Source organism: Chaetodon trifascialis, chromosome 20, assembly GCF_039877785.1.
Source record: "Chaetodon trifascialis isolate fChaTrf1 chromosome 20, fChaTrf1.hap1, whole genome shotgun sequence".
Lineage (NCBI taxonomy): Eukaryota > Metazoa > Chordata > Actinopteri > Chaetodontiformes > Chaetodontidae > Chaetodon > Chaetodon trifascialis.
In genome coordinates, this window is record NC_092075.1 from 23,823,534 (window position 1) to 23,945,944 (window position 122,411).

General features: G+C 40.4%; 1 protein-coding gene across 4 annotated transcripts; it reads left to right on the plus strand.

Moving 5' to 3' along the window:
- The first annotated feature begins 2,370 nt into the window (after positions 1-2,370).
- On the plus strand, positions 2,371-91,282 carry syk (spleen tyrosine kinase). Of its 4 annotated transcripts, XM_070988488.1 has the most exons (17): positions 2,380-2,582; positions 8,752-8,849; positions 26,999-27,110; positions 30,561-30,681; positions 35,328-35,787; positions 38,932-39,092; positions 63,535-63,673; positions 68,692-68,773; positions 68,943-68,989; positions 70,051-70,113; positions 72,787-72,868; positions 77,697-77,856; positions 80,827-81,036; positions 83,971-84,160; positions 86,639-86,779; positions 87,800-87,912; positions 88,055-91,282. In XM_070988488.1, exons 5-17 carry the CDS (start codon positions 35,386-35,388, stop codon positions 88,125-88,127), a joined length of 1,863 nt encoding a protein of 620 aa, XP_070844589.1. In that variant the 5' UTR covers positions 2,380-2,582; positions 8,752-8,849; positions 26,999-27,110; positions 30,561-30,681; positions 35,328-35,385; the 3' UTR covers positions 88,128-91,282. The 4 variants fall into 4 exon arrangements, with proteins under 4 accessions (XP_070844588.1, XP_070844589.1, XP_070844590.1 ...); XM_070988487.1 differs by lacking the exons at positions 8,752-8,849; positions 26,999-27,110 and having other exon boundaries at positions 2,371-2,582; XM_070988489.1 differs by lacking the exons at positions 8,752-8,849; positions 26,999-27,110; positions 30,561-30,681 and having other exon boundaries at positions 2,386-2,582; positions 35,603-35,787.
- The last annotated feature ends 31,129 nt before the right edge of the window (positions 91,283-122,411 follow it).

A 122,411-nucleotide genomic window follows, 5' to 3' on the forward strand; every position in this document is an offset into this window, starting at 1 on the left:
TCAACAGGGCTGTGAAATGTGAGACCCCAATTTGTTTTATGGATTAGGATGATTCTCTGATTTAGAAAACACAGAATTTCCATCTGTCAATGGTTTCTGAATTGAAAACAAGACACTAAAGATGATCACCATACTGTATCTCACTAGGAATAGAACTGGATGCCTCTAGATCTATATCCTGCTGACAATGCATTTTTTCTGTATAGCCTATGGGAATGTTTGCAAGAAGGTCGTATTAATCTCATTTTGCAAATGCAAGATCTAATGGCATGTATAAAACTTGTATAGCAGCACTCATACATCCCTTATTCAACACAGACAGGCTATTTATGCCATCTGGAATGAACTGAACTGAACTGACTGAAATGAAAAACTACAAAATGTACAATAGTTATCTCTATGGTTGTTAATCTATGTTCTTATCAACCGCTCATGTAATGGCACCCCCATCTACTGGTGATACATGCTTAATGCATCGTGAATTAGATTATATTTATTTTAAGTCAGATTTTTTCTAATTATTTTATTTCCCTGCTTTGACCACAGTGAATTTATAATGCATAAATAACCACAGCAATCTATACAATAATGAAAATGGACAACTTCTAGATTCATTCTAGATACATTTACATTAAAAATAAACATTGATTTATTTCATCGAGCATTGTGAATGATGTTGTGTATTCTTATGGACCAACAGTCAGTGGCCCAGGAAGCCAGCAGCTCTATCCTGCTAAGAGTGTTTCAACAGCAAGAAACATAATGAGACAAATTTCCAAAGTTTTGGGTGGATTGTTGATGAAAAAAATCTAGTATTAAGTCAATTACAGTACAGCCCCACAGTTTCAGTTTCTTCCATTCCTCCCTAGTTATTCCCCTTGCCCAGTGTAGACCTCAACATACCGCAGGAATTGAAGAAAGTCAAAGTAACTTTTAGTGTGGTGCATAGTCAATAACTATTTTGGTCAGCATTTCTCAGAGTCAGTGTCTATATTCTCAAATGACTGTCAAACAAACAAACAAACAAAAATTTCAGAACAAGTGATGAGAGATTAACTCACCTTATGTTTATGGCTGTGGAATATACATTGACAAAGACATTAAACATGAATGATTGGGTGGCAGACTTTGCCCAGGCAAGGCCCAGATGGAAATGTCTTCCTCCACTAATCTGCTGACTAACATTTGTGCTTTGCAAAGAGCAAATAATTGCCTGCTTGCTTACTTAATTACAACCTGATGCTATTTGATGAATTATATTATAATTAGTGTCCCCATGAAGTCAAAAATAATGTTGCAACCTCAACAATAGTGGCATCTACCACTGAGGTTCAGGCCTATTTGTCTACGAAAAGAAGATAGATCTCTGATAGATCCAGGGTTTGAGTATCAGTGAGTATCTCGTATCTTTTCAGTATCTTGTTAGTACCCAAACCCTCAAACAAATGACTGATCATAATTAGACCTCTGCTCTCTGTCCATGGTGCTCAAATATGCACCAAAATGGATAGGATGAAAGATGTTTTCGCTGCTCTAAGTATCAAATTTCATGCAAACATTAGGCATTGTTATGTTTTTAAAATCCTATAATCATGAGTATTTTTGTGATTTCATATCACATCACCATACCTTGGCTTTTGCTGAAACAGTGCCCTCTGACAGCTTATCAGATGTCATTTGGAACAGATTTTAACAATGAAATATTCCTATTTTGTACAGGATGGAAATTAAGAGTATATTTACTTGCTTCCAATGGGTTCCTGCTCATGTTGGTGAGTAGGGAAATGAGCAGGGGGAAATTCTGGCCTAACAAACACTCCTAAACATGTAGACCTATAAGTTCCATTAAGCAAAGATTAAGCTAAGACATTCATTAGGACATATGTCAGTATGACAGGAGTACAGGAATGATAATGAAACTATAAGACATCTATATAAAATACAAAGATATGTGCTGGGAGGATGGTGGGCTGGAAATGAAGGCAAGACAATGTCATCACCCATCAACCAAAAATAGGTTATACAGACCTCAACCATACCTTCTACAAGATAGGCAAGCATGCAACCAAAAAATGGACACAGTCGTCCATGTGCTACTTCATTACAGAAAATATAAAATAAAGAAAACCACCTTCTTCACTCTCTAAGGAAGGCAAGACACCATGCCTTTACGTTGTCGGGTCTCTTGGGGAAAACAGCAGGTAAGGTATTCTGTGACATTAAGTTTTTAAAAGAAACCGATTTAGCTGAAAGACTATATTTAATTCGCTATACACTCCAGTCCAGTTGGTGGCAGTAATGCACCTCTTGCAGCTGCCAATATGCACAGAGGCAGTGGCAGCAGCAGCATAAGACGTAGCAGTATTAGTCGTAGTAGTTAGTAGCAGAAGCAGAAGCAGAAGCAGAAGCAGAAGCAGAAGAAGAAGAAGAAGAAGAAGAAGAAGAAGATACTACGCTAATGCCGAGCCATGAGAATAACCTTCGAAAAAAAATGATGTTAAAATTCAAAGCGACCATAGAGAATAGCAACAGTTGGGTTACAGAGACTGACTGCCTGGAAGAAATTGACTGTACTCCAGAGGGTGAGTATTTTACCGTTAATACCACATTAGACCATTTAACCGCAATATTCAGATGGTTTCATTTAGAGTGCATCCATCAGATATAAGGCTTGGCCTAGTATTTATCTGTTTTTTGTTTGTTTGTTTTTTTCAGTTATACTTGTCTAACCAGCTGCTACATGAGTGTAAACGTGCAGTTAAAGAATATGAGCTTGAATATAACTCATAATGCAAATGCAAAGATAAAGCAGAAGTTAGAGTTGGATTAACCAACTAGGATCCCAGAGGAAATAATAAGATATGGGTTCCAGCAGTGTGTACGAACTATGTTGCTTTTGAGTGTCAGGCACAGAGCACGAAGCAGACTACATGTGGCAACTTCTAATATTTCATACTGTATTTTGCATTTACATTATGTGTGCTGAAATATTACCTGGCTCCAGCTTTGCCATGTGTTAGTTTGTGGAAAATTGATTGAACATATACTGTATTTATTTAGAAATAACATTATGTGAGCAAAAATTTCACCCAAAATTACAAAGTTAGCAATTTTATGACACAGGGCTTCTCCACAAGACAGGGCCTCAAGATCAGGAATAATTCAGAAGCCCCAGTGTCACCAAAGAGATTTTCAATAACCACAAACTATTTGCCTCACAGTGAGCCTGGAGCCTTTGAGCCCCTTGAGGGTCTGGGATCCTGGGGCAGTTGCCTGCTTTGCTAGGTTGATAATCAAACCTGCGCAGAATGGATCTTTTTGTGACTTTGGACGAACATTTAGGACCAATGTTACCAACGTAACTATCGGTCACAAATTATAATGTGTATTCAATCTGCGCATTCCTTACTAATCTGCCCAACCCCTATCACCCATGCCACCATCAGTCTTTAAAGGGTCAGTTCACCCAAAGTGCAATTTGGGAACTACTTGTGGACGTGATTCATATGGATGGCTGTTTGTATGTGAAAGTGGTGAAAATGAGTAAAAACTTGTCTAATGTTATAATGTTGTAAAGATTGTTGTCATTAAAAATGGTCTAATGGCAACTGTGGTTAATACTATTGTAATACACGTCTGGCCTACTCTCATAACACTTTGGAGAAAAGTCATATTTGTTGATTTTGTTTAAAAGATACATGGAGCTTTAATATCAGTGGAAGTCACTTGTTTTATTGTTTTTATTGAAATGTAACAGAGGATGTTTAGGACAAGTTTAATTAGTTATACAACCCTGTTACCAAAGAAGTTGGGACACTGATGATTTGCAAAACACTGATACCCCACATTTAACTGAAATTATATTCTCTGTTAGAATTTGATGCCAGCAACACATTTCAAAAAAAGTTGGGACAAGGTCATGTTTACCACTTTGTTGCATCACCTCTTCTTTAACAACACTCTGCAAGCATTTGAGAACTGAGGAGACCAATTGCTGTAACTTTGATAAGATAGGCCTTTATTGATCCCTCGCCAGGGAAATCACCTTAGTCTTCATAGCATGTTGAGATGACTTTGGCCCTTCCTGTACAGGACATCTGTGTGATTTGTCTAGTCCAGTTTGTGGTTGAGGTGAACAACCAGGTATTTGTACTAGTTCACAATCACAATGTCCAAACCCTGCCTGTTCACTGGTGTATTCCATGGCACATTCCTGCGAAATTCTATCACCACCTCCTTTGTTTCGTTGGCATTTATGTGAAGGTGGTTCAGTCCACACCAGGCCACAAAGTTGGAGATGACCTCCCAGTATTCAAGTTTGTTCCCCTCTGATACACGTCCAGTGATGACTGTATCATCTGAGAACTTCTGGATGTGACAGCTGTCACTGTCGTGTCTGAAGTCCAATGTGTAGAGGGTGAAGAGGAAAGGAGAGAGTGCTGTCCCCTGCAGAGCCCCTGTGCTGCAAACACCACATCAGACACACAGTCATGAAGCCCTCACATACTATGGTCTGTTGGTGAGGTAGTTGATGGTCCAAGCAGCTAGGTGGCACTCTATTCCAACTCCTTCCAGCTTCCCCTTAAGCAGTGATAATTGGATTGTGTTGAAAGCACTGGAGAAGGCAAAAAAACATGAGTAATTTATTTTGAAAGTGGAATATTTTCCCATTCTTGCTTGATATACGATTTCAGCTGCTCAATAATTCGGGGTCTCCTTTGTCAGTTTTACATTTCACAATGCATCAAACTTTTTCAATGGGTGACAAGTCAGGACTGCAGGCAAGCTGGATTAGCACATGGGTTCTTTTACTACAGTAATATGTGCAGAATGTGGTTTAGCATTGTCTTGCTGAAATAAGCAAGGCCTTCCCTGAAAAGGACGTTGTCTACTTGTCCGCATATATTGCTCCAAAACCTGTAATGTCCAGCATTAATGGTGCCTTCACAATTGTGCAGGTTACCCATGACATGTGCACTAATGCACCCCCATACCATCACTCCTGCTGGATTTTGAACTGTGCGCTGATAAAAGGCCAGGTGGTCCCTCTGCTTTCTAGCCTGGAGGACCTGCCGTCTATGATTTCCAAAAAAGATTTCATATTTTGACCAAAGGAAAGTTTTCCACTTTGCTTCAGTTCATTTTAATTGAGCTTGGGAGCTCTGACACAGAGTGATGGATCCCTCCCCATCTTTACTGGAGAGACTCTCTTTAATACCCAATCATCACCTAATTAATTGTAAGATGTTCCACCAGCATTTCATAACCTTTTCAGTCTTTTATTGCCACTGTCTCAACTTTTTTGAAACATGTTGCTGAATTGAATCGAATTCTAAATTATGATATCATTTTCAATAAACAATCAAATTTCTCAGTTTCAGCATTTGATATGTGGTCTTGTGCTATTTTCAGTTAAATATGGGGTATCAGTGTTTTGCAAATCATCATATTCAGTTTCTATTAATGTTTTGCACAGCGTTCCAACTTTGTTGGAAATAGGGTTGTACCTTTGAAATGTATACATTTAATTAATTCATGAAATTACTAACCTAGACATGCAATGTTTAGCTGTGCTGTTTTTCTGTCATTTGGTTATTGTCATTGAATATAAAAGCAACTTTAGTTTTTCCAGTTAGTTCCTATAAGATCAAGAGTTATTTTCATGCAGCAAGGGATGTTAGTTTCTGCATGGGTACATACAGTATCCCTAACCCTAACCCCATTTAAGATGAGATCTCAGTTGTACACAGAAATTAAAGCATCTTCTTGGTTTTCCAGTTTTTTTGTCACTGCTCCAACTTTTTTGAAAGGTGTTGCTGGCATCAAGTTCTAAATGAGGATATAATTTTCAAAAACCAATGAAATTTCTCACTTTAAGCATTTGTTGTATTGTCTTATTCAATATGGGTTTCAGTATTTGGCAAATCACATTCTGTTTCTATTGATGTTTTACACAGCGTGCCAACTTTTTTGAGGTTGTATTGTAGTCATTTCCTCTTAACATTGGAAATGGCTACAATATATTATTTCAGTCATTTACTAATTTATTTGACATTACCATTTTGCACTTTTATGTTTCTTTTTCTATTTCTCTTTTTTGCTATTTCCATTCTTAACATAATTCACACAAAATATAAATTGTCATTGTTGTGTCATTTAAGAGGTAGAAAGTGACTGCAAGAAAACAGGAGAGAACATTAATTATATGAGTATTTAATCATAAAAACATATTTAGCAGTTTTCATTTTACAATTCAGTTCAATGCATGGTGATAGATTAGCATTTTATATGAGCAATGCTGTTGACATTTACTGTACTGTATATATTAATTATATAAATGCCTAAAGGTATGTCAGTGTATTAATTGTCCACAACTATCTGGAAAGTGAAAATGAGTTCAATAAAATATGAATAGTGAAACTGATCTCACTTGTCATTTGTCATTTTTGATTTTTTTTTCTGACTGATCTCTTTTTTGTCTCTTTTTATGTTTTTGAAGCCGTAACAGGCATATGAAATTTAGTCTCTTTTGTCACCTTGTATGTTCTGTGCTTTGCTTTTATGTTTATAAAGAAATGAATTGTGTGTCCTTGTAAGGACTTGCATCTGTGAGACATTTTGTTTGAGAATTAAAGTATTAAAAAACGTTATGGGATCATTAGATAGTTTGAGAGGGCTGCACGGTGGCGCAGCAGGTAGTGCGCGTGCCTCATAGCAAGAAGGTCGCAGGTTCGATTCCCGGGTCAGGCCTTTCTGTGTGAAGTTTGCATGTTCTTCCCGTGCATGCGTGGGTTCTCTCCAGGCAGTCCAGCTTCCTCCCACTGAGTGTGGGTGTGAGTGTGAATGTGAATGGTGTGTATATGTGCGCTGCGATCGGCTGGCGACCGGTCCGTTTCCCTTTGTTTGTGCCCTTCGTTTACATGCAAACGGAGAATTCGCTTTTGAAAACGATGCATTCTAAAAACTCTGGCCAGAGTGGAGATTTTGGAAAACTTTGGTTGCACGTCCACATGTAAACTGAGAAAAGGGAGAGTATGCGCCAGAACTTGCACCTGCGCCAAAAGTGCAATCTATTACATTTTCATTGGCTATGGTGATCATGGATGCATTCAGAGTAGCAGTCGAATTTAGGTTGGTGCAAACCTTTTTTGTATGTTTGCATTTGCAAATACAGCTGCTCCATTATATCGAGGAGCAGAGACGAATGAGCGCTCGGAGGTCAGCAATTTTGCAACAACTTTTTCCCCCTCCAACACGAACAGCCAGTCTGCTTCACCGCCAGCGTCGACGGCATACATACACGGGTTAGTGTAAAGTTTTGTGAAAACAGACACGTGTGCACAATGTTATTTTTGAAAATGGAGAAGGTGAAATGTCCGTTTATGAGCTATGTGTAAACGTACCGTAAATGTTTTTAGGTTCCAGTGGCTACAGTGCAAAGTATTATTAAAAAAACAAGATGTTCCACGCTGTGATCTCAGTGGACATGGTTGGAAGGCAAAAGTGACACCTGTGCTGGCCAGGACGATAGTGAGAGAGGTTGAAAAGAATCCAAGGATCACCACCAAGGCCATCCTGGTGAATCTGGGCTCTGTTGGTGGCAACGTCTCAAGGCAGACAGTCTAACAGACACTGCACACTGCTGGGTTCCAAGGATGCAGACCAAGCAGGATGCCACTTCTCCAGATAAGGCACACAAAAGCTCGCTTGGCCTTTGCAAATGCTCATCTGGACAAAGAAGAAGACTTCTGGTCTTCTGTTTTATGGTCAGGTGAAACAAAAATTTTTATTGTTTGGCCACAATGATGTATCCTTCATTTGGTGTAAAAAAGGAGAAGCCTTCAACCCTAAGAACACCATCCCCACTGTCAAACGTGGTGCGAACCTAATGCTTTCGGGGTGTTTTTCAGCCATGGGACGAGGGAACCTAATCACAGTAAATGGCACCATAAAAAAAGAGCAATACATCAAGATTCTCAACAACAACATCAGGCAGTTTGCAGAGAAACTTGGCCTTAGGCACCTGTGGACATTTCAGCACGACAACGACCCAAAACACACAGCAAAAGTGGTGAAGAAATGGTTAGCGGACAAAAACATTGTTTTGCAGTGGCCCAGCCAGAGTCCTGACTTGAATCCAATTGAGAATCTGTGGAGGGAGCTAAAGATCAGAGTGATGGCAAGGAGACCCTCCAACCTGAAAGAGTTGGAGCTCATTGCTAAAGATGAATGGGCAAAAATACTAGTGGATACATGCAAAAAGCTGGTCAGTAATTATGGGAAGTGTTTGGTCGCTGTAATTGCCAATATCGGCTTTTCTATTGATTATTGAGAAGCCTATAAATTATTTTGGACATGCCACTTTTTATTCAAATGTGAATAAAAGCTGAGAAACATTTTTTTCCACAATGATGCCTTTTGTACATTGTTTTATTATCTTCTGGGAGACACCTGTGTCATTTCCAATCAACAAAAAACTTGCTGGTTGAATAAAAGTAACTTTAAGTCAAAATTTGCCGGGGTATGAATCATTTTGGGCTTGACTGTACATAAAATCCAAAGAACTCAACACACATATATTCCATGTACAGAGTTCTTCTGCTCTAGCCAAGCTCTGTAAGGAATGCTCAAGTTTGTTAACCAAATTAAAATATTTCGAATGCAATGGTCCCCAGCAGACATTTTGACTTGTCGTAACAAGATAATAAGAAATACTACCAATAATATTAATAATAGCTCTGTATCATTTAGGTGTGTCAATAAAGATGAAACACTCAAAATGCAGAGAGGCCAACAGGGGATGCCTTCTAAATCCTTATTCTTCTCACAAGCCATCACCCTGATGAACAGTAAGCTTGTCACACAGTGTCACTAAACCTCTGACACCAAAACATCCATTAACTGGCCATTTATCAGCCAATTTTAACAAGTACATTCATCCATTCATCACTCACTGTCACTGTCAACACACATTGTAAATTTCATTGTATACCATACCATTCTTTGTATTGGCTATATATATATATATATATATATATATATATATATATATATATATTTGCACCATTTAACCTATTGTTATCTTTTGTATGTTTTTTTTGTTTTTTTTCCTATGCAAGTACATTGGGTGCAGTGTTTTAACCTGAGTCAAATTCCTGGTATGTGCACATATACTTGGAGAATAAAGCTGATTCTGATTCTATTTCTGATTTAATGTGGGTTTACCTCAGTATACTGTTATTCCTCAGTGTCCTCCAAGTGAGCCTATACTGAGTTTTCACAGCTAGCTAAACTAAGTAGATTTAATATGAAGAAGTGTGAAACTGCAAAATAAATAAATAAATACAATACAAATAAGCCTCAGGAAAATAATGACATCAAACCACTAGCTGGATAATAGGTAAGCACAAAAAAGGAAGTATGTTTCAACAAACACACAGGTATAGCACTGAACCATGCAAGTTAAAATTTCAACCTGAGGGATCATACTGTGATAGCCGTATAGCCTATTCACTGGTAATTTTAAGATAGTTCAGTTATATAGCATCTCAAAATCAACAAATCAACAAATTTCCAAAAATGATTATTCCACAACATAAAGATGATGATAAACAATAAACTTACTGATTATGCCACTCAAGGCGCTATCAACAAAAGGATGGTTGCAGAATATCCTTTGCTGATTGCTTTTCTTTAGCTGTGATGAAAAGAAAGCATCTCCTGTCTAACACTCTTCTTCTCTGCTTTACAGGAAGTTCAGTTCCTAAACATGCAATATCAAACAAACACTACCTAGTGGGCAAAGGAAGTAAATACATGCATTAAAATACATGTAAATAAATGGCTTATGGAAAATGTTCCAACACACTCCCCACCTGGCATCATTTAAGATGCCACATTAACATAATTCACATCTCCTGATCTTCCAGGGATAGAAGTAGGATAATCACTGAAATGGGTCTTGAGAATGTCTTTGAGGCCTGATGCCACATCACCTTCACTTCCACTTTGCGCACAATCTGTCTCTGCTTGGAATGGTTTTCATGATGACTCCCATTGGCCACTTGTTTCTTTTCACTTTATTGTCCTTCTTTCAGGTTTTGCATCCTATACTGTCATTTCTGATGACTTGATAGAGTGTTCAGGTATTCTTTATGCCATCGAGCCCAAACATGTCTGCTAGGACTTGAACCCACTTCCATTGGTGCTTGAAGAGGTCTGCTTTAGAGAAGTGCCCAGGAGAAGGTAAGGCTGCCCCTATCTTCTGAATTAAAAGAGTTGCAGGAGTTAAGATGAAGGGTGGTTCTGGGTCTGATGAAACAGGCACCAGAGCTCTTGTGTTGATGATGGCAGTGACTTCAGCCATGAGAGTGTTCAAGGCCTCATGGGTCAAGTTTGAGTGGCCACTTTGTGGAAGCATAGAGTCGAGGATCGTCATGTAACCCCGATCATGTGCTCCCAAGTGCCTCCCATGTGTGACGAGTGAGGAGGGTTGAACATCCAGGTACATCTTTGCTTGAAAAGATAATCCTCCACACTAGTATCGCTGGGATTTGGAGGATCAAACTTCAGTTCCTTGTCTGCTCCAACGAATTTGGTACTGCAGTCTAATTGTAGCTGCTTGGCAAGTCTCCTGATAGCAAAGAATCTTCACAGAGAGTTGATGAAACTGGAGGAGTTCATGCCCTCTGTGACCTCTATAACAGCCCTAGTTGACATGCAGGTAAACGGGACTGCCCATCTCTTGCCCCTGTCTCGACCTCCTCTGGTATGATTTGGAGCCCAATGTAGGAAAAAGAAGGATCCTTCTGGACATGTTCTTCAGGTAAGTCTGCCATTTATTGCTGTTCCAATCTCCCCTGCACCTTTCTACAGGTCACACATTTGTGAATGATGCTACATATACACCTTTTAGCTCGTATTGTCCACAGTCCTTTTGCTCGGACTGCTCCCTCTGTCTAGTGTTTCCCTTGATGTTGCACTGTTTCATGATGATGGCGGATGAGCAAACTGGCAATATGATGTCAGTCTGGGAGGATGAGAGGATTGGCTTCATCTGTAGGCAGTTTTGCCTGAGTAAGAAGTCCTTCTACTCGCTGTAAGTTATTGTCATCGATGAAGGGTGAAGTTTGCAAAGCGGACTGGTAGGAGTACCTGGATGCACTTGATTTCTTCAGAGAACACCTCCTGCTGCACACATCTTATAATTGTATGCTTTGTTCTTGCCATCTCTGTATCTGTCAGGCTTTCTTTATAGGTGTGCCAACACAAGTGCTGTCATCTGTGGACTTGGCGAAGCTCCTAATGTGAAGAAGCCGTGCAATGGCCTTGGTGAGTTCCATTGAGAAAAGTGTTCAAATCGTGTAGATCCCAGAAGTTTTTTAGACACTTTGGTGGCAAGTGTTGTTGCTTTTGGACGGATCTCATTATCTGTCTCTGAAGTTCAAACGAGGCCTCAATGGCAGGTTCTGATGTCTGGGGCTTGCGGAGGAGTGCTGGACCAGACAACCAAGTGGTGCTGTGAAGATGGCCTGCTCGCACAGATCGTAAGCCATGATCAGCTGGGTTGTGCTCCGTTAACATACTTCCACTTTTTCTGGCTGTGTAGATTGTTTTATTCTCTGTACTTTCTTTACGTATACATAGAACCTCCAATGTTGATTGTGAATGTATCCATGTTGCGTGGAATGTAATGTGGTTAAATTTTATGTCCAGTTCTGGTAGACCATCTGTACCACAAGAACAGTGGCACAGAGCTCAAGTCTTGGTACAGTGAGTTCTGGTACTGCAGCCAACTTGACTTTACCTAGGATAAAGCCCACTTTACTATAACCATCTCTGTTGGTGACTTTCAGGTAAGCTACTGCCACTATAACTTTAACTGAGGTGTCGGAGAAAACGCATAACAGGAAGTTCATCTACTGACAGATCCAGATCCTTAATGTCTTTGGCACTGTCTTCTGTCAGAAAAGCATCCATCACTCACGCTGTTGGAGGCATTCTTGTATTGCCTCAATTTGGAGAGTGCTAGCATTTTCTTGGGTCTGTACAGGACATTGATAGTTTCACTTTCCAAGGACTTCAGGGCATAGTCCACGTAGAGGTCTCTCTCCATGAAGTGCTAAGCGTCACTGCCATACTCCTTTTCTCCTTCGCTTGCTGCCTTTCTCAAGCCAAAGATTGCAACAGCTGAAGAGGGACTTATTCAGTAGTCAACAACACCCTAGGTGAGATTGTTGCCTTGGTACCAGAGAAAGCGCAGGACATCTCTGTTGTCTTTCTGTATGACAAACAAGTAAAACAACTGCTGAATATCAGCAGTGATGGCTATTGGTTCTTTTCTCAAAGCGCTGACTTCACCTGGCATGTGGGCACCGCTAAGGCAAACATTGCCTATGATAACCCAGTCCAAGTCAAGTTCCTGACCATATGGGGCATCATGAGGGCCATTAACATGATGTTGTACTTTCTGGACACGCAACAGATCATGTCCAAGGAGCAGAAGGATGTCTGACCCTTGGGTCCAGGGATGGAATTTCAGCAGCTTTTGGCTTTAAGTGCTGATGGTGATGAGCAGCATCAGGTGTTGGTATCTCTGCTTGGTTGTGGGGTATTTCGTTACACTTGATGAGTGTGGGCAGAGGGATAAGTTTGTACCACCCCAGAACAGGTGCGCAGGGTGTATGGAGCGGGTACACCTTGGATATCAAACATGAAGAACTCAGTCCTTACTAATGACATATTGGTCTGATCATCCAAGATTGCATAAATTGTTTTGATCTCCTGACGATGGCCGTTGTGGTAGACTTGGATTAAAAAAATCGTCGCTGTCCGATGAAAAACATGTTTGTCCAAAAAATTATTTTTTTCTGGAGAAGAAAACGTTTTCTGTGAAAGTAACTTACAAAATAAACATGAAACACTGTAAATACACACATTTAGTGCCATAAATGAAAAATTTGTCTTTATAAAGTCATCACTGAACTGTTTACTGCTTTACTTTATTAATTATCCAACACTGCATCCATTGATCTGAATCCATTCAGAGTTTATCGTCTATGCTCAGCTCAAAACTTAATATTATTTAACCAAAATGATCATTTTGGACTCCTGGCAAGATATGTTCTTTGTTGTTTGTTTGTTTCAAAAAACTGCACTGTGGTTCTGTAATTAGTACAAGAACCTATCTTTTGGCAATAACGTGTCCACAGGTTACTGAGATTAAAGTAACTTTCCTCTTTTTCCTTGGCTTTCCTCCAAAACATACAAATTTGGCTTCAGTTTATCAAACTTACATGTAGTCTCTAATCAACAGCATAACTGATGCGATCTGAGATAATCCACTGTGCAGGTTTTAAAAACAATGTTACTAATGCAACAACAGGCTCTCTCGACTGTTGTGAATGTTACCAGACAGTAATGACCAAATTTAAAACTGGCTCATTCAACACTCTATACTGGCAAAATGTCATGTTTCCATGTAAAAAACATTAAAATGTTAGGACCTTACAAATATCTCTATATTAATTATTGTTATGAATCACCAGGAAAGACACAGAGATAATTGTCAGTACTCTTCAATAGAAATGAATAACTGATTTAATTATAAAAATCGCAATTCTATTAATATGTAAACTCACTAAACCCATCACAAAATTAAGTTAAAATGCAATTACACTCAATAAAAAGCAAAACTGTAACCATAACTTCAAAACTGTAACCAATATGTCTATGTATACAGTGCATTTGGAAAGTATTTACACCCCTTCACTTTCCCCATATTTTGTTAAGTTACAGCCTTTTTCCAAAATTAATTAAATTCCTTTTTTGTCTCATCAGTCTACACACAATGCCCCATAATGACAAAGTGAAAAAAGTTTTAAAAATAAAAAACTGAAACATCACCTATACATAAGTATTCACACCATTTTGTCGGTACTTAGTCGAGGCACCCTTGGCAGTGATTATAGCCTCAAGTCTTCTTGGGTATGATGCAACAAGCTTGGCACTCCTGTGCTTGCCATTCATAATAAAAACAGAAAATCACCAGTGAAGATACGTGGTTTTCATCAGACAGCGACAAAATCTTGGAACAAGATTTTCCAGGGAAGCCAGCTCCACATACACTATATTGCCAAAAGTATTGGCTCACCTGCCTTGATTCGCGTATGAACATCCCATTCTTAATCCATAGGGTTTCGTCGGTCCACCCTTTGCAGCTATAACAGCTTCAACTCTTCTGGGAAGGCTTTCCACAAGGTTTAGGACTGTGTTTATGGGAATTTTTGACCATTCTTCCAGAAGTGCATTTGTGAGGTCACACACTGATGTTGGCCGAGAATCTGTCGCTGCATCTGGCACTTTACATTGCACTTGGTGATGTATGGCTTGGATGCAGCTGCTCGGCCATGGAAACCCATTCCATGAAGCTCTCTATGCACTGTTTTGAGCTAATCTGAAAGACACATGAAGTTTTGAGTTCTGTAGTGATTGACTCTGCAGAAAGTTGCCAACCTCTGTGCACTATGCACCTCAGCATCTGCTGACCCTGCTCCATCATTTTACGTGGCCTACCACTCTGTGGCTGAGTTGCTGTCTTTCCCAATTGCTTCCACTTTGTTATAATACCACTGACAGTTGACTGGTATATTTAGGAGTGAGGAAATTTCACGACTGGACTTGTTGCACAGGTAGCTTCCTATCACAGAACCATGCTGGAATTCACTGAGCTCCTGAGAGTGCCCCCTTCTTTCACAAATGTTTTTAGAAACAGTCTGCATGCCTTGGTGTTTGATTTCATTCACCTGTGGACATGGGAGTGATTGGAACACCTAATCTCAATTATTTGGATGGTGGATTGAATACTTTTGGCAATATAGTGTACTTCTGTGCATGTAGTTAGGACACCATGACTTGGAGTGATGCCCTCCCTCCTGCCATGCTCTTTAGGAGGAGAGGAAGGCTTAGATGCCTGCGGAGCTGGACCAGGGTGCAGAGTTGCCAGATGCCTATCACTTTCACACTCTGCGCACTTAATGGTCATGCCGTCAGGGTCAGCAGCCTTACGGACATTCACCCTGCTGAGTGTAGAACTCACGTCATAAGTGGAAAGCATGAGGGGCTGTTCATCTGGGTGGGGAGCAGTTTTGGTGGCTGGTTGTGTGTTGTCCCGGTCAAAGCAAACGTAGAAGCTGTTGAGCTCATCAAGGAGGGAGGCATTGCTGGTGGTTGAGGCTGTCTTTTGGCTGTGTTAGCCGGGGGGGCTTGCCACATGTGGCTGGGGTTGTTGTTGTTGTGGAAGTGCTCCTCAATCCTTAGCTTGTGAGCGTGTTTAGCTTCCCTGGAGGCGGACCTTACTGTTCATCCAAGGCTTCTGGTTGGGGAAAGTTCTTATCTGTTTGTGGGTGGTGACGGTGGCTTGGTGTGAGGATGAGCTACAACAATGGAAGCAGATACCATTGTCCTTAAGAAACTTCTTTCTGTCCTCAAGCAACATGGTTCTCAACCCTTTGCACTTTTTCAGAGTGTGCGGCTTGTGGTGCCGTGGACAAGTTTTTCTTGGGTCTTCCCCTGTTTTGACATGCAAGGTTGTTTATCCCTTTGACACATCTGTCTTATGCACAGACACTATGTTTTTGGTGTGACATCTGCTGGAAGACTTTCTTAGGGTTGGCTGTGTACATAGCTGTATTGAAGCTAGGGTAATTTCTTGCCTTGGCCTGTTTTCGTACAAATTCTGAGAAAAATGAAAACTGTGGGAATGCTACTCTGAAATTCTTCTTATATTTTGACCCCACCGTCAACCACTTCTCCTGGAGATGAAAGGATAGTTGATCAACGATGGGTAACACCCCTCTAGCTGTGTCTAGATAGCTTCGGCCAGGCAGGTATCCTTCCATCTTTGAAGTCTCCAAGTCCTGCTACACATCGTCGAATTCACATAGTTCTTGGTGGTCTTTGGCTGACAGCTTTGAAAAAAAATTCTCTATTTTGGAGAATAGCGCTGTTTCAATAGCCTTCGGCAAATTAACATTCATCCATTCTCGTCCAAATCATGGCTAGGCAGGCAGAGGGATAGTTAATTTTCACAGCTTTGATTCTTTGGGCATCTTCTACAGATTCAGAGCCCAACTACTTGATTAATGAGTTAATCTCTTCGCTAGCACTAAGGACCAGGCCAGAAATAGTTGTCCTGAAAGTGGATCTCCAGCTGAGGTAATTTTCTGTCCATCAAACTTGGTCAGCCCTCCACTCACCAACTTGGTCTTTGCTAGAAACCTAGCAAGTTCTGTTGTGGTATTGTCTACCTCTGGTGAAGAGTTGTACATCAGTGCTGATTGTGTTTGGAGGTGCTGAGGAGTGAACTAGTGTGATTGTCCTTTGTTGAACGTTCTTTTGTATCAAGAGAGTAGTTGTACTGCTGATAATCATTTCTGTGGGATGATGGCTTTGCATCTGGTGGACTGACTTTTTCATGCTTTGGTAAAGATATCACCTCTGGTGATATCCTTTCCTGATGTAAAATTGTCTCTCTCCCCTTCTCGATGTTTGCTATACTCCTCATCTGAGTGATGTTTGACACATTCTCTGGCTTTTGTCTATTGAAGGTTGTTCCTCTTGACCGCAGAGGAAGTCATTATCGAGGGAATGCTTAGAACTTTTGTGTTAAGCAGCTGCAGACTCCGTGACCTTAACTTTTGCCATAGCAGCGTCAGCTCCCCTGTCATGTTGAAGAACATCCAGTGTTGCCTCTAATTGAATTTTCTCAGCTTTCGCCTTTGCTCCTTTTTGAGCCTACTCAAGTTGAACCTTTATCTCTTTTTGTGCGTAGGCTGCCCCCATTCTAGAAGAAGAAGAAGAAGAAGAAGAAGAAACATACTTTTTATTATTACACACAGAGTTTAGTTGCACACTACATGCCATGCTTCCGTGAAATTATAATTCTCCGCGTTTAACCCATCCTTGGTCCATCCTCCCTCTGCGGCAGACCAGGAGCGGTGGGCTGCCAGCCGACCGGCGCCTGGGGACCCAACTCTCTGTTTTCACCATTGGTCAGATGGTGGTCTTCTTGCGTGTTTTTTTAGTGGGGGTTATTTAAGGAGGATACCATGGGTGAACACGGGGAGAACATACAAACTCCACACAGAAAGGCCCCCTTTTTCTTTGAGCAGGGGGGGCCTTTCTAGTGGCCTCTGCTTCAGCTAGTGTTTGAGGTGCAGCCATGCTTGCTCTGGATGAAACGGATGATCTGGCAGATGATCTTGTGGTTAACTTTGAAGATCTCCTGGAGCTGGAGTTTTTTTTGTTACTTCATTTTTTTCCAGATTTTTGCTTATGCATACACCATTCACACTTTACAAGTATAACAAGAAAACAAACACTCAAACATATAAGAACACTGGAACAGGGGGGCACATATAAACTAGTGAGGGCATTGGTATCAATGGTGTCACAATCACTTGACAAAGCATTTCAAGTACAAGATAGGTTGTTTCTCTTTTGAATATAGCTGTCCCACTTTCTCCAAAGTGCTTCTCCCTTGTCCTTTTTAAGTCTCAGACTAAAAGTTAGCCGTTCCATACTTTGGATAGTGTCAATTATGTTTAGCCATTCTTTAAGGGTGGGCGGGTCCTTTTGAAGCCAACGTCGTGTTATGGCCTTTTTACTTGCCACCATGAAGACTTTCAAAAGATATCTGTCCGCCCTAGATGTTTCCAGGTCTATGTTCCCCACATAAAAAGACAAACAGGAGAATTCAATGTCGTAGCCTAGGACTTCTCTGGTTACTTTGTGAACCCCATCTCAAAAAGGTCCGAGGGCAGGGCAGCCCCAGAATATGTGTGCGTGGTCTGCTATGGAGTGGCCACATTCTCTCCAGCACTTAGGTGGGAGTCCAGTCTGTTTGGACTTTCGTTTTGGTGTTATAAAAAATCTGACACAATTTTTCAATTTCAATTCAATTTCAATTTCAATTTCAATTTTATTTGTATAGCGCCAAATCACAACAGAAGTTGTCTCAGGACACTTTCCATATAGAGCTGGTACAGACCAAGCTCTTTTATCTACAAAGAAACCAACAGTTCCCCCATGAGCAAGCACTTGGCGACAGTGGCGAGGAAAAACTTCCTTTTAACAGGCAGAAACCTCGAGCAGAACCAGACTCTGGGTGGGCGGCCATCTGCCTCGACCGGTTGGGTGAGAGAGGAAGAGCAAGAGAGGGAGAGTGAGACAGACAGACAGACAGACAGACAGACAGACAGACAGACAGACAGACAGAAATGCAGTCAGAGAGAGAGAGAGAGAGAGACAGAGACAGAGATAGAGAGACAGACATGCAGTCACAGTAACAGTGACAGTGGATGTAATAACAGCAGTAGCAGTTGCAGTGGATGTCAGGCAGGGCCAAGGCAGGAGATGCAGCTGAAATCCACAATCCAGATTCAGCCACTGTCCATGGGAACCTGCAAGACGACAAAGCACAGAGACTCCAGGGAAGGAGCTAAGTTAGTAACACGCCGTGGTAGGACATGAGAGCGTGCGGATGGAGAGGGACAGAAGGACAGAGGAGCTCGGTGTATCTTTGGATGTCCCCTGACAGTCTAATCCTATAGCAGCATAACTAGGGGCTGGTCCAGGACAAGCCTGAGCCAGCCCTAACTATAAGCTTTATCAAAAAGGAAAGTTTTAAGCCTACTCTTAAATGTAGAGACAGTGTCTGCCTCCCGGACAAAGACTGGAAGATGGTTCCACAGGAGAGGAGCTTGATAGCTAAATGCTCTGACTCCTGTTCTGCTTTTTGAGACTTTAGGAACCATAAGTAGACCTGCATTCTGGGAACGCAGTGTTCGAGTAGGGCAATAAGGTACTATGAGCTCTTTAAGATAAGAAGGTGCCTGGCCATTTATGGCTTTGTAAGTAAGGAGGAGAATTTTAAACTCTATTCTAAACTTTACAGGGAGCCAGTGCAAAGTGGCGAGTATTGGAGAAATATGATCTCGCTTCCTGGTTTTTGTCAGAACACGTGCTGCAGCGTTCTGGAGCAACTGGAGAATATTCAGCAATGAATTTGGGCAGCCTGATAGTAAAGAATTGCAATAATCCAGCCTGGAAGTTACGAATGCATGGACTAGTTTTTCTGCATCATTTTGAGACAAAATATGCCTGATTTTTGCGATATTACGTAGGTGAAAAAAGGCAGTCCTTGAAATTTGTTTTACATGGGAGTGAAAGGACATGTCTTGGTCAAAGATAACTCCCAGATTCTTTACAGTGGTGCTGGAGGCCAGCGCAATGCCATCCATAACTGCTATGTCATCAGAAAGTGACTTTCTAAGATGTTTAGGGCCTACTACTATAACTTCAGTTTTGTCCGAGTTTAGCATCAGAAAATTGCAGGTCATCCAGGTCTTTATGTCATGAAGACATGCTTGTAGTCTAGTTAACTGACTGGTTTCTTCCGGTTTCATTGATAAATATAGCTGGGTATCATCTGCATAGCAATTTATTGAGTGCTTCCTGATAATCTTACCTAAAGGAAGCATATATAAGGTGAATAGAATTGGTCCAAGCACAGAACCCTGCGGAACTCCATAGCTGACTTTAGTGAGCACAGAGGAGTCGTCATTAATGCGTACAAACTGAGAGCGATCTGACAAGTAGGATTTAAACCAGCTTAGCGCAGTTCCCTTAATGCCAATGAAATGTTCCAGTGTCTGCAATAGGATGCCATGGTCAATGGTGTCAAATGCAGCACTAAGATCCAGTAAGACTAGTACAGAGACAAATCCTTTATCAGATGCAATTAGAAGGTCATTTGTAACTTTAACCAGTGCTGTCTCTGTGCTATGATGCACTCTAAATCCTGACTGGAAATCCTCAAATAAACTATTATTGTTTAGAAAGTCGCACAGCTGATTGGCAACTGCTTTCTCAAGAGTTTTTGAGAGAAAGGGAAGGTTGGATATCGGTCTATAGTTGGCTAAAACCCCTGGATCAAGAGTAGGCTTTTTCAGTAGCGGTTTTATCACAGCTACTTTAAAGGACTGTGGTACGTAGCCTGTTGATAAAGAGAGATTGATCATGTCTAAAACTGTAGAGTCAATTAGAGGTAATACTTCTTTAAACAGCTTAGTCGGGATAGGATCTAAAATACAGGTAGATGATTTTGATGATGAAATTATTGAAATTAGTTGGTGAAGGTCAACGGGAGTAAAACAGTCTAAGACTGCGAGAGACTGAGTAACAGTTTCTATGATTTCTGCGTTTGAAGACAAAACAGTACCTGTTAACGGCAGAAGTCGATGAATTCTGTCTCTAATAGTTAGAATTTTATCATTAAAGAAGCTCATGAAGTCATTACTGTTCAGAGCTAAAGGAATACATGGTTCAATAGAATTATGGCTCTCTGTCAGCCTGGCTACAGTGCTGAAGAGAAACCTGGGATTGTTCTTATTTTCCTCTATTAGTGCAGAGTAATAGGCTGCCCTGGCACTGCGGAGGGCTTTCCTGTATATTTTAAGACTGTCTTGCCAGGCGGACCGAAATTCTTCCAGATTGGTAGAACGCCATTTCCTTTCTATTTTCCGTGAAGTTTGCTTTAATTTGCGGGTTTGAGGAGTATACCATGGAGCTAACCTCCTCTGTTTAATTTTCTTCTTTTTTAGGGGAGCAACAGAGTCAAGTGTCATACGCAACGATCCTGTAGCACTATCAACCAGGAAGTCAATCTGGGAGGGACTAACGTTAGCATAAGACTCCTCTGTTGTATTGAGACATGGCATTGAATTAAATACTGATGGGATCATATCCTTAAATTTAGCTACAGCACTATCAGACAGGAGTCTGGTATAAGAATTTTTGCCTGCTGGCTGGTAGTCTGGTAATATGAATTCGAAAGTTATTAAATGATGGTCTGATAAAAGAGGATTCTGTGAGGAGACGATTAAGTCTTCGATTTCAATGCCATATGTCAGAACAAGGTCGAGGGTGTGGTTAAAACAGTGAGTCGGTTCATGTACATTCTGGCGGAAGCCAACTGAGTCTAATACTGAGATAAACGCAGTGCTAAGGCTGTCATTATCAACGTCGACATGTACATTAAAGTCACCTACAATAATTACTTTATCTGCTTCAAGAACTAAACTTGATAGAAACTCCGAGAACTCAGCTATAAATTTGGAGTAAGGACCAGGAGAGCGGTATACTACAACAAATAAAAGTGGCTGCACTGTTTTCCATTTCTCATGAGAAAGAGTGAGAACAAGGCTTTTTCCAAGAAAAGTCCCTCCATTGTTGTGAGGCTGCAGTAGTAATTTGTGTGTTGATAATATTAGTCCATTTCTCTGAGAAGATAACAGTTCCCAGCTCTGTTTCCCATTTTCTCTTTACGTAATTTGTCGTATGGCCTCGTAGTTCGACTATGTGCCTGTATAGTTCACCAATAATTCTCTTGGATAGTTTTGAGTTATAAGCTCTGGTAAACATCTGGGTAATACCTGATACATTATTTGGCAAGGATCCTTTAACATTCTTGTCAAAATAGTGCCGGAGTTGTAAATACCTATAGAACTCGTGTCGGCCTAGACCATATCTCTCTGACATAGTTTTAAAATCTATGAATTCCTGATTGTCAACCAACAGACAGAGCGCTTTAACTCCCTTGCTCACCCATTGGGCAAAGCTATTATCATTCATAGCCGGCCCAAAGCTCGGGTCACAAGCTGGCCACAATAACAATCGAGTTTCTCCCTGAATTTTAAGTGTCTTCACCAGACCAGACCAGATTTCTATTGAAAACTTAACCCACCGATTCTGGATATTATGTTTTGTAGCTGGAAAATATCCTAGTAAACACTGAGGGGGCTTATCCGAAAGTGAGAGCTCAATAACTTTCCATTTTGCAAAATATTCTTGATTACACCAGAGCATTAGCGGTCTTATTTGTGATGCAAGATAGTAATCCTTGAGGCTCGGTAGACTAATACCTCCACAGCTCTTTGGCAGCTGCAGGGTTATATATCTTATCCTAGGGGCCTTCCCACTCCAAATAAAACGGGATATTAATTTATCCCATTCGCTAAATTGACTATTAGGGATTGTAATAGGTAAAGACTGGAATAAGTACAGTAACCTGGGTAAAATATTAGTTTTTATTGTCAGTATTCTATTGCCAAAGTCAAGGGGCAGGGAGGCCCATCTATCTAGATCTTCTTTTATCTTTACAGTAATATGGTTGTAATTACTACTATAAAGCTGGGATAGGTCCTTAGTTAATGTCACACCAAAGTATTTAATTGATGGAGAGTCCCAGTTGAATGTGTATCCGTTTTTAAGTTCTGGTGTTGGGGTAAACACTAAAGACTGCGTTTTATCAATGTTAAGGGTGTAGCCTGACATGGCACCATACATCTGTAACAGATTCATTAGTCTGGGAACTCCAGACTCAGGATTTCTTAAATTGACTAAAATATCATCTGCAAAAGGGCTGCACGGTGGCGCAGCAGGTATAGTGCGCGTGCCTCACAGCAAGAAGGTTGCCGGTTCGATCCCCGGGTCAGGCGGGGATGCAAACTTCTGTGTGAAGTTTGCATGTTCTTCCCGTGCATGCACAGACCAAAAACATGCTCATTAGGTTAATTGATGACTCTAAATTGTCATCAAGTGTGAGTGTGAGTGTGAATTGTGAGTGAGTGTGAGTGTGGCCCTGCAATCGGCTGGCGACCAGTTCAGGGTGTACCCCGCCTCTCGCCCATTGCAGCTGGGATAGGCTCCAGCACCCCGCAACCCCGAAAGGGATAGGCGGTATAGATAATGGATGGATGGATCATCTGCAAAAAGGTATATTTTGTTCTCTCTACCTCTTATTGTGATATCTTCTAGTTCTGGGTCTTGTCTTATTGCTTGAGCAAGTGGCTCAATAAATAGGTTGAAGAGTCCTGGGCTGGCCGGACAGCCCTGGCGACAACACATAAGTGTACGGTTTTAGACAGACCTCCATTAACTTTAATTCTGGCCATAGGGGATGTGTACAATGTTTTAATACTTTTTATGAACAACTCATGGAAGCTAAATCTTCCCATAACCTTATAAAGAAACTCCCACCCAACCTAATTAAATGCTTTTTGCGCATCCATATTTAGTAGGATGGCGCTGAGTTTTTCTTTTTTAATGTATTCAATTATGTGCAGGGTCCTCCTTATGCAGTCTTGGGTCTGCCTGCCCTGAATAAACCCACACTGGTCTTCATCTATCAGTGAAGGCATCACTTCCTCCATTCTTTTAGTTAGGATAGCTGCATATATTTTATAGTCCTGATTCAAAACGCTAATGGGTCTATAGGACCCACATTCTTTTGGATCCTTGCCCTCTTTTGGGATAATTGAAATAGTTGCCTCTCTCCAAGAGGGGGGGATCACTCCCTCCTTGAATGTATAATTGAAACTCTCATGTAGCAAAGGAAGTAGTTGTTCCCTCATCGATTTATACCATTCCTCTGGAAACCCATCAGTCCTTGGGGCCTTGCAGGACTTCAGGGAGGAGATGGCCTTGTCTATTTCTACAATTGATATTTCTTTTATTAATTTGTCATTATGTATTTTCCCCAGTGAGGGCAAGTCCAACTGGTTCAAAAATTCTTCAACCTTATCAGAGTCGAAAGGTGTAGGTTGGACATACAGAGACTGATAAAAATGCTCAAATGCTTATCCCATCTAGTTCCTGAGTAATCTTTTTAGAAACAGGGTCTCTAATCTTATATACTGTGTTTTCAGATTGCTGTTTTCTCAGCTTCCAGGCTAACAGCTTGGAGGCTTTTGAGCCTGCCTCATAGTATCTTTGTTTTGTAAATCTGAGCTTTTTCTCAATTTCGTCACAGTAGATCTTATCTATTTCTTGTTTAATTAGTCTCATTTGTAAGAGTAGTTGTGGGTCTTTATTTTTCCTGTGTTGTTGTTCAAGGTCTAAGAGCTGATTTTGTAAATCCAGTAATCTTTGGGCTTTCATTTTTTTAACAAAAGCAGTTTCTGATATTATTTTTCCCCGCAGGACTGCTTTAGCTGCGTCCCATAATTTTACTGGATTCACGTTTTCCTTGTTGTTAATCTCCAAATAGGCTTGTAGTTCGTTTTTCATTTTTTCTTTAAACTCAGCATTATTTAACATGCATACATTCAGTCTCCATGTTTTGATTTTAGTCTGCCGTCTAGGTGTAGTCTTAGGTAGACAGTAGAGTGATCTGATAGGTCTCTCGAGTTAATCTCACATTCCTTTATCCTGTGCATTTCCATGTTGTGCATAAACAAATAATCTATCCTTGAATAGACATTATGGCAACTTGAATAAAATGTATACTGTCTGTCCCGCTTGTGAAAGTGCCTCCAGACATCTGTCAAACCAAGATCCTGGGTTCTCTTTTTGATCCATTTTTCAGTGGTTGTGATTCTTCTCTTTTGATTTGTTATGTCAAGACCTGGATTAAGGATCATATTGAAGTCACCTGCACATATGGTAACTCCAGCAGATTCAAATGCAAGTAAATCAAATATTTTCTTATAGAATTCCCTACTGCTACATGGGGGTGCATACACATTACGTAGTGTGACCTCTCTTTGGTCTAATTTACCTTTTACCATTATAAATCTACCATCCCTGTCTTTAGTTTCTGATAGGAATTCAAAATGAACAGAATTTGGCAACAGAATAGCCACACCCCTTTTACGTCCTGTCTTGAATGATGAATAGTATGTATGTCTAAAACCCATTTTCTTTAATTTTTCATGTTCTTTATTTGTCAAATGAGTTTCTTGCCAGAATATGATTTGGGCCTTTTCTCTTTTTACCTTCGATATCATTTTACCCCTCTTAATGAGACTTGTCAGACCATTAACCATTAAGAGTTACAACCTTAAAATCTTTGTTATGCATACTTTGGCCAAAATTCCCTCAAACACTCACTTGTGACCCTCGAAAACAATGAATAACAACTATTTACATTGTGCATTGAACAGCTATAACAGTGAAACAAAAAAGTACCAACAGAACAAACACATTGGGCTTCCAGCAAAGAGGTTATCCCTGTACCTCTTGTGTAGGGGGATGAGCCAGCCATTAGGTGGGGGGCCCCCTCAATTTGGTGTTGGGTAGGTGGGTCCATTGTACTCTATGGACTGACTACCTTATCCGTCAAAATATAAAAAAATAAAAGCCTTAGCCCGAGGAAAGCAGTAGATAATAGGTGTGCTCCATAGAATTTAGCAAGCCAGCAGGGCGTAGTCTTACTTCACAGTTAAGGTGGTAGAGTAAGTGAAAACAGAGATGTTATAAAAAAAAGGGACTCTGCTGTTGCCGTTTCTCTGATTTAGATAAGAATGTAAGAACAACCAAGGCTCATGTGTACGGTGATATTATAGTGAGATGGGGCAAATGATCAAAGCTGATCACTCAATTTCCGTTCCAGTTACACGTTGAAATCCACGAAGCTTGTCACGGATACTTAGCTGGTATTTCTCGCCACGTCAGGTGCTCCTCACGGGTTCCCAAGAGGAGCTCATCCGTGTCGAGCCTGTCGATGCGTCATCACCCCTCCATGGCACCGGGATTCCCCTTGACCGTAAATCCACCGCCGCTTGACCTGCGCTGTCATACGTGACTGTCCCTGAATCCAAAAAATTCATATACAATCCGGATATTGTTGCGGCGCGAGTGTCCTTCGAGTTCAGTAATCTTGGCTTGTAAAGTCGATTGAGTTCTCTGCACGTTGGTCAAAACATCCTTTCCACTTCTCCGATACGTTCTTCGGCTTCGTTGAGTCTTTGTGATGCCGCTGCTATTTTTCCTGCGGTCGCCTCCATCTTCTGGTTGATCTCTGTTCTCATTTCGCCGAGTTGCTTTATGATGTCCTCTTTAAAGTTGTGCTGGAAGTCCGATAGCTGTTTGGAGATGTTATTTTCCAGCTCGGACATTGCCTCAGCCATGGAGTGTTTTATGGCGTTGCGGATCGAGTCCAAGGAGACCGTTTCTCCTAGCATAGCCTCATCGCCGCAGCTAGCGTTAGCATCTTCTGTGTCTCTGCCAGCACCGTCTATCGACGTTTCTCCTTTTTTACCGCTTCTTAATGACATACGAAGGGCTCTTTCTTTCCCCCCTTGCATTATCTAGTGCTGTAAGCACTATTTAAGTTCAATCTCCTAGTTTGTGGGGGGATTTGTGGTAGTTAAGTCGAGAGCTGGGGTATCACGCAGCCATCTTTGGTCTTGAGGCCACCGGAAGTCCCTGGAGCTGGAGTTTGATCATTTTCTGTCCGAAGATCTCACTGAACTGGCTTTTGATAATGTCTTGTCTGAAGCGTCTTTATTTTCCATGTTGGTGACTGAGTCTTGTTGTTGCTACTTAGACTCTTCGATTTCCTGTGAATCTGTATGTCGTTGACTGCTTGTGCCATTCACATTATATTTCGTCATCTTGTTTACATTCCACACAGAATACAATCATTTCACTAGTGATCCAATACTGAGTTTTCACAGCTCACTTAACTCCTCTTCATACCATCATCTCTCAAGGAACCAGGCAATAGTTGTCTTTAAGTAGATTTAAGAAGATGTGTGAAACTGCAAAAAAATACATTACAAATAAACTTCTGTAAAATAATGACATCAAACCACTGGGTGGATAACAGGTAAGCACAAAAAAGGAAGTAAATTTTAGCAAACATACAGGTATGGCACTGCACCATGTGAGTTATAATCTCAATCTGCGGGATCATACTGTGATAGCAAATAGCCTATTCACAGGTAAATTTAAGATAGTAACATGTTCAGTGACATAGTATCTCAAAATCAGCAAATCAGCAAATTCCCCAAAATGATTATTCCACAACATAATGATGATGATAAACAATACATTTACTGATTATGTCACTCCAAGAGCTATCAACAAAACATTGCTCTTCTTTAGCTGTGATGAAAAGCGTCTCCTGTCTAACACTCCCCTTCTTGTTTTACAGGAAGTTCAGGTCCTAAACATCCATCCATCCATCCATTTTCCATGCCGCTTATCCCTTTCGGGGTCGCGGGGGGGCCGGAGCCTATCTCGGCTGTCAACGGGCGAGAGACGGGGTACACCCTGGACCGGTCGCCAGCCGATCGCAGGGCACATACACACATCCATTCACACTCACACTAACACTCACACTCACACCTAGGGGCAATTTAGAGTCACCAATCAACCTAATGAGCATGTTTTTGGTCTGTGGGAGGAAGCCGGAGTGCCCGGAGAGAACCCACGCATGCATGGGAAGAACATGCAAACTTAACACAGAAAGGCCTGACCCGGGAATTGAACCTGCAACCTTCTTGCACCTTCTAGGACCGTGCAGCAGTCCTAAACATGTAATGTCAAACAAACACTGCCTAGAGGGCAAAGGAAGTAAATACATGCATTAAAATACATGCAATGCCAAAAATGGCCATCAGGTGGCAATGTAAATAAATGCTTTATGGAAAACGTTCTAACACTCTCAGTCTATAGTATGTATGCAGCTGTACCAGTTATGTGGTGATAAGTTAAATTAATAAATAAAAATAGATCATACTCAGTATAGGTGGATACTCAATACGAAGTACAGAGATTAAAAGATAAGTAGATTTCTAGAAAGCTGAAACATGAAACTGAAATTATCTTTCCAGTGCATTTCTATATGATACTGCTGTGTGTGCTGGTAAACCTCCCCAGGGTAGTGGTTGTAGTGATTTCATTAAATTGAAATTTTGGAATATTAAAATTACATAACAACAAAAAACCCTGCTAACAAAAAAGTAAAACAAGTGAAGATGGACTTAGTGAGAGCTCTGCATGTGATGGCTCATAAAAATTAAAGGATTTTCACATGACACCAAATATGATTTTATTAAATTGAGGCCTACATTTCCCTTTAAAGCCACATTTCATCTAAGGTAAAAACGACAGAAGTGAAGACAGCTCACTTCCTTTGATGAGGGTTGACGTGAGCAGTTTGACATTGTTACAGTAAGGTGACAGTAAAAAGACCACAAAGTGTATAGTACACATCACATGGTGAGATTTTCCATCCCCGCAGCATGAACTCCAAACAAATGTGAACCAAATCACCTTAAAGATGAAATCTGACTATAGCCTATTTACCTTAAAATGTCATAGTGTTGAGATCTTTTTAATGCTGTGTTGTAGATAGCTTTGCTGTTCTTTTCACTTGCACTCTGACAGTCAGATTGCTGCAGCAGGATCCAAAAAATGATACTTGACTGAAAAGTTAAGAGATTAATAAGAGACAATAGTAGATAAATTAATACATCTCAGCTAACAGTGATCAAAAATATGACTGACAGCAGACATCTCCAAAAAATTACAATTTGACATATCAGTTGTCTTTGTAGCCTAAAATTGCAGCAGACAGCACAAAGTTAGGTGTGTATTGATATGTGAATGGCAAATGTAGCATTAATGGTTTTGAAGTTATAGGTGAGTAAAAAAGGCATGCAAGAATAAAGTATGCAAGATGAGTGTGAACACACTAATGATGCAAAAACATTTGTGAAAAACTGCTAAGGCGCCATAGTGCAGTAAGATCAGATTCCACACACACATTTTTATCTCTGTATTTCTGAGGATACTCTTAAACATAATTGCCAAGCCCTAAACCGTAACCATTACAACTGCATGTCTAACCCCAACTCTTTACATAACCAACACCCTAAAAACAAGCTTGAACCATCTAACAGCCCCTTGAGGAAGTTGCAACCAAATATCCTCACTTTCCAAAAAAGGAAACGACTCTGAAGGTCTTAAAACTGCATTTCGTCCTCATCAAATTACATGCTTCTCTCATGCTGTAGAAGCAATACACTTTATATTTTTGTGAATTCAATTTAATTCTTAATTTAATTAACTGAAACAATTTTTTAGGACATAACTACTAGTAGGCATGAGGCTGTAGCTTCTGGGCCAGCGTGTGCATTTTACTGGCAGTATGTTGTGAGTATGAAATACACCAAAGTCAGCTGGCACTTCCTGTGTGGTTAGCATGTTCTGCTTATGACACATGACTTTCTGTCCCTGCTTAAACTGCTCAGTGCTAACACTCCAACAAACACACACACACACACACACACACACACACACACACACACACACACACACACACACACACACACACACACACACACACACGTAAAGTGCTACATTAAACAATGCTACTGTATAGCTGAAAAGTCTGACAGCTGAATGAAGGACCAGCAGTAGCTTTCCTTCTAATAGAGTAGATGCAGCAGTTTGTTCCTGAAGGAGCTACTTAGGGCCCCCACTGTCTCATGCAGGGGTGAAATGGGCTGTCTATGATGTATGTATATATAAGTACATACATACATATGTAAACATAGGTGTGTGTGTGTGTGTGTGTGTGTGTGTGTGTGTGTGTGTGTGTGTACGTACGTACGTACATACATACACATATGTATACACACATATGCATACATACATACATGCATATACATACGTATGTATATGTATGCATATATGTAACTTGAGTGTTTCCATTCTTATGCTACGTCATTCTTTTTAGAGGTTATTATTGTAGTCTTTACGGCATTTATCTGACAGCGATTTTAAAGTTGCTAGTTACATTTCAGATTTACATTTTTTGTTAGAAACATGAAAAGCTTAAATGATGTCTGGCATGTGATGTGCGCAGATTAAACTACCAACAGTATATGAAAACTAACACTACCCTGTCCAGCTGCTTCATAGTGCATATGCTGCTTTTTGATACATCAATGACAATAGTAATCAGTGATTTCAATCACTTCACAGAATGCCTAGTCCATCTACACAATTTGCGCCAGACATTAGCTTCACATAAAACAATAAATTGGCAACATAGGTCACAACAATTATCAACAAAGTTAAAAAAAAGTTCCTGCAGAGTAAAACAGGACCATTTTTATATGTACAATCACATGTAATAGCACAAATAGCACAAACACAGACAAATATACTGAATTCATCAAGACTGATGAATAAAAATAATTTTATAATAAAATGTCTATACACATTAATCGTTGCAGTATAGGCCAGAGCTTTAAGACACAAAAAAGTAAATATTGTTTGCCAACAAACAAAACAAAAGCAAACTCAAAGTCCAATCACAAGTTTCTAGGTTTTTTTTAGCTTTCAACTGGTCTCCTCAGCAGTTTTTTTTTGTCAAGATATTTTTGTCCAACTACTGTTTTCAAGGTCAGCAATTAAGCTTCGTACTGAAGTAATTAGCAATGTCATTGCAGTTGTCACATCATTTCCTGCACGTAGCACACATGTTGGTCAGTGTTCAGATAAAAAAAAAAAGGAAGTCACAAAATTAAAATGTCAAGGAAGTCGTTGAAAAGAGGAAGCTTCAGTGCTCCAGCACCTCACTGTGTGTCTGCATACAGACTGACAGTTAATCTGTTCCAACTGGAAAACACAACTAGGATCAATTGTAAGTGATTAACAATTTTTTTGAAGTGGTTTTGACAGCACATAATTTTGTTTGTCAGGAGCTGGCTGAATTTAAGATGACCTGCTCAGATGTTGTTCAGACAGCTGGCAGGTAGTATGCTGAAGGACTGAAAGAACAGAGCTAGGAGAAGATCAACACTCTGGAACTCACCACATACAGTAAGTGCAGTATTATTGTTTTTTTGTCTTTACAAGTTATTTGCCCTCTTACTTTACTGACTTATTTTTCATAAAGTAAACAAAAAATATCTACCAGTTTCTTGTATTTCAGGAAATTAACTATGTAGAAATGAATGAAACCAATAACGGCATAGATAGATAGATAGATTAATTTGTATTTCAGGACTCAGGAAAGGACTTGTTACATGTTGGGTGCTGATGCGGACAACTAGGAAGAACTTTTATTTTCCAGGTCTTTATTAGAGGTGGAAAGAACTTTAGTATTTCCAATATCTGTTACTTAATATTTATATATAATATATAATACTACTCCACTCCATTTTTTTTCCAGATTGCAAGATACATTTTCCCTCTAAACTTACGAGATGGCTTGAGTTTGTGTGTGGGTGTGACTAGATTTAGTTTAGCCTAACATTTTCGTAAAGAAATGAAAAAAACTGTATTCAGACAAGGTCTATTTAGCTGCAGCTCTAGAGCTTTTGATAGCACATAATCTCCCTTTGCAGATAGAATTGTCAAGATGAATGTTCAGATTTTCATTTTTCTGAACCTTTCACTTTATTGGTTTTGGGCTGTTTTTATACAATTAAGAAGAAGTGAATGTCTTTTTTTTTTGGCATTGGAATATTATTGTTAATAATACTATTAATATGTATGTTGTGCATTGCTGCTCAGCAAAATTAAAAATTACCATCACTGCTTCCTAAATTTTAAGGACCATGAATTGAAGTTTGTTATTTCAAACTTGAAAATTACAGCTGAATCAGATGTTGTTTCTATTGGGATCAAGGTATAAAACTAAAATGTATTTGTGCATCGAATCCATGAGTGTTATCTATGTTAACTTAAATGGCAAAATGATACAAGAGATTAAATCCAATTGGATGACAGAGTCTGCAAACATTAAAAGCTATATTTTCTGTAACAATAAAGGCCTTGTTGGACCTTCTTACAAACAAATTCAACATTAGGACAAAATACTGTTTGCTATCAATAGCTGTCTCAGCATATTTGTAATTGTTAAGTACAGTAATAGTGGAGCCCTGTCTGTAGGTAATGTGATATTGAACATCAAATTGCTCCAGGTGTGCAGCCTAGCACCTTATGTAACATCTTAGTAGCAATCTCTGTTTGAGTGTGCATGGATGTATGCATGTGAATTCAAGGCTGTGCAAACTGGTTTGTTTTCTCATCAGATTGAAAAGTGCTGTTGAACTACTTTAAGTGATTGAACCTTTCAGTCTGGAAAAAACAGCCTATAATGTAGTCGGAAATGTTAACGTAGCATTAGTAGTGACCAGCTATTGACCAGGAGAAATATGCAAAATATGACAGAACTTGACAAAACAACAAGATGCTTTACCCAGGTTCTGACATATTTATTTTGCTGTGTTAATTGAAAAGAATCAGTGGAAGTGAATAAGGTGTCAAGGAATCATTTATTTGTCATGTTACAACACAGGGTTGGCACAATGAAATGTAGCTTGACCCCTTCATGCTACACACATATAGAGCATTTACAGTATACAAATATTTTAATTAGAATAGAATAAAAGAAAATATACTATTTACAGTTGGCTATCCATAGATTTCTCTCTCTCTCTCTCTCACTCTCTCTCTCTCTCTCTCTCTCTCTCTCTCTCTCTCTCTCTATATATATATATATATATATATATATACACGCACACACACACACACACACACATACATATACGTTCCGATATATATATATATCGGATCTAGAGGGCTGTGTCCCATAATTTTGTAACTAGGCAATTCAACAATTAGACCTACTTCATGCACTGGCTAGTCAGGGGGTTTTATTTAATTTCAGTTTTTGCATACTTTACATAACTATTTGCATCTCTTTCATGTGTAAAACCAAAAACAACATCATAAATGTCTTTGAGATACTTACACTGGGCTTTGCATACATGCAAAAGACACAGTTTAGATAGGAAATTTTGGGGGAATCTTCAACAATAAGTTGCTGTTCTTCACCACTGTGTCTCATGAGTCCATGTTCAGTGCCAATGGCATCAGTATGCAGACTAACGGAATCATCAAATGTCTTTGAACGGTTCTGTGACCACATGCATGTTTTTTTGTTTTCATTTTCTTGATCGAAACAGTGTTTATTAATTTAAAATAAGCTGTTCCATTAAAGGTGCTCCTGTCATTTACACAAGCAGTGCCTTAATGTGACCGTAACACCATGTCATATTCATGTAACACCACCTCTGTTGGTCAATACATTTTGACAGCACGCATGTGCATCCCCATGTAATGTAAAATGTAAAACTTTTCTTCATAGGGTACAACTCAAGTAGTAATGTTACTGCCTCCTGAGCAGTCATTTTGCATTGCAACAAGTTTCCTGCCACTGCAGTATTGGTTCCCCTTTCACAAGATGAGGTTATTACTTGTCAAAAAGTCAATTTAAGATATCTACAGACAGATTAGGCATACCTTGAAAAGGGTATTGGCAGGCCTAATTTTGGAGATAAGTAAAAATGTATTCATGGATATTTTGAATTCTCTGGCCATTCAAAAAACAGCCATAGATATGATATGCTCTGTTTTCAGACTGCTGTTTAGTTTCTGGTAAGTTTTAGATAATGAAATTCTCCGTTAGTGGAAAGAACAGGCACTGCTTCAGCTAAAGCTGATCATGATTGGTTAATAGACAATCCTTATCATCTTGACTATTCAAAGCAGAATTCAAAATTAAATAATTTTATATTAAAATAATTTGCCACAGTGGTCTGAAATGCTTTTGGCAATTACTGTTAAGACTGCAGATTTACTTGAAAATGTCGCACCGTGGGATAGTGGGAAATGTAATTTTGATTCCTTCGTATGTCTGGTACATGTGAAGAAACTGACAATAAAGCCAACTTTGACTTTGACTTTGATATGCATGACTGCAGGACTTTGTACAGGTGTCTTACTGATAATGTCAGTGAAACAGTGTGGAAATCTTTTCATAGCACAAGACCTTTTGCGTTGCTGGTGATTTTTTGCACTTGTCACTTTTGCCCTGCCAATATAGTATAACAGTGGTTAGATGTCAGTCACAATCCTATTGTTTTGGTGACCTCTTGAACTTTTTAGCCATGCGTGTGGCTCTATGGATGGCAGTGTCAGTCTGTAAGTACACGTGTTTTAAGTTTTATGATGTTAGAACTCTCTGTTATGTGAATGTAGCACATCTCAGGATGATCAACTGACTGGCTGGTTTGGTTGGTGTGAATGTCTGATCATGAACTCCAATTTCATTGTATAGTGTGGAGCATGGAAGTTATAATAATATAAAGTATAATATCATACTGAAGTACTGTATCCTTGTAAATTTACTATACAACTTGATACATTCCTTGTACTTGTTGTAATGAGTCACAGAGGAACCAATGATTGAACCCAAAATGCAGACCCAAAAGACTGGTGCAGTTTTATAAATGTATTTAAATCAGTGACAACAAAATCAAGACATACTGGATGGTGAGGTAGGTGTGGGTCAAAGCCAAAGTAAAAAGTCCTGGCAAATAAATCCAATAAGGGAGCATAAGTCCAAAAAATGAGAAATTAACCAAGGTCCAGTGTAAAACAAAGTGAAAGTCCAAAATCACAGGGAGTGGAAGGAAACACTTGACATAAAAAGATACAAAGAGAATCTGGCAAAGACAGAGGGAAAAACACTGGATTAAATACACTGGGGATGGAGGACTAATGAGGCACAGGTGACAACATCTTCAGGACAAGTGACAACAAATGAGGGACAGCTGACATAAATCATCACAAGGGCAGGAAACAGGAAGTAAAGCAAAAGAAGATGCATGAGGTAAACTTTCAACATAAAACAGGAAATAACAAAACTAACACGACTGGACTCGACTCTACTCCTCCCGGTTGTTTTGTGTTTCCATTAGGGATAATACCTGGTACCCGATACTATTTTTTGTACCTGCTCTGGCGAGGTTCCAAGTGAGTAGAAGCGATACTATATGTGCGACGTCAACAGCCTGTCGGCCACTGATTGGCCGGAGAGTGTCGTCACTGGTCTGCGGCGTCCAATCCCACCCCCTCCATTGTATTGCCGGGCAACAGCAACCGCTGACTTTATTCTTTATTCTCACTCGAGGGAAATGGCTGCTCGTAAATTTTCACCGTGGTCCGTCGACGAGGTCCAGACTAAAAAGCCACAAACCGAGCAGCAAATACAACATCGCCTCGATGTCCTCCATTGTTTGTCGGCTCTGTTTGCGTCGCGTACAAATTGACGTCATGGCAGTTTCGCGATCCCGCCTATGTTAAGGAGGTACTATGAAGTACTCAATTGTAATGGAAACTCAACCAAACCAAGTAGAGTAGAGTAGAACCGAGTCGAGTAGAGCTGGAACTGTGTAATGGAAATGCTGTGGGTTGAATGATTAAACACACAACACTTCCTGTTGAAACTCAGTATTTTGTGACTCCATTTTTCATTTTTGTGAGTACATATTATTAATTTCTGTAAAATGAGGAACAAATGTCAGAAAATAAAGTTTTATGTAAGAATACCTTTTTCATAGTCAATCTTGATTCTTATTTGGTTGTACTTTTTTTTCTTTTTTTTTTTTTTTTAGGTAAATTGCAATTTTGTGAGGGGGACTTCCTTAAGTGAGCCACCATCCAGAAGTCAACATGGCTGACAAAGTGAATACATTGCCATTCTTCTATGGCAACATCACCAGGGAGGAAGCAGAGGACTATCTACAGCAGGCAGGCATGAGCAACGGCTTGTACCTGCTACGGCAAAGCCGAAACTATCTTGGAGGCTTTGCACTGTCTGTGTCATATTCAGGCCGCTGTTACCACTACACAATCGAAAGAGAACCCAATGAAACATATGCCATTGCAGGTGGTAAGAGCCACAGGACCCCTGTGGATGTGATTGATTATCACTCTCAAGAGATGGATGGCCTTGTGTGTCTGCTAAAGAAGCCGTGTAACAGGCCCAAGAACATGCAGCCAAAGGTGGGGGCATTTGAGGACCTGAGGGAAAAGCTGATCCGAGAGTACGTAAAACAGACCTGGAACCTGCAGGTTAGTTTCAACTCTATCATGGAAGGTCATTTAGAATATAGAGTGAGTGAAGTCAGTAAGTACACTAGGTCAAACTTAAAGCAGGACGTCAATCTGTGATAATGTCTGTAATAGTTTCTTGACCCGCCTGACTTCTTTATGGTAATAACAGGACTGTATTTGCATAGTGCTTTCCTAGTATGAAGACCACTCAAAGAGCTTTTATAACTGAAGTCTGTATTCACCTGTTCACTCACACATTCATACGGTAGCTCAGCCACCCTCTCATTATGAGCGTTATCCATTCACACACCAATGGCACAGCATCAGTGGCAGTTTTTGGGGTTCAGTATCTTGGCCAAAGATAATTTGGCATGTGGACTGCTGAGGCCAGGGATTGAACCACCAACCTTCTGATAGATGACTGCTCTACCTCCTGAGCCACAGCCGTCAAGTTTTTTTTTTTTTTTTTTTTTAAACCAACTTGTATGTGTAGACAAGCGGCTGCAATGCAGTATTACAATACACCTACCTGCGTACTTTGTGTGAACCTGAAAGTTGCCCCAGGGCACATATCAGAGTCACTGGAATATGTTTACACTGAGTACTTCCAATTTTGCACAAGTAAACAAAAGTAATCATGGCAACAGTTGAGGAGGTTACTATATTGTTAATGTTGAGATCACTGTAGAAATAGCTATACTAGTTTCTCTCCAAAACTTTGTGTCACTCAGGTGCATATTTGCCAATATATGAAATAAAGAAATTTGTTCTTCCTGATATTTCTAATTGACGAGGTACATTATCAGATTCTCCAAAAGCTAATTTATTCCCGTTAGTAGTCAGTGTATAAATGGACTCCAAAATGCACTGGTAGTGCTCACTGAAGTCTTCCTGCTTCATGTTAGTGTTCATGTCAACCAGCAACAGTGAACATAATAGGTGTGTTGGTGGCTCATGAATGCATGTTTGTGTCCCATTTTATATCCCATGGTCTCTATGCACAGATCTCTGTTTTACACAAGTAGATCACTCTCATGTCCTTACATGTAAAACATAATCTTAACTTGCAAAATCACTGTTAAATCAGATAAATCTAAATCACTATGTCACTGCAACTTTTTCTTTTTCTTCATTCATTGTATTTGCAACAAGGTGAACATCAACAAATAACCTGTGTACCAGGCCATTGATAGACAGGTAAATAAATTAAACAGCAGGCCTGGAATTAAGTTATTTTTAGATTTAGATTTTAGATTCCTGCGATGCCCTAGTAAATAAAGATTTATTGGGCCATCGCAGGAAAGACAAATGATGCAATAGTAATAAGTCATAATTCCATATTATTATTATTACATATTAAGACAAAACAGTATCCAGTCAACAATTACAAGTGAGTGTATTGAAAAGCAGTACTGAGTTGTCAAAATTGTCACCAGAATGATTGAGTTTTCCACAAAATGCTGTCTAATTGATTTTTTAATGACAAAATAAAGTCTAGAAATGGGCTAAGGGTGATCAAGATTAATCTGAGCAAGTTTCAATACCTATGTAACTCAGAATCAGAATTTGAGTCTGAGATCTTAAGAGCAGTAACAAAAATGTCAAAAAGCACTTTTTTACATGTTAACATTAAACACACTGTTGACAAACTTCTCAAGGTGAGGTTACATCTGACAGAAAGAGGAGGTCATATTAATTGAGAAATATTAGCTGCTTCTGGATAAATAAATGTTAATGTTACTTATAAAAGGGAAGCAAAAAGGGCAACAACAATGCTGAGCTGAGCTAAGTAATTAATGACACCATCAAACATATCAGGTTTAGAAAAGTAGTTTAAAAACACACACAAGTGCAACCATTTATTGCGTACTGTAGTTACAAACACAGTTACCTGATGAGAAGCCTGATCAGCCACTGTCAGTAATCAAAACAAACACACATTATTAGACTGGAAACCATTAATCAAACTAACTAACCAAAGTCAATGAATGCCAGATTGCCTTACATACATATTGCCATCCCATACTTTAGCTGTTATCTATTGTGTCTGTGGTGGTAACAAAATGTTAAAAATATACATACAGTATTTGAATTAAATGGAAGCTCATTGTACTCTCCAGGGAAAATAATACGTCAAACTCCGTTCACCATCAATATAATCCATTAAAATAAACTGTATTTCCATAGAAACTTTACAGATGCTGGATTTTGTTACCTCAACCCCTGCTAGCCTCTTTTGGTTAGCTGTGCTGTTTTAGTGGGAGATAGCATAATGTTGGACACACCGGGAAACCTGATTGTTGTAGTGTTTAAATGAGAAATCCACAACTTTTATTTAGGAAACAACACACAGCTCTAGACAGGGCATGCCTCACCGGCCATGTGGTAGAAGGGGCATTACGTCCAGGCACTTGGGCATCCATGACACCAACCATTATTATCCCTGCCGTGAAACTGATAATAACCAGATAAATGCATTTCTTCCTTGATAAATTCATAACTTATAACAGTTGCGATACAGCTATGCCATTATGACTAAGACAGTAAAAGATACCCTGAACTAACCCTTCCCCATTCATCTTTCTCTTATTTCCACTATACAGGCAAGATATATCCTAACAGTGCCTTGCAAAGTAAATAAGGAAACAAAATGATAAAAGCTTATATCATGGTTTTAGCTTCACTAACAGCCTCTTTCCTACCCTCAAGCATGAACTGGCCTGCCCCTCTCATCCTAGCACCAGGGAGTGCCATAGATAAAATCTCTATTAAAGAGTGATTCCACTGATGAATACAAAGAACGTGCAGTGGCTGCCACCTAATCAGTAACATCTTTTTAGCACCAGTGCATGCTGATAACTACAGCTGTCTTTGAGTGTGGTTAAGATTCTGCCATTAATTGTCATTCAGCAGCATACATTATAGAGACCAGTCGATCTCTAAACCAAGTGTTTCAGATAGGTTGTTATTTGTTCCCAGAAACTTTTCTGATGGACACTCACATATAATATAAAAATACCCACATTTGGTTCAAATCACATACAGGGGACAACTTTGAAGAAGTAGTTATATTCATCATAAAATGCCATTTTGTTGTCAAATGTTGTCCAAAGTTTTTGACAGTACTATATGTGTGGGCTCATAGCTAATGTGTGTGTGCAGGGAGCAGCTCTGGAACAGGCCATCATCAGCCAGAGGCCTCAGCTGGAGAAGCTCATTGCCACCACTGCACATGAAAAAATGCCCTGGTTCCATGGAACAATAACACGAGAAGACTCTGAGCCCAGGCTTCAAAATGGCTCCCGTACAAATGGAAAATTTCTGTAAGTACTCTGTCACTATATAGATTTTGGCTGTATTTATGGTACATGATGTAAAATGAATTCTAACAATAACATTCAAATTTGGCCAATTATGTCACTATTTTTTGAAAATGTATCCAGAGCTCACAATATCCAGAATATGGTCAAAGAATATACTCATGAAGAACACCATTCTCCAAATTAAATAATCAAATTCAGATGCACTGTTATAGCCTAGGTCACACAAATATAAACCTGTCTCAAAAACGTATTTCATCGCAAGGTTAATTCCTTAAAAACTTTCTTGCCATTGAAACCATCATTTCAGGCAGCAAAACAATTCCAAACTTTTTACCTCAGCTGAACATCTGAAGAACATCTGAAACCCTGCTTGGAAGAAAACATTTGGATTTGGGTTACCTAATTTTTTTGGTTAAGTCAAAATTGGCATTATTTGCCAAGTATGTGTGCACACACAAGTTTAACATTGCACTCAATGTACTTCCATAGGAAAAAGACTTAAAAAAAATGAGTTGGATATTTCACCCTGTACCCCAGGGTAAATTTAAACAAAATAGACCCACCTTGTAAACATAAATGACTACAATGAACATGATGCCCCTTGAATGAACTAAGTGTAAAGAAATGATTCAGTCTAAATATCAGGATACCCACTGGGAAGATGCTTTCATTTCTGTGTATAACTGAGATTTCCTCTCAAATGGGGTTTGGGGTATCTATGCAAAGAAAATACGTTGCTGCATGGGGATAATACTTGATCTGATAACAACTAACTGTACAAGCTTTAGTTGTTTTTATATTCATGACATAGACCAAATGTCAGAAAACCAGCACCGCTAAACATTATGTTTTTGGGTTGGCAATTTGGTAATTGGAAATTATTTAATTCAATTTACAGATATTAAAGTTACAACCCCATTTCCAACAAAGTTGAGATGCTGTGTAAAATGAAAGAAATGGAAGAGAATAATAGAAATAGAATGTGATGATTTGCAAAACATTGAAACCCCATTTTTAATTGAAAATAGCAACATATCAGATGTTGAAACTGGGAAATTTGATTGTTTTTTGCGAATTACATGCTCCTTTAGAATTTGATGCCAGCAACACATTTCATAAAAGTTGTGACAGTGGCAACAAAAGACTGGAAGAGTTGTGAAACGCTAAAAGAGCTGAGGGCTGAGTCTTTCTTAAGTAAAGATGGGGAGGGGTTCACCACTCTGTGACAGACTGTTGGCAAATAGTGCGACAATTTAAGAATAATGTATTTCAATGTAAAGAGTTCCCAAGTGCTTACAGTGTTGTTAAAAGAAGAGGTGATGCAACAGAGTGGTAAATATGACCCTGTCAATATATTAAAGGTTTAAAATGCTTTTTGCTTTGTTACGTGTGAAGAAAGCGAAAGTAAAATATTTATAGCAGCTGAAGCTTCGGTTGAGAGGCAGTGGTCTCAGCTGAAGAAACACAGTAACACACACAGCACAAACACACACACACACACACACACACACACACACACACACACACACACACACACACACACACACACACACACACACACAATGTGGTTTCCGCTCTGGCAGTTTGCAAAGGACTTCCTGAAGTGGCCAAACAAGAGGAAGAATGACACTAAGGCAAGAGGTGACTGTTCTGTCCCTTTTCTCATGAAGTGTCTAGGAGGAAAATCTGTATTTCCACTGAAACACAACTTCATGTTTGGATCATAGCTTAGTATTAATTTTTATGACAATATTCCAGACATAGTGTAACCATACAATATTCCGGAGTCCGTTGCAAGGTTTAGGCTCTGGCCAAGGGTGGCACACAACACAACTGGTTGTGCTATGTAGATATTTTTAATTCTGGAACATTTTTTTAATATTATATTACATTATATCATATTATATTATATTATATTATATTATATTATATTATATTATATTATATTACAATATAATTTTGTTCAGAAAATGGACCGGTGCAGGTACAAATATTTGAGTTCCACTGTACAGCCGTGGCCAAAAGTTTTGAGAATGACAAAAGTATTGCTTTTCCCAAAGTTTGCTGCTTCAGTGTTTTTAGATCTTTTTGGCATATCTTACTATGGTATACAGAAGTATAATTACAAGCATTTCACAAGTGTCAAAGGCTTTTATTGACAATTATATCAAGTTTATGCAAAGACTCAGTATTTGCAGTGTTGCCCTTCTTTTTCAAGACCTCTGCAATTGGCCCTGGCATGCTGTCAATTAACTTAACCACATCCAGACTGATGGCAGCCCATTCTTGCATAACCAATGCTTTGAGTTTGTCAGAATTTGTGGGTTTTTGTTTGTCCACCCACCACTTGAGGATCGACCACAAGTTCTCAATGGGATTCAGGTCTGGGGAGTTTCCTGGCCATGGATACAAAATTTCGATGTTTTCTTCCACAAGCCACTTAGTTATCACTTTTGCCTTATGGCAAGGTGCTCCATCATGTTGGAAAAGGCATTGTTCATCCTCTAACTGTTCTTGGATGGTTGCGAGAAGTTGCTGTAGGAGGATGTTTTGGTACCATTCATTATTCATGGCTATGATCTTAGGCAAAATTGTGAGTGAGCCCACTCCCTTGGCTAAGAAACAACCCCACACATGAATGGTCTCAGGATGCTTTAAGGTTGGCATGACACAGGACTGGTGGTAGTACTTCCTTCTCCAGACAAGCTTTTTTCGGGATGCCCCAAATAATCGGAAAGGGGATTCATCAGAAAAAATGACTTTACACCAGTCCTCAGCAGTCCTATCCCTGTACCTTTTGCAGAATATCAGTCTGATGTTTTTTTCTGGAGAGAAGTGGCTTCTTTGCTGCCTTTCTTGACACCAGGCCATCCTCCAAAAGTCTTCGCCTCACTGTGCGTGCAGATGCACTCACACCTGCCTGCTGCCAGCAAGCTCTGCACTGGTGGTGCCCCGATCCCGCAGCTGAATCAACTTTAGGAGACGGTCCTGGCACTTGCTGGACTTTCTTGGGTGCCCTGAAGCCTTCTTCACAACAGTTGAACCTCTCTCCTTGAATGATCTGATAAATGGTTGATTTAGGTGCAATCTTACCAGCAGCAATATCCTTGCCTGTGAAGCCCTTTTTGTGAAAAGCAATGATGACTGCACGTGTTTCCTTGCAGGTAACCATGGTTAATGGAGGAAGAACAATGATTTCAAGCACCACCCTCCTTTTAAAGTTTCAAGTCTGTTATTCTAACTCAGTCAGCATGACATAGTGATCTCCAGCCTTGTCCTCATCAACACTCTCACCTGTGTTAACGAGAGAATCACTGACATGATGTCAGGTATTCCTTCTGTGGCAGGGCTGCAATGCAGTGTAAATGTTTTTTGGGGACTAGGTTCATTTTCATGGCAAAGAAGGACTTTGCAATCAATTGCAATTCATCTGATCACTCTTCATAACATTCTGTAGTATATGTAAATTGCCATCATAAAAACTTAGGCAGCAGACTTTGTGAAAATGAATATTTGTGTCATTCTCAAAACTTTTTGCCATGGCAGTAGTTCTTGTAACTGATATTCTCTTTATTACTCTAATGTTAGTGCTGGTTCTTCTTGATGTTTGAAAATAGTTATATCCAGTTATCTACCAACAAGCTACACCTGATTTATTCCATAGTAACAGGTGGGGTTAAATCTTAACTATAAAGAAAAGAATGTTTTTCTGTCTGTATGTATGTATACTTTCTTTCAAATATTTTCAACATACTGTCAACTTTACACTTCACACTTAGCAGATATATTTCTGACGATCCAAGGAAGTGCAGTGATGAGTGTGAAGTAATAGAAACGTATTAGATTTTGAGCGTTTCTATGTTAACTGGTACAGCTTTTCTAGCCTTCATGGCACAGATTTATGTCCAGGAAACTTGCACACCAGTTGCATGCATTGTAAATCATCTCATTTGATACTACTCAGCCAATCAAATCTATACATTCTGATCAGCATTGTAGTTTGACTCAGTACCACCAGACTCATTTGACAAAAACAGTAATTTTACTTTGCAGAACACAGGAGTTGCTGGTTTACCACGGCCTCATTTGGTTAGTTTGTTTGTTATACAAGCTTTACACAATAACAAACAAATGTATTGAGGCAGCAGTAGATTAGCAATCCCATGTTCTGCAAAGTAAAATTACTGTTTTTGTGAAAGGTTTCTGGTGCTTTGAAGAGAGCATAGATGGATATAACTGTTTTAGTTTCTCATTGGAAAAGGGCTGTCTTACAGCAAGGAAAAACTAAAAATATTCTTAATATAGCACACATTTGAAGTGATACTTTTTTTAAGGGGGTCTTAATTTAGTTGGCTGAAATACATTTTGCTGCTGCCCTGTCCACAGCCATACATTGCTTAGCTTCTGTCCTTGTACTTCTCCTTCTTCTCCGAATTGGAGGAGTGTTGACCACATCTACTATACTTACACTGACTATGGATAACTTCCTCATACAGTCCCACAAACTATCCCTTTATCAAAAACAAAGAAAAAGGGAAACTCAAGATCCACTTTAGGTGTGGCTCATGTTTTGCCAACACCTCAATAAACTGTCTAAAAATGGATGCATATTATGATATTACTGAGTTGTTAATAAAGTTTAAAAAAGGAAAAATTAAAAAATCAGGCAGCCCATGCTTGTGTCTAAAACTGTGGATCTGGAACTGCTGCATCTGGAACTGCCGGGGCTCTCCCATTCTTCTGAAGTGGTGTGGCCCCCCCTAACTCTGCATGTTGTGTATGTATCTGTGACTAATAAAGGATTTCTTCTTCTATTATTATTAAGACTTTCTCTGGGGGGCGTAAACCTGAATGAGGGAGTTCAGGTAGGTTGGAGTGGTTTTGGTGGCAGTTTTGTGGAAGCATTAAGGACTTATACTTGATGTGGGCAGCAACTGGGAGCCAGTGGAGGGATATGAACAGCAGAGTGACATTTGCTCGTTTCGGCTGGTTGAAGACCAGGCGAGCCGCCACATTCTCGATCATCTGCAAGGGTTTTATGGTGGGAGTTATATTGCATGTTCAGACAGGTAGCATCTGATCTTCCTGATGTTGTAGAGGGCAAATTGGCATGACCGGGCAACAGCAGCAGGGATAACTGTGGGTGAGATAGCCTGCAGGAGGTTGGAAAGTATAGGGTCCAATGGACAGTTGGTAGGGCAAGAATCGAGCAGAAAATTGGAGACTTGCTCCTCTGTGACATGGGAAAATTAGTGAGCAAACCTTATCAGTAACGAAGGAAGGAAGTGATCACCTGTGAGCAAAGCTGAGGGTGGAGGAGATGGAGGGTTGAGTAGTGAGTTAAAAGCAGAAAATTGTTTCCAAGTGTCTTTGGCACTACTGATTTTCTCCTGATAATAAGTGGACTTGGCACTTTTTAGATGGGAGGAGAATGCAGACAGAAGAGTTTGATAGTCCCTGAGGTCAGAGGGATCTCTGGTCTTGCTCCATTTTCTCTCGGCTGCTCTGAGCACCACCTATTGCTCTCTGATAACACTGCTGAGCCATGGACTGGTAGGGTTTTTATGAGCAAGTTTGGATGACAGTGGGCATAGATTGTTTAGAGGGGGCTAGCAAGGAGCAGAGTGTGTCTGTTGCCTCATTCACACGGAGTGAGGAGAAAACAATGTGAGGAGGTGTGGTTGCTGAGACCTCACTGGAGAGCTGAGCCACTGTGAGGGACCAGAGGTTTCGTCTGAAGGAGACCCTTTGTGGCGGAACATGAGGATGCTCTGGTAAGAACACAGAGAATTGAATAGAGAAGTGGTCTGATACATTTAAGGGGGTGACAGTTAGCTTAGCTGTGCAGCAGTTTCTAATTGCATTTAAGTCGAGAGTATTGCCCACTTTGTGTGTGGGAGCGGCGGAGAACTGTTTGAGGTCAAATGAGGACAGCAGTGAAAGGAGGTCGACCGCATGGGGTTTGTTAAGATGGATATTCATGTCACCCATGACAATCAGTGGGGTGCCATCTTCCAGAATGGCTGAGAGTAGTATGTCCAGTTCAAGTATAAAGTTTCCTAGTAGCCTAGGTGGGTGATATGATGCATGATATTCAAAGGAAGAGTTATTGCTCAGAGGAGTAAGCTTGGTGAATTTCCAGTCTTTGGAAATGAGTCTGCCTGTGCCACCTCCACATCCATCAGGACAAGGTGTGTGGGAGAAAGTCAGCTGAAAGCGCAGCTGGTGTGGCTGTGTTTTCTGGACGGATCCAGGTTTCGGTCAGGGCTAGTACATGAATTTGATGTAGATTTGCAAGTACTTGGATAAATTCTGTTTTATTTACAGCAGATCAGCAATTCCAAAGGCCAAAGAAAAAAGCAGAGGGAGTAGTGGAGGCTTTTCTGAGTGAGAAATAGTTCTCAGGATCGCATTGCCTTTTATGCCCAATACATTTTTTTTGCATCCCCTGGATGACCGGGATATATTGGTAGCACATGGTGTGCGTGCAGGAAGGCAACAGGGATAGTATAAGAGTAGTGGTGGTTATCTGTGTCCTAGCTCAGTGGAGTTGCACAAGTAGACTCAAAGGTCTTTCCCCATAAGGGTCTTCACACAAGAAGGGCCGACTTAGAAGAGCTGACGATACAGCGCAGCCTGTGTGTTAAATACAGGAAATGCCACAGCTATGCCCTTTCACAGCTCGTTACCACGGCTGAATTTGAGCCGTTCAGATTTCCACAGCAAAGCAACAGATAGAGGGCGTGACCTGCGTCAGCTGACCCTCCTATTGAAACTCAGAGAGTGATAGTGAGAAGTGCTCAGTGGCAACAAAAGCCTGCTAACAGCCTTGATCCAAATTTAAGCCAGAAATAAAGAATGAAAACACTTACTAACCGATTGCCAACTGCTGTATTCCACAGCCAAGCTTGTTCTAAAATAGCAAATACATTAAAAGAAGGCATGAAGCATTGGTAAAACAAACAAGGAAAATATAAAATCAGGCAATCGGCAGTGGTGGCTATTAGTTAGAATCAAATAAAATAAGAAAGATGAAGCACCCAAATTAAAACTGTAAAATGCTAAAAAGTTATTTGAAAATGTCACCGGAACTGATGAAGATGAAGCCTGCTTGGATGAGAGAAGAAACGTCTTCCAAGACAAACTGACAAAGTCCAGTTGCAAACAATTGAATGCCCTGAAGCTGTCACCGGAACTGCATGCCTTAAATGCCCCTGTGCTGACTAACAATTAGGAAAAAAAGAAATGAATAAAAACAGTGTCTGAAATTCCTTTATTTATTAAACCGTTCAAATATATTTTTGAAAGTGTAAATGCTACTTCAGATCCTTCTCTACATTGCTGGTGCAGAAGAGAGTACACTCTACACAAAGATAAAAATGTAACATAACAAAATATGGTTTGTTCGATTTTTTAAATCACAGCATAACACTGAATTTTACAGAAATTACACAACAATAAAAGTTTCATTAAAGTACAACCATTACAAAAGTCTGCAATGTCACAAACACTGATAAGAGTAGAGAGGCAGGGAAATCATGAAGGAGATAAAAATGAATTTAAAGAGACAATACATGGCTCCCCTACAGACTCTTCAAGTCAAGTCAGGCTTTTCTTGTCATCTCAATGTTTTTCCTGTATGGTTTTATTCTTGATCTTTGAGCTGATAGAACTGTGATGTCTGTGTTCTCTTTATAATATGTTGTTTACTATTTATTTTTGATGCATTTGTTGCCATGGATTAAACACTATCTGTTAACACACACAGTAATGTAACTCAGTGGATTTGAGTTGGTGTTGAGCATTACCCTTGACATACAATAGTCTTCTGTCCTGTGTTATGGGTTATTTATTTTGAGGGTGGGCTCAAGGTTGAACTTTTGGAACAGTTAGCCTGGGTCTTCTCTGTGAGCCTTGGCTGGGATTATGATAACACTTTTCAATTTAAATTTTTCCAAATAGAAAATCGTGTTTCCCATTGTGAACCATTACCATGTTTAACATATGTATGTGGTTATAAACCCGCCACCCAAATAGGGTTAATATTAGCAAATATTTTAAGCCTTGAAAAAATGGCTTAATGAAAGTATTTTTCAAACGTTGATGGTTAAGCAGGGGTGTCATGCAAGCCAAAAGCAGAAGGGGCATGGAAGTCTTGTGATTAATTAGGTGATGGTTGAGTATGAAAGAGCATCCCAGAGATCTCTGGTAAAAATGAGGAGGGGTCCATCACTCTGTGTCAGAGCTCCAGAGCTCATTTAAAATAAACTGAGGCAAAGTGGAAAACTGTCCTGTGGTCAAAATTTGAAATTCTTTTTGGAAATCATGGACGCCAGGTCCCCCAGCCTAGGAAGCAGAGGGACCAGTGGTGTAGTGGTGCCTGAAGGAGTGGGTATACTCTTAATTTATGTCCTCCCCCCTTTTTTTTAAATTAAGGATAAACGTCCTGTGTTATTAACACTGAGCAGTATGAGGCTTATAGGCTGATAGTTGGGCTGGCAGGAAGCTAGCAGGACAATGACTAGCCGACTTGGGAGCTTGGGTTGGCAGGAGGTGGTTGGTGGTAGTTTGTGTTAAATTTTGGGAAACCAATTGTTATTTTAGTTGTGTTAAGTTATGATCCGGGTTTGGTTATTTTATAACAAAAAACCTCCAAAAGTCTATGACTTTTGCTAGAAAACCAACTTTTCCAGAGGGGTACCAATACTTTCATCCATGATTGCATGTTTAACCTGCTGCTGCAACAAAAGAAATTCCCAAATTGAGATCATTAAAGTAAAATCTAAGTCTAAGTCTAATAGCAAGAATAAAACAGGCAATAAAAATGATACAAAATAAAACATAAAATATATACAATAAAGAAGAATAAGGATGAGAATAAAACTAAGACAAATGTTCTAAAAAAATACAACATGTTCTAAAACAATACAACAGCAATTCATCACAATATAACAAAGTAAATAGTTATATAATATACATATATATATATCTATATATAATAATTACATGTGTGTGTGTCTGTATATATATATAATAAAATTCAATATAACTATGTATAGAAACAAAGAATAACAGCCATTCTTAAAGAGAAAGCGAGAGCCAGAGCTATAAACTATATACCAGAAAAAATATGTGCAAGTTGCAAGTGATAAATAAATGTAAACAATAAACAGTAATGTGCAATATTGCAGTAGTGCAAATAATATGTAAACATCAAACTATTGAAATTTGTGAGGTTGGTGGGGATTAACTGTTTAAATTACTGGGCTCGAGGCAGGAATGATTTCCTGAAGCAGTCCTTGTGACGGTGGAGTTGGAGCAGTCTATTGGAGAGGAACGTCTGCTGTCTGTCCACGAGGTAGTGAAGAGGATGTTCAGGGTTATCCATGATGGATAACAGTCTGTTGAGTGTCCTCCTCTCCACCACCTCCTCAAAGGTGTCTAATTTGCAGCCAATAATGGAGCCGGCCTTCCCGATCAGTTTTTCACTGGCTCTGATGCTGCTCCCCCAGCACACTGCAGTGAAGAAGAGTACACTGGCAACAACAGACTGGTTGAAGATCTCCAACATCTTGCTACACATGTTGAATGATCTGAGCCTCCTCAGGAAATAGAGTCTACTCATCCCCTTCTTGTGGACAGCATTGATGTTGGTTTTCCAGTTTAGTCTGTTGTTGAGGTGCACTCCTAGATATTTGTAATCCTCCATGACTGTGACATTCTCCCAGAGAATACACAGTGGCTGTGTGGTTGTCCTGTTCCATCTGACATCAGTCACCATCTCTTTGGTCTTGGCCACGTTAAGCAGCATGTAATTTCTACCAGACCATTCCACAAAATCATCTACCACTGCTCTGTATTCCTCATCTTGTCCATCCTTTATACACCCCACCACTGCTGACTCAACCGAAAACTTCTGGAGGTGGCACAATGAGGAGTTGTACGGGAAGTCTGAGGTGTACAAGGTGAAGAGAAAAGGACACAAAACAGCCCCCTATGGTGCTCCTCTACGACTTTCCACGGTCTCAGACACTGCCCAGTCAGACAAACTGTGGTCTGTCTGTCAGTAATCCAGGAGATTGTGGGCGTGCCAACTCCCATCACTCACAGCTCCTCACCCAGGAGCAGCAACTGGATGGTATTAAATGCAATGGAAAAATCAAAGAAAGTGATCCTCACTGTGCTGCAGGTGGGAGTGAGCACGCTGCAGCAGGTGTATGATGGCATCGTCCACACCCAGATGAGGCTGGTAGGCAAACTGTAGAGGGTCCAGTGATGATTTCACCTGTGGTCGGAGGTGGGCCAGGACCAGCCGCTCCAGCACCTTCATCATGAGTGATATAAGGGCAATGGGTTGGTAGTCATAAAGACCAGATGGAGATTTCTTCTTCGGAACAGAAACCATGCAGGATGTCTTCCAGAGTGCCAGGACTCTCTGCAGGCTCAGGTTTAAGAGGTGTCCCGGGATCATCGACAACTGGCTGGCACAAGTCCTCAGGACTCTGGAACCTATGCCATCAGGGCCAGCAGCCTTGCCCAGGTGCAGCAGAATGCAAGATAATCATTCCTGGCTGTTAGCTAAACCTATTGAAAAAATAGTTTAGCTCATTGGCCCTCTCAAGGCTGCTGGTCTGTCTCTTGCCTTTAGCTCTGTGATTGCCTTAATTCCTGTCCACACATCCTTCACTCTTTTCTGCTGTAGTTTGGCCTCACTTCCTCCTGGAGGCATCTCTGCTCTGCCTCAACTTCTCTCAGCTTGTGCTGAACACTCCTCAGTTCTTTTTTGTCCCCTGACTTGAAGGCTTGTTTCTTCCTATTAAGTGGACTTTTCAGGTCACTGGTGATCAAAGATTTGTGGTTGGGAAAGCAGTGCACAGTCCAGGTTGGCAGTATGGTCTGTTCACAGAATTTGATACTCTGTGATACACTCTGTCAGGCTGTTGATGTCCTCCCCATGTGGCTCACACAACACATCCCAGTCTGTTGGCTCAAAGCAGTCCTGCAGTGCATTAGCATACAGTAGGTCCAGTGTGGTGTTGTCTCTGGTGGGGCAGTTAATAAATTTGTGGAATTTTCTCTGAGTTTTGTCCAAAGTGTTGTAATTAATGTCCCCAGTAATTACTACAAACACATTTGGTTGCTGCATTTGTAGCTCCACAACAGTGAAGTGGATGATGTCACGTTCTGCTTCCCCATCAGCCTTCGGAGGGGTGTAGACAGTGATCATGATGGGGGATGTGAACTCCCAAGGCAAATAATAAGGCCACATCCCCACAGCTAGCAGCTTAATGTCCAGGCTACAGAAATGTTCCTTCACGGTAACGTCCAGGATTACACTACTTCTCATTCACCAACATCCCTCTACCCATCTTTTTACCGCTCTGAGACACATCTCTGTCCGCGCACACACAGCTGAAGCTGGATACCTCCACACTCCAGTCTTGGACGTGTGAGTGAAGCCATGACTTGGTAAAGGCTTTTAGAGGGTATTCCCACTGAGTCCTGACCAGCACGACAGGCTTGTCTGTATTATTCACCAAAGACCTCACATTCCCTGTGATGATCACTAGAATGAACAATCTATATCTCCATGCCGTGGCCCTACATATTGTTCCAGTTCTGCAGCCTTGACGTCGCCTCTTTAACTCATCCGGGACTACAGTCCTCTCTCCAGGCGGCAGCATGGGTTTACACATTGCGATCACGTGCTCACATGTATAAATAATGCCCAACTCCTCTCTGTTTGGCCCCCCATTACAAAGAGTGCAAAAAGTAACAGAAGGGCCACTAAAAAAGTTGTAAAACGCGTTTTCCGTTGTTAAAAATCAACGGAAAACACACTAAATGAACAAAAACAAATGAAAAATGATTATTGCTATAAAGTTATGTCATCTTCTAAGTTTCCATAAAAGTCAGACAGTGTATTGTGGGTGCTGATGTAATTGAGGTTACCTGTGTACATCTAACCCCTTTGAATGTGCATTCACCGCCACTAAGAACATTTTGCCCATAAACAGACCTGCATAATCTATGTGGAGTCTTTTCCATAGCTTCTCATGCCATTCTCAGGCATGGAATGGTGCACATGCAAGTGCTTTTCTATGTTCTTGCCATGTGGTGCATGATTTTATCTCGTTCTCTATGTTAGTGTCCATGTGGGGCCACCGCATGTAACGTCTTGCCAGGCCTTTCATGCGGCTCATCCCTGGGTGTGACTAATGTAGCTGTTCCATCATAGGAGCTTGAGTCACAATACGGGCTTCCCACAGTACACAATCATCCTGTGCACTTAGTTCATGTTGTGTTTGCCTATAAGGAATAAAATCTCTGTGCAAGTTATTTGGTCATCCTCTCAGGACATACTCATGCACCCTTGAAAGGAATCCTTAGTTGTCCATTTCGGAAGCTGTTCTGATGCCAACAGTGGTCCAAACTTCCGGGGCAAAATTAAGACATCCCCTGGTTCCTCTGGTTATAGACTGTGAACTTTGGAAGTGTAAGAGAGCTCAGAGTGTCAGTATTGCCATTGTTTCTACCTGCTCTGTACATGATGCAATACTCACATGCTCTTAACAGTATAGCCCATCTCATTTTCCTCAGAGATTACATCATCATGCAGTGATGCCATTTGGAATGCTATCATGGCTTTCATCTCATGAAATAAACTTATCATTGGGTTATGATCTGTGCAGATTGAAAATGTCCTTCCATAAAAATTCTTGTGAAAATAGTGTATTCCCAAAATAACAGCCTACTCCTCTTTATCTAGCTAGGAATAGTTTTTGTTTCTGCAGGTGATGCAGACCCTATTGGTTTCTTTTCTCGATCTGACATGCAATGAACTAGTACTGCTCCAACTCTGTGTGGGGAAGTATCACAGGAAAGTTATCAGTTATTTTTGAGTGCTTGAATGCCCTTTCTTACGTTGCCCCAAAGAACACGGTTCATCCTTCTCAAGGAAGTTATGCTCAATGTTCAATGATCAATGTTTGACAGAAAAGTTATTGTAAAAATTCAAAAGTCCCAAATAAGCTTTGAGCTCAGGCACTGAGGTGGGTGTTGGAGCCTCCTGCATAGCTTTCAACTTTGCTGGAAGTGGATGAAGCCCTGTCTTGTCCACTTGATTTTCCTGAGAATGTCACTTCTTTCCCCATAAACATACACTTGCTTATCATAACGTCACTGTCCGATAAAAAGCACGTATCTCCAAAACTCGTTTTTTCATGAAAAAAAAGGAGCATGAAAAAAGTGTTTTACTCGTCAATTAACTTACAAATTAAACCCAAAACACAGTAATTAGACACACTTAGGACTCGAAATGAAACTCTATAGTTACACGGTGATTAGCAACCCGTTTAGTATTTTAATCGGATTTACGTGCGTTGTTGTGAGTGACATTGGACATACGTGTTTTTTAAATAATGCGTTCCAATGATGTCCGGTCATTTACGAGCCTCGAGTCTCCCGTTCATGTCCCACTAAATCCGTAAACTATTGATAGCAGGCTATCTTACATTTCCACATAGCACATTACCCTAATCTAAGATTTTTTTGGTATTTTGTGTTGAAATCAGATTAGTCCATATAGGCGAAGAGTCATCTAATACTGTATTAACGCACATGCATCAGTCTGACTCGGTTCAAGGAAATCACAGAGTTTATCGTCTATCCCTTGCTTAAAACCTAACGTTATTTACCCAAAGATATCATCTAAACCCCTGTCATAATTTCTCTGTTCCTGCGTAACACTGCACCACACAAATTACTGCAGAAACTTACCTTTCGGCCTATGTGTATCGGTGGGCTATTAAGATGCTTTGTTACAAGAAACGGTGCAGTGTTTCCTCCTGAACAGATACATTTGGCTACATTTTACAAATCCTGCAAGTGTTCTGCCGAAAAAAAACCATCCTTAACATAAATTGCACTTTCTGCTAATGGGAGACAGGAGGGGATCCTTTTCCTGGAAGACTGGCCTGCTGAAAAAAATACCCCTAAACCCGCAAAACAGGGGAAGCTTTTTTTTTTTTTTTTTAGCACAGATGTTTTCTTTCAGCAGAACACCTTTAGTATCTATTCAACAGCATACCTTCTGATGATATCAAAGCTAAATAAATTATTTCATGTTTTAACAACCGTATTAACATGTTATATTTTTAAATGTTAGGAGATAATGATGACCAAATAGAGTGAAACTGCTTTAATCAAGATTCAATAATAGAATTCGTTGCATTCATTAATTTAAAAAAATAGTTTAGACATCACAGAATACATGACAACATTACAATTATAATTATGAACAGACAGGAAATGGAAATCAGGCTTTTCATGACATAAATACGTGTTTGAGCACTTAAAATTAATTAAGAATAAATAAATATTAAGTTAAGTTTTTACATGTCAAAATACAATATAGTAAAATGCTATACATTGTTTAGCCGCTTGCCTAAACACAAGCTCTTCATCACTACACACACCTTCAATTTGCTGTAAACTTTGCTGTGCTGTGCTGTCAAGCAGCTCATGTGAATGAAAAAGGAGCAAAAGAGGTGACAAGCCCTAATTTCCTCTGCCAGAAAAGTGTGACAATATTGTGCCGACCTGGGTGTTGTGTTTTCATCACTGCTGAACTAATACAACTACAACTAATGCAGTGTAATTTGACTCAGGACTGAATGTTGTGTGCTCCCTTTCCCATTGAAGAGAACAGCAAGTTTGTCAGTGTAAAAGGGGATTTAGTCACAAACCTTCCGCTTCACTGCTGCTGACCCTCCTCTCTGCCTCAACTGCTCTACTGTATTTTACTTTTGCTATTGCACATAGCTCCTCTAACGTGAGAGATATGTCTAGCCTGAAAAGGAGAAAACAGTGCACATAACAGACACATCAGACGTCAATGAATACATCTCGGTCTGTAATCTAACGTAAACAACACTGTCATGGTTATAAAAAGTTTTTGAACAGCATTGCTAGATGCAAGGACAACATTAGCCTAGTGTTAGATGCTATAAGTCTGCCAAGTACTGACGGTATACAGTCTGTGTTTACAGACATGACAAATCATCTGATATACAGGCAACGTTAGTAGAGGTTGGCAGCAACAAAGCTCATTTTGGATCGAAACATAATTATCAGTATCAACAGGATGCTAGCTAATGTTAGCGATCTAATCACCATTAGCCGGCTAAGGTTAGCTAGCGGTTAGCCCTCAGGATTGAGTTGTACAGAACAAAAATATGTGAAATACTACGTGCAAATGACAATCGTGAATGTCTGTTAACTAGTTGAAAACTTGAACACAGTTGTCATACAATAGATTTACGGTTATACTTTACCTTCCTGGTGAACGAAACTGATGACCGGACTCTGGCTTCTGACTTCCACAGACGCTATTCCTCAACAAAGGGTAGGCGGGCCAGAAGGGCCAGAGGCGGGAGATACGCACATTGATGGACACTTCTGACACCCAATGGAGATACGTGTTAAATATATGATGTAATAAAACGTCTTTTCATTGGTCACTTGGATCCCCAATGCTACCTTTTGCTGGGGGAGAATGTGAATATTCCTGCGCCAATGGAAAGTCAAAATTGTTAAAAGTGGAGATACGTGTTTTTTATCGGACAGCAACATTAAAGCAACCACAGCTGCTAGCATATTAACAATGCCTTTGTGTTCCAGTCAGACCTTTACCGTTGCAAATATGAGCACTTTATGGCTTTTTGTAAGTCCCATCTTCCCACAGTTGTGGCATTTCCTGTTGGCAAACCTGCAAACCTTAGACAAGTGGTTATCTGTAGTGTTTCCTCGTGTCTGGCTGGGATTTTGCTTGGGCATTGTTCACTTTGTTCACAGACCCTCCATTTTTGTAATTTAGTGGTAAATCCACAATATCTCTATTTGCTGAGTCCATGGCTTGCGCAAACAGTCAAAGAACTGCCAAAGTAACAGTCCTGTCCTAACTTTTTTAAGTGACGTCAGTCAAGTCAGTCACACTGTCTTCAGGTTTCCTATTTCTTGTACTAAATTTTCACTGTTGCATTATTTCACTTGGTTTAGGGTGGGAATGATTTTTGAACTGCATTTTGTCTTGGCTGACCATGTTCCTCATCAGAGCGTAGGTGTAGGCGTCCACACCATTCAGTAGCACAGCTTGTTTCTTTTCTGTGTCATCAATGTCATCTGCCAAGAAATGTCATGAATCTCAGTATTCTTCTCATGTTTGTTACTTGCTATCAAAAGGAGCTACCAACCCTACCGTAGCAGTCATGACTCCTCGCTAAAGAGATCACCATGCTTCTTCCAAGCTAGCAGCACACCATCAATAACTCTGCTAGCAATACCCTAAGTTAATGTCATACTATGATGGGGGGCACAGCGTCTTCTCACTGGGCCAATCACACTCCGCACAAGATTCAACAGCTGTGTCTCCATTCAGGGGCTGCATTTGAAGACCGAATGTGTCACAGCATCACAAGACTGTCCCTGTTCAAGGGTCCTTCAAATGCGACCTTCAAATCTGGCCTTGGTGAAGAAGGAGCTGAGCTGAAAGGCGAAGCTCTCGATTTGCCGGTCAATCTACATTCCTACCCTCACCTATGGTCATGACCGAAAGAACGAGGTCTCGGATACAAGTGGCTGAAATGAGTTTCCTCCACAGGGTGGCAGGGCGCTCCCTTAGAGATAGGGTGAGGAGCTCTGTCACCCGGGAGGAGCTCAGAGTAGAGTCACTGCTCCTCCACATCAAGAGGAGTCAGCTGAGGTGGCTCGGGCATCTCTATCAGATGCCCCCTGGAGGCCTCCCTAGGGAGGTGTTCCAGGCATGCCCCACCAGGAGGAGGCCCCGAGGAAGACCCAGGACACGCTGGATATGTTGCTCGGCTGGCCTGGGAACGCCTCGGGATCCCCCCGGAAGAATCTAAAGGAAGTGTCCGGGGAGAGGGAAGTTTGGGCATCCCTGCTCAGACTGCTGCCCCCGCGACCCAGCCCCCTGATGAAGCGGGAGAAGATGGATGTATGGATGGATGGATGGAACTTACCAGAAAAAATCTATGAGAGAGAAATTAGCCAAGTTATCTCATCCGTTGCGACACATTTCTGCATCTCAATTGATCCCTCAAATTGAAACTGGTGCAGGAATAACATCAGACCCTGCAGATATTAATAGTACTTTTATGGACGTTTATAAATTGTTATACTCATCTGATTTCTCACATGCTCCTCCAGACCTGCTCTCCTTTTTTGATAAAATTGATACTAAATGGGGTTTATTCGTAACTGGCACTCCTTTTTTAATCTAAGGGGGGTATTTAATATAGTCTATAATCCTTCTCCATCCGCTCTGCCTGAAGCCCTGGTTGCGCTGGATGCGGAGAAGGTGTTTGATAGAGTGGAGTGGAAGTATTTGTTTTTTATTTTGAGAAAATTTTGTTTTGGGGAAAAATTTATCTCATGGGTTAGATTATTGTACGCGTCTTCACTCACCTCTGTCAGAACAAATGGCACAAATTCTGAATATTTTCACTTATGCCGCTCGACGAGGCAGGGGTGCCCATTAAGTCCTGTCTTATTTGCCCTTGTGATGGAGCCTTTGTCAATTGCTTTACGATCCAATCCTGATGTCCGGGGGATAACGAGATATGGGGTAGAGCTGAAAGTAGCCTTGTACGCTGACGATCTTTTGTGCTTTTATCCAATATAGCGTGCTCCATTCCTGCAGCCCTTTCAGTTCTGGACACTTTTAGTAAAGTCTCGGGATATAAGCTGAATCTTAACAGAAGTGAAATATTTGCTGTTAACAAGAAGGCAAGAGAGTACTCAAACAGTTTCCATTTAAGGTTGCTAACTCTGGTTTCGTTTATCTTGGAGTGTATATAGCTGACACACTGACTAATCTATATAAGAAAAACTTTCTATCTCTGCTTACGCAAATTAAATCTGACTTTGAACGATGGTCCCTTCTAAATCTCTCTGTTGCTGCTAGGATTAATACAGTGAAAATAAATATTTTTCCGTGTTTTCTCTACCTATTTCAGCGCATTCCAATCTTCTCCCTCTTAATTTTTTCGTAGACAGTCTTGTCCTGGATTTTATTTGGAACAAAAAGACTCCCAGGCTGAGCCGTCAAGTATTACAAAGACCCAAGGCTTCAGGTGAAATGGCATTGCTGAATTTTTTGAATTATCACTGGGCGACAACTGTTAGAGACTTGAATTTTTGGTTCAGCGGGAAGATATTGAGGTTCTTCCATTGTGGCTGGTTATGGAGACAATGTCTACTTTTCCGGTACCTTTGAAAGCCTTATTATACTCACCCCTTCATTCCTCTACTTCGGGTTATACTAAAAATGTCATTGTGGCCTCCTGTCTTAAAACTTGGGTTCAATTCAGACACCATTTTGGCCTGCATACACTCTCTGTTGGGACTCCTTTATCAACTAACCTCAACTTCCCTCCATCTTTACTGGACAATATCTTCATTATATGGGCTAGGCTGGGCATGAAAACTAGGGATGTCCAATATTGGCTTTTTTGCCGATATCCGATATGCCGATATTGTGCAACTCTCAATTTCCGATTCCGATATCAACCGATACCGATATACGTGGGCTATTTTTCCTCAAAACTAATTTTAGTTATCATCACATAGCTCATGTCGTGGAATTAACACATCATGCCTAATTTTATTGTGATGCCCCACTGGATGCATTCTCAAATGCAACAAGGCTTTCCAAATGTAAACATTGTGCAAAATAAGAAAACTACTTCTACATAAGTTATGGAAAAAGTGCCATATTTTATTTATTTATTTTTTTGATTGTTTTAAACAACACTTTGGATCACACTCTCCCTGAGATAATCTTGACAATGCCCCCCACAAATAGGGCAAATTTGACTTCCTCACAAATTATACCTGTACAACTATGTGCAGCATGTAAAGCCAACTAAAATAACATGCATAGTGTAGGACAGGCTACTCTTTTTTTGTTAAATGAGTCTGCATTTTTAGGATGCTTCATGAACTGTTTCTTTAACTAAAACTCAATCACCTTAATTCAATTAATTCACAAATATGAGTCCATTACAATGTGGCAACTATACTGTACAATTTTGAAAACTGCATATTTCTTTGAGCTACAAACAATGCTTCAGGCTTGAGGTGACATGCAAAACAAGGAAACATTTTAAAGTGCATAAAATATAAGCAGCCTGTGTCCTTAGCCCATTACTTGGGCTAATACAATCATTGAAATTATAAACTGGGCTCAATCAGAACTGCTCCACATGAGCAACAACAAAAAGATGCAACATTAAGGTAGTGTGCAATAAGAACAAGGAAGGCACAAGTTTCAGTCCAGACCTTCCAGAGTAATAAACAAAGTCCCCCTTTAATCTAAGTCCATTGAACGAGGCTAAAAGACTAACTGGTCTTCATAGCGGGCCATAACTTCGCTAACACAATCATTAAAATCATAAACTGGGCTCAATCCACCCTGCTCTTTTGTATAAGTAACAAAAATATGCAAATAAAAATAAGGAAGGCACAAAAAATATACATACACCTAAAGAAAAAGTAAAACAAAAATAATTCTACTTTTCTTCAAAGCACTGACAGCCGAATGTTTATTTTATTCACTTTATGTACATTTTCATGTGAAGCACTCATAAGAAAATATAAATAAAATAAGTTTTCTAATAAAGTTTATTATTTACTCACCTGTGATGCTGTTTCGCCTGTAGTTGCTTGTTTGGTGACATCATTCTCTTCAAGGATTTCTTGGTACATGTTCTGCAGGCTCCCAGTTCGGGCCCTCTTAGGTAGGGGGTCCTGGTCCTCCTGGCCCGGTTCATCTGCACTGGCACCAGCAGCCTCTTTTTGCTGATCATTGCCCACACTGGCCATTTCATCCACAACATTCAGCAGCATATTCTGTGCTCCCTCTTTCTTATCCAGGTCAAAATAATGGTTTTTGTAACGAGCATCAACCATGGTTGCTATTGCATTAAGAGGATCAGTTTGCACACCATTAAAGCGTTTACTGACAGCTTCCAATAGAGTGTGTTTGGCTGTTTCCGCACCTTTGTCTGATTCATCCATCTTGGCAAGCAGCCGTGTCAGGGACACCACACCAAGGATGACATGTGCAGCAGTGGCCTCTGCAGAGCTGATATCCTTGGTTAGCTTTTTAAAGGGTTCCAGTATGGTGGTCATCTTCTCCATAATTCCCCACTGAGTTGCTGTCAATGTTGCGGGGAGTTCATAATTTTCAATTCAATTCAATTCAATTCAATTCAATTCAATTCAATTCAATTCAATTCAATTCAATTCAATTCAATAATCAGCAGCATATGCACTTAAAGCCCTCTTCTGCTCCACCAGGCTCTGCATCATATAATAGGTAGAATTCCACCTGGTGGGGACGTCTTGTTGCAGCTTTTTCATGGGCGTGTCTTCCAAACGACTGCAAGCAAGCAGTGAGTGCTTGAAGTGGCCTACAACCTCCCCACATCCAGTGCATCTGCAATGATGCTTGCGATCTGCAAGGTGTGCGCCGTGCAGGGCAGACTTGGGACACCAAACTCCGACATAGCTTTGGCCATGTTGTGCGCGTTGTCTCTGACCACTACATGCACATTCTCCTTGGGGATTTTCCATGTCTCAAACATCCCTTCTAAAGCAGATGTGATTGCTTCTGCCGTATGAGACCCATGGCACTCTTGGGAATGAAACACAGACTTTTTCAGCACAAAGTCTTTACCTAGCCATTGAGCTGTAAAGCTCAACATGCTAACCTGGCTAACGCTTGACGACCAGATATCTGAAGCTAATGGATACAGCATCAGCAGTTAGCTTCCCGACATGGCTGTAAACGAGATTGTACAACTCGGGTAAGCAAACATCTGAGAAATACTTGCGAGTGGGCATGGCAAAGCGTGGCTCGAGGAACTCCACAAGTTTGGTGAATTTGGCGTCTTGCACAATAGAAAAGGTCTGGTTATCCAGTGTGATACACTCCATGATTATCCAATTGATAGCTTTCGCCCTGTGATGGTCCTTGTATTTTTGCTTTTTCTCAGTTGACTCTTTAAGCATCAACTGAGTGTTTTTTTCAGTGCTGCCTGTCCCTGTTGCTTCTTCTCATTACTTTGCTGCACAAATGCCGCGTATCTCTCTGAATGATTCAACTGAATTCAATTCAATTCAGATTAAATTGGAAGTATTGAAGGAAGAAGTCTTGGTTCTGACTCGCATAACCAACGCTTTGCAGTCATTGCAAATCGCAAGTTTAATATCCGAAGGAGACACTTGGAAATAATTCCAAACCACAGACATAACGTTAGACTCAGTGGAGGTGGTAGGAGAGAGGATGATGATGGCTAAGCTGTCATCCATGATTGAGAATGACTTCCACCCCCTGCAGGACACTTTAACAGCACTGGAGAGCTCCTTCAGTGAGAGACTGCTTCACCCAAAGTGTGTGAAGGAACGCTATCGCAGGTCCTTCCTTCCTGCAGCAGTCAGACTCTACAACCAGCAGTACTCCCAGTAGACCACACACTCACAAGACTTTCAATATGACTGCACTATAACACACATTAACTGTGTTCATTCATACTGTGAAAATATTTGGATTTCAACTTAAGGTGCAATATATCAATTCCTATGTGCAATATAGGAAACTATTCACTATCAATACTCCAATCAGGAGTACTATCATTCATTGTGAAATGTCACTACTGATGGTTCATATTCATATCAATGTGCAATCATATCAACCATATCAATGTGCAATATCAGTATTGTTTGCTCATATTTCATTACTCCTTGTTTATATTATTTATATTGTTTGGTTGATATTTAATATTTAATGTCCTTTTACTGATGCCCTCTATGTTTGCTATCCACTTGTGCTGCTGTAATACCTGAAATTTCCCCACTGTGGGACTAATAAAGGTATATCTTATCTTATCTTATCTTATCTTATCTTATCTTATCTTATCTTATCTTATCTTATCTTATCTTATCTTATCTTATCTTAGTCAGACACAGAGCGAGCAAGCTTGTTACTGCAGCCACCGACGCTTGTTTACATGCTTCACGATGCAGTTTGATGAGGTCATTATTTGCGTGCCGGTAAATGTCTCCAGGCAAAATCCGGGCATTATTTTTATCGGTTTTCATTATAGGCAAAAAAAAAACAGATAACGATATAAACAGATATTACGTTTTTATGCCAATATCGGCCGATAATATAATTCATGGCTCTTGTCTCATTGAGGGGGGCGATCTCGATAATATATTCAAATATTTATGACCTCTGTCTGGGTCCCTCTGCAACTCTTAAAACGGTCTGGGAGACAGATTTAGATATGACAATTTTAGATGAGGAACGGGTAGATATCCAGAGGAGAGTGCACAAGTCTTCAATTTGTGCCAGACAGTTTTACGCAATGCTGGATCCTGCATTGAGCTCACTATACCAAATCATGGCAAAAATGTTTGACTTGGAACTCTTTTTTTCTCTTATGTTAACAGCACAAATTGCCAGATCTCTTTGGACTGAAATGAGAATTACAACAATGTACCCATGCATGAGGTGTTTACTTGTTTCTGTGTTTTGTGTATTTTATTTTATTTCTCTATCAACTTACCTAGTACTTTACCTAATTATTCATTTATCATTGCTATCACTTTTTTATTTGTCCATCCATCCATTGTCTATACCCGACTATCCCTTTTCGGGGTTGCGGGGGGGCTGGAGCCCATCCCAGCTGTCAACGGGCGAGAGGCAGGGTACACCCTGAGCCGGTCGCCAGCCAATTGCAGGGCAACATATACAAACAACCATTCACGCTCACACTCACACCTAAGGACAATTTAGAGTCACCAATTAACCTAATGAGCATGTTTTTGTGGGAGGAAGCCCGAGTGCCCGGAGAGATCCCACGCATGCACGGGAAGAACATGCAAACTTCACACAGAAAGGCCCTGCCCAACCCGGGGATCGAACCGGTACCTTCTTGCTGTGAGGCACTACCTGCTGCCCCACTGTGCCGCCCTTTTTTTTATTATTTATTTATTTATTTATTTTCATTTTTTATTTTTTTTATTTTTCTATGTAACTTCCCATCTTCTGCTTTCTCTATGTCTAGATGGGGTAGGTGCCAGGGGTGGGGGTTGAGTCTTGTTGTTAGGCTCTGTTAAATTGATATCTGTAACACTAAACCTGTGAACCACTGTTTTTTTATGTGGAAAAATCAATAAACAGAAAACAAACAAAAAAAAGAAAAGAAATTGCACCAAGTGAAATGGATAATGTGAGCATACATATACTAATATGCTGTATTACATACAGTATATTAGTCTGGACAGATATAGATGTAAATTGCAACTTGACTGGTTGGTGGAGGCACACAAACAAGAACCGGTAATTCTAGGTTGATAATGTTCTGATATGGACCTAGATCACTCACTTCTTTTCCAACACTAATGTTAGCTATTTAACTAGAACAGTCAGCCGAAATTGCGACAGCATTAGGGAACTATGCTGAACTAGGCTACAAAAACAATGCCAAATAGCCAGCCAAGTGCCATCATACAAAATGAACAAATAGGCAGCTGCCCAGGCTTTATGTGCTGGTTGTTAGCAATATTTTTTTTTATACTTATTTAAAAGTACTATTATATTGGCCCCAAGGTGTGTTAGCCCACTGGGAAAAATCCTGGTATATCTGATAACCAGTCCATTGCTGCTAATAACTTTCTTTACTCCATGACACCTGCCTGGCTCCTACTAACTTTACTTACTGAGATGCCACACTTTTCAGGTACCAGGATAGAGTTAGGACAGGATAGATTAAAAGTTGTTTTTGTGATAGCTGTTGGCTATAGTGGCAACACGTAGTACTCTTGATTGAAACAAACTTGTAGTCATGTCGATGAGACAATTCAATTTCCACAGGACATACAACTGTGAAATAATTCTGAATACATCCCTAATGAATACATATGAATGAAATGCAAATGCTATTCGATGCATGTGTGGACTTTTTCTTGACTTACCGTGACATAACAATGCTATTACTTTGGTTGTATCAGATGGAATAAAAGACAGAAAGAGACACAGATCTCTGACTCATATTTTGCATTTCTGATTAGAGTCATGTGAACTGGGTATACATTTCACAAATCTATGCTGCCATCTCACAAAACATCATTCACATCTCTGAAGTATAGATGATACTTATACCACATTCACTGCAGAGAACAGATTTCACCATACTGGCAATACAAACAAAACAACAGAAGAAAGGCTTTAATTGCAAACTACATGTTGTTGTTGTTGCTGTTGTTGTTGTCTTCTCAACTACCAATGTCCTCATCATCATCCTCCTACTTAGTGACTTTTGTCCCATTTCTTTTCTTCTTCTTGTGTGTGCAGGATCCGACAAAGAGATCTGAATGGATCCTATGCTCTGTGTTTACTACATGAAGGACAAGTCATGCACTATCGCATTGACAGGGACAGGACTGGCAAACTCTCTATTCCAGATGGCAAGAAGTTTGACACCCTGTGGCAGGTTAACATAATTATTGTCATGTATCTGGTCATTTTCATGTTGGTGTTTAACTATGAGTCTCAGGATTAGATGTAGGGTTTCCCTGCAGGTGTCTGATGGATAATTCAGTGACTGTGACCAATTGTATTTTCTGAGAAATAATATAATGTAATTCATGATTGTGATAGTTACAATAACATCCCTTATGAATACTGTCTTGGGATGTGCTAAGCACATTTATGCTCCCAAGACTGTGACTGTGTCCAAATTCCCCAAGCTCATCCCCCACCCCTTCTGAGAATTTATTGACTAGAAATATATGTTTTCTGATTATTTTAAATCTTTTTTGTGTTTTATTTATTGAAATAACTGTAAATGTACAATGTCACATAATGGTCTCCATGCTATTTCAAAGCTTGGTCCACATTGCAAGGAATATGCAGTATTAGTCAAACCTGAAGAGGCTCGCTCTGCAACCCCAAATCCAAAACAGTCAATATGCGTTGTAAAATAGAATAGAAAGATTTGCAAATCATTTTTGACCTGAATTTGATGCCTGCAACATGTTCCAAAAAAAGTTGGGGCAGGGGCTTGTTCATCTCCCTTGTTTATATGACCTATTTTTTCCAGTAAGCTTTTGTTACAGTGGAGTGTAGGGGAATAAGGTCACTAAACCTTTGGGTTTAATGTTTGCACTCATTAATATAAAAAGGGGCACCAACCTTCCTCAGCTCAGAAGGATTTTATTTATTCTTTTCTCTAAATGCTGATTGAATAATAATTAATGAATTAATGGTAGATCAGTTCAGTGATCATCTATTTCCAGCTCAAAAGGACACTGTCTGACAACGACTTAAATGAAAAGTATTATTAATTTGACACAATAATGAGAATGGATATGAATAATGAATGATACGACAAATAATATGGATTATCTGATGTAACACAAACAATGGCAATAGTGAGAAGTAGTTTTGAAGAAAAATGAGGATGCTGTAGAATTTATCCACGTCACAGGTAAAGTACAGCAGCGCTGGGTTTGAAGTGACATCGATGGTAATACACTAGTCGTCTGAGATGTCACCAACAGGTGAGCCTGTCACGTCAGTTCTCACTAGACAGGTGTGGTTATGTTTAACAGGGGTAAAGATTGGGGGAAACGCCTGTGGTGGAGCCAAGGGGTAAGGCACTTCAAGGTGTTTACAGGGGTTAGTAGGGTACCCAACGTGGGGCTTGAACCTGTGACCCTGAGATTAAGAGTCTCATGCTCTACCGGGAATGGGGTGAGCTATAATAGATGGTGGACATCCACAAGGCTACTTCTGAGGCAGTGGTCTTAATGGTTTTGCCAGGAACTATTAATGACAGGATAGGACCATGACATAGCTTTGAGAGATAAGAGAGGATTCTGTGGGCACATCTGTTTTCCATCTTATCACTTTGAGCCCAGATTTGCGGGTGTATTCACATTTTGTCTTCTTGGGCTGGGGCCCGCCCCGTATAACTGTCTTTTAGTTCTATTCATGCAATCAGATTTAGACGATAGGGCCTGTGATAGGGTTTCAAATGTGTCACGCAGCTGAACTGAAGAGTCTTGTTCTTGGGCTTCCAACAAAAGAATCGGGCTAACAAATGTAAATGTAACGCAAATGTAGTGTTAATTTTTTGAATCAATCTCAAGTCTAATGAGAATTTAGATTTTTATAGCCTATGACACCAACTCTTATTCAATGGAAAATGCCTACTTCTGTGCCAGCTGCGTTCCGATGGTGGTCTGTCCTGACACAAAGGGAGGGGGCCCCAGGCTGTCGCTTGTGGCCCTGATCTGCACTGTGGTCCAATGGGGGGAACCAGTGGAACCGCAGTGTTGAGAGCCAATATTGGACAGAGATGCTTTGGGGGCTGGACCTTCAGCATTGGTAACAGACAAAGAGCAGCTCTTTCAATGGCTATTTGACCCAGACAGATGGGTTGAGGCTGGCTGCAGGACACTAGTCCGAAGAGGTTGACGGCCGTATGGCAAAACTTCTCGGATAATAATAAAGTTGAGAATACTGTCAATGGCCGGTTGAAAATATCCTCAAAAATATTATTACGCGATTACCTTAATGGTTAGAGAAAGGAGGGGTTCAGCTTTAACTTTTAAAAAGTAACGTGGCGAGCAAAAGTAGACAAAAGATTACAGTAACGCACCAAGAGGCGGGCAAAAGACAACTGACGAGCAAAAATTGAATTTACAAAAACTGAAGACAAACGAACGTGCCGAAGAAGTGAAGTGAGTAAACGTGAAGTCAAGGTAAAAGTAAAAGAAGTGACAAAAAGAAGTGAGTGCTTGCCGTGGGCTGTGGGGAATATACCCTCTGGCACTCCGGGGCGTATCTATGACAAACAGGCCTTCACTTGCTTTAGAATGATTTACAGGTGAATGCTGTTAAGGCATCCCATAGAGAGAAAACATCAACTAACAATTGCGTATGATGGACTCGTCTGTTTTTCACTATGGTCAACCACAGAGTTTAAATGATCAATTTTTAATCACACATCAACATTGTCTACAACATGTATGTTGACACCAATATATGTGCATCAGACACATTTCGCTGATTAATGGCAACATACTTCAATACTAACGCTAACTTATATGATAATAGTATAACTAACTAATAGGACAAAGAAACAAGGAAGGCAGATTATATTTGGTGAATTAAGCACTACTAATTATAACTGCTTCTAATCTCTAGATGGCAGTATGGTTCCATGGTAGTAACCTGGACAAAAATGCTTATGAAAGTTAAGATCATAGTTTTGTCATTTTACAAGCTAGAAACACGGGGTAAACATTGATACCATACAAACTATGAGTTTAGTGCTGTGGGGACCTCCAAAGTTGAATCAAACCTATTGTTTGCATTATACTGATGTTGTAGGGAAAAAAAGCACACAGACTCACAAAACAGTTTGTTCCAGGAATGTTTGATTTGCAACTTATCAGGGCTATCTGGTTCTTGAGGCCTGTTGAGGCCTGATTGTCTATCCTGACAGTTTTAATGCCTTCATCTGGTGTGAAGCTGTAAGAAAAAATTAGCATCTCCATGGCAACAGTTTAAATAATAGGTGACCCTTTGTAGTCGACTTCTTCCTCCCAGCCCTCCTGAAGGAATGCGGAGGAAAAGGTGTTAAGGCCAGACATCTTGTCTCTCTACATTAACATCTTCCTGCAAACAGTTTAAATGATAAGCAATTCTTTGTAGGTGGAATGTTTTTCCACTCTAGCTCTCCTGAAGGAATGTGGGAGGGAAAGGTGAATTGGAGGTCTCTAGTTCTCCTACAGGAGTATTGGGGTCACATTAAGAAAAAAAAAAAAAAGAGATTAAAGTCGAAAATTATGACAACAAAGTCATAATATTATGAGAATAAAATAGTTGTCATAAGAGAAAAAAGTCATAATATTACAATAAAAAGTCAGAATTTTACGAAAATAAACTCAAAATATTACGAAAATTAAGGCATAATTTCACGAGAATTAACTTGTATTTTTACAAGAATAAAGCCACAATTTTATGAGAATTAAATTGAAATTATTCAGACATTAAAGTTGTAATTCTTGTCTGCTATTTTAGAAGAGTGATATCAGAAGAGCAGTTAAAATGAAGGTCATGGAGAACTTGGTAACTTTGTAAAGTTGTTCTTCACACACATTAGCATAAACTAGCTAGTGTAGGCTCTTTGGAGGCAGCCGTAAATCACAAGTAACTTTACTGTACCCCAAACCCTGGGGCTCCTCGATGAGCAAAACCATGAAATTTCCTGGCACGACACAACGCCAGAGACAGTGGTTGCTAGGGGGCTGCCCGTGCTCTTGCCTGTTTTGTTTTCTTCCGTTGTAGGATAGGTACCGTATTATCCTTTTCTCATAAAATTCTGACTTTTTTTTCACAATATAACGACTTTATTTTCAAGGTCTCAAAAAATGTTTTTCTGCTCAATGTGGCTGAGTCAGGCTGAGTTAAAGATAACTTTTATGTTATAGTGGTCTAGCAGCGGTCGGCTGGAACAAGCGCTAAGCATGTCTTAACATCAGCTATCATAGCTAATGATAGCTAATGTCATCTGTCAGAGCCAACGCTAGTTAATGTCAGTGATCATAGCTGACAAAGTCAGAGAGAGGAAGAGAGAAACAGATTTATTTGAAGTTTGGGAGTTCAATTCAATTCAATTCAATTCAATTCAATTCAATTCAATTCAATTCAATTCAATTCAATTCAATTCAATTCAGTTTTATTTGTATAGCCCCAATTCACAACAAAAGTTGTCTCAGGACACTTTCCATATAGAGCTGATACAGACCAAGCTCTTTTATCTACAGAGAACCAACAATTCCCCCATGAGCAAGCACTTGGCGACAGTGGCGAGGAAAAACTTCCTTTCACAAGTTCTAGGTGAACTTGTGAAAGCCATAGCCATAGGTGTGTGGCATCAATCTTGCTGGGTATAAAAAGTCTTTATTCGTCCTTTTTTAGGCCGCTCCAAGCACCTGCATTGCAATTGCATGGTGCACATCAAAACCAGATGGCTTGATTTGATTTAGCTTAGCTCTAATAGCTGACATTGGTGTTAATCTAAGGTAGAAATTATGCTGGTGAACCAGCGTAATGTCAGTGAAAAGTTATCTTAAACCCAGCCCGGTTTTATGTGGAAAAATAACAGCACAGTAAACCAGACTTAATTTACTTCTGGTTTGGGAGTATCAGGCAAACCAGTGGGGGCCAATATTGTATAAAGTATGTAATTCATTAGTATGCAGATTTATAAATCACGCTCTCTTTGCCCCTCCCATCAAACCTTTCCTCCATGCTAAAAAGGTGAGAGAAAGTTGAGGCTGAAAACCAGTGACACTGTAAAAAAAAAAAAAAAAAAAAACTGGCTTTGTGCTTTTTCAGACTTTGCACTTTTAGTCTTCTGTAGTTATTGATGCATGTATATAGTCCTGACCATTGTGATGAGTGTCTAATGTGTGTGAACTTCTCTCATTTCCGCAGCTGGTGGAGCACTATTCATGCAAACCAGATGGGCTGCTACGAGTGCTAACAGAGCCCTGTCCAAGACCTGATGGAGAAACTGGTAAGACACCTACAAGATGAATGCATGGCTGTCGCTCAAACCTAAATACACTGCATATTATCTAATTATATTATTATATGATATTATCTACATAATATCTAACAAAAGTGTGGGACCATTTTCAAATCTGATGCCCCTTTGTCATATTCTGTGTTCATATGGCTGATAGGACGGCCAATACTCCCACGGGACCATCCTGGATTAACTTCTGCCCTTGTAAGTTCTGTGTGTGTTTGTGTGTCTGTGTCTGTGTGCATGTATGTGTACATGTGTGTCATTAATACATTTCCATATTGTCATGACCCTTGCATATGTCCAAAAAGCAGGAAGTAAGGTCATTCAGTCACTTACATCTTTCATATGATCAGTGAATAGATATGAGGATACTGCTTCTTTATTTTTAGATATTTTGTTAATCACAAGTCTGTGCCTGAAATGAGTTTAAATCTTAGATTGAGCTGGTATTCTGTTTTCTGACAATAAAATACTGACATAATTATAGATCAATTACGAATAAGAATGTCATAGTTAGATCTGGCATGTGGAAGGTTTTTTCACTTTCTGCCAGTGGTGTGTATTCATGCAGATGGTTTTAATTTGAAGTTTATCTGCATTAATTTTTATTTAAGAGTGTTTATTAGTACCTATTTTAGTACCACAAGAGCACAATTCAGTTATTGAGTGTGAGAATTTGTGTGAACTGTTTATTTATTTGAGTGCCCAAATTGTTAGTTAAAGAGCATGCATCAAGTAATTCAAGAGAACAAATTAGTTAGGATCAACTGGGACACTGTTCCTGAAAATAATATTGCTGTTTTAATATATATTTTTGTAATACTATGAGTACCACTAGATCATTCACCTCCACTGACTTGGGATGGAGGCAGAAATCTCAAAGGCGGATATCTGGGGAAATAATCTGTCCACATGAATAGATACCACTAGAGAGAGGTCAGGAAAATGTCTTTTCATAATTTGGATGAACCAGCCCATTTATTTTTGTCTTCCTCTTGACGGGCATACTGTGCAGTAAGCTGAACATGGAAATGCTGTATATTGTATTAACAATACTTCAAACAGTGTCTTTCTACTTCCCATAGTTTGTAGTTGAATGAATCAGTAAGATGACTCGGTGTATGCACCAAAAGATAAACTTGACACATCCTTGTTTAGAAATAACCTTTCCCCTGAATCTGTTTCTACTGTAACGATCATGTGCATGACAATTACATTACCAGGTCACCGTCTGATAACTTCTCTGACATGTTGGTTTCTAGCAAAATGCGGCGGGTGGAATTCTCTCCAGACTCAGAACTGTTCCCATACCTGGCCGAAAACAGGTGCACTACCACTCCTTCTGCCTTATTAATCTATTGGTTGTGTGCAACTCCACTGTAACTCTTTTCTGTGTCTGATTTCGCTTCAGTATGGATTGCTACTTACTAACACTCTTTGCTCTATCACATCCCTTCTCTATCTCGCTGACAGATCCCAGATCAGAGCAGACAGTTTCACAACTGAAGCCATCTACACACACAAACTTATGCAATTTACAGTTTGTGTGAAATCATAGTATTTGGCCTGCTTTTGATAACAGTCTGATACCACCCAGAGGTTACTCACTGCAATTACACTCTGAACCACAGCCAGCCAACTTGAACTGTGTCCTTTTCAGTAGTTCCCACCATATGTCATAATGGGTCATGTCTGAATCCAAATGCTCTTCCACATGTTCATTTGAACTAATTTGAGAGAACACAACTGGTGCATCCTTTGAAGACCCCTGTATCCCAATATCTACTGTTCACTGGTCACTTGGTTGAGTTAATTTGATGGGGAAAAATAGGGATTCTGCAGTTTCCTAAGAAATCACTTGGACACTGAAATATCTGAAATATTATTGCTATTGATTGCTATGGAACTTATGACTTTTTTTCCATCCACTAGCAGCTCAAAGTGTTCATTTAGCTAGTGAAATAGCTTTTCATCTGCAATAATTAATAGCAGTTTAGCTTTTAAATTAAATTTGTCACACAGTCCTGTTGTTGGTCTGTTTTGTTTTCACATCACAAATGAATGACCAGAATTAAACAACAAGATTTTGGCATCATATTTAAACTGAGGCATTATGATCCTTATGTCAAGTAGGTATTGTTGTCTGCATAATTTATATGACAGGTCTGGACCAACCACAAATTTCTTTAGTACCAAACAGAAAATTCTAATCACAAGAAATTTTTGAATTCCACAAGTTCTCTGAAGTCATTATTTCCACTTATTTGTTGAAATTAAAACTAATTAATACTGAATAGCAGTAATTTCCAGAAACCTTCCTAGAAAATGACATTTGATTATCAATTCCTTTTTCGGAAATTATTAGAAAACACTGGGACGCATAAAATAAAATGTAACATGTCATACTTTGTTTGGTTTGAGGGGACACAAGGACACAAACTACAAAAATGTTCAGTCGACTCAAGGCTAACAGTGCAACTGTGGGGTGATGAGGGTCTCATTGGTTGTGTCCTTAAGGCCAAAAGAAGGGGTCATTTCTTGGAGAAGCCTTTGGTTTTGAACAGCCTTGTAAGCCTGTTGTTGTTTTTGATCAAGAAATGCGGAATCAAACTGGGGGGCTTTTGACATGGAATTCAGACTTGGCCCCTGTGAGAATAAGTGCTGAAACTCTGGTGAATCACTGTCATGTTGGCTGTGGTCACTGAGGGAGGCAGCTCCTGAAATGAATTCTGCATGAAACTTTAGACTTTGTTACCTGGTTTTGGTCTCTGTGGAGCTTTTTGCATCTCACACCTTATTTTTGTTGAATTCAGCATTTTCCCCTTTTGTAAATGCAGTTGCTGAAATATACAATAGAATTATGAGTCTTTTAAAAACATTGACACTGTAGTCACAGATGCTAGAAATTCAAAAATGGTTCTTGGATGTGAACATACTTTGTTATATTCACATATTTTTTAAAGCCAGGGTGTGGGTCATACTGCATGTTTCAAAGCCTGCAGGTCATTGACATCAAGCTGTTTTAATGTGGTCCGAAGAACATTTGAAGAGTAAATGAGTTATTAACTTGTTCCATACTCCTCCTTTGAATGCATGTGAATAAAAATGCTAACTATATGCATTTACTCTTATCCTCTAAACCCTTTGTATCATACATACAATGCCAAGTTTAATGGCCATCATGCATTACAGTAAAACTAAGGGGTGGCTGATAGACTGCTGATGAAAACTATAAAAAACAAAACAAAACAAAACAAAACAAAACAAAACAAAGCTTTAGATATGTTATTTCACATACTTTTATTCCAAATTTGCTTTCACCTTAGTGCTTATTCCTCATTTATGTCATGGATGTTGGTGTTCTCAAGCACATGTAGTAACATCATTTAATCAATCATCTGTTTCACAAAGTGGTGAACCTTGCCCCATCTTTGCTTGTGAATGAACAAACCTTTCAAGGATGCTTCTTCCATATCCAATCATGATAATATTGCCTTTCAACATGGAACCTATTTACCTGTGAAATGTCCCAAACTGGTGTTTTTTGAGCATTCCACAACATTCCCAATCTTTTGTTGCTCCTGTCTCAACTGTCTCAATTGTGTTGCTTGCATCAAATTCAGAATAAGCATGTTTTTACAAGAATCAATGAAGTTGATGAGGTAAAACAATAAATATATTGTCTTTGTACTATTTTCAGTTGAGTACGTGTCAAAAAGGATAAAGAAATCATCACGTTCTGTTTTATTTGTTTGACACAGCATCACAATTTTTTGGAGTCAAGGTTGTCTTTTGAACAGTCCATCTTTGTTAAACCTAAGCATTCTCAGGGAAAGTCTATCACTGTAATACAGGTTCAATATCAATAGTGGCATCCTGCTATGTAAGAGTATTGAGTATTCACTCATTGTAGATTATGCCTGCCCTGTGCAAATACACTTTAGTTTTCACTCTGTATGTTTTCTCAAACATTGTCTTCTCTGATGAACTGATAATAGAGCCGGGGATCTCGACACAACACCACAGATCATCTCAATCCTTATGAAACCACAGTGTCCAATAATCAAGCAACCAACAAAGGTAAGTTATTTAGAATATACAGTAGATGTGTAAGTACACCCTGCATTCAACACAAAGTTGAGTATCCTGATGTTGACTTGCGAGTTAATTAGCACTAGCTCCCCTGCACATGATGACTTAGATTTCTGTGCGAATGTATATTGTCTTCACTAAACAACCTTCCTTTAAAGAGTTAGTCTACGTAAATTAAAATAGACATTGCACAGTATTTTTTTTACTCCTTCTAGTTACATTTGAGTACCACAGGTGAAATGATTTTTCCATCTGCTGTGTTGTGGTGCAGGCACAGCACCAGGATTTCAGTTTTGGGTGGGCGACAATTACTTTGGGTGGGCCTCTTAATTACAAAAGTTAACACTGTTTCCAACTGGTAGTCTCACTCACAAAAATGACCAATATCATGCTGTGGAGGGCGACTAGTAAGTCTAGCTGATTATGGTTTATGTTCAAGATCTTTTTAAAAAACATTTTCAATGCCGTATCTTATTATTTCACTGCAACAGTTTGTATTTATTACAAGTGGCACACGCGGCTTGTTATCTATATTCTTGCTATGGATCAAGTGGATCAATACACCAATTCATTACGAAAACACATTTTAATACCTGTTAATTCATTTTTGTTTGATCTGACTGGATTACTCTTTAAATTGATTGCAAGGAAAGGGAGAAACAGAGCGATCAGAGTAGTGAGTGAGCTACAATGACTTTTAACTTTTTTACATTTTCTACAAGTTCTAGTTTTGATGGGAAATGCATTTGCAGGTATATAAAAAAGCAATGATATGATTTCCTAAATACACTGCTTCTACATAGTTGGAAAATGACATGTTACTGTATTCAACATAAAACAGAAGGCGAAAGCCTGACTAAAAACACATGAAATATCCTTCAACTGTAGCAGCCTGTGCCTACAGTCCCTTCTCAGTCACCACTTTTTGCCGAACAACCACCAGATTGTGACTTGCATGCGTGGGCGTAACATGACTGGGGTGACCAATGATGGCCCGCTGTGACTGGACTAGACCTCACGTGATAATAGCTACAAGAAGTGTTTTTTTTTTGTTTGTTTGTTTTAAATGGAAACATTTTTGTTTTAAGGGTTTTATTAAAATGCTGATTTTACTCTTTAAAACTAAATGTTAAGAAAATTCTCCAAGTCATTTAGGGTGGGCCAGTTGTAAAAGTGGGTGGGCCCAGGCCTGTCAGGTCCACCCCTAATGCCACGCCTGTTGTGGTGGGGACAGAGATCTCAGAGGCAATTCAGTATTTCAGCAAATGAAACATAAAGTGACTCCATGGCTAGGAACTATTTTGGAGCAATGACAGCATTTGTTCAAACACTAATAATTACACTCAAGCGACAAGTGACATTTAGTGGTCAATCATGACTCTCAGACAAAAGGTGTAACCACTTAGGGAGGAGGCTGAGCTTTATGGTTGGGCCAGCAAAGTTCAAACCTCTGACTTTCACACCAGAAACCACTGTTAGCATTCCAGCTCATGTTGGTTTCTTTTTGTAATGGCCATGGCTGTTCCCTAACCATAACTAGCACTCCCAACTCATAACATATAGCATACCTGTAAACACTGGAATTTGCATTTTCCAGCACCCCCATCTGGGCCGTCCCACCACCCTTACCATCACTGTCCACATACCCCTTACATTCAGACCAGGGTACACACAGTGACTCCTAAAATCACCACAAGGCAACCAATTGCTTTCATGTATCACAACATCAAGGACTGGGTTGACTAGTTCCTCCATCAAGTAAGAATCATAAATCTGGCTGAAAGTGAAATGCTGTGAACATAACAACATTAAGTGAAAACACTAAAGGGCAATGTATATTACTTGATTGATATGTATACACCCGCAACCCGGCCCCGGATAAGCGGAAGAGAATGGATGGATGGATGATATGTATACATCACCTACACATTTTACTTTAGTTACGATTTTGAGAGAAAACTACTGGAAAGTGAGACAATGAGTGAGAGGGTGAATCCAAAATTGGATGGGAGACATACTATAAATACAGTCATTAGCAGAGCATGTTTCTGCTCCTCATGGGCATGCTTGTGCTGGTAGATTTGTCAATTTTCCCTCCATGTGATATACAAAAATCTGTGTAGCATATTTTACAAAAAGCATGATGTTGACTGACAAACAGATCAGCCTCCTCCATTTGGTGATATACTTGCACAATTTTTTGAGCCTTTTTGGCAGGTATTCCATTCCTCTCATGTTCTTCCTTCTCCTCCTTCTTGTTTTATTGGCGGGTGGCATATGTATGTTAGTTACATATGTTACATCTCACGTGTACATTATGTTACAAAAGAAATCAACATTCAATTCAGGTGTCGCACTGGACACAAATCCCAATCTCCTGGATGAAAGTCCTGTGTTTGACTAATTCAAACAACCCAACCTCCTACATAGGTGGACTTTCCTCATGCTTTATGCCATGCCATTCGACAAAGTCAGGCTGGTTGATTAGAAATCTCAAGCTTAGACTTCCTAAAGCTGAACCAAACCTTAAAGTATAGGTTTGCATTTTTAAGTTTCTCTTAAATGCACAGTATGTAATTTCTGCTGCTAGGGGACTGAAAACAAAAAATGAAAACAAAAAACATAGGCCTCTACTTTCGACTCCACTGCCAGTGCGGCGCAGGCATGCCGCAAAGTCAGGCGGCGCAGACTTTGGTATTTTCGTGCACTATGCACCTCCTCCCCCTTCTCATCTCAGTCCCACCCAGCGGCGCAACTCGGAAAGAGAGAGGGGAGAAAGCGTGGAGAGGGTTTGACACAGCCGATTCAAATTTTCACCAAAACACTCCTCGCAGCTCCTCGCCTCACCTTTAAGAACGCTGCTGGCGAGGCGCATGGCAAGTTTCGAGGATGACTGAGACCGCACAGGAAAGTGTCAGACGCCCAAACTTCTCCCAGGAGGAGACTGACATCACTCATGTCTCATGACATCCGTTTGTATTACTTTGCACACCCGTTTGTATATACTGTTTATTTTTTTCTCAGTATATATATATATGTTGTTTTATATTCTGTTCTATATTTTGTGTTAGATTTTGTTTATATATATATTCTCAATATAAATATTTTGTTTTTATATTTGCTTTTTATATATATAGTTCTCTCTCTTTTCTTTCGTTTCTAATTTTATTCTAATTCTATTCTTGTAAGGAGCACTGCAATGATGATTTCTAAATATGAGGTCCTTAGATGGTAAATCCTCTGCCTCCTCCTCATCCTCCTCAAAGCAATGATGTACTCCATCTTTGTAGATAACATTAAGTATTACAATGATAACATTTGTATTTGGAATGAAATGACATGGGTAATAGCGGACAACGATCATCACTTACATTTTTTCCATTTGTCTGTCTCTTCCGTTTCTCGAGCGCTCTGAGTTTAGATGCAGTATATATGCTCTGTAGGATGCCACGGCTGTTTCTGGTTAGCACAGCGACGTTAATTGATTAGTTTGCATCCCAGTTTCACCTGTGTACCTTCGGTCAGGGTGAGTGACCATTAAGCATACCGAACGCACTTGTGATGTGGTCAGATGAGATACTGATCAAAATATAGGTCTGACTGTATGTGCTGACTCAGATAGTTGCACTGAATCGTGGCTGTTGCTAATTATTGATTGCAGTGTGCATTCGATGACTGACCGAGCACTGCTGAAAACACCGTTAAAACCACACTGCCGTCTTGTTGACGGCGTGATATATGGCGTCATCAACCACTTTTTCAGGTGATAGCCGTTATCACTTAGCAGCCACCCATCCAGAGGGGTGTCCCCCTGAAAGACTGTAGGGATGCTAGAATTCGCCAAGATTAACGAGTCATGTGCCGACCCGGGGAAAGTGGCATATACGTTTGTCACCAGGCAATTTGAGTCACAGATCACCAGACATCCCTGTTTCACCTGTGTACATTCGGTCAGGTTGAGTGACCACTATGCATGCCGAACGCACTTGCGATGTGGTCATGTGAGATACTGATCAAAATATATAAATTTAGGTCTGACTGTATGTGCTGACTCAGATAGTTGCATTGAATTGTGGCTGTTGCTAATTATTGATTGCATTGAAATGCCAGACACTGTGGAAACCTGCCTGTGAGGTATTGATGACGTGAGCGCACGACTCCGCCGATTTACGAAAATCCACTTTCCCAGCAGTGCGCTGCTGGCGCACAGAGTTGACCAGGTCTGGCCAGCTTTCAGTGCACTTTTACGCTGCCGGCGTGAACCGAAATGGACCGAAAATTCAAATGCGCCGGCTGATTATGCTGACACCTCCTCCTGGCGTGCCTCTGTGCGCCTCGGTTTACCAAAATACCAAGTGCGTTGTGCTCCTGCCTGCACTGCACGAAAATACCACTGCGCATGGTGCGCACCCTGCGATGCGTCGGCGGTGGAATCAAAAATAGAGTCCAATGTGTTTCCCTGGACATTGTTCCTTGCTAAGTTGCAATGGAGGGATACTAAGAAAAGCAAGGACTTTTGTACTTAAAAGACTGAAACTTTTCTTCATATTAACTTAAGATAAACCTTTCTTAAAATGTGGTTAAGTTCATTGGAAGTACAGAGAATATCAATATCATTTTTATTGTGTAATGGCTCATATGGGTCAGTTTTGAAGGCAATGACAAATTACTTAAATCATTCAATTTTGACACTTGGTTGGAAAGAAGATCTGTTTATGTTTCAATTTGTTCATATACAAATTTCCATCCTGTAAAAGAGATGTGTCAACTATTCTAAAACTATTCCTCTAATATGACAATGCCATTTCTCCATCAGAGGCCATGCCAATGGACACAGAGGTATATGAGAGTCCATATGCAGACCCAGATGAATTGAGGAGTTCCACAGTGGATCGCAACCAGCTGTTCTTGGAGGATGGAGAACTAGGCTCTGGGAACTTTGGTACAGTCATGAAGGGCATCTACAAGATGAGGAAGTATGCTAAATCATGTCACATTACATAACATCTGCACACACACACCTACACACCTCCACTTCAATTGCCCTGGATGTCATAATGCCATGATATATGGATTGACAGACATCTGCAGACTTTAATTTGGATATGGATTTGGACATTATTCTCCTCATCATAAATCATAGTCATTGACTTGTATTTTAAGTTGGGGGAGAAAACTGGCAAAAGATTAGTACACTAATTAAAATAGCACAACAGGGAAAAAGTACAATTACAATCTTTTAAGATGTAACTGGCACAATCTCCCAAGATTCTAAAATAAAAGATCTGAGTTCAAGAGATCCTAGTTTTCTTTTGAGAAATGTCTCCCTTCCTGAACTGATACTCAATTAGATTGCTTAGAAAAACATTCAACTTTATGTGGGACTAAGAAAGCACTGATTTTCATGCCCAACAGAAAGTCACAAACCTGACAAATACCCAAACTCTTTAAAACATTTTTGGGATCTTTTTCTATTTTCTCTAAGACAAATTCTGTTCAACTATCAAATTCCTAAACACACAGATCATATTCATCAGAACCAAGAAAAGAACCAACAGTGTTAAAGCTGCCAAACTTGATCACTTGTGTGATAAAACCATGAGCGTAACCAGTCATCCCTTCATTGATACAAATAGATTGTATTTAACTGGATTTGTTGGATTTAAATCAGCAACTAGTCTAGGATGTTGTAGGAATTAGATGACTTACTATTCCTGGGAATCAGTCTATGAATTGTAAAACTCTTTATGGCCCTTTGTCACTGAGGGGAGAAAGAGGATCAAAGGATATTCAGTGGGGGACACTGGATAGAGGGGGAAGGTGAAGGTACAATTCACTGTACCTGAGGAGTTTATGGTATAGTACAGTATAAACCCTAAAGAAACAGGATGAGTGAACTCCCCCAAATGGTCATTGCTCTTTGGATTTATGATTACCAGGTGTGTGTGTGTGATAATCAGTTGTCCTTTTCCTGCTAACAGTATAAAAGCCAAGACATTGTTGAGATCTGGAGAGAACACTCTGCATGAGTCTTCCCTCCATGCTACATGTATTAAAGAGACCTGATTCATCACACCGAGTCTATAATTCTTCAGAGAATTAGCAACTCTCAACAAGCAACAAGGAGAATTTCCCTTACAGATGTATAACCCTTTTTATTCACTTTATTAATTAAACATTTGTACCTGTGTATTATTTTCACTGCGGGGTGCTGCATGGCATATTGCATCTAGGCACTTACACATTTTCTTCCAGCAAATTCTGGCTCAAATGAGGCAGTGGTTGCTAGCACCAGCACTTCTGGTAAGTCCCTCAGATGCCACGGCAACTTCTGCTCTTCATGGCATGTTTGTGAAGATGAAATGTTAGCTGCTGGTGTTTGTGTTCTAATAGATTGTGACATAATGTCTAATTTAAGCACTTCAATATCGCTACAATCAATTTGACACCAGACTTCACCATCAACTAGCCAATGTCCAAGATACTGCCTGTAACAAAAAATAATGTATGCTTTAATTTAAGCTGTGCATTAAATAATGCTGAGGTCATGGATGTTAGAACTTGACTCAGGGACGAGGACTCAAAAGCAAAACTCTAAGCCAGCAGTAAGGTTTAACAAAGGGAGAAAATGATCAAACAAAAGGCACTCACAATGGAGGACAATAACACAAAACGCTCTCAAAGGAGGTTACAAAACACAACCAAAAGCGCTCTCTGAAGAGGAGCAAATATATAAACTCAAAGCACACAAATTCAATAAACTTGACCTGAAGATCTCGGAGCCTGACAGAACACATGCGATCATGACACAAGATAAACTGACACAAGAGAAAGGGAGACAAGGACTATTTATACATGAGGGAGGGGAACATAGGTGAGGCCAATCAGGGCCGGAGAGGCAATCACAGTGGAGAGAAAATCACACAAAGGGAGTCAAATTTCTGAAATGAAAGGGAAAAGGTGAGTACAAAATAAAACAGGAAGTGAATGACAAGACTAGACATGAGTGATTAAACTTGACATGAAAGTGCTCAACAGAATTAACACATTTTACGTGACATGACAATGGATATACCATCAAGAAAGTAATCATAACCAGTAAAGGATAGATTTACATTTTTTTTTCAGGTCAGTTTTAAAATAATACTCACATTCTAAAATATAAAGTGATTCGGGGACAAATTCCACAATCCCTGTTTATTTCAACAGTCTAAGTTCATCAAATCAGTTGGAGATCTTTCTTTTCAGTACAAAATCTCCTCTTTATATTTAAACAGTCAGTGTTTCTGTGCTGAGCTGTTGTGGGGGCATAGTAACATGAAGAGAGGATTTTGTACTAAAAAGACTAACTTTGGAAGACACTTAACTTCAGATAAGCCTCAGAATAAATATTTTCCAGTGAAAGGGAATTTTGGATTTGTCCACCATCACTTGCATTCATTGGAAGTGCACTATTCAAAGGTGCACTGTGAACAAAAGGAATGATTACAAAAACTGCAGAAACTGCACAAAACGACCTATTTCAATGTCACTTATTACTCACATGGCACTCACCATAGCACATAACCTTATGACCCCCTCAACCCATTTTTCAGTCCACTCCTATCTGGTTGTAGATGCAGGACACTGTTAGAAAATGGCACATTTCAGTATACATTTTGTCATCATAGTTCTGATATTCCATTGCCCGCAAAATCACAGGAATCTATCTAACTGGAGAAGAAAAACATTGCATTTAAAAAAACCAGCAGATGCCAGACAAACTCAAGTATAATGTGCCTAGCCTGGACTCTTCTGTTAGTCATTGTATGCTGTTGATCCTTGTTTCTGTTGTCTAAAAAAATGTGGCTTACTGTGCTTGAGCTAAAATATCTGCAAGGTGCATTTATTGTCAATAGAAATTAGGTGGTACAGTCATCTTAACATTAACCCTCCCTATATATTAGGACTGAGAAGCCAGTTGCAGTCAAAATCCTGAAGAATGATGATAACAACCCATCAGTACGTGAAGAAATGTTGCGAGAAGCCAATGTGATGCAGCAGCTGGACAATCCTTATATTGTCCGGATGATTGGTATCTGTGAAGCAGAGAACCTCATGCTGGTAATGGAGCTGGCTGAACTGGGACCGCTCAACAAGTTCCTGCAGAAAAACAAGTATGTATTACAACCCTATTTCCAAAAAAGTTAGGATGCCGTGTAAAACGGAAATAGTAAACAGAATGTGATGATTTGCAAAAACATTGAAACCTCATATTTAATTAAAAACAGCACAAAGAAGATGCCAGCAACATGTCAAAAAAGATCTCAGTTGCCAGTTGACCGAATTAATTGTGAGATGTTTTAGTAATTCATAACTTTTCCAGTCTTTTGTTGCCACTGACCAAACTTTTTTGAAATGTGCTGCTGACCTCACATTCTAAATGAGGATATCATTTTCAAAAAAGAATGAAATTTCTCTGTTTCAGCATTTCATATGTCGTCTTTGTGCTATTTTAAATTAAATATGGGGTTTCCATGTTTTGCAAATCATAAGATTCAGTTTTTAATTTCTGTTTTACTCCATCTTTTTCTTGAATGGGGTTGTACAACTGGTTCCTGACATTACTTATTGCTAATTACTACTAAGCATATGATGCAAATGCAGAGATTTGTTCATGACTTTCAGGACATGACTTGAAACACTGTTGAATCCACACATTAAAAATGCTGTAAGTAAAGGGTTATATCCATTGACAGTCTTGGAGAGCTTAATTAATGTTACACAAGATACTGTTTCAATTCAATTCAATTTTATTTGTATAGCGCACAACAAAACAACACAACAAAAGTTGTCTCAGGTCACTTTCCATATAGAGCTGGTACAGGCCAAGCTCTTTTATCTATAGAGACCCAACAATTCCCTCATAAGCAAGCACTTGGCGACAGTGGCGAGGAAAAACTTCCTTTTAACAGGCAGAAACCTTAGCCAGAACCAGGCTCTGGGTGGGCGGCCATCTGCCTCGACCAGTTGGGTCAGAGAGGGAGAGCAAGAGAGAGAGAGTGAGACAGACAGAAATGCAGTCAGAGAGCGAGAGAGAGAGAGAGAGAGAGAGAGAGAGAGAGAGAGAGACAGACAGACAGACAGACAGACAGACAGACAGACAGACAGACAGACAGACAGACAGGAATGCAGTCAGAGAGAGAGAGAGACAGACAGACATGCAGTCACAGTAACAGTGACAGTGGATGTAATAACAGTAGTAGCAGTTGTAGTGGATGTCAGGCAGGGCCAAGGCAGGACACATAGCTGTAATCCACAATCCAGATTCAGCCACCGTTCATGGGAACCTGCGAGATGACAGAGCACAGAGACTCCGGGGAAGGAGCTAAGTTAGTAACACGCTGTGGTAGGACATGAAAGCGTGCAGATGGAGAGGGAGAGAAAGACAGAGGAGCTCGGTGTATCTTTGGAAGTCCCCCGACAGTCTAATCCTATAGCAGCATAACTAGGGGCTGGTCCAGGACAAACCTGAGCCAGCCCTAACTATAAGCTTTATCAAAAAGGAAAGTTTTAAGCCTACTTTTAAATGTAGAGACAGTGTCTGCCTCCCGGACAAAGTCCTTGAAGTTTGTTTTACATGGGAATGAAAAGGACATGAAAGGACATGTCCTGGTCAAAGATAATTCCCAGATTCTTTACAGTGGTGCTGGAGGTCAGCGCAATGCCATCCATAACTGCTATGTCATCAGAAAGTGAGTTTCTAAGATGTTTAGGGTCTACTACTATAACTTCAGTTTCGTCTGAGTTTAGCATCAGAAAATTGCAGGTCATCCTGGTCTTTATGTCCTGAAGACATGCTTGTAGTCTAGTTAACTGACTGGTTTCTTCTGGCTTCACTGATAAATATAGCTGGGTTTCATCTGCATAGCAATGAAAATTTATTGAGTGCTTCCTAATAATCTTACCTAAAGGAAGCATGATGATGATAGGATAGATCTTTTTTGGTTTGATCTTTTTTACTGGGTTTGCAGAGGTCATCTGTGTTTACATCAGCAATGCTGGCTCTAATTGAAATCATTTTGTTATTGAAGAACAACACAAGTTCCTATCATCATCATCATCATCATCATCCACAATCCAGGTTCAGCCACTATCCACAAGGACATGAAAGCATGCAGATGGCGAGCGAGAGAAGAGCAGAGGAGCTTGGTGTATCTTTGGAAGTCCCCCAACAGCCTAATCCTATGGCAGCATAACTAAGAGCTGGTTCAAGGCAAGCCTGAGCCGGGAAGGAAAGTTTTAAGCCTACTTTTAAGTGTAGAGACTGGAAAGACTGGAAGATGCTTCCACAGGAGAGGAACTTAATAGCTAAAGGCTCTGGCTCCCATTCTGCTTCTGGAGACTTTGGGAACCATAAGTAAGCATGCATTCTGGGAATGCAGTGGTCTAGTAGGGTAATAAGGTACTATGACTTCTAAGGTACTATGATAAGATGGTGTCTGACCATTTATGGCTTTGTAAGTAAGGAGAAGGATTTTAAATTCTATTCTATTCTCTTCTAATTTTACTGGGAGCCAGTGCAGAGTGGCTGATATCAACTGCTATACATGTGTTGCATTCAGGGACCACTCGGAAGAACACGTTAGTTTACTATTTTATATTATTTTCTTTATTGCTGAAAAAAGTAACTGTTCTTTTGTATTTATGATGGGCCATATGCAGCCAGGAGACTGGAGGTTCCTCACCTCTGTCTTACAGGTGCAGGTCAAGTGCAATGGTAACTTTGAATAACCTGTAGTGGGTCTCTCTACATTTATTAGATCTGTGATAGACTGACTACCTGTCCATGTTGAACGGAGCCCTCCACAGGTCAACAGTAGAGTCAGCAGTGACAAAAATACAGTCCATGAGAAAATCACAGAAATAGATTTTTAAAGAAAGTTTTATCGTAGTTTTTGTTCAGTTTAACATTTCAGCTATGATCAAATGTATACTATTATATTATTATTTACAAATCAACGTTCATACCATTGAGGTGCCCTTACAGTTTAAATAATTTGAATTTAATTTGAATTTCATACTTAAAATAAATGATTGATCATCTACAGGCAAACAACCCTAAAGAACATTACAGAGCTGGTCCACCAAGTGTCTATGGGTATGAAGTACCTGGAGGAGCATAACTTTGTCCACAGGGACCTTGCTGCCAGGAACGTGCTTCTGGTCACTCAGCACTACGCCAAGATCAGTGACTTTGGGCTGTCTAAAGCTGTTGCTGAGGAACAAAACTACTACAAGGTAACTGCTGACAGGAACAAACAGTCATGGATACATCCTATTGGTTGTAGCTCAGCATGAAGTTCATCCAACAACGTTCATCTCGCTCCTGGTGATCAAAACTGAAATTATTAAAGCAAGTTGCTGATAATCAGAACATGAAACTAGACTGTTAAGTTGTTGCTTCCCAGTGTTCCTCCATATTTTCCTCTCTCAGATAGATAGATAGATAGATAGATAGATAGATAGATAGATAGATAGATAGATAGATAGATAGATAGATAGATAGATAGATAGATAGATAGATAGATAGATAGATATGAGAATGAGAGTGGAGAGAAAGAGACAAAATACAGGGGACACTGTGAAGCACTGATGAGTTCCATGTTCTGATTATCAGCAACTTGCTCTTTGTGCTATCTAAAATTAAATATGGGGTTTCAGTGTTTTGCAAAAAAAAACAAACAAAAAAAAATATATATATATAGATAGATAGATAGATAGATAGATAGAGAGAGAGAGAGAGAGAGAGAGAGAGAGAGCAAAATTTCCCCCCCAAACAGTCGCTGGTAGGGGAAACTAACAAAAAACAAACTGCACTCAACACGAAATGGGTCCCTTGGGGTCTAAAAGGTGATGGGGAATAACTTATTCGCAAACACCTGCTAATCAAAATGATAGAAGAACAAAAGAAATGAGCCCGAAAACCAAAAATTGGGAGTCACTAAAAAGGGGGGAGTGAAGTGTGTGTGTGTGTGTGTGTGTGTGTGTGTGTGTGTGTGTGTGTGTGTGTGTGTGTGTGTGTGTGTGTGTATGTGTATGTGTGTGTGTGTGTGTGTGTGTGTGTGTGTGTGTGTGTGTGTGTGTGTGTACAGTACCAGTCAAAAGTTTGGATACACCTCCTCATTCAATGTTTTTTCCTTATTTTTTTTATTTTCTAAATTGTAGATTAATACTGAAGACATCCAAACTATGTAGGAACACATATGGAATTATGTAGTAAACAAAAAAACAACAAACAAACCAGAATATGCTTTATATTCCAGATTCTTCAAAGTAGCCACCATTTGCTTTGATGACAGCTTTGCAGCTTTCCTCTTGGCATTCTTACTAAAACACTGAAACCCTCTCTCTAAAACACTGAAACCCCATATTTAATTGAAAATAGCACAAAAACAACATGATTAATGTTGAAACTGAGAAATTTTATTGTCAAAAATTATAACCTCATTTAGAATTTCATGTCAGCAACGTTATTCAAAAAATTGAGACAAGGTCACTCTGTCGCGTCACCTCTTCTTTTAACCAACACTGTAGGTCTTTGGGAATTGAGGAGACCAACTGCTGTAATTTTGAGGGTGGGATTTCCCATTCTTGCTTGATGTACAATTTCAGCTACTCAACAGTTCAGAGTGGTCTGTGCAGAACATTTTCATTGGTTACAAGTTAGGACTGTAGCATGCCAGTGTAGCACCCAACGGCTCTTACTATTGAGCCGTGCTGTTGTAATACATGCAAAATGTGGTTTGGCACTATCTTGCTGAAATAAGCAAGGCCTTCCCTGAAAAAGATGTTGTCTACTTGGCAGCATGTTGTTCCAAAACCTGTATATATCATTCAGCATTAATGGTGCTTTCACAAATGTGCAGGTTACCTATGACGTGCACTAATGCACCCCCATACCATCATGGATACCTTTTGAATGGTGCGCTTATAACAAGCTGGATGGTCCCTCTCCTCTTTAGCCCGCAGGACGCAGCATCCATGACTTTCAAAAACAATTTCAAATTTTGAATCCCTTCACATACTCACAGACTCAGCCTCTCTGGGATGCTCTTTTTACACCCAATCATGTCACTAACCTGTTACCAGTTAATCTAATTCACTGCGAGATGCTCCCACCAGGTGTTTTCTTTCAGCATTTCACAACTTTTCCAGTCTTTTGTTACGACTTTTCTGAAATGTGTTGTTGGTATCAAATTCTACATGAGCATCTAATTTTCAAAAACAATGAAATTTCTCATTTTCTATTTTGATATGTTGTTTTTTGTTCTATTTTCAATTAAATATGGGGTTTCATTTTTTTTGCATTCTTTCAGTCATTTCTATCTTGGAAACAGGGTTGTATATTCGACATTACCTGTATGGGTATGGTATCTGTAATATATTAATGAAGTGCTTTATTGATCCCCTAAAGGATTTTGCTAAAAGTGTTACAAGTAAATAATTACATGCAAAGCCTTACAATTAATGCAATATTAACAATAACCTGCTTACTTTTGTATCTGAATTTTTATAAGCATATAGTAATCATCCAGCAGACAATCAGAGTTAGTTACTTGCCATTGTTCGTCAACCAAGAAAAAAAAAAGAAAGGAAATTACATGCATCAGAATAACTACAATCCCCTCAGTGTTGTGAGGCAGACTGCAATCGGAGGATGGCTAACATAACTTGAAATGACACCCACTGATGTTTTGTATGTGTCTCATCCTACAGGCAAAGGGTCACGGGAAGTGGCCAGTGAAATGGTACGCTCCTGAATGTATAAACTACTTCAAATTCTCATCCAAAAGTGACGTGTGGAGCTTTGGGGTGCTCATGTGGGAAGCTTACTCCTATGGCCAGAAACCATACAAGGTATAAGCAATCTCTAACCAATCAGAGGCATGATGACACTTCACAGATTAAGCCAAGTATTTCATTTAAGCAATATCTTATTGGAGCAGTGGCAGGTTGGAAGCAAAGACCAGATTTCAGTGTTGAGGGACATGCTACTCTGACTGTAATGACTATCAGAATCAGAATCAGGATCAGAATTCTTTTATTGATCCCCGAGGGGAAATTGCCTCCATGACCTAGACCCTATCTTTTTTAAACTTTTTGTACCCAAGGCACACCAAAAGGCAAATGTCAAAGCAAACCCGTATTCATATCTGTGCAAAACAGCCTCTATAACATGTGCTATCTTTAGTCTCATCACTCATCACAAACAATTGTTTTTATTTACTGTTGCCAAATAAAATCTGAAGCTATATAAAACTATATTACGAATGAAATATATATTAACAAAATAATTCAAAAATTCATTTGAAACTTTGTAAACTAATCAAAGTAGTACCACCCATTTAAACCAGACAGGTCACAAAATTAAAAACAAGGCTTATTCCTCTTCCTGAGACAGACTCAAGAGGAAGGCACACTGTTCGGTAACCACTGCCCAAGACAATATGCATCAGAAGTGAAAGCTGCCACAGATTCTTTTTTTTTTTTTTAACAGCAGTTTCACAGTTTCATATACATAAGGGGTAGACCAAAACACTTCACATATGTTTTTGAATTCGTGTTTTACTTACATGTTGATGTATTGCATTTTGTGCTATTTTGTAAAGCATTCAGCTCATTTAAACAACTTCTAGTAGACTCTAATCTGTTCTGCAAATTTTAATGACCTCTTAATTGCATATGTCACGATCCTCCTAGGGTTTAAAGGTTATATAATGAGCACCCTTTCAAAGAGTAATGCAAAAAGAAAAAACCCTCCATATGTTGTATGAAGTTCCAGAGAAACTATTTTGTATCAACCTTTTCCTTTCATAGGTGCTAAGCAGTATCTGCCTGATTGTGTCACCTTTAATCTGAACATATCACTGTTCATAGGGAATGAAAGGAAATGATGTCATGCAGATGATTGAAAGTGGAAAGCGTATGGATGCCCCAATGAACTGTCCACCAGAGATGTATGACCTGATGAGGACCTGCTGGACATACAAGTAAGTCACGAGTTGTCTCTAAGTAATCACAATGTAATGGTTGGATCAACAAGACTGTCTTACACCAAATGGAAATAATAAGGGCACTGTATGTAAGGAGACCTCATTTTTGTTAACTACTTGCTGCTATCTTGTCTTACAGGGCAGACGAAAGGCCTGGATTTAATGTTGTTGAGCCAAGACTACGAGAATATTATTACGACATTGCACAGTAATTCTTCACATGGATGCTATGAGACTATGCACACTATTGGCTGATGAGAAAAAAATTGCATTTACTCATAATGACTGGAGATGGTTATGAATTATATATGCTACTGTAAAATACTGACTTCAAATGGAGAATTTATCTTACTTTTAAACATAAACCACAGTCATGCAAATGACATTTTTATTACATTTCTTGTTCCTCCTTAATCTAAACAACATGAAAGCTGTAATACAAATCCAGTTTATTCTATGAACAAACATTCATGTTAGAACTAACTTATTCTTTTTGCAGAAGGGTTTCATACATTTTTTAAGTGCGTTCATGTGTAATAGTTGCACCATTGCAGTGTCATTAAAGTAAAACTAAAAAAAACATCCTGTTCATTGTTTATCCAAACAACATCATCAGTTGCAAGATGACAAGAAATAACTCTGGAAAGAAATATACCCAAAGAAGTCACATGGTCAGCATATGACCTGAGATGTAAAAGTCACATGACTACTGAAAAGTGTGCCTAATGTAATTTTGGATCTGACTTCCAGCATTTAGTTGCCTTCCTCAAGTAAAGCTGAGCTCCGACAAAAATCGGTGGCAGATAGTTGTTTGACTTGACGATGTTAAGCTGTAAAACGCCAAAGGGCATTGATGACAGTCTTTGCCAAGTTCTGATGCCATTTCAATGTTAGTTGCTCTTACATTTAAGCATGTATATCAAAACAAAACACGATAGTGCTTCACAACACTCCTTCCAAGCTTCACTCCAAAGGATCCAAAATAACTGATGAACAAACTCCATCCAGGGGCAAATATGCAATGGCAACAAACACATTGAGCTCTAATTTTGACTCCGCTGCCGGCGTGGCGCAGGCTGCACACCCTGCGCAGTGGTATTTTCGTGCAGTGCAGGCAGGGGCACGGCGCACTTGGCATCTTGGTAAACCGAGGCATACAGAGGGGCACCAGGATGGGCTTTGCGGTACAGCAGGGGGAGGTGTCGGCATAATCAGCCGGCGCATTTGGATTTTCGTCCCATTTCGGTCTGCGCCGGTGGCGCAAAAGTGCGCTGAAAGCTCGCCACCCCAGACTGGGTCAACTCTGTGCGCCAGCAGCGCACCGCCGGGCAAGTGGATTTTCATAAACCGGCAGAGTCATGTGCTCACATCACCAATACCTCACAGGCAGGTTTCCACAGTGTCTGGCATTTCACTGCGATCATTAATTAGCAACAGCCACGATTCAATGCAACTATCTGAGTCAGCACATACAGTCAGACCTAAATTTATATATTTTGATCAGTATCTCACATGACCACATCACAAGCGCATTCAGCATGCGTAATGGTCACTCAACCTGACCGAATGTACACAGGTGAAACAGGGATGTCTGGTGATCTGTGACTCAAATTGCCTGGTGACAAACGTGTATGCCACTTTCCCCGGGTTTGCACATGACTCGTTCATCCTGGCAAATTCTAGCATCCCTACAGTCTTTCAGGGGGACACCCCTCTGGATGGGTGGCTGCTAGGTAATAACGGCTATCCACTGAAAAGGTGGTTGATGACACCATATATCACGCCTTCAACAAGACGGCAGCGTGGTTTTCACAGTGTTTTCAGCAGTGCTCGGTCAGTCATCCAACGCACACTGCGATCAATAATTAGCAACAGCCATGATTCAATGCAGCTATCTGAGTCAGCACATAGAGTCAGACCTAAATTTCTATATTTTGAATAGTATCTCATCTGACCACATCACAAGCACGTTCGGCACACGTAATGATCACTCACCCTGACCGAATGTACACAGGTGAAACAGGGATACGAACTAATCAATTAACGTCGCTGTGCCAATCAGAAACAGCCATGGCATCCTACAGAGCATATATACTGCATCTATCTCAGAGCACTCGAGAGACAGAGAGAGACAGACAAATGGAAAAAACGTAAGTGATGATCGTTGTCTGCTATTACCCACGTCATTTCATTCCAAATACAAATGTAATTATAGTAATGCTTAACGTTATCTGCAAAGATGGAGTACATCATTGCTTTGAGGAGGAGGAGGAGGAGGCCGAGGATTTACCATCTAAGTACCTCATATTTAGACATGAGTGACGTCAGTCTCCTCCTGGGAGAAGTTTGGGCATCGGACACTTTCCTGCGTTGGCTTAGTCATCCTCAAAACTTGCCATTCGCCTCGCCAGCGGCGTTTTTAAAGGTGAGGCGAGGAGCTGGTGTAATTGGTGGAAATTTCACTCGTCAAACCCACTCCACGCCTTCTCCCCTCCTTCTTTCCGAGTTGCGCCGCTGGGTGGGACTGAGATGAGAAGGGGGAGGAGATGCACCAGCGGTGCAGTGCACGAAAATACCAAAGTCTGCGCCGCCACGCCCCATCAGCGAAGCGGACCCCACTTTGCGCCGTGCCTGCGGCGGAGTCGAAAATAGAGCCCATTGAGAGGATTTTTCTGACACAGTGGCACTAGGAATCCAATATTTTTGCCATAGTCTGGATAACAGGTTTGCAACCACCATGACCCACCTCTTCATGAGCATGTCAAAGAATTAGATCAGAAATATGAAAATCTTAGGCCGGTATAATAGGATGTTTCATCTCTTCTACCACTGCTGCTTTACTAAGTCGCCCACCAACTCTTAATACTGTATATTATTTGATGATATTCAGTATTAGTACATTCACTTCATGCCTTTTCACTGAATTGTGATTTCATCTGATAATCTCTTGTCTGGATTATGCAGATTATCTCCATCTCAGCATTAGCCAGTTCTTCAACTGTGAGGCCATTTTTTTTTTTATTTCTCCTGTTATGGCAGATGTCTCTGATGGATGTTATCTGGAGGAGTCCTCCAGGAGGATGCTGAGCAAGAACAACACTTGCTTGTTCCCTCTTTCTGATATGATACAGAAGCAGCCTAATGCTACTGCCCTTTTTAAAAGAGTGCAGAATAAGGAACAACTGATTGTAGTGGAGGGGTAATTCCACCGTTGTGTAGGGGTAAATACAATGTCCTTACCGTAGATGATTGGATGATGACATGTCCCCACCGCCCATTATGATTAGTCTCTGTATTCACAACTATATGTATGTTTGTGCCTATCCTGCTGCATGAATTTACCACAATAAACTTGTCTGAGATGTGGTGAGGTGGGCTTTAGGACGTCTTTCTATCACAGTAGCTGCTTGAAGTTTATTGTATAAGCTCAACCTTCTTACCAGTCCAAGCATGAACCCTCCCTCCCCAGATCTATCAGGATGGGTGAGATGCCCCTACTTTACGGTAAGTCACATACACATAAAAGAACCTGAGACATCAATTTTGTATTATTTGACTTTTTCTTCTGGAGAATTTGTATTCCTTTTCAGGTTCAGTGGAATCCCAAATATATATGGTATATATATATAATTAAAAGATTTTTTTTCTCAATTTTTTCCCTTTAGCAATTTCAGTATTTCCTTATAGTCGCTGTTCACTTCAAAACATAAAATCACACAATACAGACCAACCCAAATATTACCACCTCAGTTCAATTTCAAATCAGAACCAGTTGAACATCAACAACAACTTTCCCTCTCACAACAGTCTTTGAAACATCTTTAAGCTTCCCTTTCGCTCAATAATTCAATTCAATTCAATTCAATTCAATTTTATTTGTATAGCGCCAAATCACAACAGAAGTTGTCTCAGGACACTTTCCATATAGAGCTGGTACAGACCAAGCTCTTTTATCTACAAAGAAACCAACAGTTCCCCCATGAGCAAGCACTTGGCGACAGTGGCGAGGAAAAACTTCCTTTTAACAGGCAGAAACCTTGAGCAGAACCAGACTCTGGGTGGGCGGCCATCTGCCTCGACCGGTTGGGTGAGAGAGGAAGAGCAAGAGAGGGTGGTGAGTGAGACAGACAGACAGACAGACAGACAGACAGACAGACAGACAGACAGACAGACAGACATGCAGGCAGGGCCAAGGCAGGAGACGCAGCTGAAATCCACAATCCAGATTCAGCCACTGTCCATGGGAACCTGCAAGACGACAAAGCACAGAGACTCGTGGTAGGACATGAGAGCGGGAGAGGGACAGAAGGACAGAGGAGCTCGGTGTATCTTTGGATGTCCCCCGACAGTCTAATCCTATAGCATCATAACTAGGGGCTGGTCCAGGACAAGCCTGAGCCAGCCCTAACTATAAGCTTTATCAAAAAGGAAAGTTTTAAGCCTACTCTTAAATGTAGAGACAGTGTCTGCCTCCCGGACAAAGACTGGAAGATGGTTCCACAGGAGAGGAGCTTGATAGCTAAATGCTCTGACTCCTGTTCTGCTTTTTGAGACTTTAGGAACCATAAGTAGACCTGCATTCTGGGAACGCAGTGTTCGAGTAGGGCAATAAGGTACTATGAGCTCTTTAAGATAAGAAGGTGCCTGGCCATTTATGGCTTTGTAAGTGAGGAGGAGAATTTTAAACTCTATTCTAAACTTTACAGGGAGCCAGTGCAAAGTGGCGAGTATTGGAGAAATATGATCTCGCTTCCTGGTTTTTGTCAGAACACGTGCTGCAGCGTTCTGGAGCAACTGGAGAATATTCAGCAACGAATTTGGGCAGCCTGATAGTAAGGAATTGCAATAATCCAGCCTGGAAGTTACGAATGCATGGACTAGTTTTTCTGCATCATTTTGAGACAAAATATACCTGATTTTTGCGATATTACATAGGTGAAAAAAGGCAGTCCTTGAAATTTGTTTAACATGGGAGTGAAAGGACATGTCTTGGTCAAAGATGACTCCCAGATTCTTTACAGTGGTGCTGGAGGCCAGCGCAATGCCATCCATAGCTGCTATGTCATCAGAAAGTGACTTTCTAAGATGTTTAGGGCCTACTACTATAACTTCAGTTTTGTCCGAGTTTAGCATCAGAAAATTGCAGGTCATCCAGGTCTTTATGTCATGAAGACATGCTTGTAGTCTAGTTAACTGACTGTTTTCTTCCGGCTTCATTGATAAATATAGCTGGGTATCATCTGCATAGCAATGAAAATTTATTGAGTGCTTCCTGATAATCTTACCTAAAGGAAGCATATATAAGGTGAATAGAATTGGTCCAAGCACAGAACCCTGCGGAACTCCATAGCTGACTTTAGTGAGCACAGAGGAGTCATCATTAACGCATACAAACTGAGAGCGATCTGACAGGTAGGATTTAAACCAGCTTAGCGCAGTTCCCTTAATGCCAATGAAGTGTTCCAGTGTCTGCAATAGGATGCCATGGTCAATGGTGTCAAATGCAGCACTAAGATCCAATAAGACTAGTACAGAGACAAATCCTTTATCAGATGCAATTAGAAGGTCATTTGTAACTTTAACCAGTGCTGTCTCTGTGCTATGATGCACTCTAAATCCTGACTGGAAATCCTCGAATAAACTATTATTGTTTAGAAAGTCGCACAGCTGATTGGCAACTGCTTTCTCAAGAGTTTTTGAGAGAAAGGGAAGGTTGGATATCGGTCTATAGTTGGCTAAAACCCCTGGATCAAGAGTAGGCTTTTTCAGTAGCGGTTTTATCACAGCTACTTTAAAGGACTGTGGTACGTAGCCTGTTGATAAAGAGAGATTGATCATGTCTAATACTGAAGAGTCAATTAGAGGTAATACTTCTTTAAACAGCTTAGTTGGGATAGGATCTAAAATACAGGTAGATGATTTTGATGATGAAATTATTGAAATTAGTTGGTGAAGGTCAACAGGAGTAAAACAGTCTAAAACTACGACAGACTGAGTAACAGTTTCTACGGTTTCTGTGTTTGAAGACAGAACAGTACCTGTTAACAGCAGGAGTCGATGAATTCTGTCTCTAATAGTTAGAATTTTATCATTAAAAAAGCTCATGAAGTCATTACTGTTCAGAGCTAAAGGAATACATGGTTCAATAGAATTATGGCTCTCTGTCAGCCTGGCTACAGTGCTGAAGAGAAACCTGTAAACAAATAATTCATCCATTTTCCAGTTGAACTGTCAATGATAATGTTAATCATTCACTTTGCTAAGTTTAATAAGTGAAAATAAACACTATCTTAGTCTCTTGTTTACTGAAAATAAAAATGGAACCAAATACCGGTCTGTTGAGGTGATATGAGCCGAGTAGAGACACTGAGAAGATTTTGCTGGGTGGCAGGGAAGCCGAGTAGATCCTACCACTGTCACTCCAATGGTGCGTGTGTGGATGTGTACTGTAAACAGAAAAAGGCATGGTTAATCAATTATAGCATGTCTGATGCACTGGCAAACCCCTTTGTTCTCAGTCCATGACGAATACTTGAAACAAATCCGCTGTTTTGCTCATGGCGAGTTATCCACAGTGGACATGAAGCAACACTTCAAACTCACTCAGGAAACAATGACGAGTTTTGAAGTTTTTAGAGTTTCAGACTGAATTAAGACAAATAACCATGTCGGATAAAGTCGCCAAATGACTAATTGTAATTGTAATTGATTTGAAAATGGCTGAAACTGAGAATGACCATCCAGAAACTGCAGAGGTTAAGAACATAAGAAACATCAGCTTGCAAAGCTCTAAGCTCAGGTGACTAAGCTCAGAGTCACCAGACAGTGGCATCAGCACACTCACAAAAGAGTTCCATGAAAGTTGAGTATGTGCCTATGGGGCGAATGGACGGACACCTCATAGTCAACTGTGGGAGTGAACCAATTCCTCTTTTGGTTGAAGAGAGGAGACAGCTGTTCAAAGGGAAGCAACAGCAATGTGTTCATCAGACCTGCCATCGGCACCCAGCAGTTAAACTGCTAGTAGCCCCTGCCCAGGGCAAAGAGGAACAAAGTAGGTGTCATAGGAAAAGTAAGAGAGTGGCCAGCAAGTGCATTTATGCTGAAACAACATGCATCAGAATGTCAAAATGCACTGCTCAAGTCACTGTTGAAGGCAAGGAAGTCAACTGTCCACTTTCATTTTCAGGAGTCACTTACCTCATCATTGCTTGAAGTCTCTGGGTGACTTTTTGGAAGTAGAGTTGAAAGAAGTGGAAGAAGATGGAACCAGAGGACAGGCAGTGCTCTGTCTTGGATATGTACAATTGAAAGCCTGACATTCCTAGAGAAGTTTGTTGGGACAGAGGTCAAAATGCCCACTTTAGTGATTGGAGTTGCTGATCCTAATGTGGATAAATGGTAAATGGACTGTATGTATACAGCACCTTTTTTTGTCTTACGACCACTCAATGTGCTTTTGCAACACAAGCCTGCCCTTTCACACACACATTCATATAATTTTGGCCAGGCCACCCACTCATAATGAGCATTAACACACTCACACACCAATGCACAGCATCAGGAGCAATTAAGGGTTCAGTACCTCGCCCAGTGATACAATGACATGTGGACTGCCAAGGCCAGGGATGAAACAGTGGACCTTCTGATAAGTCGATGGGTGAGGGTACAAGGTAATGCCCTTGAAATAGTGCCAGTTGGCAGCACAGTCATCATATGCATGTGAGGGGTGCCCACGGTGACAAATTGAATGCTGTGGAGGCTCTGTCATTGTCTCACCTTCCAGATGGATTGTTAGTGGCTACCTCCCTGTGCACCTTGCCTGCTAAGTGCCTATATTGTGTGCCAGTTCTGCTCAGGAATGACAAAAAAAAATGTCTATGCTATTCAGCAGGTGATGGGTAAGGGGCATTCTACAGACTCCACTTCAAGATTGGATCACGAGACAGCTCAATTCCATGCTGAAGTCTTCTCCCTTCATGACGTGGACTACAGCCACGCTGTGTGTGGAGCACCACATAAAACTGAGCGATGATGCCCCTTTCAAGCACCACGCGAGACCCATCCATCCACAGAATGTACATGAGCACCTGAGAAGCTTATTATGCATATGCGATCAGTGTAGCAAATATGTTCAGTTCCTTTTAATGTTTAAGTTTCATGTCCTTAAACTTCTCATCAGGAGCTTTAAGACATTTTGCACACACACCAGCATATTCAGATGTCACAGACTTTTGTTCTTGTAGAGTAGGAAAATGCACTCCTTTCCAGTTGCACTTGCCACAGCTTTAATTTACTTCAAATGATTTGACATTTGAAAGCAGGAAGCTGAGAAGCTTGCTGGAGCTTCAGTTGCAGTTCTGGGATGTTGGTAATGTCCACATCACACAGACACTTGCTATCACTGAGTTTCCATGACAGGTTTCCATTCATCTCTATGAATTTTTCTAAACAAGCAGATACTTTAGAGTAATGTTATTTTGTCCAGTGCTAGCAGCTACATAGTGGCAACCAGGCATCACAATTTCTACCACTGAAAGAGGTTTCAGCTTCTCACTCAACACAAAACTTGCCTGCGTAAACACTGTTTCTACCAGAAAGTGTTCTTGTGAAAGCTACTTGATGGGCACCCAAACTCCACTGAAGAGCATTAACTTTATCCAGGGGCATCTATCACTCTTTTTTGTAACACTTTCTTTTTATTGTTCCTTTTTTAAAAAACATGTAAAGAACACAATAATATAAAAAAAGACAAATGCCAAAAGAAAAAGAACATAGTGGATTGCCATGTCTCTACAGTTTGCTCCTGTGTTATTATCAATATAAGTCGTATAAACACTCCATTTCTCCCACTTTTCTCAACATTGTTCTTCTTGAGTCCTTATCTTATGGGTCAACAGTTCCATTATATAGATCTCACTCAGATCATTGGTAGATCTGCTTTGTACCATTTTCTTGTAATTGCTTTCTTGCAGGCTGCTGCACAATTTTCAGTAAATATCTGTCCTCTTTTAATACAACATTGCCTGACATATTGCCCAGATACAATAACACACATGACTTGTGTAGCAGAACTGGCCTCTAACTGACTCTCTCTTACCCTCTCTGCAATACTCCAGAGAAATGGAGTTGTAAACCAGTCTAACTGGTTGAGTTATAGACCACCTGGTTTGTTTACAAGGAAGGTGTTAATTTCAGAGACAAGATATCTGGCCAAGAGGAATCTCCTCCATGTTTTCTTCTCGGGGGGAAGCCAGAGACACAGACACCTCAACATCAAAGGTTGCCTTCTCCTCACCTTCTCCTCACTATGTTTCTCATGGCAACACTAATTCTCTCCTGATAGCCCATGAGAGATCAAGACAATTAAACTGTCTGGAGAGACAAATGACATGCCTCATGCCTCAGAGGAATCCACAAACCAGATAGGGCTGATCGGTTGTAAATTGGACATTCCCAAAGCAACTTCTGGCATAGGCTGTGTGCTTCTTCTCAATACTCCAGGATAACCAAACTTCTATGTTACACTTAACTTTTGATGTCTTCACCTTACAGGACTCATTGTACGCATAACATTGGTGTTTTCCCAGTATCTCTAACCTGAAGTATGACAAAGTTGTGATTTTAACGGTTTTATAAAGTTTGTCTGAATTTATACCATAGAACCATACTGCCATCCAGAGGTTCCTAACCGTCAGATTGAACATGCTTGACTTGACACATTTATCAATAAGTAACCATAATAGTGATAATCATTTTTGGCAAATATAGTCTGCCTTTTTTTATTTCTTTATTTTTGTATTAGTTATACATTGAGTCATTATACATGTTGGGATGAAACTGTACCATGATTATCATTTAATGTTGTCACCCAACCATAGGAAGTGCCTAATGCATGCTGTGAACAATGTTGAAATGTCATTGAAAATTTGTCATTTAAAATATATGTAATTGACCATAGTGAGAAGCAGATGAGCCCCTCGTATGAGTCATTAATTAATTCGAACCCCATGAGTCGAAACTACACTGCACGCGGCAAACCGTCTCACGTGTTTGATGGCCAGCCCTTTTGACACGCCCCGGAGCGACCTTTAAAAACTGCGTGTAGTCCAGTTCAAATCAGTCCTGTTTTTATTTTTCTTCTTTCTACGTCTAGTTACTCTCAGCTGAGTTCTTTTTCCCTTCTTCTTTGTCTTAGTTTTGCACCTCTTTGAGCTACTCAAAAGCCATCCTGAGTAGCGTAAGTTATCTTCAGAAGACGTATTCTTATAATTTGCCGTAAGCTTTCAAGTTAAATAATTTTTTAGCCAAACGTTTTGTTTTAACATCAGTAAATTTAGGCAAGTAATACTAATTTTGTAGCCTTCTTTGACCAGCCATCGAAGAGACTCTTAATTTGTACTATCAGTCTAAAATAATCCTTCACGGACTCAACCGAACCAAACCCTGCAGCCAGCTGTTGATCCTTGGTCCGGCTAACAACCATCCAGAGCTGTCCCTCGTCTGTAACCGACACCGTAGAGCCAGTTCCAGAGACGTCACCGTTCAACATCAGCTCTTCACCTTGGTGTGCCTGGCCCTTCCACCGGACCACCAAGCAGACCGAGCCACGGACGAACATCTGGAACATCTTCGAGTTAGTTCAGAGCAGAACTCACCGGGATGCCATCAATCAAGTAGGCACACTAAGCGGGTTTGAATAAGAGTTGGTCCGTGAGGTTAAGAGACGGTCAATTCGTCCAAATTCTCTCCATTAATCGTTTAATCCCTTAACTCTACGTTCGCGTCCCATTTACTCCCTTTCAACTACTTCTCACTATCGCCAACTTATTTACCGTTGTGTTGCCATAAGTTTCTGGCGTGTTCTGTCATATCACCTCATATCTTCTGTCGTATTATTCATGATATATCACTCATTATCCATAATTCTGCTTAATAAATGATATTTTGATTTAAGTCCTGGTTAGACAGTGTCCTTTTGAACTGAATATCTTCGATCCCTGTATCCAGAATTTACACTTCAGGTTATCAGACTAGTTTACCATTAGTTCATTCGTTAGTATTTTATCAGCGTTATAGCAGTTAATTTCTGCAGTCCTTCTTAGCTGAGGAAGGTGGTGCCCCGTCATTTTATCAACAAATGCAACATCAAATTAAGGTAGTTCCCCTACACTTGGGTATATTATAGCCCGGAATTCTAATAATTACCTGGTGAACATCCTCCCAAAAATGTATGATTTTAGGACAAAGCCAAAATACATGAGAATGGTCTACATTCATATCTCCACATTTTCTCCAACATGGCCATGGTACTGATGTGTGTTTATTTCTAATTCAGGTGTGACAAAGAATCTAATCAAGTTCTTCCAACAATATAATCTCCAAACCCATGATGATGTGGATGCCTGCTGTGTTCGCCAAATATGTAGCCAATTACCTTCAGATATATTCACACCTAGTTCTCTTTCCCATTTCAGTTTTCCATATGTGGTTGTATTCCCTTTTTTCTCCATTAGGTAGCTGTACATTGTAGATATGATTCTATACTTCTTTGAATTGTAGGTTTCAACTATGGTTCTAATGAATCCATTTTTATCCAGGTGTAACCGTGGGGATTGATCTAGCACACAGGGGCTTCAGTTAAGGAGGCCACAACGGTCAGTGTTGCAAATCCCCCTACCTGCCTGGGTTTCTGAGGGGGCGGGCCCTGGCCTCCACCTATCAGGTCACAACTGAACTGTTAAAAGGCCTGAATCAGGCCTGCTCAGCCTCTTCCTTTGTTTGCTGCAGCAGGGCCACCACATGGTGCTGCCTCTCATCTCCTCTCCACCTGACTGAATAGTCGATGCATTATCTGAGTAAGTTATGATTTGTCATAGTTATTGTTACTTTACTGTTACTTTATTGATTTGCTCAGTTATGTTTGATTGGATCTATTCAGAAACTTTATACTGTTTGTTTTGTTTCTAGTCATTCAATCATCGATCAGTTAACTGCCTGTGGTAAATGAAGACAATAAACTGTTGAACAGCTCTCATCTCTGGTCCTCATGCTTTAACGGGTGTGCCAGTGCAGAAGCATGAAATAGCAACCACCGCACAGAATTCAAGTTTTTATAGTCAGCGTGGGTCAATCATAGGCCGTTTATTTTACAGCAAATAAAACTCTAAGAAAATACAGTCAATGAAAGGCAAGAGGACAGACAGTTATATCACGGCCAGGAAGCCAACCAGTCACTGCCAAGGACACAGGGAGTATACTAAATACCCAAATGAAATATAAACCCCACACACTTCAAACAAAAACACCACACTAATTCAACGTGTAACCACAAACCCTATCACCATCTAGAGTGAACTCCCTGCGTCTTAACCACACTGGTGAGTGGAGGACCCCACCAGCCGCAACACTAGAAACAAAGGAGACAGAATGTTAAAATCCTAAAACTAACAAACTCAAGTCTAAAATAATAAGAAACAATAAATTTAATATGGTTCAACTATAAGCTAAAATAAACGGCGGCCAGGGCTATGCCTACAAACAAATGACAGACCCACAATTAAAATAATTAAAATACAGGCACCTCAGGGTGCATGCATGCACCCCTACATTACCCTAACAATTAAAATACTCATGATTATAAAACAATGCTAAAAACCCAAAAAGTCTGTCTTACCACGCAACAGAGAGTCCACAGTCACAGCCATGAGAGCACACAAAGGGTTTAAGGAGAGTGGCTCCTAACTTCACACCTGCTACTAATCAGCCTCTCCCCCAGCCCCCATCTCCTCTAATTGGTCTCTGCTCTCTGCTGCTTCCTGGTGACCCACTGCTACACAGGTTTACCTTGTGTTTTACTTCTTTTTTAAAAAAAAAACAACCTTTCTTGCAAGTGCTGCTTTGCACTTTAGTTGCAATTCAATTCAATTCAATTTATTTGGATAGCGCCAAATCACAACAGAAGTTTTCTCAGGACACTTTCCATATAGAGCTGGTACAGACCAAGCTCTTTTATCTACAGAGAACCAACAATTCCCCCATGAGCAAGCACTTGGCGACAGTGGCGAGGAAAAACTTCCTTTTAACAGGCAGAAACCTTGGGCAGAACCAGACTCTGGGTGGGCGGCCATCTGCCGGTTGGGTGCGAGAGGGAGTCAGTCAGTCAGACAGACAGACAGACAGACAGACAGACAGACAGACAGGAATGCAGTCAGAGAGAGAGAGACAGAGAAACAGAGAGACAGAGAGACAGACATGCAATCACAGTAACAGTGACAGTGGATGTAATAATAGCAGTAGCAGTTGCAGTGGATGTCAGGCAGGGCCAAGGCAGGAGACGTAGCTGCAATCCACAATCCAGATTCAGCCACTGTGTAACCTGCAAGACGACAAAGCACAGAGACTCCGGGGAAGGAGATAAGTTAGTAACACGCCGTGGTAGGACATGAAAGCGTGCAGATGGAGAGGGACAGAAGGACAGAGGAGCTCAGTGTATCTTTGGAGGTCCCCCGACAGTCTAATCCTATAGCATCATAACTAGGGGCTGGTCCAGGACAAGCCTGAGCCAGCCCTAACTATAAGCTTTATCGAAAAGGAAAGTTTTAAGCCTACTCTTAAATGTAGAGACAGTGTCTGCCTCCCGGACAAAGACTGGAAGATGGTTCCACAGGAGAGGAGCTTGATAGCTAAATGCTCTGACTCCTGTTCTGCTTTTTGAGACTTTAGGAACCATAAGTAGACCTGCATTCTGGGAACGCAGTGTTCGAGTCGGGCAATAAGGTACTATGAGCTCTTTAAGATAAGAAGGTGCCTGGCCATTTATGGCTTTGTAAGTAAGGAGGAGAATTTTAAACTCTATTCTAAACTTTACAGGGAGCCAGTGCAGAGTGGCTAGTATTGGTTTTTGTCAGAACACGTGCTGCAGCGTTCTGGAGCAACTGGAGAATATTCAGCAATGAATTTGGGCAGCCTGATAGTAAAGAATTGCAATAATCCAGCCTGGAAGTTACGAATGCATGGACTAGTTTTTTTGCATCATTTTGAGACAAAATATGCCCGATTTTTGCGATATTACGTAGGTGAAAAAAGGCAGTCCTTGAAATTTGTTTTACATGGGAGTGAAAGGACATGTCTTGGTCAAAGATGACTCCCAGAGTCTTTACAGTGGTGCTGGAGGCCAGTGCAATGCCATCCATAGCATCAAAAAATTGCAGGTCATCCAGGTCTTTATGTCATGAAGACATGCTTGTAGTCTAGTTAACTGACTGGTTTCTTCCGGCTTCATTGATAAATATAGCTGGGTATCATCTGCATAGCAATGAAAATGTCAACAACAAATGAGTGCTTCCTGATAATCTTACCTAAAGGACGCATACAGTATATAAGGTGAATAGAATTGGTCCAAGCACAGAACCCTGCGGAACTCCATAGCTGACTTTAGTGAGCACAGAGGAGTCGTCATTAACGCGTACAAACTGAGAGCGATCTGACAAGTAGGATTTAAACCAGCTAAGCGCAGTTCCCTTAATACCAATGAGGTGTTCCAGTGTCTGCAATAGGATGCCATGGTCAATGGTGTCAAATGCAGCACTAAGATCCAATAAGACTAGTGCAGAGACAAATCCTTTATCAGATGCAATTAGAAGGTCATTTGTAACTTTAACCAGTGCTGTCTCTGTGCTATGATGTACTCTAAATCCTGACTGGAAATCCTCGAATAAACTATTATTGTTTAGAAAGTCGCACAGCTGATTGGCAACTGCTTTCTCAAGAGTTTTTGAGAGAAAGGGAAGGCTGGATATTGGTCTATAGTTGGCTAAAACCCCTGGATCAAGAGTAGGCTTTTTAAGTAGAGGTTTTATCACAGCTACTTTAAAGGACTGTGGTACGTAGCCTGTTGATAAAGACAGATTGATCATGTCTAATACTGAAGAGTCAAATAGAGGTAATACTTCTTTAAACAGCTTAGTCGGGATAGGATCTAAAATACAGGTTGATGATTTTGATGATGAAATTATTGAAATTAGTTGGTGAAGGTCGACAGGAGTAAAACAGTCTAAAACTGCGACAGACTGAGTAACAGTTTCTACGGTTTCTGTGTTTGAAGACAAAACAGTACCTGTTGACGGCAGGAGCCAATGAATTCTGTCTCTATAGTTAGAATTTTATCATTAAAGAAGCTCATGAAGTCATTACTGTTCAGAGCTAAAGGCTCATCTTTAGTTGAATTGGTTCAACAGAATTATGGCTCTCTGTCAGCCTGGCTACAGTGCTGAAGAGAAACCTGGGATTGTTCTTATTTTCCTTTAATAGTGCAGAGTAATAGGCTGCCCTGGCACTGCGGAGGGCTTTCCTGTATATTTTTTATCTTGCCAGGCGGACCGAAATTCTTCCAAATTGGTAGAACGCCATTTCCTTTCTATTTTCCGTGAAGTTTGCTTTAATTTGCGGGTTTGAGGAGTATACCATGGAGCTAACCTCCTCTGTTTAATTTTCTTCTTTTTTAGGGGAGCAACAGAGTCAAGTGTCATACGCAATGAACCTGTAGCATGATCAACCAGGTAGTCAATCTGGGAGGGACTAACGTTAGCATAAGAATCCTCTGTTGTATTGAAACATAGCATTGAATTAAATACTGATGGGATCATATCCTTAAATTTAGCTACAGCACTATCAGACAGGAGTCTGGTATAAGAATTTTTGCCTACTGGCTGGTAGTCTGGTAATATGAATTCAAAAGTTATTAAATGATGGTCCGATAAAAGAGGATTCTGTGAGGAGACTATTAAGTCTTCGATTTCAATGCCATATGTCAGAACAAGGTCGAGGGTGTGGTTAAAACAGTGAGTCGGTTCATGTACATTCTGATGGAAGCCAACTGAGTCTAATACTGAGATAAACGCAGTGCTAAGGCTGTCATTATCAACGTCGACATGTACATTTAAGTCACCTACAATAATTACTTTATCTGCTTTAAGGACTAAACCTGATAGAAACTCCGAGAACTCAGCTATAAATTCAGAGTAAGGACCAGGAGAGCAGTATACTATAACAAATAAAACTGGCTGCACTGTTTTCCATTTCTCATGAGAAAGAGTGAGAACAAGGCTTTCAAATGAGTTATAGTCGAGTTTAGGTTTAGGGTTGATCAAAAGGCTTGAGTCAAAAATGGCTGCAACTCCACCTCCTCTGCCGCTGCCTCGAGGAATGTGAATATTAATATGGCTCGGAGGACTAGCTTCATTCAGGCTCACATACTCTTCAGGACACAGCCAGGTTTCAGTCAGACAAAATAAATCAGTATTATGGTCTGATATTAACTCATTTACTAGAACAGCTTTAGAGGACAGAGATCTGATGTTAAGGAGTCCACATTTAATTCTCCTATCTTGTTGTACTATTGCATTGGTTGTTTTAATTTTAATTAGATTCTTATGTTTAACTCCTCTTCTCTGTACTTTTGGTTTACTTAGTTTACGTGGTCGGGGGGCAGACACAGTCTCTATGGAGTGTTGGGTGGGTAACTGCTCTAATGGAGGCGCAGAGAAGCGTGTAGGACTGCAGCTCTGCCTCCTGGTCTCAACTCTGAGTTGTCAGGGGTTAGGTTCATAAATAAAATCGGTCAGATTTCTAGAGATGAGAGCTACTCCCTCCAAAGTGGGATGGATGCCGTCTCTCCTAATCAGACCAGGTCTTCCCCAGAAAGTCTGCCAATTATCAATGAAGCCCACACCATTTGCTGGACACCACCTCGACAGCCAGCGATTGAATGACGACATGCGGCTAAACATGTCATCACTGGTCAGATTTGGCAGGGGTCCAGAGAAAACTACGGAGTCCGACATCGTTTTAGCATATGTACACACCGATTCCACATTAATTTTAGTGACCTCCGATTGGCGTAACCGGGTGTCATTACCGCTAATAACAATCTTACGGTATTTACGCTTATCCTTAGCCAGCAGTTTCAAATTTGATTCGACGTCGCGCGCTCTGGCCCCCGGCAGGCATTTGACTATGGTCGCTGGTGTCGCTAACTTCTGTTTCTTAAAATGGAGCTGCCAATAATCAGAGTTGGTTTCTCAGTGGGTGTGTCGCCCAGTGGGGAGAACCTGTTAGAAACATGAAGCAGTTGGTGGTGACCCGTGGGCTTCAGCTTGGGACTATGCTTACTTCGAACAGTCACCCAGCCTCCCTGGTTTCCCGGCTGCTCGGGAGCTGTCGAGGGACGGCTAGCAGGAGCTGTACTTGGTCGGTCCGCACCGGCTATGGGGGCCTGGCTAACTACAGCTAATGGTTTGGTTTCCATGGTGCTGAGCCAAGCTTCCAATTCACTAAGTCTCGCCTCCAACTCACCAAATAAACTACATTTATTACACGTACCAGTATCACTAAAGGAGGCAGAGGAGTAGCTAAACATGTCACACCAAGCAGGAGAGAGCTGGAGAGGGACAGAGAGAAGCCATCGCTAGCTGCTAGCCTAAGCTGATGTAGCTAGCAGAGCAGGCAAGCGCGTAGACAAATAAAATTGACGGTCGCTAAATAAACAGACTTATGGGTGCTTGAGCAGAACTAATGTTACTTTAGAGAGTGGATAAAAGGCCGCTGTAACAAAACACAGAGCAAATTACACTCAGAGGAACAAGAGCGACAAACGCACGCTACTCCTAAGACAGCAACCAGAAACAGGAAGTGAGACGATACGCTTACCTCAGCACGTCAGCACGTCGTCCACCAATATATGGTATATGTATTCTGCAACACACTTGCTCCTTTCTGCAACACACTTGATCCTGAACACCACACATTATTTCATACATAAGACACTTCATTCATAAATGAAATCTCATGGTACCATTGGGAAAACACATCCATTCAAAATACAAAACACATTGGGTAATGGAAATACTTAGAGACACACCTGAAAATCAGCCAGCCACAAATAGGCCTCAGCTAAGCCATTTTGCGAACTTTGCAAGCATGGAGGCAGGGAGGGCAAGAGGCAGAGGTAGAGGAAGTGGAAGACAAAGAGAGAGAGGAGTAGGATGTGGTCGAAGAGGCTATGCATGGACAGATGTTTCTGATGATATTAGAGCAACTTTGGTGGACCATGTGATAAATCATGGCCTGACAATGAGGGAAGCTGGGCAGAGAGTCCACCCACACCTAAGCTGGTTAACAGTTGGATCCATCTTAAGGACATTCAGACTGGAAAACAGGTATGTCTACAACTCTCTACTCCAGACTGTACTGTACCGTATCAAACTGTATTTCTAATTGCAAGCAATAGTTGGCTAATGCTCCTTTTGTAACAAAAATTGGTAGTTTTGTGAAACATGCAGTTCAGTATAGTACATAATACTGTACCATTGAGATGTTTCAGTACTGTGTATGATATATACAGTAAAATACAGTATATACAGTACTGTAAAAAAGAATCAAGCAAATAACAATTTGTGCTTGCATTTTCCTACAAAATCGCTAGAAGACCTCCTGGTGGTGGACGGCAACACCTGTTCACCGAACAGCAGGAACTTGCAATTGTGGAAATAGTGAGAGCAAACAATGCAATCCGTCTCCACCAGCTACGCCAACAAATACTTGCAGATAGGCAGATATTCCTCAACATAAACTGAGTAAGCATTACCACCATCAGACGCATCTTGGTAAAGCACAACATCACCATGAAGCAATTGTATAGGGTCCCATTTGAGAGTAACAGTATCAGGGTCAGAGGACTTCTACGTGAATATGTACTAGTAAGTGTTACAGTCCCTTACATTTACAATGTAAGGGGGTGGGGGGTGGGGGGTGGGGGGTGGGTATGTGTAGTACTGTAGTTGTTTGTTTTGAGTAATGCCATTCACAATATGTATTTTTTGTTACAGACAATCTTGGACATGGATGGAGCTGCACAGCCTCATGAATTTCTTTACATTGATGAGGCTGGATTCAACCTCAGCAAAGCTAGATGGCGGGGTTGTAATATAATTGGCCAAAGGGCAATTGTGCACGTCCTGGGATAGCGTGGGGGAAAAATCACATTTTGTGCTGCCATAAGCCTTCGAGGGCTACTGCACCATCATGCCAAACTAGGTCCCTGCAACACGCAACATATAGTCACATTTCTAGATGCACTTCATGATGCAATTGTAGAGGATAGATCAGAGCAGCCCAAGTTCATTGTTGTCTGGGATTATGTTAGTATCCACCGGACTGCTCTGGTCCAGAACTGGTTCACCAACCATGATCAGTTTGGAGTTGTATACTTGCCCCCTTACTCGCCATTTCTAAACCCTATTGAAAAATTTCTTTCTGCTTGGAGATGGCGTGTATATGACCGACAACCACATGCCCACATGCCTCTTCTACGGGCAATGGAAGAAGCCTGTGGAGACACTGAGGTCAATCCATGGATGGATTCCGCACACAAGGCGATATTTTCCCCAATGCTTAGTGGAAGAAAACATTGCTTGTGATGTTGATGAGATCCTGTGACCAGACCCCAACAGACGGCAGATCCATAAGCCCACCCATGCACAATTACAATGTATTCTGTGTTCAAAGGATGGTTAGGTTTTGGTAGCAGAGTTTCAGTTTGACATAGATATCAATGCTTTATTTCCCAGTGTTGTGTCTTTGTTTGCTTGTGTGTAGAGTTTTGACACACTGAGCCAAGTTTTGCAAAAAGCGTTCAAGCAATGGGCAAAAACTGTAATACTGTACCACTGAGATGTTACAGTACTGTGTACAGTATACAATACAGTACTGTAAATACAATACAATACCCAGACCGTCTGGGGGTGGACAGCAAAGCCTGTTCACCCAACAGCAGGAACTTGCCATTGTAGAAATAATTAGAGCAAACAATGTAATTCTTCTCCACCAGCTGTGGCAACAAAAACTTGCAGATAGGCAAGTATTCATTAATATAAATAATTAATATAGAGTAAGCATTATTAGGGTAAGGGTTATTTTTGTTTTTCTCTTTACTGCATGTACTGTACTGTAAAATGTAATACTGTAATGCATTGAGTTGTTGTAATTTGTAACCTTACAGTAATTCTATTACAGTACTTTTCATTTTTGGTTGTTGTGAAAACCTTTGTCAGAAAAAACATAACAAGAACTGTGTAACAATCATTGTTGCATTGAGCTTCACAGAATGCATCTGAGAAACTGAATAAAAACAGTGAAAATGAAAGACTGCAGTGTTTTATATAAAGTACACTAGTGTGTTGCTGCCAATCTGAAAGTGTATTCGTATGATGGAAGTGTGTATCATTTTGTCATGAGGAGGATTGTTGGGTTTTGATAGCAGAGTTTCAATTTGACATAGATGTGAATGCTTTATCTCCCAGTGTTGTGTCTTTGTTTGGAACCGAATCCCCTTCTATTTCAGCACCGCTTTGATGGGTCCATATGCCTTACGCCTCTCCATAATTTCTGTCGCGTGATCATTATCAAAGTAGAGTCGTCTGCCGTTCATTTCAATTTTCTGCTGCCATACCTTCCTAAGAACCAGCTCCTTGACATGAAACTGTAAGAAGTTCAGTATTATTGATCTCAGAGTTGAAGTGGCAGCAGGCTTTGGGAGCAGTGCTCTGTGCGCCCGTTGAATTTGGAGCTCTGTTTCCTCCAGGAGGAAGAGATGACTGTTAAGCAACTCATTTACGTTTACATTCCGGTTGCGTTTAAGACATGACGATGACAGACTTTCCCTCTTTTTCTTCTGGAACTCCATGAATCCTGATACTATTTCTCCTGGAACGACTCTCCAGGTCAACAATTTTTTCCCACATCCCTGTGTTCTCTTTCACCACTGTCAACAGCATTTCTTTAATCACCGTGCAGGCTGACTCCAGATCGGCTATCCACGTCTGTGCCACCGCAATACGGGCGTTTTTAAAATCCGCAAGATCATCTTTCAGTTTTCTTGACTTTGTTTTTAAATTCACCAAGTTCTCATCTCATGTCCTGTTTAAAGTCTTTCAGCTCTTTAGAAAGTGATGTTAGCACCTCAAGCAGGACATTTTGGCTAGTGCTAGTTGCTGTAGCTTCCTCTAGCATTGTTTCTTCCTCTTCGTGGTCTTCCTTGTTTTCAGGACTTTGTTGTGTTTTGCTCATATTCTTGGTGTTCCTCTGCATCCTTTGCTGTTTCCCTCCTGTCATACTCCGTTTGAAAGGTTTTCGAGGTTATTTATAATGATAAGAGGTACTTTATCTCCACCAAATAGTTGGAGCTAACTGCTATGCATCCATCTTGTTTCACCGCTCCGCCGGAAGTCACATCTATCACTCTTTATCACCACTTCAGGCCAGTAGCCTTAACCTCCCACCTGATGAAGACCTTGGAGAGGATTATACTGAGCCACCTCCATCACCTGGTAAGCAGCAAACTGCACCCCCTACAGTTTGCATGTTGTCCAAGCATCAGCATGGAGGCCGCAGTCATCTACCTGCTCCATTGATCGACTACCTCACCAACAGACCACAGTATGTAAGGCTTCACCACTGCGTGTCCAATGTGGTAGTTTGCGTCACGGAGGCTCCACAGGGGACAGTGCTCTCCCCTTTCCATTCATCCACTACACATTAGACTTCAGATACAACAGAGACAGCTGCCACATCCAGAAGTTCTTCGATGATACAGCCATCATTGGACCCATAACACAGGGGAACGAACTGTAATACAGGGAGGTTGTAACCAACTTCATCAACTGCTGTGGACTGAACCACCTGCACATAAAAGCCGGCAAGACGAAGGAGATGGTGACAGATTTCTGAAGGAAGGTACCACAAGAAACTGGTCAGGAGAGCTGGCTCTGTCCTGGACTTCCCTCTGGACACCATCGAGGAGGTGAGTGAGAGGAGAATGTTAGCCAAGCTGACATCAATCATGGATAACCTATCTCACCCCATGCATGAGACAGTAGGGGGTTTAAGCAGCTCCTTCAGTAACAGACTGCTGCATCCTGTGTGTAAGAAAGAACGCTATCGCAGGTCTTTCACCCCAACAGCTGTGAGGCTGTTTAAGTCCAGCATCATGTAATGTAGCACTGTATTGATGCTGTCTTTACCTTTATGGAGGAGGAACTCAAAATTACCTTTATGGCATTGACTTCACTGTTGCTACAAGCTGGACATCACTAGTTATAGATCAACATACTCCTTTAAGCCCCAATATGGAGCAGGAGCTCAAAATCAGGATGTGGATAGACTTTCAAGGCAACTACATTGACACCTAAAAAATGATTCAGTGTTAAGGAAGGAAAGTAGGTAAATTAAGTACTTCACTCTACATTACAGATCAAGAAACTAAAGATAACTCTAACCCAAAGCAGCAAAAGCTATCTGTGAAAATCACAATGTCCACTGGTCTCATCAAAATTCTACAGTCACAGATCAATCAGTCACTCTTGTGGAATCTCTTGAAGTTTTACTCAGTAGTTTCCAGCAGGATGATGACCATGGACTCCTTGTGATTTCTCACTTAACTGAAGAGGAGTTAAAAGACAAACAAAGTACAAGTAGTCAGATCTCAGAGCAGTTGTTGAACACTTGGAGTCCAGAGACAAGCCTTCTCTATCATTACAACAAGAACTCCCTGATCTAGCTGTGTGGCTTTGAGCATGGAAACAACTGGAGCTAAGGTATAGAGTGCTATTCAGAATGCAACATGAACATGGACAGATCACAAGTCAGTTAAGACTGCCAGTTGAACTGAGAGCCACTGTGTTACAAAGTTTGACATGACCACATAAGTTACCTAGGCACCGAGCAGACTCTTGACCTTGGTCACAATTCTATTTGCCTAGGATGTCTGTAGATGCAGAGCAGTGGATCGAGCCATGTGAATACTGTGTGCCCTGAAAGACCCCAACTAATAGAGCAGTCCTCTTCTCAAACATCACAATTGGTCGACCTTCAGAATTAGTCTGCAGAGATTTTTTCTCTTTGGAGCCTGACCAGAGTAACACTAAAAACATATTGGTGCTCACGGACCATTTCACTATTCCAAATCAATCAAAATGCACAGAATGTGTTCATAAGAAAATCTCCTGGTACACTACGGATTTCCTCAAAAACTTTTGAATGACCAAGGCCCGGATTTTGAATCCTGCACCATTAAAGAGTTATGCTGGTATTCAAAAAGTTAGGACCACACTGTATCACCCAAGATCAAATCCAGTAGAAAGATTTAATCAGACACCATTAGGCACTCTGGAAAACTGGAAACAAAAATCCTTTTGGTGAGAGTTTGTCAAGCTTCTAGTGAGTGCATGGTTGCCAGTCGACTTGGTATTTGGTCTACCTGTAGGCAGTTCACCCAAGTCACACTCCCGGTATGTATGTATGTGATCTAACAGAAAGCCACTGAGTCAGCACTAGGATGAGGATGCTACATCATGATCTACTGGGCGGCTGTGGCTCAGGAGGGAGAGCAGGTCTTCCACCAATCAGAAGGTTGGTGGTTGGATTCCCCAGCTCCTCTAGTCTGCATGTTGTAGTATCCTTGGGCAAGATCCGGAGCCCTCGCCTCCTGATGCTGTGTCATTGGGTGTGAATGAGTGCTGTGAATGTGTGTGTGAGTAGCTTAATGTGGCATGTGCTGTAAAGCGCTTTGAGTGGTCAATGTAGACTAGAAAAGCCCTATATAACTGCTCTGTGTATTCCTGTCTGCTGTGGGGTTAGAAAACTTCCAAAGCAAAGTGCAAACAGACCTGGAACAAGACAGCAGTCTAGTATCAATGTCACTGATGAGTCTGAGATACCAGAGGATCATTCATATACAAATGATCAAGGTCACTATTACTACTCTACTACTACTCAATAAATACTGAACACTGACTTTGAAATAAGAGTCTTGACCTAGCCAGAAACAGCGCCTTGAAATAAAAGACAGGTGATCAAGGGGATGACCAAAATCTAGGGTTTCTAGCTGAGGTGCATCCTGCTCCTGTCAACCCAAAAGAAAAGAAAGAATACTTGCACAACTGGAGAGAGAAAAGAGGTTCTCTGTACTTAACTTATATCAATGATCAGCTTTCTGATAAAATCAATCTGTAATAAATATTCTCATTTATTTCACTGGACTGAAAAAAGAACAAAAAGGAAGAAAATGAGTCATTACTCATTAATTGTTATATTGTGTTGAAGTTAATTTAATTGACCTGTTGGTTGATCTGTTGGGAATTATTACTATTTCCTCTAAGATGTATTTTTGATAGGTAGTTCTGATCAGAGGTTAAAATTATTTTGATACATTAAGGTTTTTTTGCTTAACTTGTATGGACACTATTTTGAGTTTGCAGTTATCCTCACTGGCCCCAGTAAGACCACAGCTCTGAACAGAGGCTACAACATGATCCTCAGCTGCCTCCTCTATGTCTGCTTGCTGTCCATTAACCTCTTTCCCCTGATGGATATGCAGCATTATGGAATGCTTTCAACTGCATATGTGGCAGCTGAATCACTTTGTGCAGTCTTTACTCACACAGACAACCAAAAGATACTCTGTTTTCTTTTAGGAAAGAATTTTTTCTCATTCTGTGCCCTCTTTTCCAACTGTGGACATATCCAAAGCATGTTCTTGTCCACGGAACAAATGGCTCCTCCCAGCAGCCAAACTCCTTTTTCTTGGTTCCTTTATCATTTTTCTTAAAATAAACTTTTGCAGTGGTGGTGAAGACACTTCCTTTTATTCTTGGATGAGGCTGTGACTTGGACCTCCTTACACTGTAGTCCACTGTTGGAGTGTCTTTGATATTTCCTAAAATTGGATCTGTTGCAGTCTTCATTTGCCTTTCAAGGAAATTCACCACATCATTAAAGATAGCTCTTTGGTTGTGGTTTTCATGGAAATCACAGGCCACAGTCCACATTTATCCCTCAGTCTGTAGGGCAACTTATTTCATGCAACTTCAATGGTGTTATACTAAAAAAAGAGGGTGTATGCTTGTAGAGCTTGATGACCACGAGAGAGCCTTCTATGGCAATTTTTTGCCCACTGTAAAAATATTCCTGTAGAAAAGATGGAATTCTTGAATCTACTGAGATCATAAGTATGCAACTCGTTACAAGATCCCTTGGCTGTCCTCTTGTGTACTGCTCCAGATAATAGTGACACTCTCTGGGGTTTTTGGTCTTGCTTTCATTACAGTGTTCAAAGGATTTAATGGAGGTTTGGTTTTGAAGTGGGTAACCATCAAAAACTTGAATCTCCTTCTTGGGTATGAAAGACACAGTAATGCAGTGTTTTAATTTTGCTTTTCCGTGACTGATAATATATTGCTCTGTTCACCATTGTTTGAAGCAGGCAATGTTGCTGGATTTGTAAAGCTTGAGTGGAGTGTCAAGGGAGCTGAGAGATTGGATTTGAGTTACAGCTGAGTTGTCTACTGTTATTATTAGTTTGTGGTTGGTAGAATCATACTTTGTCTATGTATTCATGGCTTGTAAACTGGTTGCAACAAGATCTGCTTAAGTGTTTGACACTCCAGTGTTATTTTGAACACTGGATCCGCTCTTCGGCTTTGATTGGAGGCATGGATGATTTGTCTCTCACAACATTGGATTGAATGGATATGTTACAATATCCTTCTTCAAAATTATTCTTTTTTAAAAGTAATTCAATATTTGAAAAGTAAGCAGCAGTTCTATTTTTGCTCTTTACTGTAGCTTGTAAGGACAATGCAATATGAGGGGAATGCACCCCAAATCAAAGAAATGCAACAAATTGTGAAACAAATCCAAAAGTTAAAACACAAACGTGCCTAGAAGTGAATTTCTCTTAAGGTAGTTTGACATTAAATCAGTGGAGTACATGTTTAATCATGTGTTTACCAACAGTTAAACTCTTCTGTTGATTTAAAGATCCTAAACACTGCAGTAGGATATAAGAATGTCTTTTTATCCATGGAACTAAATCTAAAAGGAATAAGTTGAGCAGCCTTTTATTGTAAAGCTATGGCACTTAAAAAATGTGTTACTGATCACACTAAAAATAACCCAAAATTGCATTTTAATAGTCTTGTCGCTTAGACCTAACTTAACTTAAATAAAGCTAATTGTCACTGTGAAAAATTTAGCAATTTTGATGTGTTGAGTCCAGATGTGTATGGGGAGGTAATTCGGTTTCTAGAAAATTGATATATCAGTAGGTGGCAGCAGAGTCAAAGTGATGTTTCGTCCTACCAACCTTCATCAAAGATGCTGCTGCAAGAGTGTCATCCAGTTACAGCAACACCAACAACATATGCACCTGTGGAAGTACAACTGGTGAGACTAGTGATGTGCTATTCACTTTTTCTCATACTAATTTTCAACATTGGGAAATCCATTCATTCACAACTCCATTGTTTATACTCTGGGACAGCTGTTAGCACTGTTCAACACAAAGGTACTCCCTGTGAAAGATTGAAGATCCTTGCAGAAATAAGGAGAAAGGAGAGCTTGAGTGAAATGTAGAAAGAAGAATTGATGACATAAACCACTCATACTGTCTGTTATCATGGAGAATGTGAGATCTATTTTAGTTCAATTCAGTTTTATTTATATAGTACCAACTCACAACAGAAGCTGTCTCAGGACACTTTCCATATAGAGCTGGTACAAACCCCAACAATACTCTCTGTCTACAGAGACCCCAAAATTCCCCCACGAACAAGCACTTAAGGACAGTGACAAGGAAAAACTTAATTTTACAAGGAGAAACCTCAAGCAGAACTGGGCTCTGGGAAGGCATTTGGTTTTCAACTCCTGAGACTGGACAGGAGAGAAGAGGAGAGTGGTAACAGGAAAGGTGGGGGTAAAGCAATGTTTGTGAACAACAGATGAAGGAGCAACATGGCATTAGAGACATTGAGTTGCTAGCAGTTAGCATTTGGCCACATTGCCTCCTGAGGGAGTTTTCACGTCATCTCGATAATGGTGTACACGCCCCTGTTGGCTGATACTGCTGCAGCCTGGAAGCCCTTAAACATTTCAGTTTCATAGCTACAGATATTGCACTCCCAGTCCTCTAGTGACTTCAGTCATGCTTCCCTGTCTTCCACTTTCCCCACCTTCAGCCAATTTGTTGAATGCCACACCAGAGAAAATCGAACCTTGGACTTACTGTATACAAACTAGTGCTGTCAGGTGATTAAAAAAATTAATCTAATTAATTACAGGATTTGTAATGAATTAATCTAATTAATCACATTTTAATCTCATATCTGCTAAAGGTCCCCAAAAAAAGAATTTGAATTCTAGGACATTACAAAATTGTAGTGCATGACTAATCAATTGAATACACCAAGAAGAGAAGATTTGATATCCACATTTTTATTGGTGAAGTGTGCTTTATAAATTAAATTCAAAAGAAAAAAAGTCAAGCACATCAGCAAACCAATTAGGCCAGGTGCATTATTCAAAAATGCAATAAAACGGTAGCTGGAAATTAGAGTCAGATGACGCTATCTGAAACGCCTCTTTTAGGCCCTCGTCTTCCACGATTGAAATCGGCCTGCAATCAGCAGCAACACACTTTGCGATTGAGTTTGTCAGTTTTTCTGTTGTGGCTTTGCTCATTCGTTTTCCTAACTCAGCAAGTGTGGGTTGGCGGAGTGAGCTCACGGTAGCACTAGCGGCACAAGCAGCGACTACATGTTTAGCGTTTAAATGATAATTCAGGCTGGAGCTGCTACGGTGATAGGGAAATTCTTTTTAACACAAGGTACAAATCACTGCGCTCTTGTTAATAGTCCCGTCTTTGTTCTTTTTATAAATAAACTTGCCGTTCAAAGGTCTAAGTAGGCTTGCCTCGCTCTCCGGTGTCGCATCCCTGTCTGTTGTCACCCTGCGTTTGACTAGTGGTGCAGGTAGGATGCGACCTGCCACTGCAGCCTACGGGTCACTCAAAGGGCCAAATTTAAAATGCTTGCGCATTGACTTGCCACTCATGATTAATTGCGTTGATTTTTATAGCGCGTTAATTTGCAGCGTAATTAATTAATCTAATTAACGCGTTAAACTGACAGCCCTAATACAAACATAAAGGACGCTTACAGCTTACAGCTTCACCCTTCCCCCTGCTTGGCATTCTGACCACAAACTGGTTCATCTACTCCCTACCTAGACACCTATGGAAAATAAACAATCACCAACCAAAAGGTATGTGAGGAGATGGCTTGAGCAGACCAGTATCAGACCAGTATGGCACTGAGGGATTGCTTTGGTACCACTGAAAGGGAACTGCTGTGCAGTCCACAAGGGGAGGACAATGACAGTTTCAGCATCACAGCCTAAATTAATTTTTGTGTGGAAAACACTGTACCTACCAGGAAGATAATGTTTCCTAAATAAAAAAAAACAAAAAAAAACTTGGGTGTCCCTGGAACTGAAAGCCCAACTGAATGAGAAGAAGAGGGTTTTTAGATGGGGAACAATACAACAAGGTCTGGAGAGGCCTGAAAACAATTTCTTGCCACAGTAAACATAATGGGAGGGCACTAGAATCTGGAGTCCAGGAATGGGCAAAGGAATTGAATCAGTTTATCAACAGATTTAATTCTACACCTGCTCCCTTCGCTGGGTGCCAGAGCCCAGACCTGATGGTGTTACTGCTCCAGTGGCGAGGGCAACAGGCCCCGATGATCAGCTCCAGACTGCTCAGGGACTGTGTAGATAAGCTGTACGGGGTTGTTCTGCTCATCTTCAACCTCAGCCTCAGTCTGAGGCATTCCAGGAGTTCCAGCCCTGTTGAAAACTTTGTGTGTGGTTCCAGTTCCAATGATTGTGCACCCCAGAGAGCCAAACGAATTCTGGCCGGCAGCCTGAACTTCTCACCTGATGAAGACCATGGACAGGAGGTTCTCCAGCCCCTGTAAGACCCTCTGTAAAGGATAAGGAGTTATAGCTAATGGACAGATGGAAATGGATGGACAGTAAACACAGGTGTAAAGAACCAAAGTAATGATTTCCTGCATTAGTTCGAGGGTCCTTGTATTGTTCATGCTGGCTCGCTGTCACACTGTCATAACTTACTAGGAATCTTGAATAGAGCAGAGCCATCATTATTGTTAATACACCAGTGCTTTTCCTATACAAGAGGTCAAAATGTATGTGGGGCGGAGGTTTGTGGTGCAGACAGCAATAAATGTGAGATGTGCATGTTTCTAAACAGTCTACCTGTCACTAATACAAATACACTTTGGTCACTACTTTCTACCCAAGAACTACTACCAAAGAATACTGAAGACATCCAAACTATGAAGGAACATATATGGAATGATGTAGTAAACAAAAAAATGTTAAACAAACCAGATTATGTTTTATAGTTTAGATTATTCAAAGTAGCCACCATTTGCTTTGATGAAAGCTTTGCCCACTCTCGGCATGCTCTCAGTCAGCTTCATGAGGTCACCTGGAATGGTTTTGAAGGAGGTCTCAGTGGTGCTGAGCACTTGTTGGCTGCTTGCCTTCACTCTGTGGTCCCACTCATCCCAAACCATCTCAGTTGGGTTTAGGTCAGGTGATTGTGGAGGCAAGGTCATCTGAGGCAGCAATCCATTGCTCTCTAAAGTGGTTTCTTTGCAGCAATTTTACCACGGAGGCCTGATTCACACAGTCTCCTTTGAACAATTGCTGTTGAGATGTGTCTGCTACTTGAACTCTGTGAAGCATTTATGTGGGCTCTAATCTGAGGCGCTGTTAATTTGCGGTTTCTGATGAACTTATCCTCTGCAGCAAAGGTAACTCTTGGGGCTCTATGTTCAATTCTGCCGCCAGCGCATCTACTCCCCTCTCTCATCTCAGTCCCACCTAGCAACTCGGAAGGAGGGAGGCGAGAAGGCGTGGAGTGGGTTTGACACAGCTGACTCCAATCTTCACCAATCACACCAGCTCCTTGCCTCACCTTTAAAAATGCTGCTGGCTAGGCACATGGCAAGTTTGAGGATGACTGAGCCCGCGCAGGAAACTGTCTGACGCCCAAATTTCTCCCAGGAGGAGACTGACGTTCTGGTCCAGGAGGTCCAGGCTCGCAGTGGCTGTATCTACGGCCTCGCAAAATTTATTTCAATACTGTCTATCTGTTTAGTGTGGAAAGTTATCGATCGAGTTGTCGATGTTTTTTGAACTGATGTAACCGCAAATACTCACTTCATGACAAAGCTGGGCGGCGAGGCACTCCCTCCTCTCCCGTGCGCTCAGCTGTTCTCCCAGTTGACAAAGCACATGCAGTTCGGCCTCTCTCTGTCTTAAGTCCCTTAATGTGTCCTCCATGAGTTCATAGTGACATCCACATTGTACAGCCATGTTGTGTAAAATGCAACATACCACGAAGAATGCACCGACACTCTGAGGGCTGTATGTTAATGAACCACCTGTCCGGTCCAGACATCTAAAACGCATTTTGAGAACCCCGAATGTGCGTTCGATGATTGACCAAGCACTGCTGAAAACACCGTTAAAACCACGCTGCCGTCTTGTTGAAGGTGTGATATATGGCATCATCAACCACGTTTTTAGTGGACAGCCATTATCACCTAGCAGCCACTGATCCAGAGCGGTGTCCCCCTGAAAGACTGTAGGGATGCTAGAATTCGCCAGGATGAACGAGTCATGTTGCGCCCCGGGGAAATTGGCAAACACATTTATCACCAGGCAATTTGAGTCACAGATCACCAGACATCCTTGTTTCACCTGTGTACATTCGGTCAGGTTAGTGACCAATATGTGTGCCGAACGTGCTTGCGATGTGGTCAGATCAGATACTGATCAAAATATATAAATTTAGGTCTGACTGCATGTACTGACTCAGATAGTTGCATTGAATCGTGGCTGTTGCTAATTATTGATCGCTGTGAAATGCCTGACACTGTGGAAACCTGCCTGTGAGGTACTGGTGATGTGAGCGCATGACTCCACCAGTTTATGAAAATCCACTTGCCCAGCGGTGCACTGCTGTCTCGGTTTACCAAAACACCAAGGGCACTGTGCGCCTGCCTGCGCTGCACGAAAATACCATTGTGTGGGGGTGTGCACCCTGCACCACGCCGGCGGCGGAATCGAAAATAGAGCCCAATGTCTTCCTTTCCTGTGGTGGTCCTCATGTTTCATCATAGCATTTGATGGTCTATGCAACTGTATTTGAGGATACGTTCAAAGTTCTTGAAATTTTCAGACTGACTGACCTTCATGTCACATTAAGAAGGCAAGAAATTCTAGAAATTAACTCTTGACAAGGCATACCTGTTAACTGAAAACCATTCCTGGTGACTACTGGTGAGTATGCAAAGCTGTCATCAAAGCAAATGGTAGCCACTTTGAATAAGCTAAAATATAAGATATTCTGATTTGTTTAACACTTTTTTTGTTTCCAACATCATTCTATATGTGTTCCTTCACAGTTTGGATGTATTCAGTATTAATCTACAATTTAGAAAATAAAAAAATAAGAAAAGCCATTGAAAGAGAAGTGTCTCCAAACTTTGACTGGCGCTTGTACAAACTGTACTGAAGCCAAATTTACAAAGTTTTGGTGTGTTGAAATTGAAAGATCTTTTATTAACAATACATGTCTATGTTTGACCTGCACTGAAACAAACAAACAAACAAACAAACAAACAAACAGTGAAAATAACTGAATTCATACTTATTCTATAAAGACATAGCTTGGACAAAATTATTGGTACCTTTAGCATTGAAGGTGATTTGCAGTGGTACTTTTTAATTAGTGTCACAGGTGTTTTCAATCTTATAATCAGTAATGCAGCCAGTTTAATCGCATAAAATTACTCTGCTGGTTTGTGCCACTGTTTGTGTCACAGTAAACATGGAAAACAGAAGAAAGGCAAAGAACAGTCTGAAGAGAAAAAAGAAAAAAAGGTAATAGTCAAGAGTATCAGTTGTGTACTCTCTGTCCGTTGCGTTGTGTTGTGTTATTAAAAAAAAAAAAAAAAAAAGCAGCAGCATGACCATCACTTTCGGCATCAACCTGCCATTTATTTTTCCCTGGTGGTAAATGAAGAAACCCCTCACAGTCAGTCTTGCACATGGACTTTTCAAAATTGCTAAAATAAAATAACATAATAAGAAAAATAAATTATGTGTGACTCAGTGCTAGCTAGCAAATCAACCACACGTGCTACACCCAATAACGTGACTTAAACAATTAAAAACACAGCCGAAATTAACATACAGTATTTTCTGTAGTGATAGAGACCTTGAGCCATCACACAATGTAAAGAAACCCCACTTTTAATGATGAAACCAATTGATATTTCTATATTTTTACAGAGCTGATAAAATGCACACTTACCACAGACACAGCATTCACAGACTGTTTACCTACATGCGGGGCGCATCGCCCCAAGTCTGCAGGGTCACAGCAGAGGGCACTCATTTCACCCCCAACCTCTGTGGTAATATCATTACTATCAGCAGAGCAAATAAATAATAGTAAAATACATAGTGCAACATGAAACAAACACGTGACCAATAATAAATTAAAATCAGTGCAAATATACATTAACAGGACAGGAAGAATTGGCAAGTGGAATTATTAACGTCGCTACACAAGCACAGTCAACATCAAGGTTATAAGACCATCTCCAAAGAGCTTGATGTTCCTATGATCACTGTTGTCAATATATGTTTATGGCGTGGTCACAAGAATAAAACTGTTCTGAAATCAGACAAAGATTGCTAAGGTGTGCACTAAGGTAATAGTGGCACCACCTGTCGCTGTCTGAATGAAAATTGGTTCCATGGTAAAGGACCAAAGAAGACCTCTCTTCTAAGAGGGAGGCATATTAAAGTCAGTTTCATCTAAATACAGAGAAAATTGAGGTACAACGGTAACAACAGTTTTAGCCAAGTCTATATTTACCATTAAGACAACCTCCAATAGCATGTAAGGCCCAATACCACCTGTTGAAACAGTTAAAACATGTGATATAGGCAGAGAGGAAAAATATGTCCCATACTGGGCTGACATGCAGTGACAGAAACTGTTCCTTAATGAGAAAAGAAAAAAAACATCTTGAAAACTGAAAAAGACAAATTAAATAGTGCAAAAAAATATGCTGTGACAGTTACACCTCTAACATTTCCCATGAGAAGTGGCTGGGGTGCAGGCCTCCCATATTGGGGAACCGGCCTTACTTTACGCAACCTTGACTTGTGGTGGGATTCCCCCCGGCTTATTGATGGGACATCTGCCGGAAGGAGGCCAGCCACAGTGGGGATGTGCAGCCTGATGTCAGGCTCTCTGCAGCAGCAGCATGAACCCACAGGGCAGGCCTGCACGCAACCACTGGCCAGGGCCTCAACAGTCTGTTCACAGGCTTGCACACACACCTTCCACTTAAATTCTCATGATAACCTTGACCCTAACATAAGCACTGTGTGTGTGTGTGTGTGTGTGTGTGTGTGTGTGTGTGTGTGTGTGTGTGTGTGTGTGTGTGTGTGTGTGTGTGTGTATATAACTTCAACCCGACAAGCACCTGATTCTACCCTGAACATTAAATCCTAATTGCAGAGTGTGGAAAAACATGGCTGTAATGTCATCCAGAGGTTGGCTGGAGTTTGGGCTTACTGCTCATTCATCTTTCACCCTATGTGCATTGGACTACTCGACTGATCTTTATTCCATTGTCAAGCCTAAAATAAATAATAATAGATATTGAAAACAGAACCTAAGTGCTGATACAAAGTACTTTATTACTGTCAAAAAGACATTTTTGCAGTGATTGAAAAGGTGCAGACTAATGCCAGAGCTGTCAAATTACATGTACGCACAGTATGTATGTGTATATAGTAAAGACTTGATAGACAAACATAGTATACATACTGTATACACATAGATACATGCATGTGTATGAATGTATTGAAATGTGCCTACACTCATACACATATATACACTTAGATGCACACATGTATATAGACAGCACATATTTATATACACAAATTGAAATTTTACTCGTTAGACAGTGAAACATTGAATCAATACATTAATAAACAAGCTAAAACAGGCTGCGATACATTATTCTGCTTTCAAATTGAACTTATCAGCTTTTCCTAGAGCCTCTGCCTTCCTCAGTAAATGTTTAATGAGAAGCAGCCAAAAGCTCTGGCAAAAGAGAGTAGGTGAACTCTAAGTTCAGTATTTTTGTTTACTGATGAATTCTCAAGGTCAAAAATGAACAAATATTGCTGTTTTCACTTAACAAAAACTGTAGACATTCATGTCTCTGAATTATCCAGAATGCCAGGGACATTTCTGAAAGAGATGCTTTTGTCTTTGCATGTGGGAGAACACACAAATCTCACAGACACATATCTCAAAACCTGGGAAAATAAAATTAAAACAATCTGCATGGCATAGATATCAGCAGAGAGATGACAGTTTTTGTTTTGTTTTGTTTTTGTCATTTGGGTGAACCTTAAATAAGCTTTTTTTTTTTGCCCTGAGTATAAAATCTATACTGTATGTGATGTTCATCAGGTTC

What these genes read in the sequence shown, in the direction of transcription:
- syk (XM_070988487.1), top strand. Translation starts at nt 35,386, where the DNA reads ATGGCTGACAAAGTGAATACATTGCCATTCTTCTATGGCAACATCACC. An exon ending in CCATACCTGGCCGAAAACAG is followed by an intron (nt 70,114 to 72,786) that starts GTGCACTACCAC and finishes AACTGATAATAG; the next exon opens with AGCCGGGGATCTCGACACAA. An exon ending in ATGGCCAGAAACCATACAAG is followed by an intron (nt 86,780 to 87,799) that starts GTATAAGCAATC and finishes CACTGTTCATAG; the next exon opens with GGAATGAAAGGAAATGATGT.